Source organism: Salmo trutta, chromosome 17 (genome assembly GCF_901001165.1).
Source record: "Salmo trutta chromosome 17, fSalTru1.1, whole genome shotgun sequence".
NCBI classification, from domain to species: domain Eukaryota; kingdom Metazoa; phylum Chordata; class Actinopteri; order Salmoniformes; family Salmonidae; genus Salmo; species Salmo trutta.
In genome coordinates this window covers 31,959,906-32,104,084 of record NC_042973.1, presented here as the reverse complement: position 1 = coordinate 32,104,084, position 144,179 = coordinate 31,959,906, and the positions used below count along the sequence as shown (strand labels likewise).

Here is a 144,179-nt window from a genome sequence, read left to right as displayed (position 1 = left end):
TCCACCACTGGATGTGGCTGAGGGTTATAGTATTTCTTTCACATGACCCATCAATGTAGACAAGTGTGTCTGGGTAAGTGACTAATATTTATTTAAAAAAATATCTGGACACTTTACCTGGAATTGTTGTTGTAGGCTACTACCACTTTTAGTCATAATCTTTACTACACTACTCACTGTTTAGCACATGACCTCACATGGGAATCCTTAGAGATGGATGGGGCTGGCTTAAGAGAGGTATGAACAATGCTGGGGCAAACTTGGTGTGGCCTGATGCTAAATCTCAAGATGGCGTAGCAGTGCAGACGTGTTTTGTTCGTCCTCTCGTGTACTTTTGTATTTTTTGTATATATTTCAAATTTTATTTTCAATCTCTTTTCCATTTTAATTCAATTATACCTTCCGGTAACCTGCCTCACCCAATGTGATACGGAACCGCTATTATTTTTAAATTTTAGACCTTATAGCAAGAACCACCTAGCCATCAGAAGCTAACCAGCTACAAGCTATTTAGTCATTGTTAGCCACTACTAGCGGCCTTTACCCTTCTGCACATATACCAGCCCTTTTTTTAGCCTGGATAATACTCACCAGCCTACCAGTATCGGACTGTCTCTCCACTACAACGCCGGATTCCTGCCGTAATCCCAGGACCATTACTCCTGATCTTCACAGCCAGCTAGCACCCACCGAGTTACCTAGTACCGACGCTATCCCTGAGGCCCACCTCCCGGCCTACTCAGTTGTTAACCCGGACTCCACCCAAACACAGCTAGAACCCACTACTCCACCGGATCCTCGCCGTAAGCTCTGGACCTTGGCACCGGATCACCGCTGCTACCGCGTGGCTATAGTGGCTAATGCCCCTGCCCTGAAGCTAACACCAGTTAGTCGTGAGCCAGGCGCATCTCCCGGCTAGCAAACTAAATTACTACAACTACAATACCTCTTTCGCCATCTGGCTTGAATCCTTGTCGACACGGCGCCCCGCCGCACCACCACGACTGGTCTGCCGGCGAATACTCCATCCGCTGTGCCTTCAACCGGCCTCCGTCAGAAGTCGGAGCAGACGCTTCTACTAGCCCCGGGCTACTAACTTTAAACGCCGTGTCGCACGCGTGCTAGCGTAGTAGCGACTACTCCGCGGCTTCCCTGTTCCATCTATTGCTGGCCCCTGGACCCTATGATCACTTGGCTACATAGATGATGCCTGCTGGACTGTCCATTAATCACAGTACTCCATTCTGTTTTTATTTTTTGTTTATCTGTCGGCCCCAGCCGCAAACTCTGGCTCTGTGTGTAGTTAACCGACCCTCTCTGCCCAGTCATCGCCATATTACCTGTTGTTGTTTTAGCTGATCAGCTGTTGTTGACTCACCCGTTGTTGTCTAGCTAGCTCTCCCAATTTTCACCTGTGATTACTTTATGCCTCGCTGTATGTCTCTCTCAAATGTCAATATGCCTTGTATGCTGTTGTTTAGGTTAGTTATCATTGTTTTAGTTTACAATGGAGCCCCTAGTTCCACTCATCATACCTCTGATACCTCCTTTGTCCCACCTCCCACACATGCTGTGACCTCACCCATTATAACCAGCATGTCCAGAGATACAACCTCTCTTATCATCACTCAGTGCCTGGGCTTACTTCCGCTGTACCCGCACCCCACCATACCCCTGTCTGCACATTATGCCCTGAATCCATACCCAGAAATCTGCTCCTTTTATTCTTTGTCCCCAAAGCTCTAGGCGACCAGTTTTGATATCCTTTAGCCGTACCCTCATCCTACTCCTCCTCTGTTCCTCGGGTGATGTGGAGGTAAACCCAGGCCCTGCGTGTCCCCAGGCACCCTCATTTGTTGACTTCTGTGATCGAAAAAGCCTTGGTTTCATGCATGTCAACATCAGAAGCCTCCTCCCTAAGTTTGTTTTACTCACTGATTTAGCACACTTCGCCAACCCTGATGTCCTTGCCGTGTCTGAATCCTGGCTTAGGAAGGCCACCAAAAACTCTGAGATTTCCTTACCCAACTACAACTTTTTCCGTCAAGATAGAACTGCCAAAGGGGGAGGAGTTAGCCTGCAAAGTTCCGTCATACTTTCCAGGTCTATACCCAAACAGTTTGAACATCTAATTTGAAAAATGAATCTCTACAAAAATAAGTCTCTCACTGTTGCCGCCTGCTATCAACCCCCCTCCGCTCCCAGCTGTGCCCTGAACACCATATGTGAATTGATTGCCCCCCATCTATCTTCAGAGTTCGTTCTGTTAGGTGACCTAAACTGGGATATGCTTAACACCCCAGCAGTCCTACAATCTAAACTAGATGCCCTCAATCTCACACAAATTATCAAGGAAACCACCAGGTACAACCCTAAATCCGTAAACATGGGCACCCTCATAGACATTATCCTGACCAACTTGCCTTCCAAATACACCTCTGCTGTTTTCAATCAGGATCTCAGCGATCACTGCCTCATTGCCTGTATCCGCTATGGGTCTGCAGTCAAATGACCACCCCTCATCACTGTCAAACGCTCCCTAAAACACTTCTGCGAGCAGGCCTTTCTAATCGACCTGGCCCGGGTATCCTGGAAGGATATTGACCTCATCCCATCAGTCGAGGATGCCTGGTCATTCTTTAAAAGTAATTTCCTCACCATCTTAGATAAGCATGCCCTGTTCAAAAAATGCAGAACTAAGAACAGATACAGCCCTTGGTTCACTCCAGACCTGACTGCCCTTGACCAGCACAAAAACATCCTGTGGCGGACTGCAATAGCATCGAAAAGTCCCCGCGATGTGCAACTCTTCAGGGAAGTCAGGAACCAATACACATACCAATACAAGCAGAAATTTTCATCCTGTAGCTCTAACACCAAAAGGTTTTGGGACACTGTGAAGTCCATGGAGAACAAGAGACAACACCCCCACAACACCCCACAACAAGACAACACCCCCACGCAGCCACTTGCCCGAGCCTCCCCAGCTTCTCCTTCACCCAAATCCAGATAGCAGATGTTCTGAAAGAGCTGCAAAACCTGGACCTGTGCAAATCAGCTGAGCTAGACAATCTGGACCCTCTCTTTCTAAAACTATCCGCCGCCATTGTTGCAACCCCTGTTACCAGCTTGTTCAACCTCTTTTGTATCGTCTGAGATCCCTGAAGATTGGAAAGCTCCCGCGGTCATTCCCCTCTTCAAAGGGAGTGACATCCTAGACCCAAATTGTTACAGACCTATATCCATCCTGCCCTGCCAATCTAAAGTCTTCAAAAGCCAAGTTAATAAACAGATCACTGACCATTTCGAATCCCACCGTACCTTCTCCGCTGTGCAATCCGGTTTCCGAGCCGGTCACGGGTGCACCTCAGCCACGCTAATGGTTCTAAATGATATCATATCCGCCATCGATAAAAGACAGTACTGTGCAGCCGTCTTCATCGACCTGGCCAAGGCTTTCGACTCTGTCAATCACCGTATTCTTATCGGCAGACTCAATAGCCTTGGTTTTTCTAATGACTGCCTCGCCTGGTTCACCAACTACTTTGCAGACAGAGTTTAGTGTGTCAAATCGGAGGGCATGTTGTCCGGACCTCTGGCAGTCTCTATGGGGGTACCACAGGGTTCAATTCTCGGGCCGACTCTTTTCTCTGTATATATCAATGATGTCGCTCTTGCTGCGGGCGATTCGCTGATCCACCTCTACGCAGACAACACCATTCTGTATACTTCTGGACCTTCCTTGGACACTGTGCTAACAAACCTCCAAACGACCTTCAATGCCATACAACACTCCTTCCATGGCCTCCAACTGCTCTTAAAACCTGTTGGGGATAGGGGACAGTATTGAGAATTTTGGAAAAAATATGTGCCCATTTTTAACTGCCTCCTACACCAACTCAGAAGCTAGAATATGCATATTATTCAGGTTCAGGTTTGGATAGAAAACACCCTAAAGCTTCTAAAACTGTTTGAATGGTGTCTGTGAGTATAACAGAACTCCTATTGCAGGCAAAAATCTGAGAAGGTTTCATGCAGGCAGTGGCCTATCTGACAAGGAGTCGTTCTTCTTGCCTCTGTTTATAGAGTAAGGATCTTAGCTGTAACGTGACAATTCCTAGGGCTCCAATAGGCTCTCAGAACCCGGGAAAAACAGGAACGATGACGAGGCAGCCTCAGGCTGAAACAGATTATCGCCTTTTCCAAGTGTCCCATTAGGTGACAATGGAATGAGGCGCGTGCGCGATTCGCCCCCGTGGAGAAATTTCATTCAGCTGTTTAGCTTATTGCAGATTCCCGGTCGGAATATTATCGCTTTTCTACGAGATAAATGGCATAAAAATTTATTTTAAACAGCGGTTGACATGCTTTGAAGTACGGTAATGGAATATTTAGACATTTTTTGTCACGCCATGCTCGTGACCGTGATTTAGTATTCTGATAGTGTCTAGAACACATGAACAAAACGTCGCTGATGGAACATAACGATGGATTATTTGGGACCAAACCTACATTTGTTATTGAAGTAGAAGTCCTGGGAGTGCATTCTGACGAAGAACAGGAAAGGTAAGCCCATTTTTCTTATAGGAAATGTGATTTTGGTGAAGGCTAATCTTGCCGGGTGTCTAAATAGCTAGCCCGTGATGGCTGGGCTATGTACTTAGAATATTGCAAAATGTGCTTCATCCGAAAAGCTATTTTAAAATCGGACATATCGAGTGCATAGAGGAGTAATGTATCTATAATTCTTAAAATAATTGTTATGCTTTTTGTGAACGTTTATCATGAGTAATTTAGCAAACTGTTAGTAAATTCCCCGGAAGTTTGCGGGGGGTATGCTTTTTCTGAACGTCACATGCTAATGTAAAAAGCTGTTTTTTGATATAAATATGAACTTGATTGAACAGACATGCATGTATTGTATAACATAATGTCCTAGGTGTGTCATCTGATGAAGATCATAAAAGGTTAGTGCTGCATTTAGCTGTGGTTTGGGTTTTTGTGACATATGCTAGCTTGAAAAATGGGTGTCTGATTATTTCTGGCTGGGCACTCCTGACATAATCTAATGTTTTGCTTTCGTTGTAAAGCCTTTTTGAAATCGGACAGTGTGGTTAGATTAACGAGAGTCTTGTCTTTAAATAGCTGTAAAATAGTCATATGTTTGAGAAATTGAAGTAATAGTATTTCAAACGATTCAAAAATCTCGCCACTGGATTGAAGTGGCTGTTACGTAGGTGGGACGAATTCGTCCCAACTGCGCCAGAGAGGTTAAACGCTAGTAAAACCAAATGCATGCTTTTCAACCATTCGCTGCCCGCCCGACTAGCATCACCACCCTGGACGGTTCTGACCTAGAATATGTGGACAACTATAAATACCAAGGTGTCTGGTTAGATTGTTAACTCTCCTTCCAGACTCAGATTAAACATCTCCAATACAAAATCAAATCTAGAATCGGCTTTCTATTTCGCAACAAAGCCTCCTTCACTCACTCACGCCGCCAAACTTACCCTAGTAAAACTGACTATCCTACCGATCCTCGACTTCGGCAATGTCATCTACAAAATAGCTTCCATTACTCTACTCAGCAAACTGGATGCAGTCTATCACAGTGCCATCCGTTTTGTTACCAAATCACCTTATACCACCCACCACTGTGACCTGTATGCTCTAGTCGGCTGGCCCTAGCTGCATATTTGTCGCCAGACCCACTGGCTCCAGGTCATCTATAAGTCTATGCTAGGTAAAGCTCCGCCTTATCTCATCTCATTGGTCATGATAACAACTCCTAACCCGTAGCACGCGCTCCAGCAGGTATATCTCACTGGTCATCCCCAAAGCCAACACCTCCTTTGGACGCCTTTCTTTCCAGTTTTCTGCTGCCAGTGACTGGAACGAATTGCAAAAATCGCTGAAGTTGGAGACTTTTATTTCCCTCGCCAACTTTAAACATCAGCTACCTGAGCTGCTAACCGATCGCTGCAGCTGTACATAGTCCATCTGTAAATTGCCAACCTAATCTACCTACCTCATCCCCATAATGTTTTTATTTTATTTACTTTTCTGCTCTTTTGCACACCAGTATTTCTACTTGCACATCATCATATGCTCATTTATCACTCCAGTGTTAATCTGCTAAATTGTCATTATTCGCTCCTATGGCCTATTTATTGCCTACCTCCTCATGCATTTTGCACACACTGTATATAGACTTTCTTTTTTTTCTACTGTGTCATTGACTTGTTTATTGTGTTATTGGCTTGTTTATTGTTTACTCCATGTGTAACTCTGTGTTGTTGTCTCTGTCGCACTGCTTTGCTTTATCTTGGCCAGGTCGCAGTTGTAAATGAGAACTTGTTCTCAACTAGCTTACCTGGTTAAATAAAGGTGAAATACATTTTTTTTTTAAGAATGGGTGTAGACAAAGGCGAGCACTCCGGTACGTACCAAAACTTTCCAATGCCCTTTTCTCAAACGTGAGTTGATCAACTTTCAAAGCAGAATAACTTTCCCATTGTTCCTCAATTGCAGTGTATGATGCACCATTTTGTAGCTCTGAGTCTCTACTTTTATCCCATGTAAAAAAAAAAAACTATTTTCAAATTTTGCTACATAAGACTGATTTGAGCTGGTCAGTCACATATTAGTTAGAAAGGTAAGACTGAACACATGTTCGCTAAGATCAGCTGTTTATCTAGCTAACACTAAAACCGCCATAGGCCAACAGCCACTGACTTTATATTTTGTACATTTAAAAAAATCTGCCCCCCAAAAAACCTGTCTTTTTCCCTGACTTTTCCTCAATGTTTATATTTTACACTGCTCATTTGTCAGAATTTTCAAATCACAAAAGTATTTAGAGCATTTTACCTGTTTTGTTTTCACACCTATTCCCAATTTATGAAGCCTCTCCTCACTGAATGACAAATGGAGGAATAGGCGATAATTGTGCACCTTACTTCACAATTGAATTTAAATTGGTCCAAACAAAATGATAAAGAGGGTGAAGATGTTGATTTAATTTAGAAAGAAAATAGTGTAATGATGAGTTTGCGTTATGCTTATTTATCAGGCTGTATCACAACTGGCCGTGATTGGGAGTCCCATAGGGCGGCGCACAATTGGCCCAGCGTTGGCCGGGTTAGGGTTTGGCCAGGGTAGGCTGTAATTGTAAATAAGAATCTGTTCTTAACTGACTTGCCTAGTTAAATAAAGGTTCAATTAAAAAAAATTAAAGTCATCAGCAAATAATTTGACCGCACGCCTTGGGGGTTGATACCATTCTCCTTTTATATTTCACTTTGTAAAAAGAAGCTGTTATGGGACTGTTTTATTTACTATCTCTATTACTAATCACATTTATTGTAAGGGAAATGAAAATATGCTACATGTTGCAGCAGGCCTTTAGAATAATGCCAAACAAATCATCGACTCTATCCTGCGAAGCAAACGATGCCAGCCCACTGAATGAATAACAAATGTAGGTAATGGGTGATAATTGTGCAAGTTACTTCACAATCAAATTTAAATGAGGCCTAACTGAATGAAGAGGGTGAAGAGGTTGATTTAATTTACAACAATAGTGTAATGATGAGTTTGTGTTATGCCTATTTGTCAGTGTTGTCCTTCATGTTAATAATTTGACCTCTTTAACGATTTACTTTGTAAAAATAATCTGTTACAGGACTGTTTCATTTACTGTAACTCTATTACTAATAAAATGTATTGTAAGGGAAACGGAAACATGCTATGTGTTGTAGTAGGCCTTTAGAGTAATGCAAAACATATCCTTGACTTTTTCCAAGTGGATGAGCGAGAAAAAGAACATCCGGCCCATCAAAACTAGACCTAAACCAGGGGCACAACTTTCACTGGGGACAAGGGGGACATGACCTCCCCACATTCTAAAATTGCATCCCCCCCAACATTTTTATCATTGCACTGTGATGCAAAAAGCATCAACGGTGTACTTTAGGGCCATGCGGACACCTCAGAGTGGTCGGGTAAGCTGATTGGCGGTTTCAACCAGCTGGATTTAGGCCATGCGGACGCCTCAGAGCGGTTGGGTAGGCTGTTTGGCGGTTTCAACGGGCTGGATTTAGGACCTGCATGGACACCACAGAGCATGTGAACAGAGGCAGTTGTCTCTGTGTGTTGTGCTTTTTCTCCAAGTCGTGAAAGGAAAGCAGAGCAGAACTGGCTAGTCTTTATACGACTGATGTAGCTGGCAAGGAAACTGCTGTTTTACTTAACAGAGAAAAACATTTATTTCCAGTGCTGAGCTAGTAGTGTAGCTGACATGTAACGTTAGCTACCACAGCCAGTTCAGCTCTAGCCTCTAGCATTCTGTCAGGTAGCACTATTAACAGCTGTTGTGTGTATGGAAATGTTTTGTAGCCTTTTTTTGTCCCATTTCAACAGAAGTAAATTAACTTGGCTAGTTTTCGCCAGTTGATGTAGCTACCATTAAAGCTAGCTAGGGAGCTAGCTCACTAACTGTAGCATGCTCACTAACTGTAGCTCGCTCACTAACTTTGGCTCGCTCACTAACTGTAGCTATTATTTTTGCCTCAATCACACTAGACCTGAATCAAACAATGAAACCAGCGGCCAAATGTTGAAACCGATAATCTGACATTTCTTTACAGCGCAATGTGAGTTTATATTAAAGTCAGTATAGCAATATAACTTTAATGACCTGTCAGTTTCCCAAGGTAATTCCCTACTTTTCACGCTGACACGGTATAAACAGCTCTACAGGCTTCAATGTCATGGTGCACAGTCAGTACACAACACTATACCCATCATGTCTTAAGAGGATCAGATGGTGACAGTTGTCCCAGCAGGGTCAGACAGCCAGGGAGGACCAGTATACGGAGATCAGGTGAATTTTACAGTATATTATGACAATCAGTGGATGGATTCAAATTTGAGTTGATGGGTAGGCTACAGTCTGGAATCTGAGAATAATGGTCATTTCAGTTATTGAACCATTGATTTTATTCTTGGAAGATATAATGTATAAATGTACACCAAGGTAATTCTTTGTCATGCCTCATCTGAGCAGGATAAGATGGTAACAGGGGTCTCAGCAGGGTCAGACAACCAGGGAAGACCAGTCAGTGACAGCGCTGAGGTAAAGTTTTGCAGATGCAACACTTTATTCTCTCTGTGCAGCAAACACTGGACAAGCCAGAAGCTTCAAAGATTGAAACTATTTTAAAGCCGTCTGACAAACCTCTAAAGTTGATTTCCAAACTGTATCAAGGGTTGATAGAGACTTTCCCCGATGACACAAAACATGTCAAACATAAATGTGAGGAAGACCTGGGAGACACTATTGATGATGATGAATGGATACAGATATGTTTGAATGTCCAGTCATGTTCATATAATCTCAGACATAAATTACAGAAATGTAAGACCTTTCATAGAACATACTATACTGAACAACAACAAAAAAACACAATCTGTAAAGTGTTGGTCCTATGTTTCATGAGCTGAAATAAAAGATCCCAGAAATGTTCTCTCAAGTTTTGTGCACAAATTTGTTTACATCCCTGTTAGTGAGCATTTTTTCTGTGCCAAGATAATTAATTCACCTGACAGGTGTGGCATATCATGTAGTTGATTAAACAGAATTATGATTACACAGCTGCACTTTGTACTGGGGATGACAAAAGGCCACTCTAAAATGTGCCGTTTTGTCACACAACACAATGCCACAATTGCGTGCAATTGGCATGCTGACTGATGGAATGTCTACCAGAGCTGTTGGAAGAGGACTGAATGCTAATTTATCTACCATAAGCCGCCTCGAACGTCATTTTAGAAAATTTGGCAGTACGTCCAACCGGCCTCACAACTGCAGACCACATGTAACCACGCCAGCCCAGGACCTCCACATCCGGCTTCTTCACCTGCGGGATCGTCTGAGACTAGCCACCTGGACAGCTGATGAAAGTGAGGAGTATTTCTGTTTGTTCAGTTTATATGCCAGTAAAACTGAATATATTGCACTCAGAAATGTAATTCTTCTGCTGGAGGTATAAAAAAACAAAAGGGGACATATTTGCATATGTTTTGCTCTTGTGAAGGCTGGCTGAATTCTGGCAAAGAGTACGTTCTTTTATCTCAGCATGTCAACAGATTGTCTCTTCTCCCTGTTTTTGTTTGATTGGAAAGGTTGATATTGGAGACTGTTATCTGAAGAAACGGTGTAACCTAGCATTTACTGTATAGTGGCTAATAAACGCATTGCCTTAATTGGAAGGTTGGTCATCCTCCCACAATGTCACAATGGCAAAGTTTGGAATTGAAATCAAACTATGAAGTTAAAGTGCAGACTGTTAGCTTTCCTTTTAGGGTATGTTCGTCCATGTCGGTTGAACCATGTAGAAATTACTGCACTTTTTGTACATAGTCCCCCCATTTCAGGGGAGCAAAAGAATTGGGACAAATTCACTTGAATGTGTATTAAAGTAGTAAAAAGTTAAGTATTTGATTCCACATTCATAGCACACAATGACTACATCAAGCTTGTGACTCTACACATTTGTTGAATACATTTGCCGTTTGTTTTGGTTGTGTTTCAGATTATTTTGTGCCCAATAGAAATGAATGGTAAATAATGTATCGTGTCATTTTGGAATCACTTTATTGCTAAAAATAATATAATTTGTTTCTAAACACTTCTACAATAATGTAGATGGTACCATGATTACAGATAATCCTGAATTAATTGTGAATAGTGATGAATGACAAAGTTACAGAAGCAAAAATATCATACCCCCAAGACATGCTAACCTCTCACCATTACAATATATTTTTTAAATGTTACATTTTTTATTTCACCTTTATTTAACCAGGTAAGCTAGTTGAGAACAAGTTCTCATTTACAACTGCGACCTGGCCAAGATAAAGCAAAGCAGTGCGACACAAACAACAACACAGAGTTACACATGGAATAAACAAGCGTACAGTCAATAACACAATATTTAAAAAAATAAAAGTCTATATACAGTGTGTGCAAATGGCGTGAGGAGGTAAGGCAATAAATAGGCCATAGTAGCAAAGTAATTACAATTTAGCAGATTAACACTGGAGTGATAGATGAGCAGATGATGATGTGAAAGTAGTGATACTGGTGTGCAAAAAGAGCAGAAAAGTAAATACATTTACATTTTTTTTTACATTTACGTCATTTAGCAGACGCTCTTATCCAGAGCGACTTACAAATTGGTGCATTCACCTTATGATATCCAGTGGAACAACCACTTTACAATAGTACATCTATATATTTTTTTTGGGGGGGTGGGTTAGAAGGATTACTTTATCCTATCCCAGGAATTCCTTAAAGAGGTGGGGTTTCAGGTGTCTACAGAAGGTGGTGATTTACTCCACTGTCCTGGCGTCGTGAGGGAGCTTGTTCCACCATTGGGGTGCCAGAGCAGCGAACAGTTTTGACTGGGCTGAGCGGGAACTGTGCTTCCGCAGAGGTAGGGGGGCCAGCAGGCCAGAGGTGGATGAACGCAGTGCCCTTGTTTGGGTGTAGGGCCTGATCAGAGCCTGAAGGTGCCGTTCCCCGCACAGCTCCGTAGGCAACCACCATGGTCTTGTAGCAGATGCGAGCTTCAACTGGAAGCCAGTGGAGTGTGCGGATGAGCGGGGTGACGTGAGAGAACTTGGGAAGGTTGAACACCAGACGGGCTGCAGCGTTCTGGATGAGTTGTAGGGGTTTAATGGCACAGGCAGGGAGCCCCGCCAACAGGGAGTTGCAGTAATCCAGATGGGAGATGACAAGTGCCTGGATTAGGACCTGCGGCGCTTCCTGTGTAAGGCAGGGTCGTACTCTGCGAATGTTGTATAGCATGAACCTACAGGATCAGTTCACCGCCATGATGTTAGCGGAGAACGACAGGGTGTTGTCCAGGGTCACACCGAGGCTCTTAGCACTCTGGGAGGAGGACACAATGGAGTTGTCCACCATGATGGCGAGATCATGGAAAGGGCAGTCCTTCCCCGGGAGGAAGAGCAGCTCCGTCTTGCCGAGGTTCAGCTTGAGGTGGTGATCCGTCATCCACACTGATATGTCTGCCAGACATGCAGAGATGCGATTCGCCACCTGGTTATCAGAAGGGGGAAAGGAGAAGATTAATTGTGTGTCGTCTGCGTAGCAATGATAGGAGAGATCATGTGAGGATATGACAGAGCCAAGTGACTTGGTGTATAGCGAGAATAGGAGAGGGCCTAGAACTGAGCCCTGGGGGACACCAGTGGTGAGAGCACGTGGTGCGGAGACGGATTCTTGCCACGCCACCTGGTAGGAGCGACCTGTCAGGTAGGACGCAATCCAAGAGTGAGTCGCGCCGGAGATACCCAACTCGGAGAGGGTGGAGAGGAGGATCTGATGGTTCACAGTATCAAAGGCAGCAGATAGGTCTAGAAGGATGAGAGCAGAGCTCTAGCTTTAGCAGTGTGGAGAGCCTCCGTGACACAGAGAAGAGCAGTCTCAGTTGAATGACCAGCCTTGAAACCTGACTGATTTGGATCAAGAAGGTCATTCTGAGAGAGATAGCAGGAGAGCTGGCCAAGGACGGCACGCTCAAGAGTTTTGGAGAGAAAAGAAAGAAGGGATACTGGTCTGTAGTTGTTGACATCGGAGGGATCGAGTGTAGGTTTTTTGAGAAGGGGTGCAACTCTCGCTCTCTTGAAGACAGAAGGGACGTAGCCAGCAGTCAAGGATGAGTTAATGAGCGAGGTGAAGTAAGGGAGAAGGTCTCCGGAAATGGTCTGGAGAAGAGAGGAGGGGATAGGGTCAAGCGGGCAGGTTGTTGGGCGGCCGGCCGTCACAAGACGCAAGATTTCATCTGGAGAGAGGGGAGAAAAAGGTCAAAGCATAGGGTAGGGCAATGTGAGCAGGACCAGCGGTGTCGTTTGACTTAACAAACGAGGATCGGATGTCGTCGACCTTCTTTTCAAAATGGTTGACGAAGTCATCCGCAGAGAGGGAGGAGGGGGGGGAGGAGGATTCAGGAGGGAGGAGAAGGTGGCAAAGAGCTTCCTCGGGTTAGAGGCAGATGCTTGGAAGTTAGAGTGGTAGAAAGTGGCTTTAGCAGCAGAAACAGAGGAGGAAAATGTAGAGAGGAGGGAGTGAAAAGATGCCAGGTCCGCAGGGAGGCTAGTTTTCCTCCATTTCCGCTCGGCTGCCCGGAGCCCTGTTCTGTGAGCTCGCAATGAGTCGTCAAGCCACGGAGCAGGAGGGGAGGACCGAGCCGGTCGGGAGGATAGGGGAAATAGAGAGTCAAAGGATGCAGAAAGGGAGGAGAGGAGGGTTGAGGAGGCAGAATCAGGAGATTGGTTGGAGAAGGATTGAGCAGAGGGAAGAGATGATAGGATGGAAGAGGAGAGAGTAGCAGGAGAGAGCGAAGGTTGCGACGGCGCAATACCATCTGAGTAGGGGCAGAGTGAGTAGTGTTGGAGGAGAGCGAGAGGGAAAAGGATACAAGGTAGTGATCGGAGACTTGGAGGGGAGTTGCAGTGAGATTAGTAGAACAGCATCTAGTGAAGAGGAGGTCAAGCGTATTGCCTGCCTTGTGAGTAGGGGGGGACGGTGAGAGGGCAAGGTCAAAAGAGGAGAGGAGTGGAAAGAAGGAGGCAGAGAGAAATTAGTCAAAGGTAGACGTAGGGAGGTTAAAGTCACCCAGAACTGTGAGGGGTGAGCCATCCTCAGGAAAGGAATTTATCAAGGCGTCAAGCTCATTGATGAACTCTCCAAGGGAACCTGGAGGGCGATAAATGGTAAGGATGTTAAGCTTGAATGGCCTAGTGATTGTGACAGCATGGAATTCAAAGAAGGAGATAGACAGATGGGTCAGGGGAGAAAGAGAGAATGTCCACTTGGGAGAGATGAGGATTCCAGTGCCACCACCCCGCTGACCAGATGCTCTCGGGGTGTGCGAGAACACGTGGGCAGACGAGGAGAGAGCAGTAGGAGTAGCAGTGTTTTCTGTGGTAATCCATGTTTCCGTCAGCGCCAAGAAGTCGAGGGACTGGAGGGTACCATAGGCTGAGATGAACTCTGCCTTGTTGGCCGCAGACCGGCAGTTCCAGAGGCTGCCGGAGACCTGGAACTCCACGTGGGTCGTGCGCACTGGGACCACCAGGTTAGAGTGGCAGCGGCCACGCGATGTGAAGCGTTTGTATGGCCTGTGCAGAGAGGAGAGAACAGGGATAGTCCGACACATAGTTGATAGGCTACAGAAGAGGCTACGCTAATGCAAAGGAGAATGGCATGAAAATTAACTAAACAACTGGGGAAGCGAGAGAGCAGGGCCTCCCTCACTAACAATTCACTGAAACGCTAAAATATAACTTTTCTAGCTACCACTAGAAATTAAAATTTATGTAAACTACAGTGGTTCAATGTTTCCAGGAATAGGCTCAAACTTAGTTTATTCCGCTAGATAACTTGGTACAGTATTCTTCCGTGAAAACCCACCTAGTGCACCGTGTCCTATGACGCCGTAGCTAACTAGCATGCTAGCATCCTACAACACACGGTTAGCACCAATACTTGGTAACAACAAGCTACCAATGGATCATTCGTGTCCGTGTCTAGTTCATAACGCAGAAGTAATTAAACGTTGGCTAGCTAACACAAAGTCAGTCCTGCTAGCTACACAAGTGGACTACACATCTCGAATGTTCAGAAAGTTAAGCTTACGTTGCAAAAATCTTATTGACTAAAAATGATACAGCTAGCTGGTAGGGTTAGCTAGCTAGCAGTGGGCTCGTTGTTGACTATGTTAGAAAATGTAGCTGGCTAGCTAACCTCGATAGTTACTCTGTACTACGCCTTTGTCTTGATACAAAGACAACTATGTAGCTAGCTAACATTACACCAGTCAAATCGTTCCATTGTAATGTATATAGTTTCTACAGTACTGCTAATTGGTAAAGTTGGCTAGCTAGCTGTGGTGTTATGGTGTTGACGCCGTTTCGGAAAACGGCGCGAACGAACGAATACAGCTGGCTAGCTAACCTTGTTAGTTCCTCAGAGCTACACCTTTATCCTTGATACAAAGACAGCAGAGACAACTATGTAGCTAGCTAACAATACACTAATCAAACGGTTCCAATGTAATGTAATGTAATGTAATGTAATGACAGGTGCAGCAACTCTCTTCTGTCTCCTGTGACGTTCAGGACAAACTAACAAAACAGAAGAAACTGGAAATCATTGTGAAAGTGGCTAAAAGGTTCTTGGATCTCCAGGATTTCACGGGTGAAACAAATAAAAACAGTATGGGGATGAGGTAGGTAGATTGGGTGGGCTATTTACAGATGGACTATGTACAGCTGCAGAAATTGATTAGCTGCTCAGATAGCTGATGTTTAAAGTTAGTGAGGGAAATGTAAGTCTCCAGCTTCAATGATTTTTGCAATTCGTTCCAGTCACTGGCAGCAGAGAACTGGAAGGAAAGGCTGCCAAAGGAGGTGCAGGCTTTGGGGATGACCAGTGAGATATACCTGCTGGAGCGCGTGCTATGGGTGGGTGTTGTTATCGTGACCAGTGAGCTGAGATAAGACGGAGCTTTACCTAGCATAGACGTATAGATGACCTGGAGCCAGTGGGTCTGGCGACAAATATGTAGCGAGGGCCAGCCGACTAGAGCATACAGGTCGCAGTGGTGGGTGGTATAAGGGGCTTGGGTAACAAAACGGGTGGCACTGTGATAAACTGCATCCAGTTTGCTGAGTAGAGTATTGGAAGCTATTTTGTAGATGACGTCGCTGAAGATGAGGATTGGTAGGACAGTCAGTTTTACTAGGGTAAGTTTGGCGGAGTGAGTGAAGGATGCTTTGTTGCAAAATAGGAAGCCAATTCTAGATTTGATTTTGGGTTGGAGAAGTTTGATATGAGTCTGGAAGGAGAGTTTACAGTCTAACCAGACACCTTGGTATTTGTAGTTGTCCACCTATTCTAGGTCCGAACCATCCAGATTAGTGATCTTAGTTGGGCGGGCGGGTGTGGGCAGCGAACAATTGTAAAGCATGCATTTGGTTTTGCTAGCGTTTAAGAGCAGTTGGTGGCCACGGAAGGAGTGTTGCATGGCATTGAAGCTCGTTTGGAGGTTAGTTAATGCAGTGTCCAAAGAAGGGCCAGATGTATGCAGAATGGTGTCGTCTGCGTAGAGGTGGATCAGGGAATCACCCGCAGCAAGAGCAACATCGTTGATATATACAGATTAAAGAGTCGGACCTAGAATTGAACCCTGTGGTACCCCCATAGAGACTGCCAGAGGTCCAGACAACAGGCCCTCCGATTTGACACACTGAGCTCTGTCTGCGAAGTAGTTGGTGAACCAGGTGAGGCAGTCATTTGAGAAACCAAGGCTAAGAATACGGTGATTGACAGAGTCGAAAGCCTTGGCCAGGTCGATGAAGACGGCTGCACAGTACTGTCTTTTATCGATGGCCTTTATGATATTGTTTAGTACCTTGAGCGTGGCTGAGGTGCACCCATGACCAGCTCGGAAACCGGATTGCACAGCGGAGAAGGTACGGTGGGATTCAAAATGGTCAGTGATCTGTTAATTAACTTGGCTTTCGAAGACTTTAGAACAGCAGGGCAGGATGGATATAGGTCTAGAACAATTTGGGTCTAGAGTGTCACCCCCTTTGAAGAGGGGATGACCGCGGCAGCTTTCCAATCTTTAGGGATCTCGGACGATACGAAAGAGAGGTTGAACAGACTGGTAATAGGGGTTGCAACAATGGCAGCGGATAATTTTAGAAAGAGTGGGTCCAGATTGTCTAGCCCAGCTGATTTGTACGGGTCCAGGTTTTGCAGCTCTTTCAGAACATCTGCTATCTGGATTTGGGTGAAGGAGAAGCTGGGGAGGCTCGGGCAAGTGGCTGCGTGGGGGTGCGGAGCTGTTGGCCGGGGTTGGGGTAGCCAGGAGGAAAGCATGGCCAGCTGTAGAGAAATGCTTATTGAAATCTTCGATTATCATGGATTTATCGGTGGTGACCGTGTTGCCTAGCCTCAGTGCAGTGGGCAGCTGGAAGGAGGTGCTCTTGTTCTCCATGGACTTTACATTGGCCCAATACATTTTAGATGCAAATTTATGTTTGAAAAAGATAGCCTTTGCTTTCCTGACTGACTGTGTGTATTGGTTCCTGACTTCGCTGAAGAGTTGCATATCGCGGGGAATTTTCGATGTTATTGCAGTCCGCCTCAGGATGATTTTGTGCTGGTCAAGGGCAGTTGGGTCTGGATTGAACCAAGGGGTATATCTGTTCTTAGTTTTACATTTTTTTTAAAGGGGCATGCTTGTTTAAGATGGTGAAGAAATTACTTTTAAAGAACGACCACGCATCCTCGACTGACGGGATGAGGTCAATATCCTTCCAGGATACCCGGGCCAGGTCGATTAGAAAGGCCTGCTCGCAGAAGTGTTTTAGGGAGCGCTTGACAGTGATGAGGGGTGGTCGTTTGTCCGCGAACACATAGCGGATGCAGGCAATGAGGCAGTGATCGCTGAGATACTGATTGGAAACAGCAGAGGTGTATTTGGAGGGAAAGTTGGTCAGGATAATATCTATGATGGTGCCCATGTTTACGGATTTAGGGTTGTACCTGGTGGTTTCCTTGATAATTTGTGTGAGATTGAGGGCATCTAGTTTAGATTGTAGGACTGCTGGGGTGTTAAGCATATCCCAGTTTAGGTCACCTAACAGAACGAACTCTGAAGATAGATGGGGGGCAATCAATTCACATATGGTGTTCAGGGCACAGCTGGGAGCTGAGGGGGGTCTATAACAGGTGGCAACAGTGAGAGACTTATATCTGGAGAGATTCATTTTTTAAATTAGAAGCTCGAACTGTTTGGGCATAGACCTGGAAAGTATGACAGAACTTTGCAAGCTATCTCTGCAGTAGATTGCAACTCCTCCCCCTTTGGCAGTTCTATCTTGACGTAAAATGTTGTATTTGGGTATGGAAATCTCAGAATTTTTGGTGGCCTCCCTAAGCCAGGATTCAGACACGGCAAGGACATCAGGGTTGGTGGAGTGTGCTAAAGCAGTGAGTAAAACAAACTTATGGAGGAGGCTTCTGATGTTAACATGCATGAAACCAAGGCTTTTTCGATTACAGAAGTCAACAAATACTTTTTAGAAGTAATCCTTCTAACCCCCCCCCTTAAAAGATTTAGATGCACTATTGTAAAGTGGTTGTTCCACTGGATATCATAAGGTGAATGCACCAATTTGTAAGTCGCTCTGGATAAGATGCTAAATGACGTAAATGTAAATGTAAACAAATGAGAGTGCCTGGGGACATGCAGGGCCTGGGTTAACCTCCACATCACCCGAGGAACAGAGGAGGAGTAGGATGAGGGTACGCTAAAGGCTAGCAAACTGGTCATCTAGTGTGTTGGGGACAGAGAATAAAAGGAACAGATTTCTGGGTGTGGTAGAATAGATTCAGGGCATAATGTGCAGACAGGGGTATGGTGGGGTGCGGGTACAGTGGAGGCAAGCCCAGGCACTGAGTGATGATAAGAGAGGTTGCATCTCTGGACACGCTGGTTATACTGAGTGAGGTCACCGCATATGTGGGAGGTGGGACAAAGGATGTATTTGAGGCATGTCAGTGGGACTAGGGGCTCTGCAGTAAACTAAAACAATGATAACTATCCTAAACAACAGTATACAAGGCATACTGACATTTGAGAGAGACATAAAGCGAGGCATAAAGCAATCCCAGGTGTTGATTGGGAGAGCTAGCTAAGACAACAACAGGTAAGACAACAACAGCTAATCAGCTAAGACAACAACAACAGGTAAAATGGCGATGAATGGGCAGAGAGGGTCGGTTAACTACACACAGGGCCTGAGTTTGGGGCTAGGGCCAACAAATAAACAAAAGATAACAAAGTAGTGTACCGTGATAAATGAACAGTCCAGCAGGCATCAGCTATGTAGCCAAGTGATCATAGGGTCCAAGTGAACAGCAATAGATGGAACAGGGAAGCCGCGGGGTAGTTGTTGCTACGCTAGCACACGTGCGACACAGCGTTTAAAGTTAGCAGTCCGGGGTAAGTAGAAGTGTCTGCTCCGATGTCCTGCAAAGGCCGGTTGAGGGCACAGCGGATGGAATTCCGTCTGTGGACCAGTCGTGGTGGTACGGCGGGGCGCCGTGTCGACGAAGGGACCGGGCCAGATGGCGAAAGAGGTATTGAAGTTATAGTATTTTCGTTTGCTAGCCGGGAGATGCTCCTGGCTCAGGGCTAGCTTCAGGGCTGGGTCACTCGGTGGCAGCTAGCTAGCTGTGATGATCAGGAGTAATGCTCCAGGGTTTACGGCAGGAATCCGGCGTTGTAGTGGAGAAAAACAGTCCGAGGCTGGCAGGTATTATCCAGTCTAAAAAATGCCTGGTGCCTGTGCAGAGGGTAAAGGCCTCTAGCAGTGGCTAATAATGACTAAATAGCTAGTAGCTAATTAGCTGGATAACTTCTGATGGCTAGCTTCAGATGAAAGTTTTGGCTATAAGGTCTAAAAAAAATAGCGGTTTCGTGTCACATTGAGTGAGGCGGGTCACCGGAAGGTATATTTAATTTAAAAATTGAAAAGAGATTGAAAAATAAACTGAAATATATAACAAAAAGACGAAAAATACAAAAAGTAAACGAGAGGATGAAAAACCACGTCTGCACTGCTACGCCATCTTGGTGAGGTTCACATTTTTTGGAGGGTATGATATTTGTGCATCTGTAACTTTCTCACTCCTTATTATTCACAATTAATTTAGGATTATCCATAATCATGATAGCATCCACATATATGCAGAAGTGTTTAGAAACATATTCTATTCTTATGTACAATAAAAGTGACCCCAAAAAGGTCATATCTAGATTGTGTATAAATGCAGGACATGATCTTTTGATACCCAAACAAATTCTGAGAGGACCACCAGACCGCCAGGTTGTCTTCCCCACTTCTAAAACCAAAGTTGCTAAACTATACTGAAACTAATTTCCCACATAATATGAGATAGCCTATAGACAAGATTAGGTTAACAAAGTTGACACTTACCTTTATCAAATAACTCGAAATTTAAGAGGTGCAGCTCTATTTCGAAATTTCACTTTTCCAAGAATATCCATGCCGTCCATGCATTCAGCCCATAACCACTCGCACGGCAGCATTGCTCTGGCAAGTAAGCAAAAAATAGTAACATAAAATATGCTACAATGGATGAATGAACAATAGAAAACAGATAGAAACTGATAATGGTGCATGTAACTTTAATGAACTGAATGAAGAGGATGATTGCATTTGATTGATCTGAATAATGAGGGTGAAGATGATGATTGAATTTAGAACAATAGTGTAATGATTTGTGGGCGGTCTAATTATTTTATTATGAAAGGCTGGAAATTGTATATAATTTCCCCTCAGATAGTCAAATCAGACACTGAGTACAACATACAATGTGTGTAGTTCACAATGGCAAGCCAAACAAAATGAATGGACGCACTGGCAGCATTGTAAATGCTGCAGAATTTAGATGAGTTGGAGTCGGATGGAGGATCAGATATTGAGCTTGAAATCAACATTTGGTGATGAAGAGTCTTCATCTGATTCTGATGTTGACTTCAAGCCTCCGCTTCCAAGCCTCACCGCAGAAAAAACAGAACAGAGCCAACTTGAGACGGTGATCCCAACTGCCAAGCTGAGACAGGAGTCTGGGAAGGATGGTACTGTTTGGGTAGAAAAAAGAGTGACAAGTTCATTTGACATGCAGATGTTGCGGCACATCAGAGATTGTACTGTTGCTCATGCGCACAGAAAAGGAAACAATACGTAGGACATGTCTATGGATGAACTCAGGGCATATGGCAGAAAGAGCATGGTTGTGGAGTCATTTTGGTCTGATAGGCATGGGGTGGACTTTTTCAGAGAGACCATGCCACCACTTCAGAGAGATTATGCAACACCTGCTGCAGGTGCCCACGAAACAAGGCCCATAAAAACTGTGTGACAGATCAACCGATTTGTTTGTAGGTCTTGCTCACACAAAGCCCCGAAGCTGTGTGCTGACTGTGGATCCAAAGCTTAAAGAGAAGACAAGATTGATTAATGTGTAAAGGCATGGGGACATATACACTGGCAGCTTCATTAAATACTACCCGCAAAACACCATTCTCAATGTCAACAGTGAAGAGGCCACTCCAGGATGCTGGCCTTCTAGGCGGAGTTGCAAAGAAAAAGCCAAATCTCAGACTAGCCAATGAAATGAAAAGACGGGCAAAAGAACACAGACAGACTGGTGTTTTGCTGGTACTATTTAATGAAGCTGCCAGTTGAGGACTTGTGAGGTGTCTGTTTCTCAAACTAGACACTCTAATGTACTTGTCCTCTTGCTTAGTTGTGTACCGGGGCCTCCCACTCCTCTTTCTATTCTGGTTAGAGACAGTTTGCGCTGTTCTGTGAAGGGAGCAGTACACGGTGTTGTACGAGATCTTCAGTTTCTTGTCAATTTCTCGCATGGAATAGCCTTAATTTCTCAGAACAATAATAGACTGACGAGATTCAGAAGAAAGTTATTTGTTTCTGGCCATTTTGAGCCTGTAATCAACCCACAGATACTCAACTAGTCTAAAGAATGCCATTTTTATTGCTTCTTTAATCAGGACAACAGTTTTTAGCTGTGCTAACATAATTGCAAAAGGGTTTTCTAATTATCATTTAGCATTTTAAATGATAAACTTGGATTAGCTGACACAACTTTCCATTGGAACACAGGAGTGATGGTTGCTGATAATAGGCCTCTGTATGTCTATGTAGATATTCCATAAAAAATCTGCCATTTCCAGCTACAATAGTTATTTACAACATTAACAATATCTACACTGTATTTCGATCAATTTGATGTTATTTTAATGGACCAAAAAAATTGCTTTTCTTTCAAAAACAAGGACATTTCTAAGTGACCCCAAACTTTTGAACGATAGTGTATATTTTTGCGGACCCCCATGCATTACCTTTGCAGACCGCCGGTTGAATTATCCTGATTTAGAGTATCAAATTTAAGCCTTTACAATGTGATCCATCTGAAGGGTTTTACAAGATGCACTACCTTTACAAGCACTATGAGGTACATACTTGTTACCGGGCCAAGGATGTTGTGCCAAAAGCTAGGCCTACATAGCCTTTGGTTGCTTTGCTAACAAGACAAGTATTATTATATGTACAGCAGAGACTTGTTGTTACAGTAAACATCACACGATCGCCTAGTCTACTGTATATGTTTTGCCTATGGGTTGTGTCCTTCAATATTGGTGATACATTTCAATGTAAAACGGCCTGTGAAAACAATGTAACCAATCTACTGTATATATTATGTATCAGGTGACAGAGGCCATGTTTGATTGGACAACAGATGAACCAGTCAGACAGTCCAATCCAGAAGCAGGGCAGGGCAACACAGCCGGAATGCTTGGGATTTTTGGTTGTCAATCGTTGCTAAGCAACCACACACCATCTAGCTCATCCTCTCACCCGTTCTCTCTCACCCCCCCTCGCTCTCACTCACAAACACACACAAGTACACACACATACCCATTCTCTCTCTCGCTTCTTCACACAGATGTGTGAGCAAGGGAGCAGATGTACCATGGTAATGTATTCTACAGCGAGATCTGCCTAGACAGAGAGAGGAGGAAAGAGGAGAGAAGTAGAACGAGTCAAAGGAAGGACGTGGTAGTGCTGAAAGGCAGGAGGCCTTGACAGATAATAGACAGAGATGGAGATAGAGCCGCCAGTCTCTCTCAGTTAACTGGGGATGCAGAGGTTCTAGAGCTAGACTAATGGTTACAATATACGCTCTCTCAGCACAGCACAGGTCGTTGTGTCTGTGCATGTTTGTGTGTGTGTGTCTGTGCCTGTGTGTGTGCGAGCGTGCATGTGAGTATACAACATGTGTAGTGTCCAGAAGCGATAAGTCTGTGCTATGGTCCATAACGAGCCATCACCGAGAGGCTGCTTTCCCATGCTGTACATACAGTGTACATACAGGAATGATAGTATTGCTATAATAATACATGGATGTACAGTATAGCTGTAAGAGAGCAGAAGGCAAATACTATAGATGCATAATACAGAACACACTAAAAGATGTAACCAAAACTCCTTTTAGGTTGTGGAATAAATCTCTTTTTATATTTATTCTTTAGATTTTAGGGAAACAGCCGTTTTTTACAGCACAATTTGCATAATAATATCTTAACACATCCTGTGTACAACCACAAAACCAGAACGATAGATTCCCCATTTTTACACTGAGTGAAAAACAAGACCATTTTACAAGCATAATCTTTATACAGTCGGCATACAACTTCCGATAAATCTATACATATTATCTCCCTCTTTTTGAACATATCTGGAAGAAAAATATTGACAGACATGCAACATCCAGTGTGGTAACAGGAAGTCTCAGACAACTGAAATGAAGTAGATTTGTCCCCTCTGGTTGGCTGGGCATCTTTGACATGGTTTTACAGTCAGACACCCATGGGTTGACAACACACGGTCAGATCACATAATCACCTTCTCACACACACCACTAGAGATAGACAGACAGGTTTTAAGTTTTTTGTATTTTTGTTTTACACTCACATGCTCAAACCTCAGACAACACGAACAATCAATCTCTGTAGAAAATAAAAACACTTTATATTTACATATATCAGATGAGTACGCCACATTCACACCCCTCACAGATACACACGTTTGATTGGTTTCATGGTTACTAGGAACGGACTGAGCAACAATGGATATTGACAATCTAGCTGAGTGTAATCTGAGGAGAACATGAAGGGGGGACAGCCCTGGATTTTGGCTTTGAAAATGACCTCATAATTCTTCTCGGACTGATCATCATGGATTTATACATACATGTGTTGGTGGTTATATCAGCCATACTGTTTGATGGTGTCTCCTCAGATGTGAAGCAATATGTACCTTAAATTGTCTGTGATTGTAGATTTAGTTTGAGTTTTCCTTTGCCATGTAAATCAAAAACAGTGTTGTATGAACTCCTTCAAACAGCACAAACTCAAAATCATCTCAACATAAAGACACTAACTCGAACAGCCACTTCAACTTGAATGTTATGACACTTTACACGAAACAAGGAAATCAATCAACAATGTAATACTAAAGTGCACAAGCTTGATGTATATGATTGTATACAGGTAGTAAAAAAATGTATCTATATTTTTTTCTATTTTTCTTTAATAATATATAAATCAAAATAAATCAAAATTCTCTTCATAAGATACATATTTTCAGACGCAATGTTCACTGATATTACATGTTAAGAAAATGCATTCAAACACAAAGTCTATGTTGCATAGAATTACTTCAACAGAACCAATGGGTTTGCTTACAAAATAAGGTTGGCACGACAATATAATTTTTGTAAAACCTTTTTACCTTTCTTTAAAATCATGTTTATTTTTTTTTTAGGAACATTCTGACATCTTGACTCATGAACATTCTGACATCTTGACTCAGTGTCTGGATTTCGAGCCTCTGATATGGACTTAATGTATTAGGAAATTGCATCTGTCACCCCTAGCTCCTCAGTGATATGCCTAGACACTGGCAGTCGGGTTGAGGGCAGTAGGTCTGTTGGGTCACCTGATGATGTTGTTCACTATGATGCACCATATTCATAGTCTGGGTACCAATCTTTTTAGCTAATATTCCACTCCCTGCCACTCCTGTCATTTACCAAAGACACAGAGTACAAGGAATGGAATGTAGTAGCTGAACCGAGATGAAAACCAGGCTACTATAGTGATGATTGACAGTAACATAGACCTATACTGTATATAAGTGTGTATCAGCATGTCCCGGCCATATGTGATGACTGGGCCATAGGTAATGACTTAGAGCATTGAGCAGAGGAAGTGCCACAGGCTGGTTCACTGTGTTGTTGCGTTACCTCCACTTACACTGACACCGACTGCACAGTGTACTGTGTACAGCAAGATGTTGGATGTTCTGTTATTAAACAAACCACACATTGTTTTTTAAAAGAACAGTTCACACTTTTTTTTAAGCTAATCTTTGAGAGGAAAATAGGCCATGTGTGACGACATTAACACACACACACACACAGCATACAGAATCAGACTGTGATGGCACACCCCGAGAGGACAGGTGTGTTTACCTGTTGCTTTGACATAGAACAAGTGAGCGGCCCAGACAGGGGAGCAGAGCACTTCACCAGAGAGATGCTACACATCCCTCTGTCCAAGTCCATGTCGGGCAAAGTGGCCAGCAATCCAGGTTTCTCTCTCAAACCAAAGCTTTTGTTTAAGCCTCCAGTAATGTGTGTGAAAGACAACACAAAAATATCAAGTAAGATGGGTCCAGTAAAATCATATGATCTTCCTCAGTGAGTAACATTCAGGACATAATAGGGGATAGTTTGAAGGGGAAGGGATCTGACATCCCCTTTCTATCTGTTCTCTTCTCACCACCTGTAAGAGGAGGGATATCCATGTAGTAGTTCTCCTCTCTAATGTCTCAGTTGTAAAATGAGTTCGACATTCACCATTTGAACTGCATTTTCCTATTTTTTCCAATGAATAACACCCACTATAACTGCATAACATCAGAGCTAAAGTGATTGGATTGTCTGTGCTTCTTCCATACATACCTTCTTCTGTACAGAATACATTTAGTCTTTAGAATAAACTGCACACGAGGAGACCCCTCGCATCATCTGCAATATCTGTATGTTTTATTGTTATAAACTCTATGTTCATAAATAACATTTCTCTGTACACTGTGTCTTTGATATGATTAATATTCAGACATATATCTATCTACATCTGAATGTACATTAACACTTGTCCAGGTAAGGTCTAGTTGGAGTTTTATGGCGGTTGACAACTAACTGTAATGGGGAATGACCGCCACCTACTGGACTGAAGTGTTCAGATAATGTCAGCTTCAGTTACTGCAATATCAACCATAGATTTTCAATGTACATAAACCTTTTTTTTTTACATTACATGAATAGTATCATACAACAAACATTCCATACTTTGTCAAGCAGCCCAGGACAAAAAAACAAACAAATACATTAATTTGCACCCCACTGACTGACTGACTGACTGACAGATGATAAACCATAGACAACAGCATCAGATCCAGACAGAACAGAAAGGAGTAGTTCTGGCATGGTAATTACTCTGTGGTATTGCTGCACAGTCCTGATTGACGTCAGGTTTTGCATCCGACATGTCCAGCAGAGAGCTGGGAGATTGTGAGATGTGTGTGTCCTCTTAGAGCAGATAAGGGGACTTCTTCATTCCTCTGTGTGTGTGTGTGCGTGTGCGCTGGCAGTCTCTATCCAATCCGGGTACAGTCTCTGAATATTTGGTCCAATCAGAAATCAGGGTTGATTCTCTGGCTGGTACTATCCAATAAAGAATCAGGGTACAGTCCATGTATGGCAGTGTGAGGGGATAGGCCCCCTTCCTTCCTTCCTTCCTTCCTTCCTTCCTTCCTTCCTTCCTTCCTTCCTTCCTTCCTTCCTTCCTTCCTTCCTTGATTCCTTCATTCATTCATTCCTTCCTCTGCTTCCTCGCTCTCTTCTTTCCATATAAAATAACACAAAGGAGATGCAGGACACTCTGTAACGCAACTCATATCCCTTTTCCTCTTTTTCGTCCTCCTCTACGAGCAAGCATTGACCAATACTATTCATTGACCTTCACTGACCTCTGGTTGACCTCTCTGTGACCTCAAGTTGAACTCTCAGGACTGGTTGTGTGTGGAATTGACCAGCAGCTTGTGCCAGCTGACTACCCTCTTCCTCATGTCCACCTTGTCCAGCCAGATGTAGGCCTCTCCTATCAGGGTCTTCTTCATAAACTTACCCCCGTTAGACACCAGGAACAACTAGGGACAGGAGAGAACATACACATACTTGTAGTGGGTATCTAGTGTGTGTGTGTGTGTGTTTATGTTTGTTTGCTTGTTTGTTTGTTTGCTTGTGTGTGTATGAACATGTGTTTGGTTTTACTATCCTTGTGGGGACCAGAAGTCCTCACAACGATAGTAAAAAAAGGAACACTCAGACAAATGGGGACATTTCGCCAGTCCCCACAAGAAAAAAGGCTATTTTAGGTTTAGGGGTTTGGTTTAGGGTTACAATTAGGATTAGGGTTACAATTAGGGTAAGGGTTTAGAAGTTAGGTTTAGGGTAAGGGGTTTAGGGATAAGGTTAGGGTTAAGATTTTCAATGGGAATCAATTGTTTGGTGTCCTCAGGGATAGTAAAACAAAAATGTGTGTGTGAAAGGTACAAGAATTACAAGTATTAAACACACACACACACATACGAGCCTATTAAAACAATGAACAGTCTGAATGAAGCAGGAAACCAGAGTAAAAGGGTCTATTAGACATGTGTTTGTTACCTGCAGGGAGTGTCCGGTGGGGTTGAGGCTGAACCTAAAGGTCTCGTTGAAGGAGGGTTCTCTGTCGTGTCGACACACTCTGGTCTTCTTCTTGATGATTCTCTTCTGAGTCGCCACATTAACAACGTACAGCTTCACATACAGATCTACAGAGAGACACACAGTCAGACGGTCAGACAGTCAGTGAGGCAGACAGACAGACATGCACAGGTCTTGTACAGCTAACATTGTGGGGACACACAATTCAGTCCCAATCAAAGTCCTATTTTCCCTAACCCCTAACCCTAGCCCGTACTAACCCTAACCTCAACCCTTAACGTAATTCTAACCCTAAGACGAATTCTAACCTTAACACTAAACCCCCTAAAAATAGCATGACTAACAAAATGTACCCAATCGGTAAAATGTTTGTTTGTTTAATATTCTTGTCCACGCACGCCCCCCCCCCCCCCCCCCCCCCCCCCCCACCACACACACACACACACTCAAACACACACACCTGGTAGGTGGTCTGGGCTCTTGAACTTGTAAGTGATGTTTCTACACTGTAGAACCTCCAGGACCAGCTGGTCTCCCTCTTGTTTCACCTCCTTCTTCAGGGCCACCTTGATCTCCCCCATCATCTGGGTCTTACCCCCACCCCCTGGGGGAGAAGGGGGAGAGGTAGTAGGAGGGGTGGAGGGCGAGGAGGGGAGGAGAGGCAGAAAGAGAGAGAGACACTTGAATCAGTTAAAGAACCCATTGCCAGGTCTGGGGTCCACTCACCAACCAAGAATTCACAAAATGGGACAAACACCAAATTGAGACTTTGCATGCAGAATTCTTCTAAAATATCCTCTGTGTACAACGTAAAACACCAAATAATGCATGCAGAGCAGAATTAGGCTGATACCCACTAATTACCAAAATCTAGAAAAGAGCTGTTAAATTCTACAATCACCTAAAAGGAAGCAATTCCCAAACCTTCCATAACAAAGCCATCACCTACAGAGAGATGAACCTTGAGAAGAAGCTATCTGGTCCTGGGGCTCTGTTCACAAACAGACCCCACAGAGCCCCAGGACAGCAACACAATTAGACCCAACCAAATCATGAGAAAACAAAAAGATAATTACTTGACTTGTTGGAAAGAATTTACAAAAAAAACTGAGCAAACTAGAATGCTATTTGGCACTAAACAGAGAGTACACAGTGGCAGAAAACCACTGTGACTGACCCAAAAAGGAAATCTTTGACTATGTAAGGACTCAGTGAGCATAGCCTTGCTATTGAGAAAGGCCCCCGAAAGCAGACCTGGCTCTCAAGAAAAGACAGGCTGTGTGCACACTGTCCACAAAATGAGGTGGAAAATTAGCTGCACTTCCTAACCTCCTGCCAAATGTATGACCATATTAGTGACACATATTTCCCTCAGATTACACAGACCCACAAATAATTAGTAAACAAATCCAATATTGATAAACTCCCATATCTATTGGGTGAAATACCACAGTGTGCTACACAGCAGCAAGATTTGTGACCTGTTGCCAGAAGAAAAGGGCAACCAGTAACGAACAAACACCATTGTAAATACAACCTATATTTATATATTTTCGCATTTGTACTTTAACTATTTGCACATCATTACAACACTGTATATACTTTTGTAAGTGTAATGTTTACTGTAAATGTTTTATTGTTTATTTCACTTTTGTTTATTATCTTTTTCACTTGCTTTGGCATTGTAAACATAAGTTTCCCATGCAAATAAAGCCCCTAAAATTGAATTGAAATGAGAAAGACAGACAGACATAGTAATGGTGAAATACACACATCCTTCCTCTCTGTTGCTGTAAATTATTCAACACTGACACACTGCCTGCACCAAAATAGACCCAGGGCAGGACTCTCCTCTCTCCAGTTTCTACTGGAGAGAGGAGCGACCATGACACCTGAGCTATCTGAATCCTAGATATAGTTATGACACACAGAGAGATATATATTTACTTTCTGTCCAGGGGACCAGGTTTGCATTTAGAGGTAGGCCTATTATGCCTGTTGGTGTTATGTCCTGTTCTGTCCAGTAGATGGCATACATATGAAGAAAAAAGCTTATAAGGAGTCACACACATACACAGCTTTATGTTCGTGGTAGTAACCTATTTTTACTATTAAAAATCCTATTTTCCCTAACCCCTAAACCTAACTCTACCCTTAACCTAACCCTAACCTTAACCCCAAAAATCCTAACACTAAACATAACCTTAACAGCAAAACCCTAAACATTAAGCTTAAAATAGCATTTGAACAAATTGAGAAAAAAGGTTATTGTTTTTAATTCTTTGTCAGGACATTTGGGTGAATTGTTGTGACATTGGGGTCCTGATAAGGTAGGAAAACAAGTACACACACACAAACACACAGTCTTACCCTCATTGTCTGATAGTGAGAGTGGCAGTCCTCTAGACTTGTCAATGCCGTTGGGGATGGTCTTCCCTCTGTTGGTAAACACACATTTCACTTAGAAACACAGATGACAAAGTGGTATGTGATAGATCATCTGCACCAGGGCCGTGCCACAGACCTTTCAGGGGGGCAGGTGCTCAAAATGAGAAAAGACCTCTTCTAACTCAGGATACACTATGTGGCTGGCTGGCTCGGGGATTGTGTGGATATTTCAGTATACGGTGGTTAACTAGAGTCTAAACTACCTGTGTTGCTGGTGCCCTGAAAAACATGTGCAACTCCCGACTACAGAAGGGAGTTGGGTTGGAGGTTCGTAGATGCAGCCGCTCCTCTCTATGTCTTTCTGCCCCTCTCTGCTATGCATAGGCTATTATCCAACCAGACAGAATACTGATGATGATGTAAATCAAATGTTATACTGCAGCTGCTGTGTCACTACTATTGATATTTAAACTAGGTAGCTTGCTACACACATTGGACCAGTGACCACATCTCAAGCCATGTATGTTTGGATACCAGGCGCGCACAATCTCCGTACAGGGCAGACTGGGGACCAGACACACACACCCCACAAAGAGGCTATTTACTCACATGCGTGGGACCTGGAAAATGGCGCTGTCAACCCCTGTGCCAGCCCCCTCTTCTCCATCCAGACCCCCATATCCCTCCAGCAGATTGGGGGCTGAGGACACCACCGGCCCCGACACATCCCCCAACCTGTGGCCTGGTCCTACAGAGGGGTGGGGGAAAGAGACAGAGTGAGAGAGAGGAGGGGAATAGAGTGTGTGTGTGTGTGTGTGTGTGTGTGTGTGTGTGTGTGTGTGTGTGTGTGTGTGTGTGTGTGTGTGAGAGAGAGAGAAAGTGAGATCCATTTTACTACCTTGATAAGGTGTGTCCATAATATTCTATAAATCATAGTATAAAACACTGTTATTACTAGATGTATATGCAAATTGTGCAGCTACACCTGGGTGTCAAAGTGTATTTTTGGTTCCCCGTTAGCGGTTATAACTTATATTAGAATCCATTATTATAGTGCCTATAGAAACTCTACACTCCCTTTCACCTTTTGTTCCCTTATAGCCTGGAATTAATATCGTTTTTCCCCCCCTTGATCTACACAACTTCCCAGTTTTAAAAAAGAACGAAGAAACTGAAATACCTTGTTTGGATAGGTGTCCACCACCCTTGTAATAGCGATCCTAAATTAGCTCAGGTGTAACCAATCACCTTCAAAATCACACACCAAGTTAATTGTCCTCCACCTGTGTTAAATTGTAGTGAATAACAGGATTTCCGGATAAATTCAGCAGTTTAGCTAAGGAAGACTCTAACAAGCTTGACAAAATCATTAACAAAGCCAGTGCTACAATTGGCTGCAGCCTAGAATCAATGCAGGACATGTTCATAAAAAAGGCTGCAAGTAAAAACACATATGGTCATGTACAATGACACACACCCACTCCACAGCACTCTAATGCAACACAGGAGCAGCTTTAGTAGCAGGTTAATCCTGCCCAGATGTTCCACAGAGAGGTTTAGACAGTCATTTTTACCCACTGTCATGAGAGAGTGTAATTGATTGAGTGTAACTGAGGTCTTCCTATTGGAAAATGTTGCCTGTCTGACAAAACAAAATGAAAAGTCATTGAGGAAAACCTGCTGCCCTCTGCAAGAAAGCTGAAACTGGGATTGAAGTGTACCTTTCAGCATGACAATGACCTGAAGCACACAGCCAAAGCTACAGTGGAGTGGCTAAGGAATAAAAAGGTAAACATCCTTGAGTGGCCCAGTGAGTGCTCTGACCTAAATCCAATCAATAATTTGTGGCATGAACTTGACAGAGCCTGAACAGTTTTGTAAAGAAGAATGGTCAAATATTACCAAATCTAAGTGTGCAAAGTTGGTAGAGACCTATCCCAACAGACTCACAGCTGTAATTGCTGCCAAAGGTGCTTCCACCAAGTATTACCTCAGGAGGTGGAGACTTATCCAATTATGATATTTCAGTTTTGCATGTTTAATATACACTTTTTTTCAAACACACAAAAAATATGGTGTGTAGATACATGGGGGGGATCCTTATTTAAATGCATGAAAGGCACTGACATAACAAATGGTGAAAAAAGTTTAAGGGGTGTACATTATCTATAGGCACTGTAGCTATAATACCTTGTCATGAGCATGTATGGCCCCTTTATAATGTCTTTTAACAATCTTATAATGATCCCAACTAAAAAACAGCCAGTTTGAGACGGTTGAAAATGTTATGCATAGAGAGACAAAACATACAAGCGATCTTATAAGACATTATAAAGGCTCATACATGCTTATAAAGCATTATACCTAGATGAAACATTGAAACATGGAAACCAAGGAATAAACATTGATGTAAAAGCAAAGTACGGGTAACGGAAATGTAATACTAATTCAGAAACAGAGAAGAGTGATGATAAAATAAGCGTTATGGTACTTACTTGAATAGATTTGTACATTTACTATGAATTGAAATTAATTCATCCTGCAGACGAAGAACCATATGTGCATTTTGAAAAACATTTGATTGACTTCATGACTTATTATAAAAAAGTATGGAAAAGAAGTATGATTTAAAACACAAGCAAAGAGAGAAGTGTGATGATATCTCTTGATGTCATATAAACAAAATATTTGACAGTGTAGTGTGGTAAAAATGCACATACAGTATGGTTCTTCGATGCAAGGGTACAAATACCAAAGCAGCTATTGAGAAGTTTTTGACTTTACACGTACTTATCTGAGCTCTCAATGGTTTACATCATCATGAAGTTGTATTATGGTCCTTACTGAGAGCATGTTTCTCTAGAGGAGAATATGGTCTTTAGTTTGATTAGTGAGATTATATGTACTTCTTTTGATTAAAAATATCTACACTCCTGTCCTGTTGTCTCACCTTCCCTAGACACTGCCGTTCCCCTGAAGGTCAGCTGACTCCTGTCTGTACTCTAATTGGCCAGTGAGTGCAGAGTCAGTTTCCTGTTGCCCTTTGACCCCCGTGCTGCTGTGTCTGTACTTGCTGGTGTGTTTGGTCAGTGTCAGGTGCCGTTTTTAAATCTCATCAAGGGGTAGTGGTAGACTATACATCTCAGGGTGTGTGTATTGTTACATTGAACCAGCTTAGGGGTCAGGGGTCATACACACACACACGGGTGCTTGACCTCTTCTAATCTCCAGAGGTTAGTTGTTGGGGAGAGTGGTCCAGAGAACCAAACAAACACCAGGAGGGGGGGACTGTATGCCACAACTTGGGGTCAAGCTCTGTCCAGAAGTGACTGAAGGGCCCATAGATTGAATAATGAGTGTTTGCTATCCTTAGCATGGTTTCTAGATGTGGAGGACGGACAGGGGATCATACTGGGGGAGAGTAAAAACCACGCAAGATATAGACATATATCCTCACTCTAGAGAAGAGACAGGAGCGGCTGAACTGCGTCTGTTACCTTCTCTGTCCTGTATTCTTTCTGTTCATACTCTGGGCTGCTGTGAGTGTCTCTGATGTATGTATGATGTAAAGGAAATTGTGTTTTGGCCAACTTTCCCCAGCAATGTTTTAGTGATGAACTCTGGCGATCAGGTTGTTGCACCACTGGAGCAAACAAGAAAACCTAACAACATAGAACTGTTCGCTTAATTATAGGAACCTACTAATTGCTTAAAAGAACCAATCAGAAGGCTAGAACAGAGTGATAGAACAGGAGGAGAGATAAACGGAGAGAAGATGAGCTAGGATGCATTGTGGAGCGGAGAGGAAGTGTGTCACAGGAAGGGGTGTAGATTACTCGGTTGGAGGCGGGCTTGTTGCACAGCGGCCTCTGCGGCAGCTATAGCTATCCCAGCATCCTCCAGGTGGGCCTGCGTGACACTGCTCTTGCTCTGGCTGCGGGACGGACCGTGGGAACGAAGCTGGCCGTCTGACGATGACTTAGAGCTGCCGGGACTACTGTGGGACTTCTCTAGAGTCACCATCTGCATGTCTGGGCGGGCAGGCGGGAGGGAGGGAGGGAGAGAGAGTAGATAGATAGATAGATAGATAGATAGATAGATAGATAGATAGATAGATAGATAGATAGATAGATAGATAGATAGATAGATAGATAGATAGATAGATAGATAGATAGATAGATAGATAGATAGATAGATAGATAGATAGATAGATAGCGGAAAGAAAGGGAACGTCTTTAAAGTGTCTTTACTGTAAAAGTCACTAAAAGTGCCATGTAGTAGTTAGACATTTGTACTGTGCCTCTAATCTATGGGTCAGGTCCCCACAGCATGGATGGCACTGAGCCAAAGAAGTGACTGGCACTAAAAGTATAATTATAACAGCTGAGTAGCCATTCGTAAAACTGTCACCATGACTACATGTTATATCACTATGACAACAGAGTGGCAATCAGCAAAACAGACAAGAAGAAAAACTGTAAAGTAACAGGGTGGCTAAACCACACAATAAGGCAGCTGGAAGAGGCTCTTACCTTTTGCTGGGTCAGGGAAGATCCCGTGGCTTCTGCTCTTTATCACAGAATTCTTGGGGGACTCAAGGCACTCCTCCAACTGTCAATAGGTTTACATTCAATTCAATTTGCTTTATATGCATTATAATATATCATCTTACATCACTAAGGCAAACATACACTCTTAGAAGAAAAGGTGCTAAGTAGAACCATATAGGGTTCTTCGGATTTGTCCCCATAGGGAAACTCTTTTTGGTGCTGGATAGAACCCTTTGCAGAGGGTTCTATCTAGATCCCTCTATGTAGGGTTCTTCAAAGAACCAGCTGTATATGGTTCTACCAAGAATAATTGTATCTAAAGGTTCTTCTTAGAACTGTTAATAATGGGGTTCTACTGAGAACCCTTTTATCTTTGAAGAGTTCCACCAGCCTTTTTAGCCTTTAAAATTAAATTATTCATGACAAAACACAAGGCCATTCTCTGAGGGCAGGAATCTCCTAGTTTACAGGCCACATCAGGCATTCAAGTCACATTATGCTGACTTGCAAAGTGATGTGTAATTCCTATTGGAAGCCAGAGTTAGGATACCTGCAACCTGCATTCAGATTGACTGCCAGGGTAGGGAAGACAGAATTAACTGGAACAACCATCTCAGTAACGGGTGCAATTAATCCAATTACTAACAGATTGGATTAGGTTACAAAACTGTATGTTATTTATCTTTCTGTAGCATTAAATTAATCAACCAATCAATGTACATGCAAAAACACAGATATTAAAGTAAAACAAACAATTTCTTAAAATCTCCCTGCAATAGAGCATGCTGGGAAATATTATACGGTTCTACAATCAGTTCCATAAATATTTGTACATTGACCAAGTTATTATTATTTTAGCTGTCTACCACAGCATATTGGAGTTGGAATTAAATAATGAATAAAAGCTGAAAGTGCAGAGTTTTAATTTGAGGGTATTTACATCCAAATTGGGTGAAGGGTGTAGGAATTACAGCACTTTGTATATGTGGTGTGTGTCCCCCCCCCCCCCCCACTTTTTTAAGGGACCAAAAGTAATTGGACAATTAGCTGCTCAGCTGTTCCATGGCCAGATGTGTGTTATTCCCTCATTAGTTCATTTACAAGTAAGAAGATAAAAGGTCTAGAGTTGATTTCAAATGGGGCATTTTCATTTGGAATCTGTTGCTGTTAACCCTCAATATGAAGTCTAAAGAGCTGTCACTGCCAGTGAAACGAGCCATCATTAGGCTGAAAAATCAAAACAAACCCATCAGAGAGATAGCAAAAACATTCGGAGTGGCCAAATCAACTATTTGGTACATTCTTAAAAAGAAAGAACGCACTGGTGAGTTCAGGAACACCAAAAGGCCCGGAAGACCACGGAAAACAACTTTTATTTTATTTAACCTTTATTTAACTAGGCAAGTCAATTAAGAAGTAATTCTTATTTACAATGACAGCCTAGGAACAGTGGGTTAACTGTGGTGGATGACAGAATAAGTATCTCACTGGTGAAGAAAAACCCCTTCACAACAGTTGGCCAGATCAAGAACACCCTCCAGGAGGCAGGCATATCTGTGTCAAAGTCAACATTCTAGAGAAGACTTCACCAGAGTAAATACAGAGGGTTTACCACAAGATGTAAACCATTGGTAAGCCTCAAAAACAGGAAGACCAGATTAGAGTTTGCCAGAAAATATCTAAAAAGCCTGTACAGTTCTGGAACAACATCCTATGGACAGATGAGACAAAGATCAACTTGTACCAGAATGATAGGAAGAGAAGAGTATGGAGAAGGGAAGGAACTGCTCATGATCTGAAGCATACCACCTCATCTGTGAAGCATGGTGGAGGTAGTGTTATGGCGTGGGCATGTATGGCTGCTAATGGAACTGGTTCCCTTGTATTTATTGATGATGAATTATGAGGTGTTTAGGGCTATATTATCTGCCAAGATTCAGCCAAATGCTTCAAAACTCATTGGACGGCGCTTCACAGTGCTGATGGACAATGAGCCGAAGCATACTGCGAAAGCAACCCAATACTTTTTTAAGGCAAAGAAGTGGAATGTTCTGCATTTGCCAAGTCAATCACCTGACCTGAATCTAATTGAGCATGCATTTCACTTGCTGAAGGCAAAACTGAAGGCAAAACGCCCAATGAACAAGCAGGAACTGTAGACAGTTGCAGTAAAGACATGGCAGAGCATCACCAGGGAAGAAACCCAGCATCTGGTGAGGTCTATGGGTTCCAGACTTCAGGCAGTCATTGACAGCAAAGGATTTCAACTCACAATTTAATTTATGATTATGTTAGCTTGTCCAATTACTTTTGAGCCCCTAAAATAGGGTTGTATTCGTTCACGGTTCATATAATAATTTTGACAAAACCCTTAAATTAAAGATGAAAGTCTACACTTAAAGCACATCTTGATTGTTTCCTTTCAAATGCATTGTGGTGGCGTACAGAGCCAAAATGATACAAATTGTGTCACTGTCCAAATACATGGACCTGACTGCCTTCTTGTCTTCCAAAAAAACATCAAAGTACTCTTTCTTCCCAAAACAGTTCTTAGGATTTTAAACGTTCTAAGAAGAACCCTTTGCCTTACAAAGAATCCTTGTCTTGCAAAAAGGGTTCTTCTGATCAAAATGGTTCTTGGTCGAACACTATCCCTCTGCAAATAAACCTTTTGGAACCATTTTTTCTAAGAGTGTATAAAACATACAATCCATTATGAGAAGGATAGATGGTAGACAATTAATACTGTACAGTACCTGCCCCTGTCCCTGTCCATGCATTAGGCCTTGTCCTTTTCCTAATCCTGGCCCCATGTCCTTGCCTGGTCCTTGCCCCGCTATGGGCCCCTGTCCCGGCCCTGCCCCTGCTCCTGGCCCCCCAGGCCCCTGGGAGGTGTGGTGTGCTCTGCTATGCTCAATGCTCTCACTCTGCTCCTTCAGAGGCAGCCAGCGAGGAGTGTTGTCCAGCTGAGATGTGTTAGACAGATCTATCAACACCTGGAGAGAGAGAGAGTGAGACAGAGATAAAGATTGAGAAAGACAGAGACAGAAAGATATATAGAGAGAGAGAGAGAGAGAGAGAGAGAGAGAGAGAGAGAGAGAGAGAGAGAGAGAGAGAGAGAGAGAGAGAGAGAGAGAGTAGCAATGTGTAAGCAAATACTTATCAGACATGGGGTTCTGTGATGTTGAAACATACCATCATACTGCTTTATAAATAATTAGGCTCCTTGTCCATTTAGCAGAGGATCAATGGGATTCATTCTACAGACTGATAAAACGTCAAATTACCTGTGAATAAAGTCTTATTGGGAAGGGTAGGCTGAAATTATAAGCCTCTGTTGGCTGGAGAACACTTAAAAACATCAGGAGACATTAGGGTAAAGGGACGACTGAAATGAATGTATGTGACGGTCCAACCAGTGTGTGTCTGATTCTGGAGACACTCACTTCTCCCAGGAAGTCATTGGAGGAAGATTTGTCATAATCCCACACTGTCACCTCCAGAGTCTTCTTCTTCAGCTGAGAGAGAGTGGGTTAGGAGGGAGGAGAGAGGGAGAGAGTGAGAGGGATGGGAGAAAATAGGGAATGGGAGAGAATGATAGAGAGAGAGAGAGACATAGAGACAGAGAGAGAGATATATAATTAAATAAACAAATGCATTTAAACAAGTTATGCCAAGTACAACACCCACGCAGACCAATCTCATTCCACCAGCCTATCAGGGGACTCTGTGATTGTGTGTGTGTGTGTGTGTGTGTGTGTGTGTGTGTGTGTGTGTGTGTGTGTGTGTATGTGTGTGTGTGTGTGTGCACGCTTGGCAGAGAAGTGGGTGAGTGAGTGAGTGAGTGAGTGGGTGATATCGAGTGAGTGGGCAGAATAGAGAGAAGAGTCTCAGAAGAGCCACTAGATTTGAGATGCTACTGTCCACTGAGAGAGAGCGCTGTAAGGATAGACTTCACTCATCTTAAGTGGTCCAAATTGCAGCCAAGGGCTACTGTTAGGTTGAATTAAGAAGTCTCTGTCTCTCTCTTTCTCTTGCTGGTAATTAGTATTCTGTCAGGGCTCGGACTGAGGGGTGGAGAGGGTTGTTAAACCTTGCCAGGAGATGTTGTTATGAGCTTCAGGGGATTGGTAATGGGAACTGAGGCTGCAGAAAGACAGTCAGAACATCCAAAAGGATTCAGAACTACCAATTCAACTTGAAATAAGACTAACTAAATACATTCATTCAAAATAATGCTCAATGTGGATGTACGTGGATTTGTGTGTGACGGATGCTTTAGTAGGTGCTTTGTGTGTGTGTGTGTGTGTGTGTGTGTGTGTGTGTGTGTGTGTGTGTGTGTGTGTGTGTGTGTGTGTGTGTGTGTGTGTGTGTGTGTGTGTGTGTGTGTGTGTCTGTGTGTGTTCCTACCTGTTCCAGGTGTATGTTCTTGTAGATGACGGTCTGGTTCCACTCTGGGTTCAGACTCCTCTGAACGTACTTGGTCCTCCTCTTGTTCTCACCACTATGATGTCATAACAAAGGAACACATTTAGTCTCAGATGTGGTCTTTGTATGTTAATATGTCCACATTATTATAGATTTTGCCAAATTACTTTTGATGATAGATATAAAGATGATATAGCAGGATGTCGATAATTGAATATCTGATTCAATATAATTATATCATCATATATTGTACATGATGTCTTACAAATGTTGGATGAGGGTCAAATGTACACCACCGTTCAAATTTTGGGGTCACTTTGAAATGTCCTTGTTTTTGAAAGAATAGCACATTTCTTGTTCATTAAAATAACATCAAATTGATCTGAAATACAGTGTAGACATTGTTAATGTTGTAAATTACTATTGTAGCTGGAAACGGCTGATTTTTAATGGAATATCTGCATAGGCGTACAGAGGCCCATTATCAGCAACCATCACTCCTGTGTTTCAATGACACGTTGTGTTAGCTAATCCAAGTTTATCATTTTAAAAGGCTAATTGATCATTAGAAAACCCTTTTGCAATTATGTTAACACAGCTGAAAACTGTTGTCCTAATTAAAGAAGCAATAAAACTGGCCTTCTTTAGACAAGTTGAGTATCTGGAGCATCAGCATTTGTGGGTTCAATCACAGGCTCAAAATGGCCAGAAACAAATAACTTTCTTCTGAAACTCGTCAGTCTATTATTGTTCTGAGAAATTAAGGCTATTCCATGCGAGAAATTGACAAGAAACTGAAGTTCTCGTACAACGGTGTGTACTACTCCCTTCACAGAACAAAAAAAAGAGGAGTGGGAGGCCCCGGTGCACATCTGAGCAAGAGGACAAGTACATTAGAGTGTCTAGTTTGAGAAACAGACACCTCACAAGTCCTCAACTGGCTTCATTAAAAAGTACTCGCAAAACACCAGTCTCAACGTCAACAGTGAAGAGGCGACTCTGGGATGCTGGCCTTCTAGGCAGAGTTCCTCTGTCCAGTGTCTGTGTTCTTTTGCCCATCTTAATCTTTTCTTTTTATTGGCCAGTATGAGATATGGATTTTCTTTGCGACTCTGCCTAGAAGGCCAGGATCCCGGAGTCGCCCCTTCACTGTTGACTTTGTGACTGGTGTTTTGCGGGTACTATTTAATGCACCTGCCAGTTGAGGACTTGTGAGGCGTCCGTTTCTCAAACTAGACACTCTAATGTATTCCATTAACAATCTGCCGTTTCCAGCTACAATTGTCATTTACAGCATTAACAATGTCTACACTGTATTTCTGATCAATTTGATGCAATTTTAATAGACAAAAAAATTGCTTTTCTTTCAAAAACAAGGACATTTCTAAGTGACCCCAAACTTTTGAACGGTAGTGTATAGACACACTGGCTAAACAGAATAACAACATGAAACAAGAATAAAGTCAAAGAAATAGGGATGTATGTATGTCTGGTTGAATCAATATTTGACCGTAAGGCACAGCTCCACTCCTGTAGTAGAGAGCATTAAGGTGAGGTGAAAAACACATCTGACTCATGAAATGATTTCACATTTCAACTTTGATTTCAACCCGGCAATGTTCTTGGCTACATCTGCACAATCAGATAATCACATTGCACATTGACGCAGGGGAAAAAAACAGACTGAAAGCAGAGAGGCAGATAATTAGAGAACCAGAGAAGGCACGAATGAGAGAAAAAGAGGGAGGGAAGTAAAGTAGGAGACAAGGGGCGGAGAAACAGAGACAGAATGCAAAGAAGGAAAGAGGCAGAGAAGGAGAAGAGCAGAGAATGATAGATGCAGAGGAGAAAAGCACAGAAGGAGAGAAGGAAGAGTGCAGAGAAGCAGAGAAGGAAGAGAGCAGTGAAGGATAGCAGCAGAGAAGGAAGAGAGCAGAGGATAGCAACAGAGAAGGAAGAGAGCAGAGGATAGCAGCAGAGAAGGAAGAGAGCAGCGAAGGATAGCAGCAGAGAAGGAAGAGAGCAGAGAAGGAGAGAAGCAGAGAAGCAGAGAAGGAGAGAAGAAGAGAAGAACAGAATCAGAGAAGAAGAGAAGCAGAGATGGAGAGAAGAAGAGAAGGAGCGAAGCAGAGAGTGCACTACACTACCTTGCGTTCTGGACTACCATGACTTGTCTGAGAGTCCAGGGGAGGGAGAGGAGGGTAGAGACAACAGACAACAAACAACAAGAACAGCAAAAAGAAAGAAATCGTCAGAGAAACAGAGACATAAAGGGAAGGAGATAAAGAACGACAACATAGAAACATAAAGACATGGTTTATTTACTACTGTCTACTGTTTAAACACATATCAAGCAGTCCCTATATACTGAGCTAAAGGAGTGTGTGTGTGTGTGTACGTGTGTGTGTGCTGGCAGTCTATCCAATCCGGGTACAGTCTCTGAATCTTTGATCCAATCCGAATTCAGGGTAGAGTCTCTGGCACCGTACTGTAAAATCCCATGAACATGGCTGATAGGGCCATTAGTAGAAAGCAGATAGTGTTATAGGTCAGATAAAGACTATCGATCTCTCTGCCTTTTCACAGGAAGAGAGGGATGGAGACAATGATGGGACAGGGAAGGAGAGAGGGATACGCTAAGCTGATGCTGATAAACTGATAATCGCTGTCTCATGAGAGGGTTGAACCTTACTACACAATCACATCAGAGCACTCAGAAAGAGAACACTGCAGCCGATCTAGAGACCACACACACGCACGCACACACACGCACACACACAATATCAGCATTCTAGAGAATATCTTAGATTAAATATAGAATGCTTTGATACACTGACCAAACAGTGTTTCATATCAAGTTGTAGTATCTGTCCATGAGTACGTTTACATGCACCAGGTTTGAATCAAGGCTGTATAACATCCGGCCGTGATTGGGAGTCCAATAGGGCGGCGCACAATTGGCCCAGCGTCGTCCGGGTTTGGCCGGGGTAGGCCGTCATTGTAAATAAGAATTTATTCTTAACTGACTTTCCGAGTTAAATAAAGGTTAATAATTTGATATTAAATTGATTAGGGAAAGGGGGATGGATACCTATTCAGTTGTACAACTGAATGCATTCAACTGAAATGTGTCTTCCACATTTAACCCAACCCCTCTGAATCAGAGAGGTGCGGGGGGCTGCCTTAATCGACATCCACAGCGCCCAGGGAACAGTGGGTTAACTGCCTTGCTCAGGGGCTGAAAAACAGATTTTTACCTTGTCAGCTCAGGGATTCAATACAGCAACCTTTGTGGTTACTGGCTCAACGCTCTTACCAATAGGCTATGGCAGTAGTCAGATTATGTAATAGTCATGTAAACACCTTACTCTGCTTATCTTAATCGGCGTAAGGTCAAAATCAAAGTAAACATGCACCGATTAAAACACCTGGTTTTCGGAGCAATCTTTTTAATTATTAGGACATGTAAACACCTTAATCAGGGTTCCAGCGGTGTATTTAAGCTGCGCGTGTGTTAGCACCAGCCGAGAGCCTCCCTCTTTAGCATGAGTGAAGTGAATTCGAATCAACTGAATGTATGTGTCTTAGAAGTAGTTTTCACAAACAAACTTTATATGTCCGAACTCAGAATCAAACATGCTTCCCAAAAATAACTTGGTCACTGTGGTTGAACATTTATTTTGATTGGTGATTTTCTGCGGTTATCAGAGAGCCATCAGCTAGCCTGATGTAAACAGGGTTATTAGGGAAATCGTACTTCTTGCACAGCATGCAAACATTTGAATCAAATTATTATATTAATCTGACTAGCCACAATAACCATACATGTACACTCAATATGCCAACTGAGGCCAGTTAGAAACCATAGAGATAAGAAATGAAAGTAGCCCACCGTTGGATGTGTCACTCTATTATGTTTTATGAACTCCTAGGCTTCTACTTACAATCAATCTTTCACAGAGAGCTCACAGTAAATCTAACACAGATGAATAAAGGCACATCATAATAACAGTCAATACTCATTAGAGTACAGAGAGAGAGCAAGAGAGGGGGGGGGGGAGAATGCAAGGCAGAGAGAAAGAGAGAGCAATAAAACAAAGCAGTCCAGAAGGAGTAAAAAGCGTTGTGAAAGTATCTCACCCTCTCCCTGGTAGGAGGTAGACCTTGACAAAGGGGTCAGAGTATCTGTTGGGGTCTCTCTGAGCCAGGTTCCTTGCCTGGAGCACATGCACTATCAGGTTCCCCAGGTTCCTATCATAGTTGATCTGGAGCTGGAGGAGGCAGAGCGGACAGAGAGAGACATGCAGTATGTTCAACTAGGTTCTACAGGCATGCAGACCAGTGTTTCTCAACACTAGACAACCTGGTTCTGACTAATCATCAAACTCTTGACAGGTGGATCAATCAAGTGGAGGAATTCAAGAATATAAGGCACACTCCACAGACTCCAGACTGGGGGGTCAGTAGCAAACAGAGTAGGTGTGAGACTGGGGTGGCCAAGGGGGGAACAAGAACCAGTCAAATTGTATCACAAATAGCATTGCAAATTGGCTTAAACTTAGATGCATTGTATTGAATAACTGTTTATTTGTAACTGCCCTAATTTATTTAAATAAATCCATTTGAATATTAACATAGAGAAAATATTCACGTTAGATACAAGTTTAGTGGTAACCCCCTACAAGGAATATATGTATTTTTTAAAGCTGATTTAGGTCTACTCTATTTCTACACAATTTAAAAGCTCTAAAATTATATTTGGAGAACATCAAAAAAAAGAAGCAAAGATGACTTCAGCCATTCTCACCTTGGCTGCTGTGGCTTCATTTCACCTAAGTCGATAAAGGACAAACACATGCCATACAGCAATTATACCCCGATCAGACCGACAGCGTCACTGCGTTTTGGTACACCAGAAGTACATTCATTTCCAATGGAATGCTGCGTTTGCCTTGCAGCATTGCGTTGCAGAGGCAGTTGCAGTGCGTTCTGTGTTCCGTGTACATTGGATTTATAAAATGTATGCATCAAACTGTATGCGTAGACTTGACAGAAATAGTAGCAAAAGGTGAATGTTGAACTTTTGTTGCACACATATCCACTAAAATGTTGGATTACATAATGAAAAAAGTTTGACTGCAGAATTTATTACGCAGCATTGATGCTATGAGGCTGTCGGCCTGATAGCTGCTACACACTAGCTAAACACCGGGATTAAAAACTCTAGTTGAGTTTCCTGTCAACTCAACCAACAGTTCGTTAGCCACCTTCCTGCTCTGCTTTCCACATATCAATTGAGAGAGATTGCACTGTTCAGTGTTCCCTCACAGTAGCCGTGCTCGCCATAATCCTAAAGCCAGCCAGCCAATCACAGCCATTGCACCCACTCCAAGGTATCCGCATGGTCCTAAAGCCAGCCTGAACAAAAGCATTGTCTTTTCTCTCCAATCTGAGCCATATTGACAGCTCTCTGATCCAATGAGAATAAGGGGGCGCTAAGGGTGGCCAATCATATTTGAGGTGTGGCTGGTGCCACCACATGCCCCCCCCCCTGGTGCCGCTCCTGAGCAGGCCTACCTGTATTTCTCCTGTTATAGGGTGAGGCTGAGGCTTTAGCACCTGCACATCCGCTGCCGACTGAAAAACAAACACAAGTATCGATTATACACTCTGTTTATACCGTTAACAGTCTCACTGATACATGTTCACATACTCTACATTAACACACACACACACGTTAGCATATACACTGCCATGAGAAGCCCTGGCCTCTGGTCTGCCTAAAAAGTTCAGTTACTGTGTCCATCATACTATGTTTTTAATTAGCAGCAGGTTGGCTAGAACTCCTGTGTAGCATTCTGTACAGTCAGAGAAGGTTAATTCAGTTAATTGAGATGCAGTATATTACATAATCTACCTATCATAGAAAGTAGTTAATACAATGTGTATTTCCACACTCACACCCATGCATGCATCTCTCTCTCTCTCTATCTCCCTATGTCACACCCTGATCTGTTTCACCTGCCCTTGTGATTGTCTCCACCCCCCTCTAGGTGTCGCCCATCTTCCCCATTATTCCCTGTGTATTTATACCTGTGTTCTCTGTTTGTCCGTTGCCAGTTTGTCGAGTCAACCAGCGTTTTTGTTCTCAGCTCCTGCTTTTTCCAGTCTCTCTTTTTCTTGCCCTCCTGGTTTTGACCCTTGTCTGTCCTGACACTGAGCCCGCCTGCCTGACCACTCTGCCTACCCCTGAGCCTGCCTGCCGACCTGTACCTTTGCCCCACCTCTGGTTTACTGACCCCTGCCTGCCTTGACCTGTCTAATGCCTGCCCCTGTTGGATTATTAAACCATTGTTAATTCCACGTGTCCGCATCTGGGTCTTAGCTTGATTCCTGATACCCTACACACATATACCATGCATGTTTCTCTATAATTAGCCTGTCATGTTTCTGTGATCCACAATGCAGCCACAGCAGTTGACCTTGACCTCTCTCCACACGAACGCACGTACACATGCACAGCATTTGTGAATTATTAATTATGAACTCACCAGCCATATGGCTGTAATAACATACTTTACATGGAGCTACGGGCTTTCAATATCATAATGTACTACTAGTGAAGGCAGTACCTTGGCGCTGTGGCGTTGTTTCTTGATGATGGCTGGGGAGGCAGGCTGACCGGGGCTGGGGACGGCACTAGAGCTGGCCGATGCATTGCCTGAGTGTAACAGAGCTGAGCGGTCAAGGGCAGAGAGGACCCCTACTCCTCCTGGCCCCCCCACCCCCATTCCTACCCCCATCCCAGGAGCCTGCTGTTGGGAAACCTTCTGCAGCTCTGCAGCCAGCTGCTTAGGGTCCACTCCTGGAGAACACTGCCTGTCACCTACACACACACACACACACACACACACACACACACACACACACAGTAACATTCACAATGAAGCATTGTAAAGTTACATAAACATTATGATACATTATAACAACAAAGTGCAAATGTCATGATGAAGCATTATAACAATGTTGCTAGTGGTGTACCAGGCTTCAGCTGGTCATGGTTCTCCAGGGCCTGGGGATGTTCAGGGTCAGACAGCATGTCCAGGTCACTGAGAGAGACAGACAGGAAGGTCAAATTTAGTTATTATCTAAATTAAGTGGGGATAAGAGGAGAGAGGGATGAGAAAGGATAGAGAGCGATGAGGAGTAAGATGTTTGACTCACAGTCTCACACAGAGCTCAGTCTCTGCACACAGCTGACCCATAATGCACTGCACCTCCTCGTAAGTCTTCCCCATCAGAGGAACCCCGTTCAACTCCAACACCTGCATTCCTACAGAGAGAGACAGAGAGCGAGAGAGCACTTTGACGCCAGTAAGATAACTTAACAACACTTAACCCTTCATAATATCACGCTTATCTCTGTTTGGTTTATGTATGTTTATGACACATGTTTCAAACTGCTATGGCACCACAGATCGATTCTCAATCCTGCAGTCAGGGTCTTGAGACAAGCTCAGACTACAGACACCTTGGTCTCAATGCATCTCAGAACACAAAACACAACCCAAACAAGTTTAGCTCAGGGAGAAATGTCTTACTCCTTCTCAAGAGTAGGCTCTACGTCTTTTAAAAATACCACTGCCTATCATTTCATTGACTAGAACAGTGGTTGCCAACCTTTTTTGTTTACTGTACCGTCTACTGAATTTGGCTCAGCCCGGAGTACCCAATTAGTAACCGTATAGTCTCATGGGTCTTCTTAAGTACCCCCTGTGGATAGGCCAAGTTCACCCAGGGGGTCCTAGTGCCCCTGGTTGGGAACCACTAGACTAGAGTATATATTTTTCAGGTTCTGGTTCACACAGCAGACAAGACTCAGAGAGCATGACAGAGTATATAGCAGTAAGAGCTGTATGATGGATATTGAAAGGGAGAAAGTGCACAGTAAACTCAAACCCATGCCAGCATCGGTGTTGTGGCTGCACTTACACAAATGAAACCTCGTCTTCAGATAAGACTTTTGCTTACGAAGTAACTCGCCAGCTGCTGTGACAACAAAAGATTTTATTAACATATCTCTCTCTCTGTATGTTAGAGAGTCAAGGCCACAGCAACATTTAGAATACTCTCTCTCTCTCTCTCTCTCTCTCTCTCTCCCCGTCTCTCATTCCCCCACTCCTCACCTCACCTCTCCCTCTATTTCTCTATTTATCTGTCTCTCTCTATCTATCTCTCCTCTCTGTCTCTCATCACCCCCCCCTCTCTCATTCTCTCTCTCTGCACCTGAGGGTACAAGTGTTCAGTTCCATGGTCTCTTTCAACTAAAGTCTAAACACAGCATTTTCATTAAGCTAATTTAGTCCTCTGAGGAGAGTCAGATAAAACCACAACATATGACTGCTTCCATTCCTAGGAGGGTTACTGTGTAATAGGGTGGCTGGTTGCCTAGTGGTTAGAGTGTTGGTCCATCAACCGAAAGGTTGCTGCTTCGAATACTCGAGCCGACAAGGTGAAAATCTGTGCCCTTGAGCAAGACATTTATAACCTTCATTTGCTCCAGGGGTGCCGGACTACATGGCTGACCCTGTAAAACAACACATTTCACTGCACCTATCTGGTGTATGTGATAATAAAACATATATATACAGTACCAGTCAAAAGTTTGGACTCCCCAACTCATTCCAGGGTTTTTCTTTATTTTTAAAATGTTTCTACATTGTAGAATAATAGTGAAGACATCAACATTATGAAAGAACATATAGAATAATGTAGTAAGCAAATCAAAATATATTTTATTTTTGAGATTCTTCAAAGTTGCCACCCTTTGCTTTGATGACAGCTTCAAATCAAATCAAAGTTTATTTGTCACGTGCGCCGAATACAACAGGTGTAGACCTTACAGTGAAATGCTTACTTACAGGCTCTAACCAATAGTGCAAAAAGGTATTAGGTGAACAATAGGTAAGTAAAGATATAAAACAACAGTAAAAAGACAGTGAAAAACAGTAGCGAGGCTATAAAAGTAGCGAGGCTACATACAGACACCGGTTAGTCAGGCTGATTGAGGTAGTATGTACATGTAGATATGGTTAAAGTGACTATGAATATATGATGAACAAAGAGTAGCAGTAGCGTAAACGAGGGGTTGGCGGGTGGTGGGTGGCGGGACACAATGCAGTGCTGGAACACTGGTTGGTCGGGCCAATTGAGGTAGTATGTACATATGTACATGAATGTATAGTTAAAGTGACTATGCATATATGATAAACAGAGAGTAGCAGCAGCACAAAAGAGGGGTTGGGGGGGCACACAATACAAATAGTCCGGGTAACCATTTAATTACCTGTTCAGGAGTCTTATGGATTGGGTGTAAAAACTGTTGAGAAGCCTTTTTGTCCTAGACTTGGCACTCCGGTACCGCTTGCCATGCGGTAGTAGAGAAAACAGTCTATGACTGGGGTGGCTGGGGTCTTTGACAATTTTTAGGGTCTTCCTCTGACACCGCCTGGTGTAGAGGTCCTGGATGGCAGGCAGCTTAGCTTACTGGGCCATACACACTACCCTCTGTAGTGCCTTGCGGTCGGAGGCCGAGCAATTGCCGTACCAGGCAGTGATGCAACCAGTCAGGATGTTCTCGATGTTGCAGCTCTAGAACCTTTTGAGGAGCTCAGGACCCATGCCAAATCTTTTTAGTTTCCTGAGGAGGAATAGGCTTTGTCGTGACCTCTTCATGACTGTCTTGGTGTGTTTGGACCATTGCAGTTTGTTGGTGATGTGGACACCAAGGAACTTAAAGCTCTCAACCTGCTCCACTACAGCCCCGTCGATGAGAATGGGGGCATGCTCGGTCCTCCTTTTTCTGTAGTCCACAATCATCTCCTTAGTCTTGGTTACGTTGAGGGATAGGTTGTTATTCTGGCACCTCTGGTGGTCTCTGACCTCCTCCCTGTAGGCTTTCTCGTCATTGTCGGTGATCAGGCATACCACTGTTGTGTTGTCTGCAAACTTAATGATGGTGTTGGAGTCGTCCCTGGCCATGCAGTCGTGGGTGAACAGGGAGCACAGGAGGGGATTGAGCACACACCCCTGGGGGGCTCCAGTGTTGAGGATCAGCGTGGCAGATGTGTTGCTACCTACTCTCACCACCTGAGGGCCGCCCATCAGGAAGTCCAGGATCCAGTTGCAGAGGGAGGTGTTTAGTCCCAGGATCCTTAGCTTAGTGATGAGCTTTGAGGGTACTATGGTGTTGAACGCTGAGCTGTAGTCAATGAATAGCATTCTCACATAAGTGTTCCTTTTGTCTAGGTGGGAAAGGGCAGTGTGGAGTGCAATAGAGATTGCATCATCTGTGGATCTGTTTGAGCGGTATGCAAATTGGAGTGGGTCTAGGGTTTCTGGGATAATGGTGTTGATGTGAGCCTATACCAGCCTTTCAAAGCACTTCATGGCTACGGACGTGAGTGCTATGGGTCTGTAGTCATTTAGGAAGGTTGCCTTTGTGTTCTTGGGCACAGGGACTATGGTGGTCTGCTTGAAACATGTTGTATTACAGACTCAATCAGGGACATGTTGAAAATGTCAGTGAAGACACCTGCCAGTTGGTTAGCACATGCCAGAGCACACATCCTGGTAATCCATCTGGCCCCGCAGCCTTGTGTATGTTGACCTGTTTAAAGTTCTTCCTGACTTTGGCTACGGAGAGCGTGATCACACAGTCATCCGAAACAGCTGATGCTCTCATGCATGTTATAGTCCCCCACCTTGAAAGCGGCAGCTCTCCCCTTTAGCTCAGTGCGAATGTTGCCTGTAATCCATGGCTTCTGGTTGGGGTATGTACGTACAGTCACTGTGGGGACGACGTCCTTGATGCACTTATTGATAAAGCCAGTGACTGATGTGGTGTACTCCTAAATGCCATTGGAAGAGTCCCGGAACATGTTCCAGTCTGTGATAGCAAAACAGTCTGAACAGACTCTTGGCATTCTATCAACCAGCTTCATGAGGAATGCTTTTCCAACAGTCCTGAAGGAGTTTCCACATATGCTGAGCACTTGTTGGCTGCTTTTCCTTCAATCTGCGGTCCAACTCATCCCAAACCATCTCAATTGGGTTGAGGTCAGGTGATTGTGGAGGCCAGGTCATCTGATGTAGCATTCCATCACTCTCCTTCTTGGTCAAATAGCCCTTGCAAAGCCTGGAGGTGTATTTTGGGTCATTGTCCTGTTGAAAAACAAATAATAGTCCCACTAAGTCCAAACCAGATGGGATGGCATATTGCTGTGGTAGCCATGCTGGTTAAGTGTGCCTTGAATTATAAATAAATCCTGACAGTGTCACCAGCAAAGCACCCCCTACACCATCACACCTCCTGCTCCATGCTTCACGGTGGGAACCACACATGCTGGGATCATCCGTTCAGCTACTCTGTGTCACAGTGGTTGGAACCAAAAATCTCACATTTGGATTCATCAGACCAAAGGACAGATTTCCACCGGTCTAATGTCCATTGCTTGTGTTTCTTGGCCCAAGCAAGTCTCTTCTTATTATTAGTGTCCTTTAGTAGTGGTTTCTTTGCAGCAACTCGACCATGAATTCGGCCTGATTCACGCAGTCTCCTCTGAACAGTTGATGTTGAGATGTGTCTGTTACTTAAACTCTGTGAAGAATTTATTTGGGCTGCAAGAACTTATCCTCTGCAGCAGAGGTAACTCTGGGTCTTCCTTTCCTGTGGCGGCCCTCATGAAAGACAGTTTCATCATTGCGCTTGATGGGTTTTGCGACTGGACTTCAAAGTTCTCGAAATGTTCCGCATTGACTGACCTTCATGTCTTAAAGTAATGATGGACTGTCGTTTCTCTTTGCCTATTTGAGCTGCTCTTGCCATAATATGGACTTGGTCTTTTACCAAATAGGGATGTCTTCTGTATACCACACCTACCTTGTCACAACACAACTGATTGGCTCAAACGTATTAAGAAGGAAAGAAATTCCACAAATTAACTTTTAACAAGGCACACCTGTTAATTGAAATGCATTCCAGGTGACTACCTCATGAAGCTGGATGAGAGAATGCCAATAGTGTGCAAAGCTGTCATGAAGGCAAAGGGTGGCTACTTTGAAGAATCTAACATCTAAAATATTTATATATTTTTTACAAAAATATTTTTGGATTTGTTTAACACTCTTTTGGTTACTACATGATTCCATATGTGTTATTTCATAATTTTGACATCTTCACTATTATTCTACAATGTAGAAAATAGTAAAAATAAAGAATGAGTAGGTGTGTCCAAACTTTTGACTGGTACTGTATATGTTAGAGAAACACCTACAACTAAACATTCTGTCAAAATTAGAATACACTGAGATACTTACTCTAGCTACATAATCATTTCCACAATCTGTATAAAGCTCAATACAATTATAAACTGTAGGGGATTTTAGGGAGATGGCATATGCAGAGAGAGAAAGTGTGTGTGTGTGTATTTGTCCTTCAAACTCCTCTCTCAGAATAGTCAAGGCTGTCCCATGTCGCAAGTGTCACCGCCAGGGTGTGACATCACAGCGTCTGAACTGAGTATGACAGCAAGAGGGAGTAGATGAACACTATCTCATCCCCAGAAACATCCCAAACTGCAGTGGATTACGCTAGAGAACTATAAAGAACCAGGCTTTCCTTCTGGTTTAACCCAGGAGGGATGGATGCAGAGACACGTCCTACATGTGTCAGTAAATCCCTGAAATATATCAGTAGGAGAAAGCTACTGTCCTACACATTGTTCAGGATGTCTGGTAATTACAGTGGTGTGTTCTGAAGTCTCTTCTACTTTGTTATATTCTGCCTGTAGTCTGTACTAATCTATGTGCTTCAGAAAGGAGGGTTTTACAGTAATATGATTCATGGAAGCAGAAAGAGGAGGGGGGCTAAATACTGTGAGTGTGTGTGTGTTTCAGTGTGTGTATGCGTGTGTGTGTGTGTACAGGACTCTGAACAGCTTCTACCCCCAAGTCATAAGAATGCTACATCGTTAGTCCAGGAAGCTATTTAGTTAACTATTTAACTATCTGTATTGACCCTTTTTTGACTCATTACATACGGTGCTGCTTTTGTTGAATATCATTCACTTTATTCCTAGTTATATGTACATAGTGTAGCTACCTCAATTACCTCGTACCCCTGCACATCGACTCGGTACTGGTACCTCATGTATATAGCCAAGTTATCGTTACTCATTGTGTATTTATTATTACTTTTATTATTCTGTTATTTTTGTATTTTCTTTCTCTCTACATTGTTGGGAAGGGTCCGTAAGTAAGCATTTCACTGTTAGTCTACACTTCTTGTTTACGAAGCATGTGACAAATACAATTTGATTTGGTGTGTGTGTCAGTGTTTGTATGAACATGTATGTTTGTCAGAGAGAGAAAGAGAGACAGCGAGAGAGAGACAGAGATAGATTGAGAGAGAGAGGGAGAGAGAGAGAGAGAGAGGGAAAGAGATAAAGGGAGAGAGCGTGAATGACTGTGTGTGCTAAATACAGCATAATGGCTAGTCCTTTGTGGCATTGCAAAGGGGCAGAGTGCAAAGAGACAGAGCTTTTTTTCTGGCTATCTGATGTCTCAGAATGAGACATGACAGACACACATGCAAACACAAACATACTGTACACACACAAACACCCTCTCATCTCTCTATGGTGCTCAGAGAGCTTGGCAAAGACATTCACAGTGAGCTGACAGTGGCCTGAAATGATTAATATAATAATAGATTTCTGCTTAAACCAGTAGCTAATCTGCTCTGAGCTGAAATCTGACATTGAGAAGTCTATCCCGTCCAGAACACGTGTGAAATAATCAATATACCTCATCCAGCTTAACTCAGACAAATTGAAATGCATACAACATGCGCTTATGAGTTATGATACTGCTGTATAAGAATGTTAATCATTGTTTTTTTTCCAAATGTCTCTTTCATTTTCTTTCCGCACGGATTAAAATCCCACTATAATGACGTTCCCATCAGCTATAGCCCACAGTATTTTCTCAACCTTAAATCAGACTGTGTCCCTGTATGAACAGAGATGACCAATCTCTTGTTCTCTCCTCCTTCTCTTGCTCCATTTATACCTTACACAAGTACATGTGCACACACACTTACCTTGCACCACTTTCCCTGTTTGTTCGGCCACTCCTCCGGGTGTAACCTTGGCAATGTAGGCTCCTATCTCACCATGACAGCCAGGAATCTCCTTTCCTCCCACCACACGGATCCCCAGGCCATTCCCTGCAGGGAACACACACACGTAAACAACCGTTCAAAAGTTTGGGTTCACTTAGAAATGTCCTTGTTTTTGAAAGAAAAGCATATTTTTTGTCCATTAAAATAACATCAAATTAATCAGAAATACAGTGTAGACATTGTAAATATTGTAAATAAATATTGTAGCTGGAAACAGCAGATATTTCATGGAATGGTGTACAGAGGCCCATTATCAGCAACCATCACTCCTGTGTTCCAATGGGACATTGTGTTAGCTAATCCAAGTTTATCATTTTAAAAGGCTAACTGATCATCAAAAAACCCTTTTGCAATTATGTTAGCACAGCTGAAAACTGTTGTTCTGATTAAAGAAGCAATACAACTGGCCTTCTTTAGACTAGTTGAGTATCTGGAGCATCAACATTTGTAAGATCGACTACAGTCTCAAAGTGACCAGATACAAAGACCTTTCTTCTGAAACTCATCAGTCTATTCTTGTTCTGAGAAACTGAAGATCTGGTACGCTTTTTCTTTGCAACTCTGCCTAGAAGGCCAACATCCCGGAGTAGCCTCTTCACTGTTGACGTTGTGACTGGTGTTTTGCGAGTACTATTTAATGAAGCTCCCAGTTGAGGACTTGTAGGGTGTCTATTTCTCAAACTAGACAATCTAATGTACTTGTCCTCTTGCTCAGTTGTGCACCGGGCCTCCCACTCCTCTTTCTATTCTGGTTAGAGCCAGTTTGCGCTGTTCTGTGAAGGGAGTTGTACACAGCATTGTACGAGATCTTCAGTTTCTTGGCAATTTCTCGCATGGAATAGCCTTCATTCCTCAGAACAAGAATAGACTGACGAGTTTCAGAAGAAAGTTCTCCGTTTTATTGCTTTTTTAATCAGGACAACAGTTTTCAGCTGTGCTAACATAATTGCAAAAGGGTTTTCTAATAATCAATTAGCCTTTTAAAATGATAAACTTGGATTAGCTAACACAACATGCCATTGGAACACAGGAGCGATGGTTGTTGATAATGGCCCTCTGTACGTCTATGTAGATATTCCATAAAAAAAACAGCTGATACAATAGTCATTTACAATATTTACAATATCTACACTGTATTTCTGATCAATTTGATGTTATTTTAATGGACAAAAAATGTGCTTTTCTTTCAAAAACAAGGACATTTCTAATTGACCCCCACACTTTTGAAAGGTAGTGTATATCAATGGACAATATACAGTATAACAATATATCAATGGCCATATTGGAAATCCCTGAGATGATCCTATTATTATCATTAATGAGCAGATATCTACATATTAGAGAATGTTTACTGTGTTCTGCTCTACCTGAGACACTGGTGTCCTTGGGGTCTCTCTGTAGTTTGAGCCGGGTGTGAGGGAACACATAGGGAATCAGCTTAATCTGGGGGAGGCACACAGTGCATGGAGTATTTGTATTTTTTTTGCCAAGGCAGCAGCTACTCTTTCTGGGGTCCAAACACATTAAGGCACTTACATTACCTGTGAAACAAAAGATAAAATGGTACATCATAGAACATTATTACACCGCTACATATCCACAATACAAAATGTATAATACCACCATACAACAATATTACAATGTATGTGTGTGTAGAGTGCGTATGCTAGTGCTTGTGTGCTTATGTGTGTCTGTACACGTGTGTTTGTCTCTTCATAGCCCCTGTTGTTCCATAAGGTGTATTTTTACAGTTTAAAAAAAAAATCTGATTCTACTTGATTCATTTACCTGATGTGGAATAGAGTTCCATGTAGTCATGGCTCTATGTAGTACTTTGCAACTCCCATAGTCTGTTCTGGACTTGGAGATTATGAAGAGATCTCTGCTGGCATGTCTTGTGGGTTATGCATGAGTGTCTGAGCTGTGTGCTAGTAGTTTAAACAAACAGCTCAGTACATTCAGTTTATCAACACTTCTTACAAAAACAAGTAGTGATGAAGTCAATCTCTCCTCCACTTTGAGCCAGGAGAGATTGACATGCATATCATTGACATGCATACCCCGTGTACTTTTAAGGGCCAGCTATGCTGCCCTGTTCAGAGCCAATTGTCCCTCTATGTGGCACCTGACCACATTACTGAACAGTAGGTGCGACAAAACTAGGGCCCGTAGGACCTGCCTTGTTAAGAAGGGAGAGCAGCACTTTATTATGGACAGACTTCTCCCCATCTTAGCTACTGTTATATCAATATGTTTTGACCATGACAGTTCACAATCCTGGGTTACTCCAAGCAGTTTAATCACCTCAACTTATTATTCAATAGTTGTGGTTTAGGGTTTAGTGGATGATTTGTCCCAAATACAATGCTTTTAGTTTTTTTTTAATATTTAGGACTAACTTATTCCTTGCCATCCATTCTGAAACTAACTGCAACGCTTTGCTAAGTGTTGTAGTAATTTCAGTCGCTGTAGTAGCTGACGTGTATAGTGTTGAGACACACATGGACACACTGGCTTTACTCGAAGCCAGTGGCATGTCGTTAGTAAAGATCGAAAAAAGTAAGGGGCCTAAACAGCTGCCCTGGGAAATTCCTGATTCTACCTAGATTAAGTTGTAGGGGCTTCCATTAAAGAACACCATCTGTGTTCTCTTAGACAGGTAACTCTTTATCCACAATATAGCAAGGGGTGTAAAGCCATAACACATACATTTTTCCAGCAGCAGAATATGAACAATAATGTCAAAAGCCACACTGAAGTCTAACAAAACAGCCCCCACAATATTTTTAGCATCATTTTCTCTCAGCCAATCATCAGTAATTTGTGTAAGTGCTGTGGTTATTGAATGTCCTTCCCTATAAGCGTGCTGAAAGTCTGTTGTCAATTCATTTACTGTAAAATAACATTGTATCTGGTCAAACAAACAAAAAAATCAAAAGGTTTACTAAGGTTTGGTAACAGGCTGATTGGTCGGTTATTTGACCCGCTTCAGGAAACTAGGCGTATGTCGCAAGTCACGACTTCACAGGAGAGGCATTTGAATGTTTATTTTATTTTTTATTAATATCCGTTTTTTGGCAGAAATGCCTTCCAGGAACATTTGAACTTTTATGTGCCTTAATAACAAACTTGTATGCCATCTGTAAATATGAAATACATTGTTAAATTACGAGCCTAGTTGGTTTAGCCACAGAAAAAGACAGGAACCTTTCTGCTAGCCATGATTGACTGAGATAATGAATGGCTGGACATGCCGAGAGATGAGTTTCGGATTGGTCTGCCCTGTAGCATCTTCTGTCTACAACATGAGCTGCTCGTTATGTGTAGATAATCCTTTCTACTGCAGTTTTTTCAAAATATATAATGTTAGCCATGGAGAACTGCAAAAGTGTTGCTACTGCTCTCAACCAGAATGACTTGACACAAGGTTATTAGGTTATTCTTCTTATCTAAACTTGGGAGGTGAATTGATGTTATGCAAGGTTGTAATGTCTTCTCAGTTTTTTTCCTGGTTTACAGCTTCAATGCTCTGGAGTCTGGTGTTGTTGTCGCCAAGGAGCGTTCGGACTCAGTCGGGACCAGGTTTCAGCTGCTGCGCAAAGCTGACATCTTTCCTCCCATAGATGGTCTGCCTGTACCAGCAGCACCTGGACTGGACACAGCTAGACAAACTTATCTTTTTGAAAAGATCAGGGAGTTTTGTGAGGAAGAGGCTATGGACATCACATGCCCTGCACCAAAGTCAAGGGCAGAACAGAAACAGGCTCCCTGAATATAGATTCCCTTGTTCATGCGTGGTTCGGACGGACCAGTTAATCACTGGGGGCGAGATCCCAGCCATCAGCACTATCTGCAGTGCCTCTAGTCACATGACTCTCTCCTAACACATACGTTGATGCTACTTTTTTTATCCTGCTGCTCAGCCACTTTACCCCTGATTGATGGCATATACCTACCTCATCTTTCACTGATATCGTTATTGATATTGTTCTTGAACATAATGTATATTATTTTGTTCTTTCTCTACTGGCATTGACACTTGTTCTTTTTTTCTTTCTATTTATTTTACTATCTATTTTTGATATTTCTACTATGCAAGTAACCACTTCGCTGTACCATTTACACCTTCTGTAGAGACCCATACACTTAGCAAGATGTGGCTCGGGGTTATAGCATTTCTTTCACATGACCCATCAATTTAGAAAAGTGTGTCTGGGTAAGCGTCATCGAATATTTATAAAATATACCTGGAATTTTTACATATTGTTGGCTGCAACTTTTACCACTTTTTGTCTAAATCTTTACTACACTACTCACTGTTTAGCACATGACCTCACATGTGAATCCTTAAAGAGATGGGTGGGGCTGGCTTAAAAGGGTGTGAACAATTCTGAATGGGTGTAGACAAAGAAAAGCTCTCCGGTAGGTGTACCAAAATATTCAAGGCCCATTTTCTCAAATGTATTGTTCCTCAAATGCAGTGTATGATATACCATTGTGTAGCTCTGTATCTCTGCTTTTAAACAATGTAAAAAACACAATTTTAAATGTTGATACATAAGACCGAATCAAGGCGGTCTGTCACATTTGAGCCAGTAAAGGGGTCTCTGGCCAGAGGCCACACCCTTTTAGTAGGCTTAAATTGATGATATGGCAAATAGCGGTGAAAATATCATCCGCTATTATCCTCAGTAATTTTCCATCTAGGTTGTCAGACCCTGGTGGCTTGTCATTGTTGATAGACAACAATAATTGTTTCACCTCCTCCACACTCACATTACAGAATTCAAAAGTACAATGCCTTTCTTTCATAATTTGGTCAGATATACTTTGATGTGTAGTGTCAGCGTTTGTTGCTGGCATGTTATGCCTAAATTTGCTAATCTTGCCAATGAAAAAATCATTAAAGTAGTTGGCTATATCAGTGGGTTTTGTGATGAATGAGCCATCTGATTCAATGAATAATGGAGCCGAGTTTAACTTTTATTCACAAAAGTTAATTTAAGGTGCTCCAAAGCTTATTACTGGCATTCTTTGTATGATTTATATTTGTTTCATAGTATTGTTTATTTTAATTTTGTGTGTGGCTCAGTTGGTAGAGCATGGTGTTTGCAACGCTGACACGGGGGACCAGTACGGAATTTTTTTTAATGAAATGTATGCATTCACTACTGTAAGTCGCTCTGGATAAGAGCGTCTGCTAAATGACTAAAATGTAAATGTAAAATGTTTATTCACATGATTTCTCAATTTTCAGTACATATGCCAATCGGTTGTGCTGCCAGACGTAATCATCCCTCTCAACCATAACATTTTTCAATTTCTCATCAATCCAAGGGGATTTAACAGTTTTTACAGTCATTTTCTTAATGGGTGCGTGGTTATTAGTAACTGGAATAAGCAATTTCGTAAATGTGTGAAGTGTAGCATCTGGTTGCTCCTCATTACATAAATAAATTTGATTTGATTACACACCACAGACCAGCAAATATTCTTTACATCATCAACATAAAAATCCCTATACAACTTCTTGTAGGACCTCTTCTACGCTATATTAAGCCCAGCCTTTGTAACTTTGTTTTCCTAGATATGGATACTATATTGTGATCACTACATCCTATGGATTTGAATACTGCTTTAAAGCACATTTCTGCAACATTAGTCAAATCAATACATGTTGATGATTTCATTCCTGTGCTGTTTGTAACTAACCTGGTAGATCAACTGATAACCTGAACCAGGTTGCAGTCACTGGTTACAGTTTGAGTACAACTCTGCTAAAGACAACATTAACAAAACAGGCACTATCAATGTATATTTAATGAGGGGGAAGATGGATATGGCAGTTTAGTTATTAAATATAGTTCACTAATTTAGACTTATCCTATCCAGCTCCTCTCACCTGTCTCCTGTCCAGAGGCTGTCCATTTTCCTGATGTTGTCTCTCTGCAGGCTTATCAAACCAGTCAGTGTCCTCCCTCCTCAGGTGGTACGCTGCACAGGGACAGAGACGGGGGCAGGGGGACACAGGGTGGAAGGGACAGGGACACAGACAGAGAGGGGATACTCAATTAATTGTCAAACCTGCTATATAAGCAGGATGGATGCCCAACTCCAAATCAACCACTAGCCTCTAGCCACAGACCATATATGCACTTAATGTAGATCTAAAGTAAATCCAAATCACTCTCTGGTTGGCTTGGCGGAGTCTACGTGATGTGGATGATCAGATCTACGCAAGTGCCTTGGGGTGGGAGCTAGATGGCAATGTGAAATTGGGTATAAGTAGCACCCCCTTACAATACTTTATAAACACATCCTTTGCTCCATGTTTACTGCTCGTAAGTGATCAGTGATCAGAACTGTCTGGAGAGGTGAAGGCAGCGTGGTAGTTAACCAGCTACTGTCCCATCCCCAGTACTATCAGATCAGTGAACATTTAAGAGACTGGATGGGGATGGATGTATTTGAACTAGGTATGTCATGCGCACATTGGCATGCAGAGGTCCCCGGTGTGTGTGTGTGTGTGTGTGTGTGAGTGTGTGTGTGTATGTGTGTGTGTGTGTGTGTGTGTGTGTGTGTGTGTGTGTGTGTGTGTGTGTGTGTGTGTGTGTGTGTGTGTGTATTCAGACATAGCACTGTTGGGGTAACATGTGTATGTAATGCAAATGTGAGCCATATCTGAGCAACCTTGCAATAGTGCATGATCATGAATTCCAGAAATGGCATTGATATACACTATCTATACAAAAGTATATGGGCACCCCTTCAAATTAGTGGATTTGGCACACAGCCATGCATTCGCCATAGACAAACATTGGCAGTAGAATGGCCTTACTGAAGAGCTCAGTGACTTTCAATGTGGCACCGTCATAGGATGCCACTTTTCTAACAAGCCAGTTCGTCAAATTTCTCCTCTGCTAAAGCTGCCCTAGTCAACTGATATTGTTAAGTGGAAACGTCTAGGAGCAACAACGGCTCAGCCGCGAAGTCGTAATCCACTCAAGCTCACAGAATGAGTGCTGAAGCGCGTAGCGTGTAAAACCTGTCTGTCCGCGGTTGCAACACACACTACCGAGTTCCAAACTGCCATTGGAAGCAGCGTCAGCACAAGAACTGTTCTTCGGGAGCTTCATGAAATGGGTTTCCATGGCCGAGCAGCCGCACACAAGCCTAAGATCACCATGCGCAATGCCAAGCGTCTCCTCGAGTGGTGTAAACCTCACTGTTGCTGGACTCTGGAGCAGTGGAAACGCGTTCTCTGGAGTGCTGAATCATGCTTCACCATCTGGCATTCCGATAGACAAATCTGGGTTTAGCAGATGCCAGGAGAACGCTACCTGCCCCAATGCATAGTGCCAACTGTAAAGTTTGGTGGAGAAGGAATAATGGTCTGGGGCTGTTATTCATTGTTCAGGCTAGGCCCCTTAGCTCCAACGAAGATACATCTTAATGCTACAGCATTCAATCATATTCCAGACAATTCTGTGAACTTTGTGGCAACAGTTTGGGGAAGACCTTTCCTGTTTCAGCATGACAATGCACCCATGCACAAAGCGAGGTCCATACATAAATGGTTTGTCGAGATCGGTGTGGAAGAACTTGACTGGCCTGCACAGAGCCCTGACCTCAACCCCATCGAACACCTTTGGGATGAATTGGAATGCCGAGTGCAAGCCAGGCCTAATCACCTAATTGCTATTTTGTTTGGTTTTTCTCATTGTTTGTAACAAATTTTTACATGATGTTGCTGTTACCGTCTCTTTTGATCGAAAAGAGCTTCTGGACATCAAAACAGCGATTACTCACATCGAACTGGACAAAGATTTTTTCATTTAATGAGACTGACGTGAAGAATATACTGCTTTGTCGAGACAAGGCCCAAATACCGTCATCCGCATGAAGAAAATATGGAGAAAAAGGGGGAGGAGAGCGGGGTGCTTTTAAAATAATTAGCCGAGTAGGTAAACCACCACAACCCTCCGTATTATTGGCCAATGTGCAATCATTGGAAAACAAACTGGACAATCTACGATTAAGACTATCCTGCCAACGGGACATTAAAAACTGTAATACCTTATGTTTCACCGAGATGTGGCTAAATGACGACACGGATAATATTGTGCTGGCTGGCTTCTCCGTGCATCGGCAGGACAGAGGAGATACGTCTGGTAGGACGAGAGGCGGGGGGGTGGGAGTGTGTCTATTTGTCAATAACTGCTGGTGTGTGATGTCTAATATTAAAGAAGACTTGAGGTATTGCTCACCTGAGGTAGAATACCTCACGATAAGCTGTAGACCAAACTATCTACCAAGAGAGTTTTCATCTATATTTTTCTTAGCCGTCTATTTACCACCACAAACCAATGCTGGAACTAAGACCGCACTCAACAAGCTGTATAAGGCCATAAGCAAACAAGAAAATGTTCATCCAGAAGTAGCACTCCTAGTGGCCGGGGACTTTAATGCAGGCAAACTTAAATCTGTTTTACCTAATTTCTACCAGCATGTCACATGTGCAACCAGAGGAGAAAAACAACGCCTTAACTCCACACACAGAGACATATACAAAGCTCACCCTCGCCCTCCATTGAACAAATCTGACCATAATTAGATCCTCCTGATTCCTGCTTACAAGCAAAAACTAAAGCAGGAAGTACCAGTGACTCGCTCAATACGGAAGTGTTCAGATGACAAGGATGCTATGCGGCAGGACTATTTTGCTAGCACAGCCTGGAATATGTCAAATGGCATTGAGGAGTATACCACCTCAGCCACTGGTTTCATCAATAAGTGCATCGACGACGTCATCCCCACAGTGACCGTACGTACATATCCCAACCAGAATCCATGGATTACGGGCAACATCCACACCAAGCTAAAGGCTAGAGCTGCCGCTTTCAAGGAGCGGGACACTAATCCAAACGCTTATAAGAAATCCCGCTATGACTTCAGACGAACCATCAAACAGGCAAAGCATCAATACAGGACTAAGATTGAATTCTTCTACGCTCGTCGGATGTGGCAGGGCTTGAAAACAATTATGGACTACAAAGGGAAACCCAGCCGTAAGCTGCCCAGTGACGCAAGCCTACCAGATGAGCTAAATGCCTTTTATGCTAGCTTCGAGGCAAGCAACACTGAAGCATGCATGAGAGCACCAGCTGTTCCGGACGACTGGTTGATCACGCTCTCCATAGCCGATGTGAGCAAGGCCTTTAAACAGGTCAATATTCACAAAGCCGTGAGGCCAGACAGATTACCAGGACCTGTACTCAAAAGGACGAACTGGCAAGTGTTTTCACTGACATTTTCAACCTCTCGCTGACCAAGTCTGTAACACCTACAGGTTTAAAACAGACCACCATAGTCCCTATGCCCAAGAAAGCGAAGGTAACCCCGCCGAAATAATTACCACCCCTTAGCACTCACATTGGTAGCCATGAAGCTCCCCAAAAGATCCACAGATAACGCAATCTCAAATCGCACAGAATCATTCGGCTTAGGGTTTGGCCAGGGTAGGCCGTCATTGTAAATAAGAATTTGTTCTTAACTGACTTGCCTTGTTAAAAAAAGTTAAATAGAATAAAAAAATTGTATCCACAAAGCTCATCACTAAGCTAAGGACCCTGGGACTAAACACCTCCCTCTGCAACTGTATCCTGGACTTCCTGACAGGCCACCCCCAGGTGGTAAGAGTAGGCAACAACACATCTGCCACACTGATCCTCAACACTGGGGCCCCTCAGGGGTGCGTGTTTAGTCCCCTCCTGTACTCTCTGTTCACCCCACGACTGCGTGGTCAAGCACGACTCCAACACCATCATTAAGTTTGCTGATGACATAACAGTGGTAGCCCTGATCACCGACATTGATGAGACAGCCTATAGGGAGGTCAGGGACCTGGCAGTGTGGTGCCAGGACAACAACCTCTCCCTCAATGTGAGCAAGACAAATGAGCTGATCTTAGATTATCGTGAAAGGAGGGCCGAACAGGCCCCCATTAATATCGACGGGCCGAAGTGGAGCGGTTCGAGAGTTTCAAGTTCCTTGGTGTCCACATCACCAACAAACTATCATGGTCCAAACACACCAAGACAGTTGTGAAGAGGGCATGACAACACCTTTTTCCTCTCAGGAGACTGAAAGGATTTGTTCTGGGTCCCCAGATCCTCAAAAAGTTCAACATCTGCACCATCGAGAGCATCCTGACAGGTAGCATCACCACCTGGTATGGCAACTGCTCGGCATCTGACGGTAAGGCGCTACAGAGGGTAATGCGTACGGCCCAGTACATCACTGGGGCCAAGCTTCCTGACATCCAGGACCTTTAAACTAGGTGGTGTCAGAGGAAGGACCAAAAAATGTCAAAGAATCCAGTCACCCAATTCATAGACTGTTCTCTCTGCTACCGCACGGCAAGCGGTACAGGAGCGCCAAGTCTAGGACCAAAAGGCTCCTTAACAGCTTCTACCCCCAATCCATTAGACTGCTGAACAATTAATCAAATGGCCTCCCAGACTGTTTACATTCACACCCCCCCTTTGTTTTTACACTCCTGCCACTCCCTGTTTATTATCTATGCATAGTCACTTTACAAATGACCTCGACTACCCTGCACCCCCGCACATTGACTCGGTACCCCCTGTATATAGCCTTGCTATTGTTATGTAATTCTTTTTTATTTTTTACTTTCATTAATTTAGTAAATATTTTCTTAACTCTATTTCTTGAACTGCATTGTTGGTTAAGGGCTTGTAAGTAAACATTTCACGGTAAGGTCTACACATGTTCTATTCGGCGCATGTGACAAATACAATTTGATTTGATCAGTGCCCGACCTCACTAATGATTTTGTGGCTGAATGGAAGCAAGTCCTCGCAGCAATGTTCCAACATCTAGTGGAAAGCCTTCCCAGAAGAGTGGAGGCTGTTATAGCCGGAAAGAGGTGACCAACGCCCATGATTTTGGAATTAGATTTTCAACGAGTAGGTGTCCACGTACTTTTGGTCATGTAGTGTATGTACAGAACTATTTAAATGTGGGTCTTTCCAGATATGGATTGCTTAACCACTACAGTATATGATACGTTTACAGTACATTGCCATCGACATATGGGTCATTCCATGATGAGTTTGATATGTGTAAAATGCCATCCAAATATGGGTCATTCCAGAAATGGGTTTGATATGTTTGTGTGTATGATACCATCTACATCTGGTCATTGAGCACCATGGGGTGTGGGGTGTTGTGGGGTGGAGGCAGACATTGTCTAAGCTACATGGGGTTGGGATGTGGTCTGGATTAGACCGTTCACACTGCAGCTCTCACCTTCTATGTTCCAGTTGGGGCCTCCGGCTGGGGTGTAAAGTTATATGTTTTAGAAACGGCTACAACACAACGTCAATGAATCTAAGACTTATTCAGTGGGCTATGTCTCCATCCACTTACACTGTATATCACATGCACTGGACTAAATCTAAGTCAGCACATGCTTTGTAAGCAAATAAATACATCTTATAACGTTATAGTCTTTCAGGGAGTTTGCATTTCTGAAGCGAAGTGCATGAAAGATGTATGTCATAATAGAGCAATTGTAGAATAATTGTAAAATTATCTATCACAAATACATGGGTATTTACTAATATATCATCGCGTTAGATACTGTAAAGTCACATGGGGACTAAAGCAGTCTAAATATTAAAGGTAAACTCAGCTATATGACATCACAGTGTGGCGACGTATTTGCTCTTGCCAATTGGCGCCTTTCCGTGACGCATGGCTGGGTATCATATTGCGGAGTGTCCCTTTAACATGGTGCTGCTGTATTAGTGGAGGGCAGGCAGCATTCTAAACTAGAATACTCTACCGTGTCTGATACTCTCATGAAAGATTCTGGGATCATCTCTGTTCAGTGTCAGCATGGAGTCAGTTAGGGCTGGAACCAAGGCAGATAGACACTCTTTATGTGGGGTCATATTTATGTCTGCTGCTGATCAACTACTCACCAGTCTGTCATTGGAGTCAGTTTTAAAGTACATTTAAAACGGTACTATATGCATGTCTACGAAAAATGCTATCTAAAATGAATCCACTTGCATATGAATGTTTATTGGTTTGTGTTTCTGCTTGTTAATGATTCTTTTTTTAAACTATGTAAATGAAATGGTGGTCATTCTGAAACTGACTACACTATGCCGGGCTGATAGAAACATAGGAACAGAAGCATAGGGACATATTTAGGAGTGTTGTCCTGGTTAGTAAACACTAAAATGGATACATCAGGATTTTGGCAATGAGGCCCTTTATCTACGACCTCAGAGTCAGATTTAAGGAAGTTGTTAACTAGCGTTAGCGCAATGACTGGAAGTCTATGGTAACTGCTAGCATGTTTCCAGTCATTGTGCTAACACTAGTTAGCATTGGCTTGCGAAACAACATCTAACTTCATACTGGATGCTGAGACTCTAGGGAAGTTGTTAAAGGGCTTCATTGTCAAAATCCCAAAGTATCCCTTTAAGATAGAAGCAAGGACAGCTGTAATTTCACACTTACTCCCCAGGAGGAGATGGGGAGAGAACACATTCAGATGCTGCCAATCAGAAGAGAGCATGCAAATTTACAGTCCCTTAGAAACATTCACAGCAACCAACATTCATAGCAACCAACGTCATGCAAAATATGCTTTAAAGCTTTATTGAAATGGAAACTCAAACTCATTTAATCTCAGAGCAACATGCATGAATACAAAATGGAAAATACCCAAGATGGACAGGGATGAATATGCTATAAATAACTATGTGTGGTGTGAGTATCATAAAATATACTGTATGTCTACTATCAACATGGGTTCAAATCTAAAACTCAACTACACAAACAAATAATCTACAACTACATAATCCTTAGGGAAAAGATGTCATTGCATTGCAATATGAATGTGAGTATAATGCTCTCTGTATTATTACTGCTGTAATAGTAGATGTGTGTATTGCTGGCCAGGAGACGAAGTGAGGGAGGCAGGTGCTCTATATAAATGGCTGTCTGCATTGTCTGAACAATTACAGTAAGTAGACCCAGACCCACACATAGTGATTCAGCAATAGGCCTTTAAAATGGCTGCTGCCAGGGGGCCAAGCTCCACAATAGCTCCAAGGGTGCTTGGAAAAGTAAACATACTGTATGTCTATCTAAAGGCCTGACATACTTCCTGCAAGAGCCAGATAACATTTTATGTATGGAGAAGAGGGGAAAGGAGAAGAAAAAGGAGGAGGGGAGGAGTGGTGTAGATGAAGGTGCCTATAGGCTATAGACAGGACCCAGATGGCAGTGACATACTGTTAGATTTTCATTAGTCTCCCTCCCACTCATTCAAATATATTATCACTCTATTTTCTTTCTCTTCAAAAGCAGTACTCAGAGGCACTTAAAGTGTGTGTTATTTATGATCACCTATTATCCACTATTGATATTTCACTGTTCTGTATGGTTTAAAGAAGCCCTGTATCCCATAATACACATTTGCTCAGTGATGAAAGCAGAAAACCAACATGTAAAAGAAGAGAAGAGAACTGGATCATGCTAATAACATCATAGATAGAGTTAACAACACAGACATGCTGTCTCAACCATAACATCAACAGTATTATGCATCAGTGAAGAAAATAAATAGTGTTGCATGCAGACATCAAACAAAACAGAAAAAGCAACCAGAACAAAACACAAACACAGTTATGTGACAAAAGCCACAAAATATGTGAAATAATAGGTGATCAGGAGCCTTCTCAGGCAGACATAAACACAGTCAGGAGCATGCGGTAGCTGCATGTCCAGAGAGTCAGGGTGCTGTGACAGCCTCAGGAGCCATTTACCTTCGCTGTCAGACATGGCTCCCCCCAGGTCGTCCATGGTGAAGGCTATGTCTCTGTCGTAGACCCCACTATGTCCCAGTGTAGCCCTGGACTCCTCCCTCATGTGCTGCTGGACCTCCGGCAGGGAGTGGTTAGAGCCAAACTGGTCTCTGGAGTCAGCTGAGATGGGTGGTAGAGGGCCGGCTGAGGCTCTGGCCATGCCCATGGGCTCTCCTACAGGACTCAGAGGGCTCTCCTCCTCTGAGTTCTGAGCCACGATGGGGATGCGCCCGCGGCTCTGGCTTATAGGCAGGCTGGTGGGCTTGGTCCTGGCCACCCCCGTGCCGAACGCTCCGTCCAATGCTTCTCCTTCAATCTTCAGCCTGAGAGAGGAGCTGGAAAGGTCCCGTTTGATGGACAGATCCAGGCCATAGACGGAAGTGGGACGGGAGTTGGGGCGGGAGTTGGGGCGGGAGGAGGGGCGAGAGCGCGTGCCACTGGGGTAGGTGGTGTCGTCCTGTAGGGTAGTCCTCATGGTGGGTCCCCCCAGGCCAAGGGACTGGCCCAGGTTCTGGCCCAGAGAGCCAGCCAGGTTAGATCCCAGGGAGGAGTCCAGGTACTTCTGCTGCTCAGACAGGTTCTTCCTCAGGCCAAAGGTGATCTCATCCTGGAGCAGTCTGGCTCGCGTGGACAGGTTGGTGACAGACGAGGCTCCAGAGCCCAGGAAACTGCTGTAGTCTGGCTCCAGGTCTCTGCTCTCCTGGATGGAGGAGAACTTGGTTATCTTGGGATCCAACAGGGCTGCCTTCTTCTGGTTCTTGATCTGTTTCTGGTAGAGCACGGCGGCAGGGAGCTGCTTGGCAGCCTGTTTCTCCAGAGTCAGCCGGCTGATGCTGTACTTGTCAGCCTTAGGGAAGTGTCTGTAGCTGGGGTCAGTGGGGAGGTACTGGGGCATGGCCAGGCCTGAGAGGTGCTCCAGACCCTCTGTCCCTCGTCTAAACTCCTGCTTTATCTGTTGCTTCAGGAGCTTCAGCTCATAAGGCTCCTCCATAGAGTCCTCCTCTCCTTTACCGTAGCTGTGCAGACGCGAGTTACCAAGGAACTCCGCAACCTAAACAAAGACAATAAAATAATTTATCATCATCATCACAACACCCAAGTGAACAGGCAAATGCGGTATAGCAAAATACCAACAACAAAAAACTGAGCAAAACACACTGACATACAATATGTAACAACATCCCCATTCCACAGAAGAACATCTACTGTTTACATATCAGTTACCTCTGCAGTGCGCCTGGCCTCAGCGGCCCGGAGCAGCCTGTCAGCCTTAGACAGGTCCTTATCAGGCAGACTGAACCCTGACCCCAGCCCTGCAGAGCCCAGCGCTGTAGAGCCTTTAGTCAGCTGCTCTATGTCCTCTATCAGAACATAGTTCCTGGCATTGTGGTGGTCGATGTCAGCGTAGAAAGACTCAGCAGATATACTAGACATGGGGCTGGAGGCCATGCTCCTCTCCTCCAGGCCCATCCTCAGTTCCAGGCTGCCGTACTTCCCCACCCCATACCCACCCTCGCTGGAGGAGGGTACGATGATCATGGGCTGGTTCCGGATCACCTCGTAGTTGGTGGTGTTCTTGGACTGGTAGCCTGAGGACTGGGCCTGCTGGTGGGAGTGGGAGGCCTGGGGGTAGGACAGGCTGGGCACAGAGGAGTAGACTGACTGACTCTGGTAGGGGTGCTGCTGGTAGAGGGCCTGCTGCTGGTACATGGTCTGCTGGGGGTAGTGGCTGATGGCTTGGGTCTGGGGGACATATTGGGTGTAGTGGGAGTAGGGACTGGTAAGAGTGGAGTACTGGGAGTCAGCCTCAGTTTCAGGGGGAATGAACTGGTCGAATTCTGACTGGGGAGCTGTCCTGGGTCTCTCCAGGCCGTGGCTGTTCCCTCTGGTCTCCCTGATGTTGCTGACCTCACTGTCCGACATGTAGTCTCTCTCCTCAGCCACACCCTGCAGGTAGGCCCTCTCCCTCTTCTCCCTCTCCTGCAGCAGGGCATCCTTACGACGGTTGATGCCCATCTCCAGGTACCTGTTAGAAGGACAGGATGGGATTGGATTTATACAGTGCTTTCCAAGTGCTAAAAATGTGGAATCACTTCATACACACCAATGTGTTCTACTCATCTAAAGCATGTTATTGTATTGTAAATCAGAACTGGTTCTATATCGACTTGCCTGGTTCACAAATTGTTAAATTAATAAATTACCTCAGCTTGGCATCAATCTCTTTCTCCTCCTCATCTAGCTCGGCCTGTTTTCTGCGGAGCTTGGATGACTCTCTCTCCACCAGGTCCAGCTCCTTGTCGATGTCCTGCAAGATCTTGGCCCGGGCCATGGTGGTGTGACGGCCGAGCCGTCTGCGTGCTGAGTTGGTGCTGTAGCCTGACGGGCCAGTCAGAGGGTCATCCTCCGGGGGAGGGTTGGGTAGGGTCCTCTTCACCTTCTTTCCAGTGCCTGACGGAGAGCCCTGGCCCTATGACAGAGGGAAAAGCAATAAGATAAGAGATAAGATAGAGTACTTAATATTATTGCCAGGTATATTTTCAACAAAAATGACAACAGCATGCGATGAATGTGCTTAACTACGCCCCCTTTAACGTGGTCATGTTTAACACTATCTTATGTTACCAGTATTCTTACTACAGTGACTTACAGAGTAGGTTTCTGTGTAGTGGTAGCCTATCCTGTCCTCGGTGGTGGGGCTGAGAGACTTGGGGTCAGGCAGAGACTTCGGTCCAGGCTTCAGCATCCTAGGGCCAGAGGAAAACCTGGACGGGTCAGTGGTCAGCCTCTTCTGCCCTTCCTCCATGGCCTTACTCGCGGAGAGGGGGGACACGGGAGAGTAAAGCACTTTGGGGGACTTGGGGGCGAGGTCTGCCTTCAGGTAGGCGCTGTAGCCCACCTCTACGGGCAAGTGGCGCCTGCGGTCTGTGTCTGTCTGGCAGCTGAGGCTGCCTCCTCTCTGAGAGTTCTCTGGGGCTGAGATGTGTTTGATGATCTCCACCTTAGTGTCCATCTGGATGCTGGGGCATTTGATGCTGCCAGAGTGGTCGGTCTGGACAGAGATCTCTGCCACAGTCTGGATGGCGATGCTGGAGACCTTAGAGCCACCGTGTTTTCCCTCGCCGCTGTGCTTGCTGGAGCGGGAGCGCCGCCGCGACCTGGTTGGCATGTCCCACTCAACCTCCTGGTCCTCCTCATCATCAGTCTGAACACTGCTGTCTACACCCCTCCTGTTGTTCCTCTTCCTCCTCCCCACATACGTTCTATCTACCGAGTCCTCATCGTCTGTCTGGACCCCACTGTCCACTATCCTCTTTCCTACCACCCCTGTACCATACCCCTGGTCACCAGGCTGCTTAGACCCTGCCGACTGTTTCCTACTGAATTGCAGCTGGTCTTGACCTCCAACCTCTCTCTGACCCTCACCGGTTACATACTGCACCCCACCCTCTAGCTGGATGACAGTGGATGAGGTGGTGGACTCATCCCTTACAGGCCAGTACTGACCGTTATCCCCCACCCCTGCATACTGTGCCTCTAGCAGGTTGTCTGAGGTTCCTGTGGTACCGTAGTGCTCCTCTAGCTGGTGCTGTAGCTGCACCTGGAGCTGTTGGATCTGCTCTAGCTGTTCCCTCTGCTGGTTGTAGGTCTCCTGCTGTGCTACAAGGTGTGCCTGGTGCTCCTCTTCCTGTTGTACTAACAACTTCTGTTTCAGAGCCTGTAGAATAGAATAGACTAGAATAGATTAGAATAACATTGTTGTCCAGCCAATTGTCCATCCGCTTACAGTAACAGATACATTACCACAGGAGACATGTACACCCACATTCATACCTGTAGCTCCTCCAGCTCCCTCTGCACCATGATCTGCTCCTGCTCGCGGTAGCGCTGGATCTCCTGCCTCTCCCACTCCAGCTCCTCTGCCAGACACAGCTGCTTCAGCTTCTCCAGCTGCAGGAACTCCCTCTCCATCTGATACTGGGTGATCTTGCTGTCATCCAGCCCGGGGAACATGGGCAACGAGGCCAGGGCCTCCAGAGAGGCTGCGATGGCCTCCAGGGTCTGGTCAGAGTACAGGGCAGGGAAGCCAGTCATGATGTCAGCCAGAGCGCTGGGCAGCAGGTCCTTGGGCAGGCCAGTGCCCATGCTGATGATCTGGTGGCCAGGGTCGGTGGTGGGGATGAAGCCATAGGGGTATGGAGCTTGGGCTGGCTGCTCCTGGAGGGTGGTGGTAGGGGGTAGGGTGGTGCTAAAGATGGACCCTGGCTGGGTGGTAATGGCAAATGTATAAGGAACAGGGTCTGCTATGGAGGAGTATACCATTCCGTCTGAGGATCTAAGGACACTATAAGCAGGGACCTGGGAATATGGAGCAGTGGATATCCCAGTATACGCCCCAGCAGCTTTACTAGTGTAGTCTAGAGCTTCACCTGTCATGACGGGTGCAGAAATGTAGGTTTAAGTAAAACATCATACTGTATATACATGTTCTGTACAAAATAAAGGCCATGCAGATTTGATTTGGGGAGATCATAGCACTAAGCATGCAAGCATCTCCAGTCTGTCCAGCTAGCACGATGCAAAGCCAAAATATTGTGGGAGAACACGCAGGCATACGCATGCATCTGTGTAAAAAGAAAGAAAAGACAAAAGGAACAGAACATTGATGGAAATCTAGATCATTTCATAAATCATGCAAAAGTACAGTAAATGCTCATTAAAATCATAATGGAAAACAATGATAACTGAAATAATTTTCCATTCAGAAATCAAATTCAAGCAGGTAAAAAAAAGAACACACCAACCTGCGGAAATATTACCAGCTGTCAGGTCTACTGCACTGTCCAAGACTCCGTTATAGTCATATCTGGTCTTTCCATTATAGAGGAAGAGTCCTGCATCAGCCAGATTGGTCTCAGACATGGCCTTGCCGTTCAAGACCTTGATTCCATAGACCCCAGCATGATCATACTGATAGTGGTCGTCTCTGTAGCCGAAGTGGTTGTCAGGCTGGGTAATAACTGGTGGCTGGGTCCTACAGCTCCCTGTGAAGGGTAGCTTGTAGATGACGTCACAGCACACATTTTTCCCAGCTGTCAGATCTATGGGCGTCCCATCATCCTCTACGACCGTGGTCACCACACCTGGGCTGGTGCCGGACAGAGCCACCATGGCCCTAAGGGGTCTGGAGGTGGACAGGTCCACAGCCCCAGCCAGCTCTGAGAGCATGGTCCCCCCATTGCTGATAGCTGGGGCCATGGTCACTGGAAGCCTGCTATCTACTGTGGAGGCTCCATAGGACAGGTTAATTGGTATCTCTGTGTCTCTGGCTGTCACCGTGCTGACGATAGGCGGAGAGTCTACCCGCCTATACACTATCTGTGCCAGAGGCTCGAATGGTTTGTATGTGGTAAGAGGGAGAGGCATGGAGGCAACATAACTCTGCAGATCTAAAGGCTTTTCTGCTGGCTCGCTGGTGTAGGAGGCAATGGTGGCTGAACAGGTGACAATAGTGATGCTATCAGTTACAACAGCCAATGTGGTGGAAGGGGTGATCTCAGCACTCAGGTTCACTATCTCTGGCTGCACTGCCGTATGTCGGCCACTAGAGTTGCTACAGACGGACTGGCGACTCGATTCCTGAGGAGTCAAGTCCATCCCTGAATCAGTCATCTTTACACCGACCTTAATGGTGCGGAGGTCAATGGCATCACCGGAATAGATCTTCCCGTTCTGTTTGGGAGAGGGCTGGATAGGGATGGCCAATGCGTCTGACGCAGGAGCCTGGGGCAGCCTCTCATGGACCACAGACACAGTGGTTCTCTGAACCTCGGTGGTGACCACCTGAGTGACCAGGCTGGGCAGTCTCTCCGGGGGCTGGGCTGAGGTGGAGATAGAGGAGGAGTACACATGGCTCAGGCTGGACACAACCTTCTCAGGCCCACGGATTTCCTGGCTCTCTATCGACTCCTGGTGGAACTTCCTGGTGATGGTGACTGGAGCCACGGGGACAGTCTGGGGAACCTCCTGGCCAGAGGGAACTGACATTCTCCTGGTGTAGGCTTCAGATGTAATGACCTCCAGGGGGGTCTCAAACTCTGATGAGTAACTCAGGACCTCTGATACTGCCTGTGGCGGTTGCACTGCTGAGGGGATGGATTCTCTCCTGTATTGAACTTGGGCAGCATATGCCTCTAGAGGCACCTCTGCCTCTGCAGGCATTGTGATAACCTGGGCCATAGTTAGAAGCTGCTGCATGGTTATAGACGCTCTTCTTGTAGTGGAAATAGCCTCAGTTGTAACCACCTGGGTGGGTGTTTCATATTCTGATGGGTAAGTCATTACTTCAGCAAATGTGTATGGTTGTTGTGCTACAGAGGATATGGATGTCCTTCTAGTGGTAGTGGCCTCAGTTGTTATAACCTCCGTAGGCATTTCATACTCTGAAGCAAAAGTCATTACTTCAGCCACTCCTTGTGGTTGTGGTGCAGATGATCGTATTGATGGTGTGTCCTGCTGTAATGGCATTACCTCTGCCATGGTTTGTGGTTGCTGCATTTCCAATGGTATTGATGCTCTTCTAAAGATAGCCTCAGTTGAAACTACCTCTATCAAAGATGGTGACTGATGCATGGTTGAGGGTGTAGCTTCTACATGGATTTGGGTGGCCATAGCTCCCGTTGGTATTTCCTGCTGTAATGGCATTACCTCTGCCATGGTTTGTGGTTGCTGCATTTCTGATGGTATTGTTGCTCTTCCGGACATGGCCTCAATTGAAACGACCTCTGTAGGTATGTCCAGCTCTGCTGGTAAAGCCATTATTTCAGCCACATATTGTGGCTGCTGAGGTACAGCAGGTATTGATGCCCTTCTACCAGAGGCTTGAGTTGCAGACACTTCTACAGGAACCTGTGGCTCTGATGGCATCGTCATAACCACAGACACTGTCTGCGGTGGCTTGGCTGTTGGAGGTTTATACGGTTTCTTGATTGGAGCTGGGACATTGTGTACCTGAATAGGCATCTCAGACCCAGCTGAAACTGTCACCACCTCAGCCATACTGTATGGAGGCTGCATAGCTGATGGTATGGAAGGCTGCCTTTCTGTTGCTAGAACAGTGACTCCCTCTAGGGGTGCTGCTACTTCGACTGGTCCTATTGCTGCTGTTGGTGGTGGCGGCTGCCTCAATGAGGAAACTGATGCTTTCCTGACATTGTCCTGGGCTGAGAAGGCCTCAATGGGTGACTGCTGTTCTGACGGTGTGGTCCTAACCCCCGGGCCTGTCTGCTTAGAGGGGAGGATGGACCCTCTTCTGATGGGGGCTTGGACAGTGATACCCTCTGTGGGTGTGCCAGGCTCTGAGGGCAGAGTTATCACAACATACGTCTCCAGACACTTGGCGTTCCTTGGAGAAAGGGGGGACCTGGGTGAGGTAGCACTCATCTTGGATTCCACTGGGGTGGTCAGACTCAGAGACAGGGCATTGGGAGGTTCTCTGGTCCTGGGCAGTGTTGTGGCTGTGAATGGCTCTGCTGAGCTGGCTTTCGGAACCACTTCTCTGGTCCTGGGTAGTGTGTGGCTGGCAGTGGGAGACACTGGAGGTTTGACACTCTCCCCTGGTCGGTGGCTGAACACCAGCCCTGCAGGGATGGACACAGGCTTGGGGGGGACTGGAGGGGGTGCAGGGGCCTTGTGTACTGGACTGGGGCCTGGGGTTGTTCCAGTTGCCTGTGCCATTGTCAAAGCAGCTGAGACCGGCACTGATGTTGGGACTGAAGGTGGGATGGAAATGGAAGGCTTTTTGGGATAAACAGCTGGCTTTAGTAAGGTGGCAGGGGGTGGTGGAGGAGGCAAAGGAGGTGTTGGGGTATCTGCCAAAGGTATATATGTGTCTGAGCTGTGTACAGCAGGAACAGAGGGAGCAGTATAGAAAGGAGCAACACTGACAACCACAGGCCTTGCTGCTATCTGACTACTGCCTTCAACCACAGCAGAGGTGGTAGTTATTGCCACTGAGTTTGCCACAAGGTCTTGGGTTGTCTGGCTGAGCACCGACATGTTCTCCACATTGGGGACTATGATGACCACATGCCCCTGTCTGGTTGGGGTCATCATAACCTGAGAGCCAGCAACACCTTCTGGCTGGACATCCTCCACTAGTGACTGTACATTCACCACCACAGGCAGAGCTGCTCCCATGGCTATAGTGGTAGTCACGGTCGGGGAGACATTATGGATGGCCCTGATAGAGGTAGGCTCTGCTGAGGTTTGGGGCTGGGAGACTGATGTAGACCTAGGTGGAGGAGGAGGTGGGGCTTTTTTGGTGGAGGCTTGTCTCTGAATTCGGCGTGTCCCTATGGCTGGGACTACTACTGGGGTTGGAGGTGGGGCAGCAGTCTGGACAGGGACTGAATGCACCACTGTAGCCTGGGCAGGAGCCGAGGATGTCACAGGCAGTGGGGCTTGGGGTGAAACTGAAGAGGTGATGGTAACCAGGTCTGGCATTTGGACTACAACTGGAGCTGGGGCTGGAGTTGGAGCAGAGACTGGAGCCGAAGTTGACATTGCACTGGGAGCAGCTGGGACTGGAGATGTGGCTTCAGAAGGTACTGGGCTTGGTACTGGAGTTGGTGCTGTGACCTGCACAGAAGGTGGACCCTGAACAGACATCTGGGATGGAGATATAACCAGGTCTGGCATTTGGATTACAACCGGATCAGGTATGTGCACCACCACTGAGGCAGGGACTGAGGCAGGAGCTTGGGGTTGGGCTAGTGGAGCAGAAGCATGGACTGTAGTCGTAGCTGGTGTTGGTGCTTGGGTTGGATCTGTCACCACATCTGGAATTGTGACCAAAACTGTGGTTGGAGAAACAGCCATAATGGGAGCAATAGAAGGAGGGGAGATATCAGCAGGTGGCTGAGCTGCGAAGGGAGCTGCAGCTTTGGCCAGGTCTGGTGTTGGAGTGGACACTGGAGTAGAGTCAGAGGAGAGAGGACTTGGAGCTTGGAAAGAGGAGGAGGAAGTAGCATTGGAGGCTAGACTTGAGTCTGGAGTTGCTGGTGAGGTGGGCGGTGATACTGGAGAGATTGGTGATGTTGTGGTGGTTGTACTGGTGGCTAGAACTGTCTCAGGGGCAGGAGCTGGAGTAGCTTTCGCCTGGGGAACCTCACACACTACTGTGATGGGTTCAATCTCAGCTGCCTCTGTTATTGGGGTATGTTCTGAAACTGGAGAGGACTCTACCTGTTCTTTAGTCTCAGACTCATCACTAGGGGTAATATCAGAGGACACTCCCACTCCATACTCCTCTATTATACTATCATCTGTCTCATCCTCTCCAGAGGAACACTGGGTGATCTTCAAGTCCGGTATGGGGAAAAGAGCCCTCCTCATAGTCATATCCTGAGGAACTGTTGGCTTGGCAACGTTGACCTCAGGCCGTTTAGGAGGTTCAGAGGGTCGTGGTGGAGCAGGACGTTTCTTCCTTTTAACGTAGGTAGAATCAGCATCTAACATAGGCTTTTCTCCCTCTGCCTCACCAACTTTGCAGCTCTCAGCTGCAGCACTGGATGGTGCAGTCACATGTATTTCTGGATTTGGAGTGTCCATCGCTGACTGAGCCCTCTGAAACTCCTGCTCTATCAACATCAGTTCCTTCTTTTTCTGCATCATCTCCTCATACACCTCTTCAGGAGACCTTAAACTTTTCTTCCCTGGCTCTTTAGCATGGTCTTTACTGGGCTGCTCCGGTCGGGCTGAACTAGGTTTAGCTTCAGGCTCCTCCACTAGGGACTCATAGAGGTAGTCCTCTATGGCCATGCCGCCATAGAGTGGCTCTATCTCAGGGACTGGCTCTGTCTCTCCATTAGGAGATCTAGCTTTCTGAAGCATCTCCTCATATACCTCCTCTGCACTCTTTAGTGGCTCTGCAGTACTGAACTTCTGTCCTTTTGGGACAGCTATCTTGGCCTCCGTGTGAAACGCCTCTGAATCAGACTCCATGCTAGGAGAATAGTCAGAGGCTGAGGACTTGTGAAACACTTCCATCTCTCTAGCCTGCCTCACCTCCACAGTGGGCGAGGCGTTTTCAATAGGAGACAGGTTACTGGGCGAGGTTACAGGCTTATCCCATTTCCTCTGAGTCTGTAGTTCATCTTTATCCCTCTTGGACTTCTTGGAGCTCCTCTTCCCCTGCTGCTGGTCCGACTCCTTCTGTTTCTCCTGCTCCCTGAGAAGGTCTTCTTCCTCCCTGAGTTCCTCCTCTTCTGACGAGTCCTCGATGGTGGGAAGGAACTGGCCAGCCTGCCTGTGCTTGGCCTTGCGGTGCTGTTTCCCCTCCCTGCTCCTCTTGTGGCTGGGGCTGCTGTCGCTGTCCTCCTCCAGAGAAGAGGCTGAGGTGGGAGAGGTTCCAGGGGTGAAGCTGGACACCTGGACACTGGATGACCCCTCACCTTTGGACTTGTCCTCCAGAGACTCTGTGATGCTCTCCACCTCAGCCTCTCCATCATCCGTGCTCTTTGTTCTCTGTAACGTCATGTCTTTCTTAAACACAGTGGTGGTGAGCTCAGAACTATCTGCAGTGGTTTTAGCCTCAGATCCTGGAAGAGATGGTCTCCTCGCTGGGCTGTCTTCATTAGCCATAATGCCTTTCTTTAGCAGAAGTTTGGATTTGCCTGATTCGTTATCCACCTCGGCCTCCTTGGTCTCCTCCTCTCTGCTCTCTTTCTCATCTTTTTCCTCCTCTGAGAGAAACATCTCCTCCTCTCCTGTCATCCCCATGATCTGCCTGCGGATGAACTCCTCCTCATCCACAGATGAGTCTGGGCTGACTGCTGGGCTGTCTGCTTTGTAGTCCTCGCTGCTGGATGAGGCTGCCGTGCTGACTGCTATCGCACTTAACCTCCGTCTCTGGACCTGGGGCGAGGGAGAGGGTTCGCTCCCACTGCTCTCCTCCATCTGCACGTAATTCAGACGCCTCTTCTCCACATTCACCTCTTCCTTGGAAAGCATGGCTGTGTCAGCGGTCGTGTCAATCATAGGGACATTTCTGTCTGTCTGCAACTCCTTCAGCTCTTCCTCTGAGCTGTAGAAGCCCTGTGAGATAGGAAGTATATCTGGTCCATCCTGGGACTTGATACTATGGTCCTCAATCTTGGTGTCAGCCTCAAATGGACTGGCTGGGCTGGACGGTACCTCAACTACTACCTGGTCTGCTAGGAGGGAGTCTGCAGTTGTCTCTTTCTCCTCCTAAAAATGAAAAAAAGCATCACATTAAAATGTGCTTGTCCTGTGCATGGACAAATAAAAACATATGTCTCACATACTTTGCTATCTGTTTTAGTTTATGGCTCCTGGAGCAAATTCTATTTGTGTGAACAGTTAAGAACTATGGTAGCAATCTATACTTGTATGGAATCACAATCTTGACTAAAGATTATAGGAATTATGTTAACAACAAACACAAACAACAATACATTGATTCAAACTGTTGAACAAATACTTGCCTCCACAGTCTCCTTCTCAGTGAGAATCTGCTGAGGTTCAGGAAGGACATCATCCACCTTTTCAACCAATGGAGCGGCCACTTTCTTGATAGTATCAGCTGTTGGGACTGGTTGTGGAGTTACCCTCTCAGCCACTGTGACAGGTACTGGTTTCTGTTGCTTCAGTGGCTTCTCAACCTTCTCCTCTGCTGGCTTCTCAACCTTCTCCTCTGCTGGTTTAGGTAGCTCTACTGGTTGAGCCTTAGCCTCCACAGTGGCTGGAGTGACAGCAATGGCAGTAGCGACTGTGGTGGGTAGTGGAGCAGGAGCAGTCATGGCCTCAGTCACTGGGACAGAGACAACAGGAGCAGCTACCACTGGAGTCTTGGGTGGTTCAGATTTAGGTGGAACAGGTTTGGGCAGCTCACTTGTAGGAACTTCTGCCACAGAAGACTCCATTTTTGGTGCCTCTGTCTTGGCGAGCTTCACCTTGAGAACTTCTGTCTTTGGAGCCTCAGCCTTTGTGACCGCAATGGGAGCTTCAGCCTCACGGACTTTCACCTTTGGCTCCAGCTCCTTTTGTGCAAGAGAAGGTGTTAGTGTAGGTGGAATGGGCTCTGATGTGAGAGGAACAGCCTGGGCCTTGGTTGTGGTTGCTGCTGGAAACTGGGGCTCTGTCTTTGTGGATGTGGCTACAGGCTGTGGTGTGGGCTGGGCACCGGTCTTAGTGAGTTGTGGCTGGGCCATCATCCCCATGTCTCCCAGCTGACCAGACAGAGCTCTCTGTGTCTGGCAGTTCAGACACAGCCATTCCTTTTGTAAACACAGAGAACAACACACAGTGGTTAGTAGTCAGATCATCTATTACTTCTGTAGTAGAGGGGACAACGCACAGGTGGCAAGTACTTATTACAAACCATGTTGGCATTATTCCAAGCCAACACATGGCTTTGTTCCAAATACAATAGAGGAAAAAGCATTCACCCTTCATAATATTGATTTTTGAACAGCATTCATCAGCGATACAAAAGCAGCAAAATGTCTTAATGTCACTACATACAAATTTCTTACCTTGTCAGAAAACAAATCATATCTTACAGGGAATCTTATTGCTATTTACATGAAATCACTCAGCACATCAGCATTAACTTTTTTAACTCAATTTATTTTGGGCCAGTTGAGAAAAAAGCATTATCAGTAAACTCTGCCTAGAGCAGAGCACTAGTGGTGTACTATCACACAGGATCACAGAATTCAATCACCGTGTGTGTGAGATATTAGGATATACCATACGCTTGCACAGATAAACCCACATGCACACACAACACTGAAATTGTACATATTCAAAGATGTATATATTTGCAGGAATAAATATAGCTAACTGCATGAACCCAAATGCATGCACACACCCAAATGCACTCATGCAACATTTGTTTAGCTACATAAGCCTGTAGTTGGATCCAATTTTGATTGTCTGTTTTTCTCCATTGCCTTTTGATGAGGATGACAAAGATGATTCAGTGTGCTTCCTAGATCATGACTAGTTGAAGAATATGTACGGCTTGTTCAAGAAAGTCAATGGTGACACACACTTTCTCAAGGGGATTAGTGCTGGCTCAGAGACCAGTGACGTATATTAATAATATTTCATGGGGATGTCACATGCTGATGGGAGCTTTAGCGAGTGATGTAACCCACCTTCTGTCATGGCCAAGCTTAGGCAATGTAGTCCAAACCACACCCAGATGTGCCAGGGATCCCATGTGTCTTCCCAGAAACAAGCCTAAAATACCTCCACTACCACGCCCTTGTCATGTGAACATTTGTGGTCAGGGGTCAGAACTAACAAAAAAGCCTTTGCTACATAGCTTAATGCTTAGAATAGGCACAAAACAGTCAAATATCTCCATATGCACTCTGATTTCCAATATTTTTAGAAAGGGTTTATAAGTGTTTCCATAACATCTCTCAACAGGACTGACAAAGTGATTTAATACTTCAGAAAGCATGTGGTCACAGTGCAAGGTCAGCACAGAATAAAAAATAAGTTAATTATGATAGCAGCAGATCCATTAGGTGCTTTTGTCAGATACTGAAATGGAAATGCTCTCTTTCTGACCTCACATTGAGGCCAGATTCACTGCAAGACAATAGCTCAGGCGTACTACACTATCACACCCTGCCCACCACTTGGCTATACTGAAACCATACAAAATAATGGAGGACGTAGCCTAACTGTTCTCTGTTATTTGTCACGTCTACTCCCGCTCCTCCTCTCTGGCACTCAATGTCAACAGTGTACTCATCATTACGCACACATGTCCCCATCGTTACGCGCACCTGTGCTTCACGAGATTCACCTGGACTCCATCACCTTCCTGATATCTCCTCCCTTATATCTGTCACTCCCTTTGGTTCATTCCCCAGGCGTTATTGATTCAGTTCCTGTGTTTCATGTCTGTACACTACTCGTGTTACTTGTTTTGGTTCATGTTTCATTTTTTTATTAAATTCACTCCCTGTACTCCCGTCACCACTCAGTATGACTATAAGGAACATGTGTCTAACTTGCACCGCTATGCAATTATTAAGAGGCTAGATACAAATAGCTAATCCTGGCGACCAATGTTCTAGCATTCATTTATTTAGGCAAGTAGATCAGGGATGACAAGGTGGAACCCAAGCATATGTTATGTGTATAGTGTAATTAACAATTACCAATAGACCTACTAAATTATAAGCATATAGTCAATCAAACAATTACTCTGTAAAATGACGAAGCACCGCTGAAACGCATAATATTTCACTCCGAACACTGCAGCATAAGAAACACCTTCCTCCGCTATTCTTTGGTCTACGTGAGGCTACAATACCGTCAAGTTTCCCGGGGAAGCTGTGAAGCATGGGGCAGCTGTGAAGCATGGGGAAGCTGTGAAGCATGGGAAGCTGTGAAGTATGGGGAAGCTGTGAAGCAAGGGGGAGCTGTGAAGCATGTGGAGGGTTGAAGCATGGGGAAGCTGTGAAGCATGGAGCAGCTGTGAAGCATGAAAAAGCTGTGAAACGAGCTGTAGCCTTTTGCCTATCGGCTGTAGCCTATAACGTTTCAACAATCATCAGTTGATTCAGAAAATCATTTTCAGATTGACAGTAAAGTGAACAGCTGTTGTGATAGCAAGGTTTTCTAGAATGTTTTGATGTCTCATACGTTTCGAAAAGGATAGTCCAAACTATACATGGTAAAAATGTAGGCCTATAACATTTTTTAAATGGGTTCAAAAGCTTAAAACGTTATTTCCGTGTAATTAATTTTATTCAATGGCTTCACCTGAGAGTCCTTGCCAGCCAGGGTAGGGCAGCACCTTACAATATTCAAATGTTAGTCTTGTGAATCTCTCATTTATACTTTTTTATTGAAAATGGGAACTATGGGAGAAATTGACAAATACTGATTTCCAAACTCAATGGACTACATTCTTATTCATATTATCAAAACATGAGAAAGTTAAGGGGTATGAACCAGGGACCCTCTGCACACATCAACAACAGTCAACCTTGAAGCATACAGTGAGGGAAAAAAGTATTTGTGTACAGCAATCTTTAAGTCATACCACAGATTAGAGGTCGACCGGTTATGATTTTTTTTTTTTCAGCGCCGATACCGATACCGATTATTGGCGGGCCAAAAAAGCCGATACCGATTAAGCGGCCGGTTAAAAAAAATACGTATTTATTTGTAATAATGACAATTACAACAATACTGAATGAACACTTATTTTAACTTAATATAATACATCAATAAAATCAATTTAGCCTCAAATAAATAATGAAACATGTTCAATTTGGTTTAAATAATGCAAAACAAAGTGTTGGAGAAGAAAGTAAAAGTGCAATATGTGCCATGTAAGAAAGCTAACGTTTAAGTGCCTTGCTCAGAACATGGGAACATTTGAAAGCTGGTGGTTCCTTTTAACATGAGTCTTCAATATTCCCAGGTAAGAAGTTTTAGGTTGTAGTTATTATAGGAATTATAGGACTATTTCTCTCTATACGATTTGTATTTCATACACCTTTGACTATTGGATGTTCTTATAGGCACTTCAGTATTACCAATGTAACTGTAGAAAAAGCCCATGGAGTTGGTGGAATAATCCTTTAATTCATTGCCACTTACTCAGCTGGGCCAGGGGCGCTTTAATTAGGTCAGGTGGAAATGTCCGACAGATCTCCACTCCATAAAAGGAGGAAATCACTATCGCCTGATCGCACTGCTTTCTCTTCCTTCACTCTGTCAAATCCAGAAGTTCTGTGCGTCCATGAATCCACGTAAGTCCACCGACTCTGTTAACCTTTCATCTGAACTATCTGTTGCGATCGGGAGTGTGGGCCATCAGTTGTTGTTGGAGTTATTATCGCGGAGCGCGGCTTGGAGCGCACGCTTCAAACATTTTGTGTAATGTGAATGGTCAATGATAGGCCAATTATGTAATTGGTATGGTTAATATGTAATGAAATTCCGTGTACACATGAAGACACTTGAAAGGGTGAAATAAGAAAGTAATTGTTTGTTGAACTGATCGGCTCTGATATCCAACTAATGGTGTTTATAGATTGAATAACCGATCACTGTTTGTATTATTCTTTCATGATTTATGATAAATAGTTACGAGCCTAAATTACTCACCGATGATTCCTATTGACTTATTAATTAACTGGATTGTTGAATTCCCTAAATGATGTTAACAATGAATGATTGTTATGATTAGATCTTTGTGATGATGGATTTGATTGGATACACGTTATTCTGTTTCCTTTGTTATGCAGCACAGACTACTCAGTAAATATACCACTTTATGGTTAAAGGAATTCCTGCCTCAGTCTCATCCATTTCTCTGTCACCTGACCCGTGACCACCTGTTCACCCTCACTGTCAGTCATCCTACCTGTCCAGCTACCCACACAGATTTCACTAATCTTTCAATGGTCCTTCGAGCCGGATGATGACGGAACCAAAGACAGGTGGAAAGGGAATGAAGGGGGAGAAGGAGGAATTGTCTCCTCTGGAAGGAGGGATAAAGGAAGAGAGAGCAGCGGAGGGAAAGGTCCTGGAACAACGAAAAGGTCCAGGAGCTAAGCCTAAAGTAACAAAGGCTTCATCCTCAACCACCAGTAGTACCAGGAGAACCAGGCAAGCACCTGGTTATCTTAAGGATTATGTGGTCGAGTTTCCCACATCCAAGGGCAAGCCCACCAGAGCTCAAAGTGGTGATGGATCAGCTGTACGTTTCAGCCATCAGCCATCCCCTCTGGGCCAAGGACCAGAAACTGCTTTGGGATGGGAAAGTGTTCTACAGGAAGAACCTATGGAGGTAACTCTCACCGCACAGGTCGACCAACTTCCTGAGACCGGCTCCGCTCACCCCTTAACTGAAGGTAAATCGTCGAGGCACTCTAGACGGAGTGAGAGTTCGACCAGTGGATACCCCTTTGGATGTGGCCATGGCAGCCGCCATTCACTAGCCCTCAGTGAATCACAGACCGCTGTCCTACAAGAGAGGATGAAACTATTAGCGTTGGAGGAAATTGAGCGTCAGATTGAGGAGGAACGACAGGCTGACGAACGATGTCACCTATTGGATGTGCAAGCCCGTAGAGCTCTAGAGGAAAGGGAATTCATTGACAAGGACCTGGCACAGCAGCGACGGCACCGTCAAGCAAGAAGGGAATTGGAGGAGGCACGGATGGTCTCATCCTTCCTGGAGAGGAACGAACAGGGAGCTGACCTGACCAACATTCCAGATGGACCTGACCTGTCTGCCTTTCTTTCCCAATCTGCCCCTCTGGTACAGCATGGCACACAGTCCCCGGAGGCTCCAAGGTCAACAGCCAACACGGAGCACGGGGGACAGACCACTCCGCAAACGCCCTCTATGCCAGTGACAGAAGTTAGCTTTCCTCCATCTGGACAAAGCATCACTCCTTCGCCTTTCCGCCAATTACCAACCACGGCAAATCATTCCTCTCGTCCAGGGCCTGGACCAGGCCAGTCCTCAGACGGCAGGTGGGAGGGCTCTCACCCAATTCCGGCTGCCACCCATGGAGGGTCTGGGACAGTAGGGGACAGGCCCAATGAGGCCACAGTGGGCTCATCAGAAGTCCCGGGTTTATCCTTCACGCAACCAGAAGATGGAGCCAACATTATGAAACTGCTAGTAGCCTCAGCCTAAGGAATTCCCAGACCCAAACTGCCATACTTTGAGAGCGGAAAGGAGAGTGAATTTGTCCTTTTGGAAATGGCATTGGAGAGCCTACTGGGTATTCACAGTCATCTGTCAGAACGCTACAAGTACCAAGTACTAATGGATCACTTGCGGTTTCCCAGTGCATATAAGCTGGCCCAATCCTTTATGCACTCCGCAATACCATACACTGCCTCTCTCCAGGCCCTGAAAGCGAGATATGGTGAGCCACGCCAGCTAGTCCAGAATGAATTAAACAACATCCTGAACATGTCTCCAATTAAAATGGGCGACCATGCTGCCTTCCAAGAGTTCTCCCTGGCTGTCCAATCCCTGACCTCGATGCTCCAATCCGTTGAAGGAGAAGACGGGAACAAGCTGAAATGTGGCTCCCACGTGGACAGGCTTCTTAGCAAGCTTCCAGCGTCCCTCAGAGACAGTTTCGTTGAACATTGTTTGAACAAAGGCATCCTGAAAGAGTGCTTGAGAAGCACCTATGCTCTCAGAGACCTAGCCGCATGGTTGCAGGTGAAAGCGAGGGCGAAGAGCATCGCTCACCAGGCCACAATCTCAGCCATAGTCTACAGGGGAAGGAAGGAGTTTGAACACCAGGAGGGACAGAAAAGGCCAACTCCCACTACTATGTATTTAAATAGTGAAGCTGGGGAGGAACCCAGTAAGAAGACCCCTCTCAAGAGCAAGAACATCAAATTTCAGCCTTACTGCCCATATTGCAATAGTAAGGGGCACTTCCTTGGCTCATGCCCCAGGGTAAAAAAGCTCACTCAACCTCAATTGAAGGCTTGGATCACTTCAGGCGAGCGATGCTACAAGTGTGCCCGTAGCCATAAGGCGGAGACCTGCACATTGAGGAAACCCTGCAAACGCTGTACGGAAATCCATCTCACAGTGTTGCATGATGTAATTCCCCAAGCACAGAAAGAGCAGAGTATGCTCATGGTAGGAGCTGTAAAGGAGCTCTACCTCGACCAGCAGAACCGGTCTCCAAGGGTCATGTTGAAGGTGGTCAAGGTCACTCTGTGGAGTGGAGGGAGAAGCATTGATACATTCGCCGTTCTAGATGATGGGTCTGAACGAACAATCATTCTCCCGGCGGCCACCCGACAGCTTAACCTGGAGGGGATCCCCGAGACCCTTAATCTCAGAACGGTGCGACATGATGTTATCCAAATGAAAGGCTCTGCTGTGACCTTCAGCATTTCTCCTTCAGGAAACAGGGACGTGACCTATACTATCACCAATGCCTTCACGGCGGATGGCCTGAATCTTGCAGAGCACTCCTGCCCGGTAAGTGTTCTACAGAAACAATATCCTCATCTCCGAGGATTGCCTCTTCCTAGCCTGGCCAGAGTAGCTCCACTTATCCTGATTGGGTCAGACCACCCACATCTTGTCACCCCGACTGAGCCTATACGAGCTGGACCAGAAGGCGGGCCCGTTGCTGTCCATACATCCTTGGGTTGGGCTGTGCAAGGTCCAGCCCATTTACTTCTCTCCACCCAAGCTGTACAGTCACAGCAAGTCCTCTTCACCAGAAGCAATCCAGCTCCATCCCCCTGTCCAGCTACTGACCTCCTTCGGAATGTTGAGATGCTATGGAAGATGGACACCTTCTCCAACCGGAAGCTACAGGAGGTCACTCGCTCTAAACAAGACTCCTATGCATTAGACCTCCTGGAGAAGCGCACCACCACCACTGAAATGGATGGCGTTCGGAGGTACGCAACCCCACTGCTACGGGTGCCCAACCATCCTCCTCTGGCAACCACGACGCGGGCTGTACTCCCACTATTGCGTGGAACGGAGCGACGCCTGGTGAAGAATCCTGAGCTTGCTGAAGTTCATAACCGAGAGATTCATAACCTTGTAAAGGCAGGCTATGTCACCAAAGTGACAACTCAAGAAGAGGGAAACGCACTCGGCGAATCCTGGTATCTCCCTCATCATGTTATCCAGCAACACGGTGGGAAGTACAGACTTGTCTTCAACTGTTCATTCCAAGCTGCTGGTCAAAGCCTGAATGACTGTCTACTCCCCGGACCAATTTTAGGTCCTTCCTTGCTCGGTGTACTTCTCCGGTTCCGGCAGCACTCTACAGCCATCAGTGGAGACATCAAAGCCATGTTTCATCAGATTCGTCTGCTGCCTTCCGACACTACACTGCTCCGGTTCATATGGCGAGATATGGAACGAGACGCAGAGCCCACAATCTACGAATGGCAAGTACTCCCATTTGGCACCACCTGCAGTCCTTGCTGTGCCATATACGCTCTGCAGAGACACGCACGGGAGCACCCAGACAGTGACCCAGAAGTATGGGATTCAGTGGAAAATGCCTTCTATGTGGATAACTGCTTACAGAGCGTCCCATCCACGACTGAAGCGAAAGCACTCCTTGACAAAGTACGGAATCTCCTGTCCAAAGGGGGATTTGAGGTCCGACAGTGGGCGAGTAACAGAGCGGAGGTTATCCAGCACCTCCCGCCACAAGCCAGGTCTAGTAACAGTGAACTATGGCTATCGCAGTCTGGCGCTCACCCACAAGAGGCCACTCTAGGATTGAGATGGAGCTGCATACCGGATACCCTGGGGTACAAGCACCGCTCCGCCCTGAGTACCGAAACCCCCACTCAGCGCACCATCTATCGGACCCTGGCCAGTCAATACAATCCCCTTGGGTATATTCTGCCATACACAACCCGGGCCAAAGTCTTAGTCCAGGACCTGTGGCAGACCAAGAGGGACTGGGATGAACCGATCCACCCGGCTGACCTAGTGGAACGATGGATCTGTTGGGAAACAGAGTTATCGGGGCTCTCTGAAGTCCAAATGCCAAGATGTTATGTACCACCCTGTGCTGACCAACTGGGATCATGCCTGGAACTGCATGTGTTCTGTGACGCTTCAGAGCGAGCTTATGGGGCGGTTTCCTATCTAAGAGTGGAGGAAAAGGCAGGCCACATCCATGTATCCTTCGTCATGGCCAGGTCCAGGGTCGCACCCAAGAAGCAGTTGTCAATGCCTAGGCTGGAACTCAGTGCTGCCCTTTCCGGAGCCCAGTTGGCATCAACCTTGCGAGCCGAGCTCACCTTGCCAATCCAAAGGGTCATCTACTGGAGTGATTCAACTACTGTATTGACCTGGCTCAAGTCGGAGTCCTGCAGGTATAAGGTGTTCGTCGGAACTCGCATTGCGGAAATCCAAGACCTAACAGAAGTCCAAGACTGGAGGTATGTTGACAGCGTAAACAATCCTGCTGATGACGTTACTCGTGGTAAAACACTTAAGGACCTGGCTCAACCCCATCGCTGGAGTTTGGGGCCACCATTCTTGTCCCAACCAGAGAACGAGTGGCCGACAGCCCCCAGGCGTGCAGCCCCTCCGCAACCAACTGAAGCTCATGAGTTAAGGAAGTCCACCCAATGCTACAGCATCTCTATGGAACCAACAACAGCTCTCCATGACATGACACAATCCCAAACCCTGCCGGATCTGATCACCACCACAAACCAGACCTCAGATGGGGTGGCTTCCATACCCACCTCCCTCGCGGCAGAAACACTACTCCTCCAGCATGCACAAGCAGTTAGCTTCCCTGAGGAGCTAAAAGCTCTGAAAGCCGGTAGGGAGGTGGCTAAGGACAGCCGTCTTCTCTCTCTGGCCCCAGAATATGATCGAATCCTTGGAGTGATCAGAGTCGGAGGGAGGCTGCGCCAAGCAGAAGTTTTGGATCCCGACGCTATCTACCCAATTATCCTTGACTCCAGACACCCTAGTACCAGGCTCCTCATCAAGAGTAATGATGAGAGGCTTCTCCACCCAGGGCCAGAGAGAGTCTATGGGGAGATGAGGCGGAAATACTGGATACTTGGAGGACGAGGAGCCATTCGTAAGCACCAATACGCCTGTGTGGAATGTCAGAGATGGCGGGCCAGAGCCACGGTGCCCAAAATGGCAGATTTACCTCCTGCTCGCTTGCGCCTCCTCAAACCACCCTTCTGGTCAACAGGAGTGGATTGCTTTGGCCCCTTGACCATCAAGTTAGGTCGTCGAGTGGAAAAGCGCTGGGGCATTCTATTCAAGTGTTTGGCCACTAGATGTGTCCACCTGGACCTACTGGAGAGTTTGGATACTGAAGCGTTCCTTATGGCCCTACGGCGGTTTATCTCCCGACGGGGGAAACCCTACGAGATCCTGGCTGACAGAGGTACAAACTTCAAGGCAGGAGAAGCCAGGTTGGAGGAAGCCTTCCAAGCCATGGAACCCAGCCTCCAGGATCAGCTGATGGAGCAACAAATCTCATTCAAATTTAACCCTCCAGGAGCTCCTCATTTTGGAGGAACATGGGAGCGAGAGATCAAATCTGTAAAGACGGCCTTACGAGTCGTACTGGGGGACCAAACTGTCGCGGAAACTGTCTTGCGGACTTTCCTGATAGAGGTGGAAGGGATACTGAACTCCAAACCTTTGGGATATCTCTCTGCAGACGTCGCTGACCCCGATCCGGTTACACCGAATATGCTCTTGATGGGACGCCGAGATGCATCACTTCAAGCCATGTACGCTGATACCAACCTCGTTGGCAGGCGCCGGTGGCGACACAGCCAGATCTTGGCTGACCATTTCTGGGCCCGATTCATTCGGGATTACCTACCAAGTCTACAGCACAGAGGGAAATGGCGGAGAGAAATGGCCGGCCTGGAAACTGGCCAAGTCGTAATGATGGTGGACCCTCAGCTGCCTCGAGCCTCCTGGCCTGTGGGCCGTATCACTAAGATCATGCCTGGGACCGATGGTCGTGTTAGATCGGTGGAGATCCAGGTAAAGAACCGGACATATATCAGGCCAGTTGCCAGACTAATTCCTCTCCCTGAGATGACAGAGGACGGGGAGCAATGAGCCTTTTTTGAGGAGTGTGGAAATTAACCAATTTCCGGGGTGGCTGTAGGAAAAAGCCCATGGAGTTGGTGGAATAATCCTTTAATTCATTGCCACTTACTCAGCTGGGCCAGGGGCGCTTTAATTAGGTCAGGTGGAAATGTCCGACAGATCTCCACTCCATAAAAGGAGGAAATCACTATCGCCTGATCGCGCTGCTTTCTCTTCCTTCACTCTGTCAAATCCAGAAGTTCTGTGCGTCCATGAATCCATGTAAGTCCACCGACTCTGTTAACCTTTCATCTGAACTATCTGTTGCGATCGGGAGTGTGGGCCATCAGTTGTTGTTGGAGTTATTATCGCGGAGCGCGGCTTGGAGCGCACGCTTCAAACATTTTGTGTAATGTGAATGGTCAATGATAGGCCAATTATGTAATTGGTATGGTTAATATGTAATGAAATTCCGTGTACACATGAAGACACTTGAAAGGGTGAAATAAGAAAGTAATTGTTTGTTGAACTGATCGGCTCTGATATCCAACTAATGCCACAGGTCCTGGACTAAGACTTTGGCCCGGGTTGTGTATGGCAGAATATACCCAAGGGGATTGTATTGACTGGCCAGGGTCCGATAGATGGTGCGCTGAGTGGGGGTTTCGGTACTCAGGGCGGAGCGGTGCTTGTACCCCAGGGTATCCGGTATGCAGCTCCATCTCAATCCTAGAGTGGCCTCTTGTGGGTGAGCGCCAGACTGCGATAGCCATAGTTCACTGTTACTAGACCTGGCTTGTGGCGGGAGGTGCTGGATAACCTCCGCTCTGTTACTCGCCCACTGTCGGACCTCAAATCCCCCTTTGGACAGGAGATTCCGTACTTTGTCAAGGAGTGCTTTCGCTTCAGTCGTGGATGGGACGCTCTGTAAGCAGTTATCCACATAGAAGGCATTTTCCACTGAATCCCATACTTCTGGGTCACTGTCTGGGTGCTCCCGTGCGTGTCTCTGCAGAGCGTATATGGCACAGCAAGGACTGCAGGTGGTGCCAAATGGGAGTACTTGCCATTCGTAGATTGTGGGCTCTGCGTCTCGTTCCATATCTCGCCATATGAACCGGAGCAGTGTAGTGTCGGAAGGCAGCAGACGAATCTGATGAAACATGGCTTTGATGTCTCCACTGATGGCTGTAGAGTGCTGCCGGAACCGGAGAAGTACACCGAGCAAGGAAGGACCTAAAATTGGTCCGGGGAGTAGACAGTCATTCAGGCTTTGACCAGCAGCTTGGAATGAACAGTTGAAGACAAGTCTGTACTTCCCACCGTGTTGCTGGATAACATGATGAGGGAGATACCAGGATTCGCCGAGTGCGTTTCCCTCTTCTTGAGTTGTCACTTTGGTGACATAGCCTGCCTTTACAAGGTTATGAATCTCTCGGTTATGAACTTCAGCAAGCTCAGGATTCTTCACCAGGCGTCGCTCCGTTCCACGCAATAGTGGGAGTACAGCCCGCGTCGTGGTTGCCAGAGGAGGATGGTTGGGCACCCGTAGCAGTGGGGTTGCGTACCTCCGAACGCCATCCATTTCAGTGGTGGTGGTGCGCTTCTCCAGGAGGTCTAATGCATAGGAGTCTTGTTTAGAGCGAGTGACCTCCTGTAGCTTCCGGTTGGAGAAGGTGTCCATCTTCCATAGCATCTCAACATTCCGAAGGAGGTCAGTAGCTGGACAGGGGGATGGAGCTGGATTGCTTCTGGTGAAGAGGACTTGCTGTGACTGTACAGCTTGGGTGGAGAGAAGTAAATGGGCTGGACCTTGCACAGCCCAACCCAAGGATGTATGGACAGCAACGGGCCCGCCTTCTGGTCCAGCTCGTATAGGCTCAGTCGGGGTGACAAGATGTGGGTGGTCTGACCCAATCAGGATAAGTGGAGCTACTCTGGCCAGGCTAGGAAGAGGCAATCCTCGGAGATGAGGATATTGTTTCTGTAGAACACTTACCGGGCAGGAGTGCTCTGCAAGATTCAGGCCATCCGCCGTGAAGGCATTGGTGATAGTATAGGTCACGTCCCTGTTTCCTGAAGGAGAAATGCTGAAGGTCACAGCAGAGCCTTTCATTTGGATAACATCATGTCGCACCGTTCTGAGATTAAGGGTCTCGGGGATCCCCTCCAGGTTAAGCTGTCGGGTGGCCGCCGGGAGAATGATTGTTCGTTCAGACCCATCATCTAGAACGGCGAATGTATCAATGCTTCTCCCTCCACTCCACAGAGTGACCTTGACCACCTTCAACATGACCCTTGGAGACCGGTTCTGCTGGTCGAGGTAGAGCTCCTTTACAGCTCCTACCATGAGCATACTCTGCTCTTTCTGTGCTTGGGGAATTACATCATGCAACACTGTGAGATGGATTTCCGTACAGCGTTTGCAGGGTTTCCTCAATGTGCAGGTCTCCGCCTTATGGCTACGGGCACACTTGTAGCATCGCTCGCCTGAAGTGATCCAAGCCTTCAATTGAGGTTGAGTGAGCTTTTTTACCCTGGGGCATGAGCCAAGGAAGTGCCCCTTACTATTGCAATATGGGCAGTAAGGCTGAAATTTGATGTTCTTGCTCTTGAGAGGGGTCTTCTTACTGGGTTCCTCCCCAGCTTCACTATTTAAATACATAGTAGTGGGAGTTGGCCTTTTCTGTCCCTCCTGGTGTTCAAACTCCTTCCTTCCCCTGTAGACTATGGCTGAGATTGTGGCCTGGTGAGCGATGCTCTTCGCCCTCGCTTTCACCTGCAACCATGCGGCTAGGTCTCTGAGAGCATAGGTGCTTCTCAAGCCCTCTTTCAGGATGCCTTTGTTCAAACAATGTTCAACGAAACTGTCTCTGAGGGACGCTGGAAGCTTGCTAAGAAGCCTGTCCACGTGGGAGCCACATTTCAGCTTGTTCCCGTCTTCTCCTTCAACGGATTGGAGCATCGAGGTCAGGGATTGGACAGCCAGGGAGAACTCTTGGAAGGCAGCATGGTCGCCCATTTTAATTGGAGACATGTTCAGGATGTTGTTTAATTCATTCTGGACTAGCTGGCGTGGCTCACCATATCTCGCTTTCAGGGCCTGGAGAGAGGCAGTGTATGGTATTGCGGAGTGCATAAAGGATTGGGCCAGCTTATATGCACTGGGAAACCGCAAGTGATCCATTAGTACTTGGTACTTGTAGCGTTCTGACAGATGACTGTGAATACCCAGTAGGCTCTCCAATGCCATTTCCAAAAGGACAAATTCACTCTCCTTTCCGCTCTCAAAGTATGGCAGTTTGTGGCCTGCTGGAGGTAATTTTGCAGGGCTCTGGCAGTGCTCCTCCTGCTCCTCCTTGCACAAAGGCAGAGGTAGCGGTCCTGCTGCTGGGTCGTTGCCCTCCTACGGCCTCCTCCACGTCTCCTGATGTACTGGCCTGTCTCCTGGTAGCGCCTCCATGCTCTGGACACTACGCTGACAGACACAGAAAACCTTCTTGCCACAGCTCACATTGATGTGCCATCCTGGATGAGCTGCACTACCTGAGCCACTTGTGTGGGTTGTAGACTCCGTCTCATGCTACTACTAGAGTGAAAGCACTGCCAGCATTCAAAAGTGACCAAAACATCAGCCAGGAAGCATAGGAACTGAGAAGTGGTCTGTGGTCACCACCTGCAGAACCACTCTTTTATTGGGGGTGTCTTGCTAATTGCCTATAATTTCCACCTGTTGTCTATTCCATTTGCACAACAGCATGTGACATTTATTGTCAATCAGTGTTGCTTCCTAAGTGGACAGTTTGATTTCACAGAAGTGTGATTGACTTGGAGTTACATTGTGTTGTTTAAGTGTTCCCTTTATTTTTTTGAGCTGTATATTATAGATTACTTGTATGTATCTGTAAGATGAGGGAAAGTTGTAATGCTTAGCAACTACTAATTCACCAACACCTCGGCAGTACATCATGTCAACACATACAAGTAATGGGAGTCTAGAAGGATCAAGATATATGTGTTTGCCAGAGTCGAAGACACAATGTTTCGAGTGGTGAACCTTGTAATGATATGGCTGTTACTAGGTTTCCACTCCAGTAGAGACTCCTGACTCCTGGGTCTACCATCATCCCATCCTTTAATTAAATAAGTTTGAGCAGGAGCTCTGTGCTGAGAGCAGGGGGAGTAGGGGAGCAGGGAGTAGGGGAGCAGGGGGAGCAGGGGGAGCAGGGGAAGGAGTAGGGGAGCAGGGAGCAGGAGGAGCAGGGGGAACAGGGGGAGTAGGGGAGCAGGGAGTAGGGGAGCAGGGGGAGCAGGTGGAGTAGGGGAGCAGGGAGTAGGGGAGCAGAGGGAGCAGGAGGTAGGGGAGCATGGGGAGCAGGTGGAGCAGGGGAGCAGGGAGTAGGGGAGCAGGGAGTAGGGGAGCAGGGAGTAGGGGAGCAGGGGGAGTAGGGGGAGTAGGCGGAGTAGGGGAGCAGGAGGTAGGGGAGCACGGAGAGCAGGTGGAGTAAGGGGGAGCAGGGGGAGTAGGGGGAGCAGGCGGAGTAGGGGAGCAGGAGGTAGGGGAGCACGGGGAGCAGGTGGAGTAAGGGGGAGCAGGGGGAGTAGGGGAGCAGGGGGAGCAGGGAGTAGTGGGAGTAGGGGGAGCAGGGGGAGTAGGGGGAGCAGGGGGAGCAGGTGGAGTAGGGGGAGTAGGGGGAGCAGGGGGAGTAGGGGAGCAGGGAGTAGGGGAGCAGGTGGAGCAGGGGGAGCAGGGGGAGTAGGGGAGCTGTGCAGTCGTCAATTGTGATTAGTCTCAGAGCTGGATTTAACAAGGCCTTCACAGTGACAGCTGTCAGGAAGCTGCTATGTTGACCCACAGGGACCCTATACCAGCTAGACCTATAACACCACCCCCGTGTATCTGCTGAGCTCTACACTAAATCACACACTCTGTTTAATGCATTGGACCATCAATCAACCAGCTGAAACAATGACATTTTGCCCCCTCTGCATATTTTACAGTGTGTGACAATCTTTACAGCATCAGTGGCTTGAGCGACAAGAGGCATTCATCCTATTCAGCTACAACATAGGCATCGATATCAAATAACACAGGTGTGCAACTCTGCAAAGAATGCTCTTTATAACAAACGTGAAACCAGAGAGCCTCTAGGTCCAACACTGCTGCTGTAAGCAAGCATGAACTATTTTCGTAAACATGTCCACATGTCAACATAAACACAACAACACCAATAGCTTGGCTGCATTACTCTATTCACAAGCACACAGTGCGCCAGCCAAGGCCCCTAGCAGCTGGCGTACAGAAATACTGGAGATTTACATCTGATATCATCCCATCCGAGAGGTGAATTGAATAAAAGTTCAGTGGGTTGTGTTAGTAGCCGTATATTTCAGGCCATCAGAGAAACCCTATTCTTATAGAAGCTCGTGCTGGTAGGTTCCTTATTGATTTCCTGGCACCTGCCTTTGGCAACGGCTGTAGCTGGCTAATATAGTGTTCTTTTAGCAGCCCCCGAAGTGCTCACACTTCTCATCAATCTGGCCCTCTGATAATAGAGCTTGTTGACCCACTAATCTGCAATAAGCAGATTTTCCTTTGAAGACAGGCAGAGAGAAGGGAAAGATTGAGGGAGGGGAGAGAGGGAGAGAAGGGAAGAGGATATGGAGAGAGAGGAGTAAATAGAAAGAAAGAATGAATGAAAGAAAGAGGGGACAGGTCTCTAGGGGGAGATTATATTCCCTCTCCTTCAACTGACAGCCAAGACCCCCATCAAAATAGCAATCAGCACTACTTTCCCATTTTGAAGGGATATTTTAGTTTAAAGGATGCACATCACAGCTAGGAACTGCTCCTATGCACAACACACCGATCAACTGCCCTAAAATAATAGAGATATTACTCTGAGTCAATTGAGCTGGAAAGTAGGCTACAGCAGTGAAATTCTACATAGCCCTAATTGTATCAGGGTTAGTATCATTTAAGGAAGACCAGGTCCAAGACAGCTCAAGGTCGCACATTTAAATCAGATTGGCTCTGCAGACTATCCTTTCAAACATACAGCCTTAGAAGTAAAAAAAGAAAAATGTGACTTGAGGTTTCAGACAAACACACTGAAAAATAAAGTGCTATGGTTATAAACCCTACATGAAAGAGCTTGGCTAGAACCTTGTGAAACACACAGTCTGTGAAGAAGAGTTAAAAGGATGCACCAAGGGGTTTCTCCTTATCACCGCAGCAACAGCCTGGGCCAGGGCCTACAGTGGAACACATCTCAACATTTAGAAATTCCTAGCTGAAGGTACAGCAAATGTACCACAGATTAAGCTACTGACCTTGGTTAAAACCTGTTGGGGCTAGTGGGCAGTATTTGCACGGCCGGATAAAAAACGTACCCGATTTAATCTTGTTACTACTCCTGCCCAGAAACTAGAATATGCATAGTAGATTTGGATAGAAAACACTCTAAAGTTTCTAAAACTGTTTGAATGGTGTCTGTGAGTATAACAGAACTCATATGGCAGGCCAAAACCTGAGAAGATTCCATACAGGAAGTGCCCTGTCTGACAATTTGTTGTCCTTCTTTTGCATCTCTATCGAAAATACAGCATCTGTGCTGTAACGTGACACTTTCTAAGGCTCCCAATGGCTCTCTAAAGCCGCCCGAAAGTGGAATGGGGTGTCTGCTGTCTCTGGGCAAAGTACAACAGCTCTGTTTGTGAGTGGTCAGCCTGGGGACAGTGACACTGAGATGCGCGTTCATGAGAATTCTCAATTTTTTTCTTTCAGCCTTTGAATGAATACAACGTTGCCCGGTTGGAATATTATCGCTATTTTACGAGAAAAATAGCATAAAAATTGATTTTAAACAGCGTTTCACATGCTTCTAAGTACGGTAATGGAATATTTCAAAAAAATGTTGTCACGAAATGCGCTCACGCGTCCCCCTTCGGATAGTGACCTGAACGCACAAACAAAACGGAGCTATTTGAATATAACTATGGATTATTTGGAACCAAAACAGCATTTGTTGTTGAAGTAGAAGTCCTGGGAGTGCATTCTGACGAAAAACAGCAAAGGTAATCCAATTTTTCGAATAGTAATTCTGAGTTTAGGTTGTCCCAAACTTGGTGGGTGTCAAAATAGCTAGCCGTGATGGCCGGGATATGTACTCAGAATATTGCAAAATGTGCTTTCGCCGAAAAGCTATTTTAAAATCTGACACCGCGATTGCATAAAGGAGTTCTGTTTCTATAATTCTTAAAATAATTGTTATGTATTTTGTGAACGTTTATCATGAGTAATTTAGTAAATTCACCGGAAGTTTGCGGTGGGTATGCTAGTTCTGAACATCACATGCTAATGTAAAAAGCTGTTTTTTGATATATATATGAACTTGATTGAACAAAACATGCATGTATTGTATAACATAATGTCCTAGGAGTGTCATCTGATGAAGATCATCAAAGGTTAGTGCTGCATTTAGCTGTGGTTTTGGTTTTTGTGACATATATGCTTGTTTTGAAAATGGCTGTGTGATTATTTTTGGCAGGGTACTCTACTGACATAATCTAATGTTTTGCTTTCGCTGTAAAGCCTTTTTGAAATCGGACAATGTGGTTAGATTAACGAGAGTCTTGTCTTTAAAATGGTGTCAAATAGTCATATGTTTGAGAAATTGAAGTTATAGCATTTTTGAGGTATTTGTATTTCGCGCCACGCGATTCCACTGGCTGTTGACTAGGGTGGGAGGCAAGCGTCCCACCTAGCCCAGGGAAGTTAATAACCTTGGAGCATTTCACTGTGAGTCTACACCTGTTCTGAAGCATGTGACAAATAACATTTCATTTGATGTGGAGGTGGGTGTGATGATTGCTGCCTACAGCTAGGCCTAAAGATTATGAGGTAGACGTGGACCACGACTTGCAGCTTTTTTTGTTGTTTACATCTTTCGGGAGTCCTTTTTATTTGAGAAAATAACAAGTAATAACACTGTCCTTTTATACAGCGGCTATTGGTGGTGCCAGCACATCTGTACTATCAGACTGCCAACCAGCAATAATGCTTCTCTCACTATTACCCTGTATGGAACATTATAACCAAGCAGCCAGTATAGTGGTCCAATTGCAAACAGCTGTAAACAGACCCAGGGAGGGAACACGGGTGTCCTAGATAAAAGAAAACATACACTCAGCCTTTTTGATAAGATCAGCTGGAGTAGAAAGAGAGTGGGGAAATGAACAGACTTGCTATTGGCGTTTGCCCATCTAGTTCTAACGCTCCTCCCTCTCTCCTGTCCTCTAACCAAACCACTGCTTTTTATTCTTCTGTAGAGACTAAAAAGGCTTTGGCAGCATGTCTGGCTATCTGAAAAAAAAGGTTCAAGAAAAGCACAATGCAGTATGACAGTGTGGAGGTCAGCTGCCCCTGCAGTTACACATTCCCAGCCATCGTCCTTCAGTGTTACACAGGCGTGTAATGAGTGGTGTACATACAGTAGTAGCCAGTGTCCCTGTATTCCACAACCCACACCTCAGGCTGCATTGTCTGCTCTCCATGAAAGACACGAGGAGGAGAGTCAATTATGTAAGAGCCTCATAAAATGGAGCATTATTCTGCCATAATGTTGTATGAGCTCGGCTGAGCCTTGTTGAAAACCTGTCTCTGTGAGAAGCACCACAGCATAACAGCTCAGACACGGCAGAGAGGTCTACTCTCATAGCCCTGTTAGTGAGATTCAACATCCAGGGGCATATGAAGGAACAGGCTTTTCAACTAGCACACAAATTAAAATGCTGAATGTGGCAAATGCAGTATGTCACCTTAAACAAATACTGATAATCATATATTACCTAGAATGCAACCAATGCAAAAAAATCTATTCAGCGGGCTACATAAATCTTTGAGTTTCCATTCAACGCTAGCTGCTTTCAGGTTTAATCTGGTGGTATTTTGGTCCTGCCTGTGGACGCTAGTGCAAAATAACCCACCATCTTATTACAAAGGCATTAGCATCAAAAGATGACCTTTAGAAAAGGTCTCCAGTTGTGTGACTAAGAGATGTTATTACATTGGAACCCTGGTGTATCGGCTAGCTAGCCCACTGTATGAACACTGACATCAGAGTGGTGCCATTTGCGTCCCATGTGGAGAGGTTACGCTATTGAAATGATAATATGAGGAACCAATAATAATACTGCATATTGATATGATATGGCTATAATTTGAGGAACCAATAATAATACTGCATATTGATATGATATGGCTATAATTTGAGGAACCAACAACAACAATAATAATTATAATAATAATGCATCTCATTAACCTTTAGGACGTACTCTTGGATGAGTGCTATCGCATGCTCACACACCTGCGAGTGAACAACCAATGGGAAAGACTGTAATGCTAGCTGTAAGGGAAGTACTCTTCATTGCCAGCCTGGAAATAGGGTGTTCCTTAATTAACACTAGCCTACTTTAGTTAACCCAGAGGTGACTGAGAGGCGAGAGCAGCACCCAACATGCCAGCGCGCGTCAATGTGTTGGTGACAGAAATTCAACACACACGTGCACCACTATTAGCAGCAAACAAACGTGTGGAGTATAATTGAAAGGAAACTGTTGAAGTGCAGGGAGCCAGTGATCTGTGATAGGAGCAGATGGCCGCAGGAGAAACATGCTGCTGCTGTACTGATGCTGTGTTGTGTTGGAATTAATCCAGCTCACCTCTGCCTATTAGCATATCACAGGGCCCTGCCATCTCTCACGGGGGCTGGAGTCCCCAGCCAGCGGCAGCAGCAGATCCCATCTCGCTAATGCTGTTGCACAACTCTTAATCACTTTAATACAGTTTCAGTGATGCCGGACTGCCGAGGCTGAGGCATCGCCTCGCATGAGCCGTTATGTAATGTCACATCCACTGAGACCTAACCATGAGAGGGATGTCCCAGGAAGAGGCAGGCAGCCATCGCCCACACAGAGTGCATTAGACTATGGTTTTAATACTGTTTGAGGCCCCTCAAAAGATTACATAGAGCCATTGTACTTAGACCTCAGTGCTAATGCATTGTCTGGGCAGCTCGCCAGGCAATCCTTTTACACACATTTCCAATGCAGGGATCAGTTTCTCAACTGTAAAGGTCTCATACTTTGAAATCCATCTCACTCTCAAAACATGGTGGAGAAAATGCTATATTTTGTCAAATATAAACTGCTCTGCCCCAAGGAAGAATGAACTCGTCAGCACATTTCACTCTATTGCCAGTGGTTTTTTAAACAAAAGTCTGTTTGGCTGGAATGGGTGCCAATCACTTAGCATTTCAAGGTTCTTGAAAGTTGCACCACTAGTCCCTGCTGGCCACTAATGTTTTTATTGGCCCTTTACCCACTAAGCCTTTAGAAAGTCTTGTGTGAAACGCAACAGCACTGAAAACCAGGTTGTGATGATGGGGGTTAACTGCATATAGCAGAGAGGATCCACGTTGCCAGCCCTAGCCCTGTCAGCCTCCATCCCTCAATCCGCCCCCAGCAGCTGGGTGAACTGCTGTGAGTTGTCTGAGCAGGAAGCCAAGACCTGTTATTATTAGTCATCAGCAGGTAAAATCACCACAAGTACCCTGTAATGACTTACACTGTTACTGAGTCACTGTATCAGAAAACATTTGATTGAGTAGACTACAGCCTCCAAAATCACATATCACAGCACAAGCAAAGGGAGATATATCAAACACTGGTGCTTTACTACTGACACATGTTCATTCAATGTAAGACAATAAGAAGAACTCTGTAGCAAATGTAAATCCAAAATTGGTCTGCATGGTCTGGACCTGGATTTGAGCTACAAGCAATGCAAAACCTGGCTCCTCTAGAAGCAACATAACTAGTCTAAGGCTGGATAATAAAACAGTTTAGTGAGTATATCAACGTCTGCCATGTGCCTATGGGGTTAGCATTTTCTGAATAGTGCACAATAAATTACACCTGCTCAACGTGGCATTGGGGATTACAGAGACCTTGAAACATCCATAGCAACTCTGAGAGGTATGTTTAAGTTATGAGAGGTATGTTTAAATACACATAATCAAATGTAATTATCATATTTTCACAGTCTTACCTTTGTTTCATGTGGCATGGGATTGAATCCACAGAGGTTGCAGACAGTGTTCTTGCATTCGGTACAGGTGTTGTAGTTGGGAGGGTCCTTGGAACCCATGTTGAGTTCCACCTTGCATAGTGGACAGGTGGACTGGCCTGCTTTGGGAGATGGTTGGGAGGATTCTGCTCCCTTTGGAGGCTCTGATGGGGGTTTGTCTACTTTGGCCTGTACTGATGGGGGGACCTTGGCCTGCTGGGGTTGCTCTGCTTTCTTCTCCTCTGCTTTCTGAGTAGCAGGTGGTTTGGTCTCCTTTGCAGGGGACATCTTGGGAGAGGCCTGGGCTGCTGCAGACACCATGGGGGAAGCTGGTGGTGTGGTGTGGGTCTCATCCTGAACAGCTGAGGTGATCAAAGTGGATGCAGAGCTGAAGATGGAGGAGCCAAAGCCAAACACCTTCCCAGACACTGACTCTTCAGGCTTTGACTGAGCAGGCTGAGATTTAGCACCGCCAAAGCCAAAGAAGCCCACTGACTGCTTTGGGGGCTTGGCCTGTGGTTGTGATACAGCTTTAGCAGGAGAGGTCCCACCTTTTGGAAGCTGTTGTTGAGGCTTTCCAGGCTCCTGCTTTAGGGGATCAGTTTTAGGGTCTATCTTTGGAACTTGCTGGGGCTGTAGTTGTGGTGGGGGCTTTGCATCAGGCTGTTGCAGTGAAGGAATTTGCTTTTCTGGCTGCTGTGCAGGTGTAGCAGCACCACTGGGTATGGGAATCACTGGAATTGTTTGGTCCACTGGTTTCTGAACAATTATAGGTTCCTGTTTGTCCTTTGCAGCCACAGCAGGTGGAGCATGTTTGTTTTGTGGGGATCCTGGTGCTGGGTTCTCCTCCTTTTTGACTACAGCTGTTGATGGGGTTCCAGCCAGTATTAGTGTCTCCTGAGGTACAGTGGGTGGAGGAATCTCTTTTTGGGCAGCCGCAGGTACTGGAATCTCCTCCTTTTGGGGTTTAGCTGGTGCTGGGGTCAGCTTTTGAGATGCAGCAGGTGTGGAAACTTTGCTTGGCAAGGGTTGGGATTTAATCATCGGCGGTCCTGGGGGTGCCATTCCTCCAAGAGCTCTCTGCATCTGGCAGTTCAGACACAGCCATTCCTTTACCTGAAATAAAATAACAGTGTTGAACATTTTTTTTAACAAAACAATCTTGTAGAATTGTATTGTAGTCTGAGGACTTACAGATGCTCTTATCTTAGCTGCTATTTAAATGCTTCATACTAGAAGTTACAAACATGTAGTAAAACTTCTGCAATAATGCTCTAAATCTGAAGATGCTAAATCAAATGAATAATTTATATCAGACTGTATTAATACAATTCTTCCAGATTACAATTTGCTTCCAGGAAGATCATGAACAAATATTAGACCATTTGGAGAAAAGCCAATAGTTATAACAAGAGCTCCGTCATAGCTTCTTGTTATCCTATCTTACAACTCCGATGAAAGAGACGACTGGCAACTATAGACACTGTCAATGCATAGTTAGTATTCTTAAATAACTGTTGTAAAATAAAGCACAACATTTATATGTTAGAGTAGCCAAATTACTTTGATGAAACAGACTGTTTAATTACCTCTGTTTCATGTGGCATGGGGTTGAATCCACAGAGGTTGCAGACAGTGTTCTTGCATTCGGTGCAGGTGTTGTAGTTGGGAGGGTCCTTGGAGCCCATGTTGAGTTCCACCTTGCAGAGTGGACAGGTGGACTGGCCTGCATTGAGAGCTGGTTGGGAGGATTCTGCTCCCTTTGGAGGCTTTGAAGGGGGATTGTCAACTTTGGCCTGTATTGATTGGGGGACCTTGGCCTGCTGGGGTTGCTCTGCTTTCTTCTCCTCTGCTTTCTGAGAAGCAGGTAGTTTGGTCTCCTTTGCAGGGGGCATCTTGGGAGAGGCAGGTGCAAACATCTTGGGTGAAGCTGGCGGTGTGGTGCGGGTTTCGTCATGAACAGCTGAGGTGATCAAAGTGGATGCAGAGCTAAAGATGGAGGAGCCAAAGCCAAACATCTTCCCAGACACTGACTCTTCAGGCTTTGAGGAGGTAGACTGAGATTTGGGACCACCAAAGCCAAATAAGCCTCCTGACTCCTGCTTGGTGGGTTGCTGTGTGGATGGGATGGCACTACTCTGGCTGGGCTGCTGTGGTGGTGTCTGAGGTTCTGATGTTCTCCGGTTCTCTAGTGCCTTCTGAGCAGGTGTTGGACTGGCTGGTTTCCCAAGCTCCTGCTTTGGGGGAGTGCTTTTGGGGTCTGGCTTTGGAGCTTCCTGGGGCTGTACTTGTGCCAGAGGCTGTTCCTGTGCAGGCGTTTGCTTTTCTGGCTGCTGTAAGGGTTGAACAGCCTCGTTCTGCTTGTTTGTAGGTGTGGCTGGTGGCTCCATCGACTTTTGAACAATTGCAGGTTTCTGGTTGTCAATCGAGATCTCAGTAGATGAAGCCTCTTTTTTCAGTGCGGAGCCAACTGTTGTATTCTCTTTTGTTTTGAGTGAATCTGGAACAGGTGCCTCATTGCTTTGAACTGCAGCTGGATGTTGGACCTCTTTAGTCTCTACTGCTGTCGAAAGTGGTGCTTCCTTCTTCAGAGGTAAACCTGATTGTACAGCATAGTTATCTTGGGTTGAACCTGGTGTTGGGGCCACCTTTCTGTTTTGTGACCCTGGTAGTATAGGTTCCTTATTCTTTTGAGGTGAGGCTGGGGCTGGTGCCTCCTTAGTGAGAGGTGAACCAGTGACCTCCTTGGTGAGAGCTGAGGCAGGAGTTGGTGCCTCCTTGGTGAGAGCTGAGGGAGGAGTTGGTGACTGCTTGATGAGAGCGGAGGCATAGGTTGGTTCCTCCTTGATAAGGGCTGAGGCAGAAACTTCCTTCTTGACAGGCAAAGCTGTGGTTGGGACCTTATCTGTTACAGACACACCTGGTGGTGTAGGATATTTTTTATTTTGTGGTGAATCTGGTGTTGCAGTGTCCTGCTTTAAAGCTGTAACTGGTGTCTCCCCCATTTTGGATGAGGCTGGTAATGGAGTCTCCTTTTGTGGTGCAGCAAGTGTGGTTGTCTCCTCTTTTAGGAGTGTGGAGGCGGCCTTCTTCTGATCTACAGCAGGTATGGCAGTCTCCATTTCCTTTTGAGATGCCGGAGTCTCCTGTTGAGGTGCAACAGGTGTAGAAACTTTGTTGAGTAAGGGTTGGGGTTTCATCATGAGGGGTCCTGGGGTTTCCATTCCCCCAAGAGCTCTCTGCATCTGGCAGTTCAGACACAGCCATTCCTTCACCTGAAAAAATGTAAAGTCACATTTAATTTAACCTCTACGGGCTAGGGGGCAGTATTGAGAATTTTGGAAAAAAATATGTGCGCATTTTTAACTGCCTCCTACACCAACTCAGAAGCTAGAATATGCATATTATTGTTTAGGTTTGGATAGAAAACACTCTGAATTTTCTAAAACAGTTTGAATGGTGTCTGTAAGTATAACAAAACTCATATTGCAGGCAAAAACCTGTGAAAAATAGATTAAAAAAAATGAGAATTTTGTGACTGTACTATTTAGTGTCATTGTTTTAAAGATACCACAGTGAGAAAGGATTCAGTTCGCAACTCCTACTTCTTCCACTAGATGTCAACGATCTTTAGAAAGTTGTTGGAAGCATCTGTCATGAATACAGACCGAATTAGAAAGCTTACAAGTTGACACGTCATCACTTCATTTTTTGCGCCTGCGCATGAATCTGAGAAGAGTGTCTTTGTCACAATCGTTTATTCTAGACACTTGATAGGTTGTGTGAAAATATTACTGATGTTTACTGATGTTTCACGTTAAAAATGGACCAAAAGATGAATGCTAAACAACGTTTGACATGTTTAAACAAAGGTAAATAGATTATTTACTAGGTTTTCTTTAGCTTTTCGACGTGACTTTACACTGCCCACCTCATTTTGTGGGAGCCTACTGAACGCTAACTATTTGGACATAAATTATGAACTTTGTCAAAAGAAACCACATTTGTTCTGGACCTGGGATCTCTGGCAGCGCCTTCTGATGGAGATAATCAAAGGTAAGGGGATATTTAGAATGTTATTATCGATATTAGATGATGCTAATGCTAACGGTATAGCTTAGCTTAGCTTAGCATATAGCTTATTGTTGTTAGCATAGTACCCAGTTTATGCAAAATGTGATTTCCCAGTAAAGTTATTTTGAGATCTGGCCATTCGGTAGCAATTACGAGATGATAATATATTATTCTTTGAATGACAATATTATAATTTACCAATGTTTTCGAATAGTAATTCCGTGATTTGTAATGCTGGATTCACTGGGAGCATTCGAGCCGAAAAAATTTCTGAATTTCACCGCGACTGTAAATGCTGTTTTTGGATATAAATATGAACTTGATGGAACTAAAAATGCATGTATTGTATAACATAATGTCCTATGAGTGTCATCTGATGCAGATTGTCAAAGGTAAGTGCATAATTCTAGCTAGTTTTCTGTCTGTTGATGCCCTTCTTTGAATTGGCTAAACATTACACGCAGCTATTGTCAATGTACTCTCCTCACATAACCTAACTTTATGCATTCTCCGTAATGCCTCTGAAAATCGGACAGCGTGGTTAGATTTAGGAGATATATCTTTCAAATGGAGGAAAATAGTTGATTATTAGATTTTTTGAAATGATTACTCTTGCAGTTTTGAATTCCCCGCCATGGTCACATGACAATGAATCCCAATACCGGGATTAGATCCTGCCCCCTGGCCTTTAAGAGTAAACTATGATAATCAAACTGAAAATAACAGACTGTGTTCAATGGATTTTTAGAAAAATATTTAAACAAACAAGAACATAAAATACCACGTGCATGCAATTTCATTTACCTCTGTAACATGTGGCATTGGGTTAAATCCACAGAGGTTGCAGACAGTGTTCTTGCATTCAGTACAGGTGTTGTAGTTGGGAGGGTCCTTGGAGTCAATGTTGAGGTCCACCTTGCAGAGTGGACAGGTGGACTGCCCTGCTTTGGGTGCTGGTTGGGAGGATGCTACTCCCTTTGGAGGCTCTGATGGGGGTTGGTCCACTTTAGCCTGTACTGATGGGCGGGCCTTGGCCTGCTGGGGTTGCTCTGCTTTTGTTTCCTCTGCTCTCTCAGTAGTAGGTGGTTTGGTCTCCTTTGCAAGGGGCAACTTGTGAGAGGCCGGTGCAGACACCTTGGGGGAAGCTGGCGGTGTGAAATGGGGCTCGTCCTGAACAGCTGAGGTGATCAAAGTGGATGCAGAGCTGAAGATGGAGGATCCAAAGCCAAACATCTTCCCAGACACTGACTCTTCAGGCTTTGAGGGCGTAGACTGAGATTTGGGACCACCAAAGCCAAAGAAGCCTCCTGACTCCTGCTTGGGGTGTTGCTGTGTGTCCAGGATGGCACTACTCTGCCTACGCCCATGCTTGCTGGGCTGCTGTGGTTGTTTCTGAGGTTCTGAAGCTCTCCGGTTCCCTTGTGATGCCATCTGAGCTGGGCTTGCTGGCATTTGAGTGTCTGCTGCTTTAGTAGCTTCAGCTTTTGATACTTCAGCTGCAGGGGGAACTGGTTTCCTTTGAGGGGAGCTTGGGATTGGACTGTTTGTCTTCACAGATGCAGCAGGTGTTGCAATGTCCTGTTGGGCTGCAATAGGTTTGACAGTGACTGTTTGATGTGCAAAAACTTTGTTGGGATACAGTTTCATCATGGGGGGTTCTGGGGGTTCAATTCCTCCAAGAGCTCTCTGCATCTGGCAGTTCAGACACAGCCACTCCTTCATCTGAAAAAGCAGTGTTGTGTTAGATACATACTGCTGTTGGATTCTGGGTTAAACTTGGGACATTGTTATCCTAGAGACTGATTTTTACATCAGAAGTTAATGGTTATCTGTAGGAGCCAGATGGCTTTGGAATGTGCTGGGTGGACAGGAGGAAGGCACAGGATTGCTATAGGGGATACGGATGGACATCTGTGGATTGGGAAAATGAGGGGTTGAGGTCAGGTCAGATCCCCTTAAAGGAGAAATTATGGTTTATTATCCCATTACTTCCCCTTCCTGTCGAACCATAATTGATGTAAGGATTAGAGAGAAGGAGGAGTGCCTAAATTGGAGTATACAGTGGCTTGCGAAAGTACTCACCCCCCTTGGCATTTTTCCTATTTTGTTGCCTTGTTTTGTTGGAATTACAATGTATGTTTTGGGGGTTTGTATCATTTGATTTTTAACAACATTCCTACCACTTTGAAGATGAAAAATATTTTATCTTGTGAAACAAACAAGAAATAAGACAACAAAACAGAAAACTTGAGCGTGCACAACTATTCATCCCCCCCAAAGTCAATACTTTGTAGAGCTACCATTTGCAGCAATTACAGCAGTAAGTCTCTTGGGGTATGTCTCTATAAGCTTGGCATATCTAGCCACTGGGATTTTTGCCCATTCTTCAAGGCAAAACTGCTCCAGCTCCTTCAAGTTGGATGGGTTTCGCTGGTGTAAATCAATCTTTAAGTCATACCACAGATTCTCAATTGGATTGAGGTCAGGGCTATGACTAGGCCATTCCAAGATATTTAAATGTTTCCCCTTAACCACTTAAACCACTCAAGTGTTGCTTTAGCAGTATCCTTAGGGTCATTGTGCTGTTGGAAGGTAAACCTCCATCCCAGTCTCAAATCTCTGGAAGACTGAAACGGGTTTCCCTCAAGAATTTTCCTGTATTTCGCGCCATCCATCATTCCTTCAATTCTGACCAGTTTCCCAGTCCCTGTCGATGAAAAACATCCCCCCTGCATGATGCTGCCAACACCAGACTTCACTGTGGGGATGATGTTCTCGGGGTGATGCAAAATGTTGGGTTTGCACCAGACATAGCGTTTTTCTTGATGGCCCAAAAGCTCAATTTTAGTCTCATCTGACCAGAGTACCTTCTTCCATATGTTTGGGGAGTCTCCCACATGCCTTTTGGCGAACACCAAACATGTTTGCTTATTTTTATCTTTAAGCAATGGCTTTTTCTCTGTCCACTCTTCCGTAATGCCCAGCTCTGTGGAATGTACGGCTTAAAGTGGTCCTATGGACACATACTTCAATCTTCGCTGTGGAGCTTTGCAGCTCCTTCAGGGTTATCTTTGGTTTCTTTGTTGCCTCTCTGATTAATGCCCTCCTTGCCTGGTCTGTGAGTTTTGGTGGGCGGCCCTCTCTTGGAAGGTTTGTTGTGGTGCCATATTCTGTCCATTTTTTAATAATGGATTTAATGGTGCTCTGTTGGATGTTCAACGTTTCATATATTTTTTATAACACAACCCTGATCTGTACTTCTCCACAACTTTGTCCCTGACCTGTTTGGAGAGCTCATTGGTCTTCATGGTGCCGCTTGCTTGGTGGTGCCCCTTGCTTAGTGGTGTTGCAGACTCTGGGGCCTTTCAGAACAGGTGTATATAAACTGAGATCATGTGACACTTAGATTGCACACAGGTGGACTTTATTTAACTAATTATGTGACTTCTGAAGGTAATTGGTTGCACCAGATCTTATTTAGGGGCTTCATTGCGAAGGGGGTGAATACATATGCACGCACCACTTTTCAATTTTTTTTAAAGTCATTTTTAAAATTTTACTTCACCAATTTGGACTATTTTGTATATGTCCATTACATGAAATCCAGATAAAAATCAATTTCAATTAAAGGTTGTAATGCAACAAAATAGGACAAACGCCAAGGGGGATGAATACTTTTGCAAGGCACTGTATATACTTGTGGTGGTGGAAACATGCTTTGTCTAATGCAGCTGTATTGATCCTTTGGGCAGAATAAACTTGGTTAAGCTTTCATAGTGTCCATAGAGTTTTTTACTTTGAGAATTAGAACGTAACACTGTATACTAGTGATGGGGGAATAAACCGATACAGTTACATATCACAACATTATTTTTGGACACTATTATATTGATATTTCATTCCAAGTATTTATTTGTAAAAAAATATATAAACATTGCCTTCGGAAAGTGTTCAGACCCATTGACTTTTTCCACATTTTGTAACGTTAGTCTAATTCTAAAATGGATCAAATAAAATAAAATCCTCATTAATCTTCACACAATACCCTAGAATGTCAAAGTGAAAACAGGTTTTTAAAATGTTTGCAAATTAAAGAAAAAACAAAACAGATACCTTATTTAGATACAGTTAAAGTCGGAAGTTTACATACACCTTAGCCAAATCCATTTAAACTCAGTTTTTCACAATTCCTGACATTTAATCCAAGTAAAAATTCCCTGTCTTAGGTCAGTTACCACTTTATTTTAAGAATATGAAATGTCAGAATAATAGTAGAGAGAATTATTTATTTCAACTTTTATTTATTTAATCAAATGCCCAGTCGGTCAGAAGTTTACATACACTCAATTAGTATTTGGTACCATTGCCTTTAAATTGTTTAACTTGGGTCAAACGTTTCGGGTAGCCTTCCACAAGCTTCCTACAATACGTTGGGTGAATTTTGGCCCATTCCTCCTGACAGAGCTGGTGTAACTGAGTCAGGTTTGTAGGCCTCCTTGCTTTCACATGCTTTTTCAGTTCTGCCCACACATTTTCTATAGGATTGAGGTCAGGGCTTTGTGATGGCCTTTGTTGTCCTTAAGCCATTTTGCCACAACTTTGGAAGTATGCTTGGGGTCATTGTCCATTTGGAAGACCCATTTGCAACCAAGCTTAACTTCCTCACTGATGTCTTGAGATGTTGCTTCAATATATCCATATAATTTTCCTTCTTCATGAAGCCATCTATTTTGTGAAGTGCACCAGTCCCTCCTGCAGTAAAGCACCCCCACAACATGATGCTGCCATCCCCATGCTTCAAGGTTGGGTTGGTGTTCGTTGGCTTGCAAGCCTCCCCCTTTTTCCTACGAACATAACAATGGTCATTATGGCCAAACAGTTCTATTTTTGTTTCATCAGACCAGAGGACATTTCTCCAAAAAGTACAATATTTGTCCCCATGTGCAGCTGCAAACCGTAGTCTGGATTTTTTATGGCGGTTTTGGCGCAGTGGCTTCTTCCTTGCTGAGCGGCCTTTCAGGTTATGTTGATATAGGACTCGTTTTACTGTGGATATAGATGCCTTTGTATCTGTTTCCTCCAGCGTCTTCACAAGGTATTTTGCTGTTGTTCTGGGATTTATTTGCACTTTTTCACCAAAGTATGTTCATCTCTAGGAGACAGAACACGTCTCCTTCCTGAGCGATATGATGGCTGCGTGGTCCCATGGTGTTTATACTTGCGTACTATTGTTTGTACAGATGAACGTGGTACCTTCAGGCGTTTGGAAATTGCTCCCAAGGATGAACCAGACTTGTGGAGGTCTACAATTTTTTTCTGAGGTCTTGGCTGATTTCTTTTGATTTTCATATGATGTCAAGCAAAGAGGCACTGAGTTTGAAGGTAGGCCTTGAAATACATCCACAGGTAAAACTCCAATTGACTCAAATGATGTCAATTAGCCTATCAGAAGCTTCTAAAGCCATGACATAATTTTCTGGAATTTTCCAAGCTGTTTAAAAGCACAGTCAACTTAGTGTATATTAACTTCTGAACCACTGGAATTGTGATACTGTGAATTATAAGTGAAATAATCTGTTTGTAAACAATTCCTGGAACAATTACTTGTGTCATGCACAAAGTAGATGTCCTAACCGACTTGCCAAAACTATAGTTTGTTAACAAAAAATTTGTGGAGTGGTTGAAATACGAGTTTTAATGACTCCAAACAAATTTTATGTAAACTTCCGACTTCAACTGTAAGTATTCAGACCCTTTGCTATGACTCGAAATTGACCTCATGTGCATCCTGTTTCCATTGATAATCCTTGAGCTGTTTCTACAATTTGATTGGACATGATTTGAAAAGGCACAAACCTGTCTATATAAGGTCCCACAGTTGACAGTGCATGTCAGAGCAAAAACCAAGCCATGAGGTCGAAGGATTTGCATGTAGAGCTCAGAGACAGGATCGTGTAGAGGAATAGATCTGCGGAAGGGTACCAAAACAATTCTGCAGCATTGAAGGTCCACAAGAACACAGTGGCCTCCATCATTCTTAAATTTAAGATGTTTGAAAACACCAAGACTCTTCCTAGAGCTGGCCGCCCGACCAAACTGAGCAATCAGGATACAAGGGCATTGGTCAGGGAGGTGACCAAGAACCTGATGGTCACTCTGACAGAGCTCTTGAGTTCCTCTGTGGAGATGGGAGAACCTTCCAGAAGGACAACCACATCTGACAGCCCGCTTGGAGTTTGCCAAAAGGCACCTAAAGACTCTCAGACTATGAGAAACAAGATTCTCTGGTCTGATGAAACCAAGATTGAATTATTGGGCCTGAATGAAAAGCGTCACGTCTGGAGGAAACCTGGCACTATCCCTACAGTGAAGATGTTTTTCAGTGGCAGGGACTGGGAGACTAGTCAGGATCGAGACAAAGATGAACGGAGCAAAGTACAGAGAGATCCTTGATGAAAACCTGCTCCAGAGCACTCAGGACCTCAGACTGCGGCGAAGGTTCACCTTCCAACAGGACAACGACCCTAAGCACACAGCCAAGAAAATGCAGGAGTGGCTTCGGGACAAGTATCTGAATGTCCTTGAGTTGCCCAGCCAGACCCCGGACATGAACCTGATCTAACATCTCTTGAGAGACCTGAAAATAGCTATGCAGCAATGCTCCCCATCCAACCTGACAGAGCTTGAAAGGATCTTCAGAGAAGAATGTGAGAAACTCCCCAAATACAGGTGTGCCAAGCAAGTCATAGACAAGAAGACTCAATGCTGTAATTGCTGCCAAAACCTGTTTTTGCCTTGTCATTATGAGATATTGTGTGTAGATTGATGAAGAAAATAAACATTTTAATCAATTTTAGAATAAGGCTGTAACGTAACAAAATTTGGAAAAAGTCAAGGGGTCTGAATACTTTCCAAAGGCACTGTATATTTAAGCAATAAGGCACGAGGGGGTGTGGTATATTGGCCATATACCACAAACCCCGGAGGTGCCTTATTGCTATTATAAATTGGTTAGCAATGCAATTAGACCAGTAAAAATAAATGTTTTGTCATACCAGTGGTATACGGTATGATATACCACAGCTGTCAGCCAATCAGCATTCAGTGCTTGAACCACTCAGTTTATAATGCTGAATATTTCCATCTGAATATTCAGTCTGCATACAACATCGTTGCTCTAAGTATCTTGCTTGAATATTATACAGTAGTTAAGTTGAATAGAAATGTTACAATTTGTGTAACTAAAGCACTCAATACAAGTACCTTAAATGTCCCTATTATTGAAACGTTCAACTGAATAAAACATTGGTAGGCAAAGGCAATTTGACAGAGTAGCCATAATTGTATTATGTTTAAATGAATTCCCAGAACAGTAATTTCTTACCTCAGTAACGCTTGGCATGGGGTTAAATCCACAGAGGTTGCAGACAGTGTTCTTGCATTCGGTGCAGGTGTTGTAGTTGGGAGGGTCCTTGGAGCCCTTGTTGAGTTCCACCTTGCATAGTGGACAGGTGGACTGGCCTGCTTTGGGAGATGGTTGGGAGGATGCTACTCCCTTTGGAGTCTCTGATGGGGGTGTGTCCACGTTGGCCTGTACAGATGGGGGGACCTTGGCCTGTTGGGGTTGCTCTGCTTTCTTCTCCTCTGCTTTCTGAGCAGCAGATGGTTTGGTCTCCTTTGCAGGGTGCATCTTGGGAGAGGCAGGTGCAGACAACTTGGGGGAAGCTGGCAGAGTGGTATGGGGTTTGTCCTGAACAGCTGAGGTGATCAAAGTGGATGCAGAGCTGAAGATGGAGGATCCAAAGCCAAACATCTTCCCAGACACTTCCTCTTCAGGCTTTGAGGGGGTAGACTGAGATTTGGGACCACCAAAGCCAAAGAAGCCTCCTGACTCCTGCTTGGGGTGTTGCTGTGTGGACGGAATGGCACTACTCTGCCTACGCCCAGGGCTGGGCTGCTGTGGTGGTTTCTGAACTTCTGATGTTCTCCGGTTTTCCTGTGGTGTCTTCTGAGCAGGTCCTGGAGAGGTCCCAACTTTAGGAGGCTGTTGTTGAGTCTTCACAGGCTCTGCTTTCAGTGCACTTGCTGGGGTCTGCTGAGGCTGGACTTGTGGAGTCTTCTGCTGTGGGGGCTGCTGCTGTGGTTGTACAGCACTCCCCTGCTTAGCCCCTGATGGGTCTCCTGGTTTTAGAGGACTTGCATGTTTCTGGTCCTGCTTTGCAGTCATTGTGGGGGAGTCTGGCTTTCTCTGGGGGGAGGCTGGCATTGGGGTGTCCTTCTTTGGGGCTGTGGCTGGTGTTTGAGCCTCTTTTTTGGGCGACAATGGTGTTGGTACACCTTTTTGGGCACCAGTTTGTTTGGGAGTCTCCTGCTTTTGAAGCGCAACGGGTGCAGACACCATGGGGGAAGCTGGTGGTGTGGTGTGGGGCTCATCCTGAACAGCTGAGGTGATCAAAGTGGATGCAGAGCTGAAGATGGAGGAACCAAAGCCAAACATCTTCCCAGACACTGACTCTTCAGGTTTTGAGGGGACAGGCTGAGAGGCTGGAGTCACTGGCTCCTTTTTGGGTGAGGCTGGTGCAGTGGCCACTTTTTGGGGACCAGATGCTGTTGGTGTGTCTCTCTTTTGAGGAGCAGCAGGAGCAGAGACTTTGTTGGGGGAAGGCTTGGGTTTCATCATGGTAGGTCCTTGAGGTTCCATTCCTCCAAGTGCTCTGTGCATCTGGCAGTTCAGACACAGCCACACATTCACCTGAAAATGTTTTCCATTGTGAGAGGAATACAGAATTGAATCAATTTCATATACAGCTCTACATCTGCATGATGGAAAACAGCACAAGCAAATGTTTCTTCCGCGATATCATCAGACATTTCTCCTTATTCTCTGAGACATAAATCATCCAGCACTCTGTGATACATCATTGTTGCAGTTTTGAGCTTCAACATGACTTGCAGTATTAGGTGTATTGCATATGCAAAGCACTGAACTTCCACTTCTATTCCCTATAGTACAATGCTACTGTTGCTAGAATTAATATGAGTCAAGAACAAGTCAGGAAATGAAATAGCCATAACCACTACAATTGAGACTTTGATTTGTCTCTCTTTAGTAAAGTAAAATATCAATCTTTCCACATAGGCTAAAACCATGTCAGACAAGTTGTTTATATTTGTAAGAAGAGAGAATGAACAATTAATGAACCGACCAATGGTGCAATGTCTAAAGGTTATTTCTGGAACTGAAATACATAGAACTTAATAGACAGTTCAATATAAAAGATGACATTATAATTTCAGAATGACTAAGATTACCCGTGTGGAGATTAATTGACTCTCTGAACTTTTATATTAAATAAAGTTATCTTTGTCCAAATAATAATACATCAGTAATGATTTGTTCACACAGTAATTAAGTGATATTTGGTCTATCTTACCTCAGTAACATTTGGCATGGGGTTGAATCCACAGAGGTTGCAGACAGTGTTCTTGCATTCGGTACAGGTGTTGTAGCTGGGAGGATCCTTGAAGCCCATGTTGAGTTCCACCTTGCATAGTGGACAGGTGGACTGGCCTGCTTTGAGAGCTGGTTGGGAGGATGCTGCTCCCTTTGGAGGCTCTGATGGGGGTTTGTCTACTTTGGCATGTACTAATGCGGGGACCTTGGCCTGTTGGGGTTGCTCTGCTTTCTTCTCCTCTGCTTTCTGAGTAGCAGGTGGTTTGGTCTCATTTGCAGTGGGCATCTTGGGAGAGGCCTGGGCTGCTGCAGACACCTTTGGGGAACCTGGTAGTGTGGTGTGGGTCTCATCCTGAACAGCTGAGGTGATCAAAGTGGATGCAGAGCTGAAGATGGAGGAGCCAAAGCCAAACACCTTCCCAGACACTGAATCTTCAGGCTTTGAGGTAAACTGAGATTTAGGACCACCAAAGCCACCAAAGAAGCCCCCTGACTCCTGCTTGGGGGGCTTGGCCTGTAGTGTTGGCACAACTTTTGCAGGAGATGTCCCACCTTTTGGAGGCTCTTGCTGAGGCTTCCCAGGCACCTGCTGTGACAGGGTGGCATTACTCTGCTCATACCCAGGTTGGCCTGGCTGCTCTGGTGGTTTCTGAGGCCCTGATGTTCTCCGGTTCTCCTGTGGTGCCTTCATAACAGGTGCTGGGCTGGCTGGTTTCTGAAGGTCTGCTGCTCTGGCAGCATCTGCCTTAAGTGGCTCTGTTGCTGATGTAGCAGGTTTTCTCTGAGGGGAGCCTGGTGTTGGAATGTCTTTCTTTTGGGTAGCGATGGGTGTGACAGTGGCCTTCTGAGGTGCAGAACCTTTGTTTGGAGAAGGTTGGGGTTTCATCATGGGAGGTCCTGTGGGTTCCATTCTCTTCATCTGGCAGTTCAGACACAGCCACTCCTTCACCTGAAAGAAAATGACAGCGTAAAGATGGTTAAATATTATTTAGTACCATGATTTCAATCGGCAACACATTTAACATTACATTTAAGTCATTTAGCAGACGCTCTTATCCAGAGCGACTTACAAATTAAATATGCCTTTGTCAACCGATACTTGCAAATGTGATAATGGGTATTTGTGAACTTCATGTTCCACAAAATCAGTAAACAAAGCAATATTCACAATGTTCTGTGCCTGTCATCATGAGATAGTGTCTTTATAGAAAAGCCCAAGCTTATTTACAATTCAAGTTGCCACTAGACATCAGTAACTAAATATTTCTACTGTGTTGTGTCAAGTCTAAGACGGTTTCAATGTCAGTGTCCTCAAGGAAATTAATGTATGAATTTAACTGTCCGAGAGGACAGTGTTCACCCATTGTGTAAAATAAATTGTTCATAATTATTCCATCTTCGCTAATAACACCTTTTTGGGTTATTAAGCAATTATTGCTTGGTATAATTATACAGTAGCCATTAGCCAATAGTAAAAGGCTACACCTTTGTGCTATTATGAGACACTCACACTCCCACTTAGGAGGGAGCTGAACACCAGTCTTAAAACAAATGATGTGTCCTACAACTCGCTGCCTGCACTCACAATTCAAATGGCCTCTACTGTAAATGGGCAGGGGACCATTAGGTCTCCAAACATACATGAACTCTGTGTTTTAATCTGTTTATCTGCTCTCTGATAGCGATACAGTCCTCCTGAGGGAGGCACATAATGCAGGCTATCAGACAAAAGGCCATTAGTAAAGCCTCTTGTAATGATACGAGGCCTCTGTGATGGTGAGGGAGTCACTGGTCTGCATAATGCAATGATAACACTAACGGATCTCATCAGCTCTGAGAAATGTGCTGTTAACCAAGTCACAGGTGAAACTATTCCCAGATTCCCCTTATTGTGCTGCAAAGACTGTCAGATGGACACCTAAATGATCTTAATCGCTATAAAAGAAGTGGGTCTATATAATCAACCTGCTCTACTCATGAACACAGCAAGCTCTCCATTCTGTGGACTCCTAGTTTAGGCCATCATGATGCACAGTAAATTACCCAGTGTAAAAAAAAAATCATCAACACCTACGTGTTGAGTCAGTGGACCCAAATAGACACTGGAACAGTGTTAAATGAACACACTTACTGCTTAGTGTAAAGCCTTGTTCCAAATTTTCCCTGAGTGTCTTGCCTTTAGAGTAAATTGTAGAGTTACCACCCATAATTATATGTGTTAGTGACAGAGACACGGTTGTTGCATTCATCTATTTTTAGGGTCTCTAGACTTCACCAAGTGAGATCAAAAGCAAATATGTTATCATTCAAAATGTAATCATCTTTAACACCATACCATATGTATTTCATAAGGCCTTATTTTGAGGGTCTAGTTTTACCCAAATACATAGGCCTGAAACTGGTGCACATCACTTTGAACCAAAACCAGGCCAATCATTATCATATTTCCCAGCATGCTCTATTACAGGTAGATTTTTATATAATTTTATGTTTCACGGCATGGCAGCCACAACCCTGCAACAGGAGCCACACCAAGACCTCCTGTGCACACCCAGAATGGAGCATTGGCAGCCACTCCCATCCCCTGCAGCAGCTCCACTCCTTTGGCAGGTGTTTCATCAGGGTGGACTGAGCTCTGCCAACACTGCTTTCCCAGTTCCCCCCCCCACCCCCCCAGTCCCTTCATCCAGCGACTTGAGGGACGTCTGTCAAATGCACAGTCTGCTCTGCTCTCACGTGGTTGGCCAAGGACCATGGCAAAGTCTCAGCTCACTCAACAAATAGCTGCAAATGCCTGTTAGCTCTTATGGGAAGGAGCTGTATAACCCCTATGACTTTAAATCTCATAGGGGGCTTGGGCTAATGCACCTAAATGTGTGAAGTATGATACAAAAAATGGACATAATTGATATTTGGGTACAGGACTCGTGTCCTGGCATTCTGGTTCTTTCTGAAACATGGTTAAATTGTTATGTATGTGATAAATATATTGAACTAAATTTTTATAATGTATTTAGATGTGACAGATTACAGAAACGGGAAGGAGTGGCCATATATGTAAAATCTAATTTCATGGTGTCCCAATCTTTAAATATTCCTGTTCCTAAGAAATTTGAGCTCCTGGTTGTAGATGTGTCCATAAACCAGAATACACATGTATTTGTTGCTGAGATTTACTGCCCCCCTGCTGCCATGGGGGCAGTAAATGTTGCTATAGTCGTTGCTATAGCCGAGTGTTTAGCACCTTTTTGTCCTTGGAGTTGGTCATTTTAGGGGATTTGAATCTGGATAAGCTATCCCCGGCCTCAAATCAATTTCAGAGCATATGCATTGATTTGAATCTGACTGAAGTGATTTCAAAACTTAAATGTGAAAAATCCTGGTAACTCCTCATTGATTGATTTAATTCTTACTAATAACCCGCATAAATATTTGTCTAGTGGAGTATTTGCATATGATCTCAGTGATCATTGTCCCATAGTATGTATTAGAGATACGAAACAGCAAAATCCTAATCCTCGTTTAATTAAGATACATTTTTTTATGTTTCCTCCTTAAGGGTTTTAACACGACATGTTCTACTCAGATTTAGCCACTATCTCCTGTATTCCTGACCCTGAGTTGTCTCTAGAACATGTCTCTTCCATATTTATTCCTCTGGCAGATAAACACGCCCCTTTTAAACAATTCAGAGTCAAAAATAGATCTAACCCTTCAGATGAGCTCATTCAGATGAGAAATCAGGCCTGGGCCAAAGCAAGGAAAACGTAGTACTCTGTAGTGTACTGGAAATCTTTCAGTGAATTGAGAAACAAATGTACTATCTTGAAAAACAGAATGCTGGTGATCCTTCTAAATTTTGCAAAACAGTAAATGAACTGAAGAGTACAAATTCCTCTTCTTCCATGCCTAAGCAAGTTCTTTCTGACTCTGGCATCATAACTGAGAAGAAAGGAATAAGTGACGCATTTAATCCTCATTTTATCTCGGCAGCCTTTTTATTTGAGAGAAACTGTGGTTTAATTGACCCTGGTCAGTCAATCGACTGCTCTTCCCTCTGACAGCCTCCAGCTGACTCGACGGTTATTCTTTGTTTTCATTTCAACAATTTACTGTCTGTGATGTGCTACAGTGCCTTGCAAAAGTATTCATCCCCCTTGGCTTTTTCTTATTTTACTGCATTACAACCTGTAATGTAAATTGATTTTTATTTGGATTTCATGTAATGGACATACACAAAATAGTCCAAATTGGTGAAGTGAAATGAAAAAATTACTTGTTTAAAAATTTGTAAAAAATCAAAAATAAATAAAAAAGTGGTGCTTGCATATGTATTCACCCCCTTTGCTATGTAGCCTCTAAATAAGATCTGGTGCAATCAATTACCTTCAGAAGTTACATAATTAGTTAAATAAAGTCCACCTGTGTGCAATCTAAGTGACACATGATCTCAGTATATATACACCTGTTCTGAAAAAGTCCCAGACTCTGCAACACCACTAAGCAAGGGGCACCACTAAGCAAGCAGCACCATGAAGACCCAGGAGCTCTCCAAACTGGTCAGGGACAAAGTTGTAGAGAAGTACAGATCAGGGTTTGGTTATAAAAATATATGAAACTTTGAACATTCCACACCATTAAATCCATTATTAAAAAATGGAAAGAATATAGCCCCTCAACAAACCTGCCAAGAGAGGGCCGCCCACCAAAACTCACAGACCAGGCAAGGCGGGCATTAATCAGAGAGGCAACAAAGAGACCAAAGATAACCCTGAACGAGCTGCAAAGCTTCACAGCGGAGATTGGAGTATCTGTCCATAGGACCACTTTAAGCCGTACACTCCACAGAGCTGGGCTTTACGGAAGAGTGGACAGAAGAAAAAAAAACATTGCTTAAAGAGAAAAATAAGCAAACATGTTTGGTGTTTGCCAAAAGGCATGTGGGAGACTCCCCAAACATATGGAAGAAGGTACTCTGGTCAGATGAGACTAAAATGTAGCTTTTTGGCCATCAAGGAAAACGCTATGTCTGGTACAAACCCAACATTTCGCATCATCGCAAGAACACCATCCCCACAGTGAAGCATGGTGGTGGCAGCATCATGCAGGGGGGATGTTTTTCATCGGCAGGGACTGGGAAACTGGTCAGAATTGAAGGAATGATGGATGGCGCTAAATACAGGGAAATTCATGAGTGAAACCTGTTTCAGTCTTCCAGAGATTTGAGACTGGGACAGAGGTTTACCTTCCAGCAGGACAATGACCCTAAGCACACTGCTAAAGCAACACTCGAGTGGTTTAAGGGGTTAAAGGAGAAACATTTAAATGTCTTGGAATGGCCTAGTCAAAGCCCAGACCTCAATCCAATTGAGAATCTGTGGTATGACTTAAATATTGTTGCACACCAGTGGAACCCATCCAACTTGAAGGAGCTGAAGCAGGTTTGCCTTAAATAATGGGCATACCCCAAGAGACTTGCAGCTGTAATTGCTGCAAAAGGTGGCTCTACAAAGTATTGACTTGGGGGTTGAATAGTTATGCACGCTCAAGTTTTCTGATTTTTGTTGTGTTATTTCTTGTTTGTTTCACAATAAAACATATTTTTCATCTTCAAAGTGGTAGGCATGTTGTGTAAATCAAATGATATAAACCCCCCCAAAAATCTATTTTAATTCCAGGTTGTAAGGCAACAAAATAGGAAAAATGCCAAGGGTGGTGAATACTTTGGCAAGCCACTGTAGATGCCTTGCTTAAGATTGACAAAAGAAATACACTGGGGCTAATATGCTCGATCCATTTTTGCAGAAGCTCTCTGCCACCCTGATTGCTGAATCATTAACCCATATTTTTATCCTGACAATTATTTCTGGTACTATCCCCAAGGTTTGGAAGGCGGCCCATGTACTCTCCCTTCAGAAAGGTGGTGACCCTTATGACCTAAATAATTATTGCCTTATTTCTAAAGTTTATTGCCAGCTAAAATATTAGAATCCTTTGATTCATTCTCAGCCAAGATGTTTCTTATCTTTGAAATGTATTCTAAATGTACTTCAGTCTGTTTTTAGACCAGGTCAAAACAGTATCTCTTATGCATCCCTAGTTATAAAATATGTGGTTAACTGTACGTATAAAAGGCAACATTTTGCTGCCCTCTTCATTGACCTGCCAAAGGCTTTCGATACTGTTTAACACTCACTGCTAATTCAGAGGCTTTCCTCAATTGGCCTAGACCAGGCTTCATGTAACTGGTTAAACAATTACTTGACAGATAGAACTCAACGTGTATCTACTGATGGTCTTAAATCAGATTTCCTGGATTATCTGAAAGGTGTCCCTCAGGGGTCGATTCTGGTGCCTGTACATTTTACTGGTTACATTAACAATATCAATATCATTAACAATATGTAACCTGCACTTGCATGCCAATGACACTGTTGTGTATGCTATTGCCCCCACAGTTGACCAGGCTCTATCTGAACTAGTCTGCCTTCATTGTATTACAGAAAAACTTTATTGACCTGAAATGAATATTGAATGTAGGTAAACTAAGCATATATTGTTCTCTAGAGCGCATTAAAATAACTGATGATTTAAGCATACAGTGCATTCGGGAAAGTATTCAGACCGCTTCTCTTTTTTTCCCCACATTTTGTTATGTTACAGCCATAGTGTAAAATTGATTAAATTACATTTTTTACTCATCAATCTACACACAATACCCCATAATGACAAAGCAAAAACAGGTTTTTAGAAATGTTTGCAAATGTATTAAACATAAAAAAGTATTCAGACCCTTTGCTATGAGACTCGAAATTGACCTCAGGTGCATCCTGTTTCCATTGATCATCCTTGAGATGTTTCTACAACTTGATTAGAGTCCACCTGTGGTAAATTCAATTGATTAGACATAATTTGAAAAGTCACACACCTGTCTATATAACGTCTCACAGTTGACAGTGCATGTCAGAGCAAAAACCAAGCCATGAAGTTGAAAGAATTGTCCGTAGAGCTCTGAGACAGGATTGTGTCGAGGCACAGATCTGGGGAAGGGTACCAAAGCATTTCTGCAGCATCGAAGGTCCACAAGAACATAGTGGCCTCCATCATTCTTAAATGGAAGAAGTTTGGAACCACAAAGACTCTGCCTAGAGCTGGCCGCCCAGCCAAACTGAGCAATCGGGGGAGAAGGGCCTTGGTCAGGGAGGTGACCAAGAACCCAATGGTCACTCTGAAAGAGCTCCAAAGTTCCTCTGTGGAAATGGGAAAACCTTACAGAAGGACAGCCACCTCTGCAGCACTCCCCCAATCAGGCCTTTATGGTAGAGTGGCCAGATGGAAGCCACTCTTCAGTAAAAGGCACATGACAGCCCGCTTGGAGTTTTCCAAAAGGAACCTAAAGGACTCTCAGACCATGAGTTTTAGATTCTCTGGTCTGATGAAACCAACATTGAACTCTTTGGCCTGAATACCAAGAATCACATCAGGAGGAAATCTGACACCATCCCAACGGTGAAGCATGGTGGTGGCAGCATCATGCTGTGGGGATGATCGAGGGAAAGATGGAGCAAAACCTGCTCCAGAGCACTCAGGACCTCAGACTGGGGTGAAGGTTCACCTTCCAACAGGACAAAGGCATATAGCCAAGACAACGCGGGAGTGGCTTTGGGACAAGTTTTGAATGTCCTTGAGTGGTCCAGCCAGAGCCCGGACTTGAACCCGATCAAACACCTCTAGAGAACCCTGAAAATAGCTGTGCAGCGACACTCCCCATCCAACCTGACAGAGCTTGAGAGGATCTGCAGAGAAGAAAGGGAGAAACTCCCATAATACAGGTGTGCCAAGCTTTTAGCGTCATACACAAGAAGACTCAAGGCTGTAATCGCTGCCAAAGCTGCTATAACAAAGTACTGAGTAAAGGGTCTGAATACTTATGTAAATGTCATATTTATTTTATATTTTTTGCAAACATTTCTAAAAACCTGATTTTGCTTTGTCATTAAAGGGGTAATGTGTGTGGATTGATGAGGAAAACAACAATTTAAACCATTTAAAATAAGGCTGTAACGTAACAACATTTGGAAAATGTAAAGGGGTCTGAATACTTTCCAAATGCACTGTATATCATGAATTTATAATTCTAAATATTGATGTAGCAATCGCAGATTGCCCCTTTAAACAAGCCCATTAAATCTCTCATAGAGATCATAATATCGCTAAAAGTACTTTACTTTATAACCATCATATACACCTGAGTGAGTCTGAGTGGCAGTGACCACTGTGTAGAAATCTCAATTTAGTGTGATGTAGGGCCTGCATACATAATCCTTCCTGAAACCCAGTGTCCAGCTCAATGCATTGAATACAATGCAAATGAATAAGTTGTCAGCATCAAATGTTAAGATTTAATTGCGTGTTGTAAAGTGATGGCAGTTAATTTATATTACATAGCATTATATTGCACTATATTGATGCAGTCAATTTTGAAGTAATTTCGACATTGGACCCGCTACAAAAAGATGGACCAGTTCCAAAATGGGCCTGGGACTTTCCCATTCGGACCCGATATGCATAAATATTTTTTTAAATATAGAGACCCGTTCCAAATGGACCAGAAGACAATTATAGCCGTTCCGTATAGACCTGGTCGGATCCAGACCCAGTTCGATCCAAGTGGGGAAGCAGCAAAAAAGTCAATTTTTAAGCTACTTTATTAACCGGAGCTGTTAAAGTACGTGGGAGAAGAGGTAGAGAGAGATGACGCTCTAACATGGGTCGTGCTGTGTGTGTAGGTTACTGTGAATGTGAGCGAGTGACATGGGGTGCAGTTAGGAGGGAGAGAGGGAGAGACACTAACCAACCAATCCAACTCGCGCTTTAGTAGACTAATAGCTGCCATAGGTTATTTATCATCCAATATGATTACGTAGTACCTGTCTTGACTGCATCAAACTGGGAGAAGCTAGTTAAGCTAGCTAGCTAGGCTAATTGAGGCTGCATGAACTTCCGTGTCCTACACAGTCACAAACAACAATAAATCCATTCAGAATATTAAATAGCAGCCTACCTGTTGGCTTTTGGTCACTGTAGCCTATCCTTCTCCTTTAACTTTTAATTCCATCATTTTAATTACATCTTCCATTGATTAGATATCTCCTAACTTTTTCCACATACAGACGCTCTGTGACCGTAGCCTACTGCCGCTTTGATTACTTATGATTGGCCAACAACAAGCAACACTCGTGAAAAGCAAGAGCAGCTGCATAAATTATACAATTATCTCAACTGCAGCAGTTGCGTTCAGATCTGTACGGGTCTTTCCGGACAAGTCAGTTGAAGTTCCACATACCCGAGACAATCCTATCAGATCTGACCCAGAACCGTGACATTATTTAGAATTCTGGATCCGGACCCGCTCGGGTCCTGGATCAGGTCTTGGGTATTCGGGTACAGGTGGATCCATGAAGACCTCTAGCATCTTGTAAATCCTATAGTGACACAACCAAGTGGTCTACATAAAGCATTACCAGAGCATTGAACGACTGTAGATGTGAATATATTTTTCAAATATTCATCAATAAATACAGCCACAGACGAATTAAAATGATATAGCCATTTTACCTCAGCAACATTTGTCATGGGGTTAAATCCACAGAGGTTGCAGACAGTGTTCTTGCATTCGGTGCAGGTGTTGTAGTTGGGAGGGTCCTTGGAGCCCTTGTTGAGTTCCACCTTGCAGAGAGGACAGGTGGACTGGCCTGCTTTGAGAGCTGGTTGGGAGGATGCTGCTCCCTTTGGAGGCTCTGATGGGGGTTTGTCTACTTTGGCATGTACTGATGCGGGGACCTTGGCCTGTTGGGGTTGCTCTGCTTTCTTCTCCTCTGCTTTCTGAGTAGCAGGTGGTTTGGTCTCCTTTGCAGGGGGCATCTTGGGAGAGGCCTGGGCTGCTGCAGACACCATGGGGGAAGCTGGTGGTGTGGTGTGGGGCTCATCCTGAACAGTTGAAGTGATCAAAGTGGATGCAGAGCTGAAGATGGAGGAGCCAAAGCCAAACATCTTCCCAGACACTGAATCTTCAGCCTTTGAAGCAGCAGGCTGAGACTTAGGACCACCAAAGCCAAAGAAGCCCCCTGACTCCTGCTTAGGGGCCTGAGCCTGTAGCTGTGGCACAACTTTGGCAGGAGAGGCTCCATCCTTTGGAAGCACTTGCTGAGGCTTCCCAGGCTCCTGCTGTGTGCATGGGGTGGCATTACTCTGCTTATGCCCAGGTTGGCCTGGCTGCTCTGGCGGTTTCTGAGGCCCTGATGTTCTCCGGTTCTCCTGTGGTGCATTCCGAGCAGGTACTGGGCTAGCCGGTGTCTGAGGGTCTGCTGCTTTAGCAGTCTCTGCCTTGGGTGGCTGTGTTGCTGATGTAGCAGGGTTTTTCTGGATGGAGCCTTGTATAGAGGTGTCTTTCTTCTGTGGTGCAGGAGATATAGAGGCTTTGTTGGGTGAAGGCTGGGGTTTCATCTTTGGGGTTCCTGGTGGGTCAGAGCCTCCGAGTGCTCTTTGCATCTGGCAGGTCAGACACAGCCACTCCTTACCCTACAATAGAAATCACAGCTTTACGCATAATATAAAGGTTTTTGGTTTTCTCACAGATGAACAAAAAAAAACTGTTAATGCAATCAATATAATCTATGTTTTTTTTTTCTTAATCCTTAATCTATACTAGATACATACTATATACAAAATAATGAAGGTTATGATTTATCGTTTAAAAAAAGATGTGCATATTAAAGTCACATTGTGTCTTTATCTAATGCCACTGCCTTTACAGTACAACACTACTTTCATATTCTGTTAATGACTGCCTCATGCTGAATGAACTGCCACTAAATCAGTCTACTCTGTTTAAGCAGCCTGCTAAGTGGTAACGAGAGTTAATACACTGACTTATCAAACCACACTGGCCAGGCTCAAGCATGCTCAATTCTCCACTGTACAAAAAAATACAAAACAAATTTGACACAGAATGTCATTCATACAAATGCTACAAGGTGATCTTAGGTCAAAAATATAAATATTTGTCCTACTGTTTAATAATGATAAATGAATAACAAAGTATTAAATGCTGTATATTCTGGAATGAAGCTCTACTTACGCCAGAGTCAGGAGGACTGAAGCCACACAAGCTGCAGACGACAGTCTTACACTGTGTGCAGGTGTTATGGTTGGGTGGCTCCTTGGTGTTCAGGTTGAGTCCGGTAGTGTTACACACTGGGCACAGGGGTTTAGCTCCAGCCATAGGTCCAGCTTTAGACTGATGCCCAGCTTTACCAGCGGCTTGCTGCTGTGATGTAGTCCTGGGGGAACCCTGCTGCTGAGTGCCAATCTTAGGGGACCCTTGTGTCTGAGCTCCAACCTTAGGGGACCCTTGTGTCTGAGCTCCAATCTTAGGGGACCCTTGTGTCTGAGCTCCAACCTTAGGGGACCCTTGTGTCTGAGCTCCAACCTTAGGGGACCCTTGTGTCTGAGCTCCAACCTTAGGGGACCCTTGCTGTTGGGGTCCACCCTTAGCAGGTCCTTGCTGTTGTGGTCCCTTCGGAGTTTGTGGCAGAACTCCAACTTTAGGTGAACCTTGCTGTTGGGGTCCATCTTTAGCAGGTTCTTGCTGTTGTGGTCCACCCTTAGGGGACCCTTGTGGCTGAGCGCCAACCTTAGGTGACCCTTGTTGTTGCGGTCCACCTTTATCAGTTGCTTGCTGTTGGGTGGCTTGTTGTTGTGGTCCACCTTTTGCAGGTCCTTGCTTATGAGGGGCTTGCTGTTGTGGACCACCCTTAGGAGGTCCTTGCTGTTGTGGTCCACCCTTAGCGGGGGCTTGCTGCCCGCTAAGTTTGGCTGTTTGACCAGCCTGACCGTTCCCCTGCAGCTGGGGTCCTCCCTGTTGCTGCTGTGGGGCATTCCCAGGGCCAGGAACTGACCCAGGATGCTGAGGGCCTGCTTTCTGTTTGTCAACCTCCCCATTGTCCCCAAAAAGACCTCCTCTGACAGCAGAGGAGACAGAGCTGAGGGGGTTCGCCCCGCTTAGAAAGTTAGAGAACATGGCGCGGTCCTCCTCTTTGTCCTCCTCTTCCTCGCTGGAGTCTACAGAGCTGCCAAAGCAGGAGCTGTCCTCTCTCTTCTCTCCTACAGGGGCCTGGGGAGGAACTGGGCCTGAGGCTGAGGGGAGGGCATCTACCGCCCCACCACTGCTGTCGCTGCTACTACTGCTGCCTGGGCTCTCTTCTGGTTCAGCTTCTACACCAGACTTCCTACAGAGACAAGAGAGAGGGTGGCAGAGAGGGGGGAGAGCGGCGTGTGAGAGAGAGAAACACACAGCTTCACACCTATAGAACACACACACACACAAAGACATATATGGGACAAAAAATCAGCTCCATTGGGAACTTCAACCTGGCCATGAATGAACTGAAAGACAAAGCAAAGAGGGCTTTCTAGGCCATTAAAACATCTATACAATTAGGCATACCAATTAGGATATGGCTCAAAATATTCAAATCAATAATAGAACCAATTGCACTGTATGAGAGCGAAATGTGGGGTCTGCTTACAAAACAAGAATTTGACAAATGGGACAAACACCCAATTGGAATCCTACATTCTGTAGTTCTGTAAGAGCATTCTCAGAGTAGAGAGAAAAACTCCAAACAACACATGCAGAGCAGAATTAGGCCAATTCCTCTTCTGATTAATATAAAAAAAATAGCCACTAAATGTTGTAATAATTTATAAACAAGTGACCCACCACTCCTACCACTACAAAGCCCTCAACTGCCAAGAGGTGACCACAGAGAAAAGTTCCCTCAGCAAGATGGTCCTGAGTCTCAATTCACTAACCACTACCAACCCGACAAAGCCTCAGGTCAGCACTCAGAACATCGGACCCAACCAAATTATAAGAGCAAAAATAAAATATATCACCTATTGGAAAGAAACCACAAAAAAATGCTATTTGTCTCTAAACAGACAGTGCAAGGTGACAGACTATCTGACCACTGTGAATGATAGAAAACTGAGGAAAAACACTAACTATGTACAGACTCAGTGAGCACAGCCTGGCCATGGAGACCAGTCGTCACAGGCACACCTGGCTGTCCAGAGAGGCCAGGCTGTGCTCATGCTGCCCCCAGGAAGTGATAGAGACAGATCTGCAAACCAGAATGCTGTGTTTTAGCAGCCATATGTGTGGCCTCGTGCCACAACCTGTGGGACAGCCAGTGAGAAGTATAGTGTGACATATATTTGCCTATTCTTTATTATTATTTGTTGTAATTCCTGATAATATGACAATCAATATCATTATTAATGCATAATTACAAACAGTCTAGCATATTCCTGTCTTTCACCATCGTCGCTATATGTATACATTTACAATGTAAGTGTTTACTTTCCATGTCAATAAAGTATACTGAATTGAATTGAGAACGAGTGAGAGAGAGAAGGGGTAAGGGAGAGAGAAAGTGTGGAAGGGAGGTGGGGTGAGGGAAAGAGAGAGCATTAACAATATTCTGATTAAACATGCTGCCCCAGGCAGGCTGAGGATGGTAAACAAATAACAACATCTCAGAATATATTGGAAAGTAATGAGAACACAGGTCACATAATGCATTAAAGTCTCTGAGGTCTGTTTGTTATTACTGCTCTGCACCCTGATACACCTCTCTTCTCATGTTCTCACATCCTGCATCGAAAATACACATATTCATAAATTACTGCATGGCTATGGCAACAGATTGTCGATGCAACATGTAAACCTTTTCAGAAGAGAGAGAGAGAGAGAGAGAGCGAGAGAGAGATCTTTTGTCATGTGGTAACAACATGCTGAATAGTGAGTACCCTACAACTTACATTTGGATATTAAAATTGGCAATACACTAACTAAAATACAATAAACAAATGTAGGCAATGAAAGGTGTAAATAAAAACATAATGTAATATGACCCTTGTCATGAATCTCGACAGTATACCTATGCGTTTCTTTGTAAACATGTTGTCCCAGCATGTGGTGTCTTATGAACTGATATTTTAAATAATTACATAATGGATATGAATATACTTTCTGTGGCACACGGATGTAAATTAAAACCAAGTAACTGTCGACCGATATCTCAGCTGAAAACGATGATCGTGTGCACATTAAATTGTCGCGTGCATTCAGCTGAGGCTTTAATGATTGCGTCTCCGTTTGATTTACTCAGCATGGGCTGTTGTTGGGCTTTCGGCACCATGGACAGCAGCATAGCGCCAACACGGTTTCATACATAACCAAGCCAGAGAGATCCCTTTCAAGCAGAAATACAATACAGGCCACGGTCCTACACAGTCATGGGAGGCGGAGACTGCATAGCAAATTCAAGTACTGAGGTTATAACCACATTCATATTTACACAGGAATATAGCACGTTCCCCATAGGCTTGTTGCCACTACAAAATTCGTGACCTCTGTAGCCCCATTAAATGGCGAATGAATGCTTTCACCCAACAGCCAGTATTACTGTAGAGGAAATTAAATCCGAAGTCTGGTTTAAAGCGGAAACCCGAGTAAACACACACATACACACAAACACAATCTGGTGCTCTCTGGAGAAACCGCGGGCACATACGGACAGGAGACAACAAATGATGAATGAGAACTAAACTCTGATATGGAAATACATATTTAAATAATTTGCCTAGATATCAGATTAAAACATTATAGTAATGACATGGCAGTCGCCAATGCGAGTTTAAATATATACACTGGTGGTCTAACCTATTATCTCCTCCGCGCCTGGTCGTGATTTAGCATCAGTCGGTAAGTCAAACAGACAGGCTGTATTAGCTGCAATTCTACTTGAGTATACACGATGCAATCCGCATAGTGGAGTAGGCTACCAGTAGGCTACCAGACCTTAAATATGACATCTCTGAAACCACGATCCTCCCGGCAGTGAGATGGAGGAACCCCCTCGCTCAGCCGTTATTCGCTCGGTGCGCCCTTGCTTGTTCCGCAGCGAGCCAAAGGACGCCAGGCTACGGAAGCTTCCGCAACGAGCCATCTGTAAATCATGTCTCGTTGCGGGACGAAGCAATGTGCGCCCTTGACATTAGCCTACACCTGCATTCGCCCCCATCACGTAGTCTAGCTATTGTAAAAAAAAAAAACGGAACCGCCATCATCCCTGTGGACACCATAAAGAAACCCCCTGCCAGAGGCATTCCCGAGGATAATTCAGTCCAGCATTCCTCACCCTCCGCGGGCACTTTATCAAACAGATGTACGTACATCACACGGTTCTCTAAAAAACAAGACGCAAATGCTACCTGTTGTTGTGCTGGCTCTGTCGTGCCAGATGTCTCGTCCCATCTTGGCTCAGCCCTCCTTCAGTCGGCTACTCTTGTCAGTTTCTGCGGTCTGCCTGGCTGCGGAGGGATGGCGGGCACAGAGCAACGCAAGTCTACAGCATCCACTGATACCGCCTCTCTGCATACGCATGCGCCACCCTCTGACAGCCAGTTAATCACAATACATCATGCAGGAACATTTCAATTAAAGGCACACGGCGATTTATCCCCGGCAGTCACACATTAAACGATCGAAAAAATAAAATTGATCGCATGCATGCGCCATATGTTTGCATTTCTCATCAATAATGTTCATGTTTTAAATGTATGTAAATTGTAAACTATTTTGTCTGTAATGTATTTTTCAGACCCCAGTATGACTAGGTGTCGCCTTTGGGGTCGGCTAATGGGGATCCTAATGAATAAAAGAAAAGAAAAGAAAAAATGTAATGCATCATATTATTATCTCGCTCATTGGTTGGCCTTTTGGTCAGACAGATAATTATATTATGTCATGCTTGGGCTCTTATATCAGACCTTTGAAACCTAGACCGAGTAGGTTGTGTTTATGATTCTGAATTGATGTTTGTGCCCAGTGGGTTATTTCCAATAGGTGCAGGATTATTTGAAAACATGTGCAAAGAATAATAATTGACTACTGCATCCATGTGCTCAAGACCAAAGAAGAAAAAAATATAAATCATATATTTTACAAAAAATATACTTTGGCTTAGTGTCTCTTCCCACTTCACTTGTAGCAAAACCATTTTTGGCTTAAACTTTAAATTCATCTACGTTCCATGCAGGAGTCTGTTCTCCAACTGATTTCAATACCCTCTGTCTCAGGAAGCCCGTGCTAGTGAAAAATACTGTCTCCATATATGGTGGCATAAGGTAATTGAGTATGTTATCCCCCCTTTTCTCTTACTTTATTTACTATGTTGTTGGCACAAAATGGGGGGGGGCGATATATATATATTTTTCCGATATATATTATTTTTGGGGTAATAATGTACATTTATCAGGGGGCAATATGGCCACCTCTGGGCCCATCATCACGTTCACACAGGCATCAAGTACTATAATCTGCTCAGAACAACCAAGAAGCATTAAAAGTCGTGCTGTAAATTCTCAGACAACCCAAAGATTCCTTGATGCCCTTCCAGACTCCCTCTGCCTGCCCAAGGACGTCAGAGGACAAAAATCAGTTAACCACCTAACCGAGGAACTCAATTTAACCTTGCGCAATACCCTAGATGCAGTTGCACCCCTAAAAACTAAAAACATTTGTCATAAGAAACTAGCTCCCTGGTATACAGAAAATACACGAGCTCTGAAGCAAGCTTCCAGAAAATTGGAACGGAAATGACGCCACACCAAACTGGAAGTCTTCCGACTAGCTTGGAAAGACAGTATCGTGCAGTATCGAAGAGCCCTCACTGCTGTTCGATCATCCTATTTTTCCAACTTAATTGAGGAAAATAAGAACAATCTGAAATTTCTTTTTGATACTGTTGCAAAGCTAACTAAAAAGCAGCATTCCCCAAGAGAGGATGGCTCTCACTTCAGCAGTAATGAATTCATGAACTTCTTTGAGAAAAAGATCATGATCATTAGAAAGCAAATTACGGACTCCTATTTAAATCTGCGTATTCCTCCAAAGCTCCGTTGTCCTGAGTCTGCACAACCCTGCCAGGACCTAGGCTCAAGGGAGACACTAAAGTGTTTTTGTACTATATGTCTTGACACAATGATGAAAATAATCATGGCCTCTAAACCTTCAAGCTGCATACTGGACCCTATTCCAACTAAACTACTGAAAGAGCTGCTTTCTGTGCTTGGCCCTCCTATGTTGAACATAATAACCGGCTCTCTATCCACCGGATGTGTACCAAACTCACTAAAAGTGGCAGTAATAAAACCTCTCTTGAAAAAGCCAAATCTTGACCCAGAAATTATAAAAAAAACTATCGGCCTATATCGAATCTTCCATTCCTCTCGAAACATTTTGAAAAAGCTGTTGCGCAGCAACTCACTGCCTTCCTGAAGACAAACAATGTATACGAAACGCTTCAGTCTGGTTTTAGACCCCATCATAGCACTGAGACTGCACTTGTGAAGGTGGTAAATTACCTTTTAATGACGTCAGACCAAGGCTCTGCATCTGTCCTCGTGCTCCTAGATCTTAGTGCTGCTTTTGATACCATCGATCATCACATTCTTTTGGAGAGATTGGAAACCCAAATTGGTCTACATGGACAAGTTCTGGCCTGGTTTAGATCTTATCTGTCGGAAAGATATCAGTTTGTCTCTGTGAATGGTTTGTCCTCTGACAAATCAACTGTAAATTTCGGTGTTCCTCAAGGTTCCATTTTAGGACCACTATTGTTTTCACTATATATTTTACCTCTTGGGGATGTCATTCGAAAACATAATGTTAAATTTCACTGCTATGCGGATGACACACAGCTGTACATTTCAATGAAACATGGTGAAGCCCCAAAATTGCCCTCGCTAGAAGCCTGTGTCTCAGACATAAGGAAGTGGATGGCTGCAAACTTTCTACTTTTAAACTCGGACAAAACAGAGATGCTTGTTCTAGGTCCCAAGAAACAAAGAGATCTTCTTTTGAATCTGACAATTAATCTGGATGGTTGTACAGTCGTCTCAAATAAAACTGTGAAGGACCTCGGCGTTATTCTGGACCCTGATCTCTGTTTTGAAGAACATATCAAGACTCTTTCAAGAACAGCTTTTTTCCATCTACGTAACATTGCAAAAATCTGAAACTTTCTGTCCAAAAATGACGCAGAAAAATTAATCCATGCCTTTGTTACTTCTAGGTTGGACTACTGCAATGCTCTACTTTCCGGCTACCTGGATAAAGCACTAAATAAACTTCAGTTAGTGCTAAATACGGCTGCTAGAATCCTGACTAGAACCAAAAAATTTGATCATATTTCTCCAGTGCTAGCCTCCCTACACTGGCTTCCTGTTAAGGCAAGGGTCTGATTTCAAGGTTTTACTGCTAACCTACAAAGCATTACATGGGCTTGCTCCTACCTATCTTTCCAATTTGGTCCTGCCGTACATACCTACACGTACGCTACGGTCACAAGACGCGGGCCTCCTAATTGTTCCTAGAATTTCTAAGCAAACAGCTGGAGGCAGGGCTTTCTCCTATAGAGCTCCATTTTTATGGAATAGTCTGCCTACCCATGTGAGAGACGCAGACTCAGTCTCAACCTTTAAGTCTTTACTGAAGACATATCTCTTCAGTAGGTCCTATGATTAAGTGTAGTCTGGCCCAGGGGTGTGAAGGTGAACGGAAAGGCTGGAGCAACAAACCACCCTTGCTGTCTCTGCCTGGCCGGTTCCCCTCTTTCCACTGGGATTCTCTGCCTCTACGCCTATTACAGGGGCTGAGTCACTGGCTTACTGGTGTTCTTCCATGCCGTCCTTGGGAAGGGTGAGTCACTTGAGTGGGTTGAGTCACTGACGTGGTCTTCCTGTCTGGGTTGGCGCCCCCCCTTGGGTTGTGCCGTGGCGGAGATCTTTGTGGGCTATACTCGGCTTTGTCCGGGGATGGTATGTTGGTGGTTGGAGATATCCCTCCAGTGGTGTGGGGGCTGTGCTTTGGCAAAGTGGGTGGGGTTATATCCTACCTGTTTGGCCCTGTCTGGGGGTTTCATCGGATGGGGCCACAGTGTCTCCTGACCCCTCCTGTCTCCGCCTCCAGTATTTATGCTGCAGTAGTTTATGTGTCGGGGGGCTAGGGTCAGTCTGTCACATCTGGAGTATTTCTCTTGTCTTTTCCGGTGTCCTGTGTGAATTTAAATATGCTCTCTCTAATTCTCTCTTTCTTTCTCTCTTTCTTTCTCTCTCTCGGAGGACCTGAGCCCTAGGACCATGCCTCAGGACTACCTGGCTTGATGACTCCTTGCTGTCCCCAGTTCACCTGGCCGTGCTGCTGCTCCAGTTCCAACTGTTTCAACTCTCAAGAGACAGCAGGAGCGGTAGAGATACTCTCAAAGATCGGCTATGAAAAAGCCAACTGACACTTACTCTTGTGTTACTGACTTGTTGCACCCTCAACAACTACTATGATTATTATTATTTGACCATGCTGGTCATTTATGAACATTTGAACATCTTGGCCATGTGCTGTTATAATCTCCACCCGGCACAGCCAGAAGAGGACTGGCCACCCCTCATAGCCTGGTTCCTCTCTGTTTGGGGTTTTAGGCTGGGTTTCTGTACAGCACTTTGAGATATCAGCTGATGTAAGAAGGGCTATATAAATACATTTGATTTGATTAGTGAAGTAGAACACCCTCAGGCCCACAATACAGCTCATCTAGAAACTGCAGTACCTCTATTTCTGTGACCAATTTTTTGGTATATATTGCATTTTTAAAATAGACAATCCCTCCTGGGTCTTAGGTGAGAGACACGGCTCTTCAGCGTCAGCAAATGTGGTTAGTCCAAAGAAATACATACTGTAATAGGAGAAGATACATTATAGTGTTCAGTAGTAAGAAGAGAGAACAACAGCACTACATACACTAGAGCTCCTCCAGTCTAGACTCTCCCTCCTCTTCTCCTCTACAGACCTAGGCATACTGGCACCTGTGCCAGATGAGTTTTTCTTTCAGAGTGCAGATGTAATGAGAGGAGACATGCTGGGCTATCCTCTCTGGCCCAGTGTCACTATGATCGGCTGTGGATGACAGACTGCCTTCTCCACGATCTCTCTCTCTGCTCAGGTGGGGCTACTCAGAGGAAATACTCAAATAATTCTGAGTCTAGGTCATCAGTCTTCTTTTTTGCTTTTTTATTACACTCATCAAGCAGCTGCTGAAATCAAAAGGGCTGCACAAATAAAAATATACCTTATGGAACTGCGGGGACTGTGAAGAGACACACATACAGACACAGACACCTGCATACACACACACATGATAACCTACACACTATATACACACGTACACATGGATTTTGTGTTGTAGATGTGTGGTAGTAGAGCATTGGCCTGGGGGCACACACTTAATGTGTTGTGAAATTAAATGTTTTTTTATTTTTTAATTGTATATAACTGCCTTAATTTAGCTGGACCCCAGGAAGAGTAATGGGGATCCATAATTAATACAAATACCTCAAATGGTGAGTATAGTGAAACATTTTCCATGGTAGTGATAGGAAAAACACTAGCTATTATGAAGCTCGGAGCAATATCTGGCACCTGACTATCTCATCTGTACTGGAGCTTAGAGCAGTATATGGCACCCCGACCAGCGAGCTGTAAAGAAAGAGCAGTGGTACCAAGGGGCAAACCAGCTCCCAGCCTTTATAGACCACTCATCTGCTATGAGGATGATAATAAAGCACCACTGACTCTATCAGCAGGGGACAGGATTTAGCAAGGATTTCAAACACACACTCTCTCACACACACACACAAACACAGCCAATCATTGTGAATGGAGTGTGTGTGTGTGTGTGTGTGTGTGTGTGTGTGTGTGTGTGTGTGAGGGAGGGAGGGAGAGCAAGTGGTAAGTGGGCGTGAAGAAATGTTGTGTCATGTGTGATGTGAGATCAGCAGGAAGCTGGAATCTTTCTCTCTCTCTTTCTATGGAAAGGACCAGATATATCTTGCACGCACGCACGCACGCACGCACGCACACACACACAATCATCTGGGGATGAAGCTTTGCCCTGCTCACTCGGGCTGAAATTACTTCCGTTATTTCGCATTTTTAAATACCACCCTCTTACAGGCCTGGGGTCAAAATGTCACCCTCATCTGTTACTGTACACAACTAAAAGACATTAGTCACTGTACTGTCAGTTTGACTGTTGTTCTGCTATCTTACACAAAGCTGGTTGCAATGGGGAATTATAGCAGTAGTCTTCATGTTTGAAATATGAATGATATCTCATCTGTGAAATTTACATTTATAATATAGGTCAGAGCAAAATTGGTCTTATTACCAGACACATTTTCTGTCAAAATCACATAAGGCCTTGTCATTCCATATAGATGTAGGATCTTAATTCGAGCCAGGTCGCTACAACAGGAAAACAAACCTGCAGCAACAGGAAATGTGAATTATTATGTAGATTGTAATTAATGGACATTTTTATTGGGGTTGATACATTTTTCATGACGGAAAATCAGGTTAGAAATTTCAAAGTGGAAATGACAAACTTCAGAAGCCTTTTAAAAATATCAAATACAAAAAATGTTTTGCAGGAAAGTTCTCCTGCAACAATAGAGATCAAGTTAAGATTCTACAGTTTTTAGCTACAGTACATATCACATAACTGTGGCACTGAGAGGAGAGAGTTTCCTTTGATACCTAGTCATTACATCAACCTGGCTGCCATTTTAGAGTCATCCCAGTATGTTATGGACATGGGGGCACGTCTCTGACAAACAGCCTCTGTGATCCACATCCCAGCCTACACTAGCAATGTTTCACTGCTCACTCAAGCATGAAGCACAAAGACGTTTCTCTCTCTCTCTCTCTCTCTCTCTCACTCACTGCCTGTATCTCCCTTCCCCTCCTTTTCACTCTCCCATTTTAATTAAAGTCTGTCTGAGGATTAAGCTGGCTATCATCATTGACTCAACAGCATATCAACAGAAAGTCAGACCGCAACTTCAAACAAGCAAAACATTTGACAGCAGTGCAGCTATGTGAGCTTGTGAGATAAAGTTGTTTAAAACATACACTTTATTCTTCGTGATTCAGTTCTGAATGACCCATTCCCTATCAATCATTCCCTATCAATTGAATAGTCACCTGCCGTGTACAGGTTCTGTGTCGTGTAACATCTTTGTTGTTGTTGCTAACCACAATTGTGTCGACGACCATAACACTTAGGTTATCGTATCTTACCTCTGATGTTTGCCTTTCAGAAAGGCAAAGCAGTTTTTGCCCGGCATGTCTTTCCCTGGAACAGAGCGGTGTGGTGCTGTAACCTGCATGGAGCTGATGCCTGCTACTCGTGCTGCTCCTGGTTGGTCTCCCTGAGTCTCTGTGTCTCTGAGTCTCTGTGTCTCTGAGTCTCTGACAGAGCAGAGCGGAGCAGGGCGGAGCAGGGTCACTGTGTAATCAATATAGTAACCTGATCACATACACTTTGCCAGCGTCATTAAATTTACATCTGCCCCGAGGAGGGGAAAATATGGACCCGGAACAGTACTCTGTAGATGAGTAACAAGACCATGCCACTGAGACCAGGTGGGACACTGAACTGTTTCACTGATGCCATAAATATGGAATGAATATGTCAGGAATATGAATAAAATTAATTCCTAGAAATTCTAGGAATGCATTTTAAAACAGAGCCTCACTATTTTGGACAGTATTGGACCCCTCACCACTGGTCAAGTAAAGGTGAATTATGCATGCCTCTGTTGTGGTATAATATTTAATTTGTTTCATTCTTGACTAATACCATGTTTATAGCGAGCAAATGATTTTAAAACTAAAAGGTTATAGTATTTTTTTTTTGCTTGTTCTTGTTTAACAGTACCACCATACTAATAAAATGTGATGGATGTAGCCATCTTACACTCTTAGAAGTAAAGGAGCCTGGAAGAACCTTTTGGGGTTCTAAAAATTGCCACACAGGGGTAACCTTTCCAGTTCAAAAAGGTTCCTTGAGGAACACCTCTGAAAGGGGTCTTTGAGGAACCCCTGTGTAAAGGGTACCCCTTCTGTGATAGGAGGGGTTCAATTTTGAGTCTTTTTAATAATATCAGAACTCAGAAAACACCTATCAGAAGATTGGATGGGTGGCTTATTGAAGCTACAAACCTGTCAATCTTCAACCTAGTGGTCCTGTGTGGCTCAGTTGGTAGAGCATGGTGTTTGCAATGCCACGGTTGTGGGTTCAATTCCCATGGGGGACCAGTATGGGAAAAAAATGTATGAAATGTATGCATTCACTACTGTAAGTTGCTCTGGATAAGAGCATCTGCTAAAATGTTAAAGTCTAATCCTCTGGGGTTGAAGTGCTTTCTTATTGGCCTATTATGTCACCAGGCAGGCCTAAACTCCATCCCACTAAAACAGGCAAAACACCTTCCTGATATTCAGTTGCACCCCCTGGCACCTACTATCTTACCCAGTTCAAAGGCTCTTAAATATTTTGTCTTGCCCATTCACCCTCAGAATGGCACAAAAACACAATCCATGTCTCAGTTCCCTCAAGGCTTAAACATCCTTCTTTAACCTGTCTCATCCACTTCATCTACAGTGATTGAAGTGGATTTAACAAGTGACAGTAATAAGAGATTATAGATTTCACCTGGCACAGCCAGAAGAGGACTGGCCACCCCTCAGAGCCTGGTTCCTCTCTAGGTTTCTTCCTAGGTCCCTGCCTTTGTAGGGAGTTTTTCCTAGCCACCGTGCTTTTACATCTACATTGCTTGCTTTTTTGGGTTTTAGGCTGGGTTTCTGTACAGCACTTTGTGTCATCGGCTGAGGTAAAAAGGGCTTTATAAATACATTTGATTGATTGATTGATTGATTGATTGATACGTCATGGAAAGAGCAGGTGTTCATAATGTTTTGTATACTCAGTGTATATATATAAAACACAGGTAAATCAGTTTTTTTGACCTCACTGGGCCTTTAAAGGTTCCTCCAAGATCCCCTCAACCAACCAAATGTGCACATGTTGAAGCATTTACAAGCAAACTCAAGGGTTCCTTGAGTTACCCTTAACTCTAAGAGTGTAGGCTTTGGTTAAAGGTACCAAGCTTTGCTACAGTACCAGTGGAATGTCTTTCCCCCCTGTCCCTCTACTTCACTGTCAGTCTCATGCCACCGCTAACGCCTGTTTTCCTGACCAGTGACCAATTATTATTGCCATATTAAAAATACTCTTAAAGGGCCAGCATTCTACTAGCCCTTCTCACTATCCCTCCTCCCTTCTTCCTCTCTCAATCATCTCTCCCTCCATCCCTCTTATACAAATCTCTTCCGCTCCCCCTCTTCTCCTACTTTCCTGGGAGAATTCTGGTGATAATGTAGAGCAAGCCCCCTAATCTCCTCTCGACCACATGAACGAATCAGGAGCTGGCAGGAAATCAGTAGTGATCTCTAGCAGGATAGGAGAGGAGAGAAGAAGGATAGAGAGCATGCACGGAGCATTAGACGCCTGAGGATGATTGTACAGTGTAATGCTGCTTCTGCTCCAGCTGCTTAGAAGGAGGAGCGGGATTAAGTATTACTACCACTAATTCTACTTACTGCCACTGGCACCACACAAATAATTGTGTTCTCAGCTGTACATGTCATTCTGTAAGACCTTAGGCTATAGTTACAGTACATATACTACCATGAATACTACTGGTTTTAGTCTTTTTAGAGTGTAAGGGAGTGAACGTTATTGATAATAAGGGTTACATGGATAAAATCAGACCTCTCTGAAATGAAAATGTATGGCTCTCCCTTCAGCAAAATATATTTTACCTAAACCCTTCTTGAATACTTGAAAAAAGAAAAACTATACCAAAAATAATAATTAAAACAAAGAGGATAGCAGAGAACATGTCTACCATTTACCTTCACTTCTTGGACAGACCAGAGCCTTAGATGCAGTTTTAGAAACTGCTCTTTGTCCTGCAAGCATTTACATGGCAACGCAGAATTGTTGATAGCACACAGGGCTGCAGGCCAGCAGGTTGCGGGTTTGCAGACCACAGTGGATAAGAGTGGTTGTTAAAATATTTACTTCATAGTAAAAAAAGCATTGCATGAATCTATCATTTTATTGGCAGGTCCAAGAAAACAGCCTTTTTATAAAGATTTCATGCAATTCTATATCATTTTACATATTAGCAGAATATTTTTAATACCACATAAATTACTGAAATTACAGGCAAAGAATGGACAGAGAGATAGGCCTATATGTTTGTTTATCTTATCATATTTCTCCAATGTCAAATCACTTTGTCTCGTTTGCAACGAAACAGTCCCTGTTGACAAATAATTACATCTGAGAGGCATTAGGAATCTGAGAATGGTACTTTCAAAAGTTAGGTCTACCTTTCCAACCCAGACAGAATAGGCCTACCGACGTTTCCCTAAGTGCTGTCTGGGTTTAAACATCATCTATTGTACAGAAAGTTAATAGCGTACTCAATTGATAATAACATAACTAGATTACTTCACATTCAAAGTCACTTTTTTGTCTCATCGGCTATAGAAGTTTGTAGCTCAGCTTCTGAATGTCAAAGAACCGAAGCAATGACATCCCCATATCAGAGTCATATCTTTCCCACGTATTTTACAGCTTGTTTCTAGTATAATGCATCGCGGACCAAAGCTCTATTATAGATACATTTTTATAATCGGGTGCCTTTTATTTTCTTCAAAATCTTAAGCTAACAAGGGGTGGGTCTGTGCTTTTTGCCTTGTTCCTTAATAAAAGTTAGTCCTATGTCATACCCTCTCATACCCCCTCAATTCGAGTCTTGACTCAACAGCCCTTCACTGACAGGGAGGTAAGCTATTGAAAGAGTGCATGGTGGGTGGAGGAATTTACAGACAAATCTTTCAAACAGGCAGTGGTGACCCGTCATTCAGGGCAGGTGGGGCTCTGTTTTGAGCCACACATTTTTTGCTAAAAAAAGAAATAATGGCATATTATATTGGCATCAATATGTGTCACATATCAGTTTGCAAACAATGTAAAAAAAAAATAATAATAATAATTGAGTTAATAAATATTTACACGGTTTCTTTTTTGCTTTCTTGAGTAAGGCAGCTCCAAAATGAAGGTGTTTCAGCCTAGCTCAGTAATTGCTGTGGTGGTGGGGCAGCCAATGGAAAATACGAAACATAGGTGTTGGTAATGTTCTCTAGTTGCGCCATGATTAGCTCAGTGTTCTGTCACTGGTGGGGACAGTACATCACCACCAAGTCTAAGGGAGACCTCAAAAATTCAAGCCCCTTGGGTGCTGCCATAGAGTGACATTAGAAGTGCCCATCCAAAAATGACGTCACATCACGTTATATCTACAGTAGCTTTGATTGGACTGATCATGTCAACGTCATACTTTCAAATTTTAGCTAGCCGTCATCATCATGAATCAAGTTGACAATCTACTGGCAAATCCTTTTTAATCCTTGTCATATGAAGATAAATAATTAAAATAAATTATAGATAAAATGTATCGGTGCTCATCGGCCATTGGACATAAACATTAGACAAGTTGGAAATCGTAAATTTAATAATAAGTGGTTTGGGAGGAATCAGTGACAGTGGCTAACTGCAAGCATTGCAAAGCAATCACTAGCCTGCTATTCAGTGGAGTGGCTGTGTGGTCCCAAATCTGGGTTTAAGTGTCTCTTTTCCAAGTTTTAGATAAACATTCAACATTGGCCATAATGTCAATGATGCATGATTTGTGCCACACTCAAAACAACTGTTAACTCGGAACTGTGAAAACTTGACTTCGGTGAGTTCAAGACAACTGGGAATTCCGGTAAAAAAAAGCTCTGATTGAGAAATATGTTTTGAACGGTCATCCAACTCGGAATTGTAAATCAGGAACTCTGGTCTCTTTCTAGCGCTAGGACATGAAGATCAATGATTCAACCTTGCTTTTTTCCAAGTTCCCAGATGTCTTGAAGGCACCATAAATCCAGAGAATGCCAGATTTGGATGACAAAACTTGCCCATGAAAGATCGCCATGCCACCTTCCTGTTCAAGTGAGCACAGCACAACAAAGTGAGTCCAAAAATGTATTGTATGCTGCTGCATAAATGATGTAATATGCCAGGGAGATATGTATACTGTAGCTAAGACAGTAATATTTTGTGTAGTAAGCTATTAGTCCATGTTTCACCCTAATCATTTTGTCTATTTACCCCTCTTAATTTCACCTACTGTTCTGAAATGTAAACAAATTTTGTAAGAGCTTTCATTGTCTGCTTATAAACCCCCTTTATTTATCCTACGGTTCTGACTTTGTGTACAGGGAGAACACTAAGAACGGCCCATGTTCTGAATTCTGTCGCTGTACATTTCAAAAGTGGTAAAGAAATAGTTATATTGACTACGTCCATCCTAGCTCGCTCAATAATGTCTTAATCTAAATTACGGATTGCCTCTTATACGCTTGTCGTCCCCTTATTCTATAGTTAGTACATCTCAATCATTAGAAGACACATTTGATTAAGCAAGTCAGCCACATCAGCTATGTTTTTTTTTAAAAGGCAGTAAATGAGGCTGAATTTACTGTTTCGCTGCCAGACAAGGCTCCTCTGATAGCCAGGTGTAGAAGTGGTGAGATGTTGAGACTGCTGTTGGGACAGCTTTATGTAGGCCCTAACAGTTTGTGGTCACCGTTATAGTTAAATTAATATATTGTTTAGTGTTGTGTAGTGGCTTTGCATCCCACAATTTATTTTTTGCCCCACCAAGATTTACATGCTAAAATCGTCACTTATTATTTCATAGGAAGAAATAGGCTCCAACACAAAGCACTGTTGTTAGTAAAGTCTCATTTAAATGAAGATAGTTGAAATGAATGATGCCTCCTCAAATTTGCCTACTTTCAGCACCATAAGCTGTCCATTTCCGATTTAAGCTGCTTGCTTCAAGTTTCAGCACCACAATGTAAGTTACTCAAACTGTCACGGTTGTCGTAAGGAGAAGCGGACCAAAGTGCAGCGTGTGTGTCCTTCCACATTTTATTTTCACTGTGAAACTTGGCAATACATACACAAAAACCTGAACGAACAAAAACAACAAACCGTGATGCAGAGTAGAAATATACATTAACTCAGAAACAATCTCCCACAAACCCAGGTGGAAAAAAACCATACTTAAGTATGATCTCCAATTAGAGACAACGAGGACCAGCTGCCTCTAATTGGAGATCATCCCAACAAAACCAACATAGAAATACAAAACTAGAACCTGAATATAGAAATAGAAAACATGGAGAAAAAAAACCCCTGTCACGCCCTGACCTACTCTACCATAGAAAATAACATCTTTCTATGGTCAGGACATGACAATACCCCCCCCCCCAAAGGTGCGGACTCCGACCGCACCTAAACAAAACAACAACACCACCCCCCCAAAAAAAGAAAAAAAGAAGAAAAAGGGAGGGCAGGGTGGGTAACTATTGTCTATGGCGGCTCTGGTGCAGTACACATAACCTTCTCATCCCGCGGATCCTCCCACAGAGAAGGCAGCTCCGGTTTGGGGCGTAAACCCCGCTCCGACCGCAGATCCCTATGCATCTGTAACACCGGACCGTGGATCGTCGTTGGAGGAACCGGACTGTAGATCATCACCGGAGGCTCTGCACTGCAGGCCGTCTCAGGAGGTTCCGGACTGCGGAACTGTCGCCGGAGGCTCCGGACTGCGGAACTGTCGCCGGAAGCTCCGGACTGCGGAACTATCGCCGGAAGCTCCGGACTGGGAATGCGCACTGGAGGCCTGTTGTGTGGTGCTGGCACAGGTGGCGCCAGACTAGTAACACACACCTCAGGGCGAGTGCGGGGAGTAGGAACAGGACACCCCAGTCTGGGCAGGCGCACTGGAAGCCTGATGCGTGGGGCTGGCACAGGTGGCGCCAGACTAGTAACACGCACCTCAGGGTGAGTGCAGGGAGCTGGAACAGGGCGTACCAGGCTGAATAGACTCACTGGAGGCCGGGTACGTGGGGCAGGCACAGGATATACTGGGCTGTGGAGGCGCACTGGAGATCTCGAGCATAGAGCTGGCACAACCCGTTCTGGTTGGATGCTCAACCTAGCTCGACAAATGCGGGGCGCGGGCACAGATCGCACCGGCCTGTGAATGCGCACTGGCGACACAGTGCGCATCACCGCATAACACGGTGCTGGCTTCGTCACTTGCTCCCCACGGTAAGCACAGGGAGTTGGCTCAGGTCTCCAACCTGACTCTGCCAATCTCCCCGTGTGACCCCCAAAAAAAATGTTTGGGGGGGCTGCCTCTCGCACTTGCCTCGTGGTTGGTATAGTGCCTCGTAGTATCGCCGCTCTGCTCTCGCTGCCTCAATTTCCTCTTTAGGACGGCGATACTCCCCAGCCTGCCTCCAGGGTCCTTTCCCGTCCAGTATCTCCTCCCAAGTCCATTTGTCCTGCTGACCACGCTGCTTGATCCTTTGGTGGTGGGAGATTCTGTCACTGTTTCTGTCGTAAGGAGAAGCAGACCAAAGTGCAGCGTGTGTGTCGTTCCACATTTTATTTTCACTGTGAAACTTTGCAATACATACACAAAAACCTGAACGAACAAAAACAACAAACCGTGACGCAGAGTGGAAACATACACTAACTCAGAAACAATCTCCCACAAACCCAGGTGGAAAACCCTACTTAAGTATGATCTCCAATTAAAGACAACGAGGACCAGCTGCCTCTAATTGGAGATCATCCCAAACAAAACCCCAACATAGAAATCCAAAACTAGAACCTGAACAT

The 144,179-nt window shown here is 44.5% G+C and overlaps 2 protein-coding genes across 6 annotated transcripts; both read right to left on the bottom strand.

Annotated features, from left to right (window-relative positions):
• Window positions 1–23,206: 23,206 nt before the first annotated feature.
• pclob (piccolo presynaptic cytomatrix protein b) lies at window positions 23,207–124,230 on the bottom strand. 5 transcript variants are annotated; one of them, XM_029696514.1, is made up of 35 exons: window positions 123,955–124,230; window positions 114,317–115,285; window positions 112,267–113,634; window positions 105,687–106,604; window positions 102,398–104,083; window positions 100,791–101,924; window positions 78,576–79,367; window positions 71,874–78,318; window positions 70,903–71,498; window positions 69,719–70,786; window positions 69,273–69,538; window positions 68,293–69,094; window positions 67,030–68,119; window positions 65,031–65,099; window positions 64,493–64,519; window positions 59,064–59,155; window positions 54,529–54,604; window positions 53,081–53,206; window positions 46,144–46,252; window positions 45,961–46,028; window positions 45,552–45,805; window positions 44,497–44,556; window positions 43,060–43,190; window positions 41,067–41,093; window positions 38,902–38,995; window positions 37,938–38,009; window positions 37,248–37,487; window positions 34,474–34,552; window positions 33,778–33,972; window positions 30,551–30,689; window positions 29,924–29,991; window positions 28,014–28,157; window positions 27,515–27,660; window positions 26,815–26,994; window positions 26,641–26,687 (listed from the first exon to the last, which is right to left on the bottom strand). In XM_029696514.1, the coding sequence occupies exons 1-34, from the start codon at window positions 123,970–123,972 to the stop codon at window positions 26,851–26,853; spliced, it is 19,512 nt and encodes a 6,503-aa protein (XP_029552374.1). In that variant the 5' UTR covers window positions 123,973–124,230; the 3' UTR covers window positions 26,641–26,687; window positions 26,815–26,850. The 5 variants fall into 5 exon arrangements, with proteins under 5 accessions (XP_029552373.1, XP_029552375.1, XP_029552376.1 ...); XM_029696513.1 differs by having other exon boundaries at window positions 23,207–26,994; XM_029696515.1 differs by lacking the exon at window positions 41,067–41,093 and having other exon boundaries at window positions 23,207–26,994.
• On the bottom strand, window positions 123,977–129,790 carry LOC115151352 (protein piccolo-like). The gene is made up of 4 exons (XM_029695266.1): window positions 129,679–129,790; window positions 125,477–126,626; window positions 124,092–124,917; window positions 123,977–124,005 (listed from the first exon to the last, which is right to left on the bottom strand). The coding sequence occupies exons 2-4, from the start codon at window positions 126,416–126,418 to the stop codon at window positions 123,977–123,979; spliced, it is 1,797 nt and encodes a 598-aa protein (XP_029551126.1). The 5' UTR covers window positions 126,419–126,626; window positions 129,679–129,790.
• Between the last annotated feature and the right edge of the window lie 14,389 nt (window positions 129,791–144,179).

Excerpts from the sequence above, each read along its gene's own strand:
- pclob (XM_029696513.1), bottom strand. Across the intron at positions 70,787-70,902 it reads GGGAGCTGGAGGAGCTACAG|GCTCTGAAACAGAAGTTGTT; the intron begins GTATGAATGTGG and ends TCTATTCTACAG. Across the intron at positions 30,690-33,777 it reads ACAAGCCCGCCTCCAACCGA|GACCAGGCCACAGGTTGGGG; the intron begins GTAATCTACACC and ends ACCCCTCTGTAG.
- LOC115151352 (XM_029695266.1), bottom strand. The coding sequence starts at position 126,418 with ATGTTCTCTAACTTTCTAAGCGGGGCGAACCCCCTCAGCTCTGTCTCC. Across the intron at positions 124,918-125,476 it reads TCAGTCCTCCTGACTCTGGC|GGTAAGGAGTGGCTGTGTCT; the intron begins GTAAGTAGAGCT and ends TTTCTATTGTAG. Across the intron at positions 124,006-124,091 it reads CCAACCAGCTCTCAAAGCAG|AACACTGTCTGCAACCTCTG; the intron begins GCCAGTCCACCT and ends ACCGAATGCAAG.